The sequence below is a fragment of the Mustelus asterias genome, unplaced genomic scaffold, assembly GCF_964213995.1.
Source record: "Mustelus asterias unplaced genomic scaffold, sMusAst1.hap1.1 HAP1_SCAFFOLD_835, whole genome shotgun sequence".
NCBI classification, from domain to species: domain Eukaryota; kingdom Metazoa; phylum Chordata; class Chondrichthyes; order Carcharhiniformes; family Triakidae; genus Mustelus; species Mustelus asterias.
In genome coordinates this window covers 1-144,179 of record NW_027590781.1, presented here as the reverse complement: position 1 = coordinate 144,179, position 144,179 = coordinate 1, and the positions used below count along the sequence as shown (strand labels likewise).

Below are 144,179 nucleotides of genomic sequence, written 5' to 3'. Positions count from 1 at the left end.
GTAACTGACTCTCACTGTAACTGACTCACACTGTAACTGACTCGCACTGTAACTGACTCTCACTGTAACTGACTCACACTGTAACTGGCTCACACTGTAACTGACTCGCACTGTAACTGACTCGCACTGTAACTGACTCTCACTGTAACTGACTCTCACTGTAACTGACTCACACTGTAACTGACTCGCACTGTAACTGGCTCGCACTGTAACTGACTCTCAGTGTAACTGACTCTCACTGTAACTGACTCTCACTGTAACTGACTCTCACTGTAACTGGCTCACACTGTAACTGACTCTCACTGTAACTGAGTCGCACTGTAACTGACTCGCACTGTAACTGACTCGCACTGTAACTGACTCTCACTGTAACTGACTCTCACTGTAACTGAGTCGCACTGTAACTGAGTCGCACTGTAACTGGCTCGCACTGTAACTGACTCTCACTGTAACTGACTCGCACTGTAACTGACTCTCACTGTAACTGACTCTCACTGTAACTGACTCGCACTGTAACTGACTCTCACTGTAACTGACTCTCACTGTAACTGACTCGCACTGTAACTGACTCGCACTGTAACTGACTCTCACTGTAACTGACTCGCACTGTAACTGACTCTCACTGTAACTGACTCTCACTGTAACTGACTCTCACTGTAACTGACTCTCACTGTAACTGACTCACACTGTAACTGACTCGCACTGTAACTGACTCTCACTGTAACTGACTCGCACTGTAACTGAGTCGCACTGTAACTGGCTCTCACTGTAACTGACTCACACTGTAACTGACTCACACTGTAACTGACTCTCACTGTAACTGACTCGCACTGTAACTGACTCTCACTGTAACTGACTCGCACTGTAACTGACTCTCACTGTAACTGACTCTCACTGTAACTGACTCTCACTGTAACTGACTCGCACTGTAACTGACTCTCACTGTAACTGACTCTCACTGTAACCGACTCGCACTGTAACCGAGTCGCACTGTAACTGACTCTCACTGTAACTGGCTCACACTGTAACTGACTCTCACTGTAACTGACTCACACTGTAACTGACTCTCACTGTAACTGGCTCACACTGTAACTGACTCTCACTGTAACTGAGTCGCACTGTAACTGGCTCGCACTGTAACTGACTCTCACTGTAACTGACTCGCACTGTAACCGACTCTCACTGTAACTGACTCTCACTGTAACTGACTCTCACTGTAACTGACTCGCACTGTAACTGACTCTCACTGTAACTGACTCTCACTGTAACTGACTCTCACTGTAACTGACTCTCACTGTAACTGACTCTCACTGTAACTGAGTCGCACTGTAACTGACTCGCACTGTAACTGACTCTCACTGTAACTGACTCGCACTGTAACTGACTCTCACTGTAACTGACTCTCACTGTAACTGACTCGCACTGTAACTGACTCTCACTGTAACTGACTCGCACTGTAACTGACTCTCACTGTAACTGACTCTCACTGTATCTGACTCTCACTGTAACTGACTCGCACTGTAACTGACTCTCACTGTAACTGACTCGCACTGTAACTGACTCTCACTGTAACTGACTCTCACTGTAACTGACTCTCACTGTAACTGACTCTCACTGTAACTGACTCTCACTGTAACTGACTCGCACTGTAACTGACTCTCACTGTAACTGACTCTCACTGTAACTGACTCTCACTGTAACTGACTCGCACTGTAACTGACTCTCACTGTAACTGACTCTCACTGTAACTGACTCTCACTGTAACTGGCTCACACTGTAACTGACTCTCACTGTAACTGACTCGCACTGTAACTGACTCTCACTGTAACTGACTCTCACTGTAACTGACTCGCACTGTAACTGACTCGCACTGTAACTGACTCTCACTGTAACTGAGTCGCACTGTAACTGACTCTCACTGTAACTGACTCGCACTGTAACTGGCTCTCACTGTAACTGAGTCGCACTGTAACTGACTGTCACTGTAACTGACTCGCACTGTAACTGACTCGCACTGTAACTGAGTCGCACTGTAACTGACTCTCACTGTAACTGACTCGCACTGTAACTGGCTCTCACTGTTACTGACTCTCACTGTAACTGACTCTCACTGTAACTGGCTCACACTGTAACTGACTCTCACTGTAACTGACTCGCACTGTAACTGACTCTCACTGTAACTGACTCTCACTGTAACTGACTCTCACTGTAACGGGCTCGCACTGTAACTGACTCTCACTGTAACTGACTCTCACTGTAACGGGCTCGCACTGTAGCTGACTCGCACTGTAACTGACTCTCACTGTAACTGACTCTCACTGTAACTGACTCGCACTGTAACTGACTCTCACTGTAACTGACTCTCACTGTAACTGAGTCGCACTGTAACTGACTCACACTGTAACTGACTCGCACTGTAACTGACTCTCACTGTAACTGACTCTCACTGTAACTGACTCTCACTGTAACTGACTCGCACTGTAACTGACTCGCACTGTAACTGACTCTCACTGTAACTGACTCGCACTGTAACTGACTCTCACTGTAACTGACTCGCACTGTAACTGACTCTCACTGTAACTGACTCTCACTGTAACTGACTCGCACTGTAACTGACTCGCACTGTAACTGACTCTCACTGTAACTGAGTCGCACTGTAACTGACTCGCACTGTAACTGACTCGCACTGTAACTGACTCTCACTGTAACTGACTCTCACTGTAACTGACTCGCACTGTAACTGACTCTCACTGTAACTGACTCGCACTGTAACTGGCTCGCACTGTAACTGACTCGCACTGTAACTGGCTCGCACTGTAACTGACTCGCACTGTAACTGACTCTCACTGTAACTGACTCGCACTGTAACTGACTCGCACTGTAACTGACTCTCACTGTAACTGACTCTCACTGTAACTGACTCGCACTGTAACTGACTCGCACTGTAACTGACTCGCACTGTAACTGACTCTCACTGTAACTGACTCTCACTGTAACTGACTCGCACTGTAACTGACTCTCACTGTAACTGACTCGCACTGTAACTGACTCTCACTGTAACTGACTCTCACTGTAACTGACTCGCACTGTAACTGACTCGCACTGTAACTGACTCTCACTGTAACTGAGTCGCACTGTAACTGACTCGCACTGTAACTGACTCGCACTGTAACTGACTCTCACTGTAACTGACTCTCACTGTAACTGACTCGCACTGTAACTGACTCTCACTGTAACTGACTCGCACTGTAACTGGCTCGCACTGTAACTGACTCGCACTGTAACTGGCTCGCACTGTAACTGACTCGCACTGTAACTGACTCTCACTGTAACTGACTCACACTGTAACTGACTCGCACTGTAACTGACTCTCACTGTAACTGACTCTCACTGTAACTGACTCTCACTAACTGACTCTGACTGTAACTGACTCTGACTGTAACTGACTCTGACTGTAACTGACTCTCACTGTAACTGACTCTCACTGTAACTGACTCGCACTGTAACTGACTCGCACTGTAACTGACTCTCACTGTAACTGACTCTCACTGTAACTGACTCGCACTGTAACTGACTCGCACTGTAACTGACTCTCACTGTAACTGACTCTCACTGTAACTGACTCGCACTGTAACTGACTCGCACTGTAACTGACTCGCACTGTAACTGACTCTCACTGTAACTGAGTCGCACTGTAACTGACTCTCACTGTAACTGACTCTCACTGTAACTGACTCTCACTGTAACTGACTCGCACTGTAACTGGCTCACACTGTAACTGACTCTCACTGTAACTGACTCTCACTGTAACTGACTCTCACTGTAACTGACTCTCACTGTAACTGACTCTCACTGTAACTGGCTCACACTGTAACTGACTCGCACTGTAACTGACTCTCACTGTAACTGAGTCGCACTGTAACTGAGTCGCACTGTAACTGACTCTCACTGTAACTGACTCGCACTGTAACTGGCTCGCACTGTAACTGGCTCGCACTGTAACTGACTCTCACTGTAACTGAGTCGCACTGTAACTGAGTCGCACTGTAACTGAGTCGCACTGTAACTGACTCTCACTGTAACTGACTCTCACTGTAACTGACTCTCACTGTAACTGACTCTCACTGTAACTGACTCGCACTGTAACTGACTCTCACTGTAACTGAGTCGCACTGTAACTGACTCACACTGTAACTGACTCTCACTGTAACTGACTCTCACTGTAACTGACTCTCACTGTAACTGACTCTCACTGTAACTGGCTCACACTGTAACTGGCTCGCACTGTAACTGACTCTCACTGTAACTGACTCTCACTGTAACTGACTCTCACTGTAACTGACTCTCACTGTAACTGACTCTCACTGTAACTGACTCTCACTGTAACTGACTCTCACTGTAACTGACTCTCACTGTAACTGACTCTCACTGTAACTGGCTCTCACTGTAACTGACTCTCACTGTAACTGACTCTCACTGTAACTGACTCTCACTGTAACTGACTCACACTGTAACTGACTCTCACTGTAACTGGCTCACACTGTAACTGACTCGCACTGTAACTGACTCTCACTGTAACTGACTCGCACTGTAACTGACTCTCACTGTAACTGACTCTCACTGTAACTGACTCTCACTGTAACTGACTCGCACTGTAACTGACTCGCACTGTAACTGAGTCGCACTGTAACTGAGTCGCACTGTAACTGACTCTCACTGTAACTGACTCTCACTGTAACTGACTCGCACTGTAACTGACTCTCACTGTAACTGACTCTCACTGTAACTGACTCTCACTGTAACTGACTCTCACTGTAACTGACTCTCACTGTAACTGACTCTCACTGTAACTGACTCACACTGTAACTGACTCTCACTGTAACTGGCTCACACTGTAACTGAATCGCACTGTAACTGACTCTCACTGTAACTGACTCGCACTGTAACTGACTCTCACTGTAACTGACTCTCACTGTAACTGACTCGCACTGTAACTGACTCTCACTGTAACTGGCTCGCACTGTAACTGACTCTCACTGTAACTGACTCTCACTGTAACTGACTCTCACTGTAACTGACTCGCACTGTAACTGACTCTCACTGTAACTGACTCGCACTGTAACTGACTCTCACTGTAACTGACTCGCACTGTAACTGACTCTCACTGTAACTGACTCTCACTGTAACTGACTCTCACTGTAACTGACTCTCACTGTAACTGACTCGCACTGTAACTGACTCGCACTGTAACTGACTCTCACTGTAACTGACTGACACTGTAACTGACTCTCACTGTAACTGACTCTCACTGTAACTGACTCTCACTGTAACTGACTCTCACTGTAACTGACTCACACTGTAACTGACTCTCACTGTAACTGACTCTCACTGTAACTGACTCTCACTGTAACTGACTCTCACTGTAACTGACTCTCACTGTAACTGACTCTCACTGTAACTGACTCTCACTGTAACTGACTCTCACTGTAACTGACTCTCACTGTAACTGACTCGCACTGTAACTGACTCGCACTGTAACTGACTCTCACTGTAACTGACTCACACTGTAACTGACTCTCACTGTAACTGACTCTCACTGTAACTGACTCTCACTGTAACTGACTCTCACTGTAACTGACTCACACTGTAACTGACTCGCACTGTAACTGACTCTCACTGTAACTGACTCGCACTGTAACTGACTCACACTGTAACTGACTCTCACTGTAACTGACTCTCACTGTAACTGACTCGCACTGTAACTGACTCGCACTGTAACTGGCTCGCACTGTAACTGACTCGCACTGTAACTGACTCTCACTGTAACTGACTCGCACTGTAACTGACTCTCACTGTAACTGACTCTCACTGTAACTGACTCGCACTGTAACTGACTCGCACTGTAACTGGCTCGCACTGTAACTGACTCGCACTGTAACTGACTCTCACTGTAACTGACTCGCACTGTAACTGACTCTCACTGTAACTGACTCGCACTGTAACTGACTCTCACTGTAACTGACTCTCACTGTAACTGACTCGCACTGTAACTGACTCTCACTGTAACTGACTCGCACTGTAACTGGCTCACACTGTAACTGACTCTCACTGTAACTGGCTCGCACTGTAACTGACTCGCACTGTAACTGAGTCGCACTGTAACTGGCTCTCACTGTAACTGACTCTCACTGTAACTGACTCTCACTGTAACTGACTCTCACTGTAACTGACTCTCACTGTAACTGAGTCGCACTGTAACTGACTCTCACTGTAACTGACTCTCACTGTAACTGACTCGCTCTGTAACTGACTCTCACTGTAACTGACTCGCACTGTAACTGACTCTCACTGTAACTGACTCTCACTGTAACTGACTCTCACTGTAACTGACTCGCACTGTAACTGACTCTCACTGTAACTGACTCTCACTGTAACTGACTCGCACTGTAACTGACTCTCACTGTAACTGACTCTCACTGTAACTGACTCTCACTGTAACTGACTCTCACTGTAACTGACTCTCACTGTAACTGACTCTCACTGTAACTGACACGCACTGTAACTGACTCGCACTGTAACTGACTCTCACTGTAACTGACTCTCACTGTAACTGACTCTCACTGTAACTGACTCTCACTGTAACTGAGTCGCACTGTAACTGAGTCGCACTGTAACTGACTCGCACTGTAACTGACTCTCACTGTAACTGACTCTCACTGTAACTGGCTCACACTGTAACTAGCTCACACTGTAACTGACTCGCACTGTAACTGACTCTCACTGTAACTGACTCTCACTGTAACTAGCTCACACTGTAACTAGCTCACACTGTAACTGACTCGCACTGTAACTGACTCTCACTGTAACTGACTCTCACTGTAACTGACTCTCACTGTAACTGACTCTCACTGTAACTGACTCTCACTGTAACTGACTCTCACTGTAACTGACTCGCACTGTAACTGAGTCGCACTGTAACTGACTCTCACTGTAACTGACTCTCACTGTAACTGACTCTCACTGTAACTGACTCTCACTGTAACTGACTCTCACTGTAACTGAGTCGCACTGTAACTGACTCACACTGTAACTGACTCTCACTGTAACTGAGTCGCACTGTAACTGACTCGCACTGTAACTGGCTCACACTGTAACTGACTCTCACTGTAACTGACTCTCACTGTAACTGACTCTCACTGTAACTGACTCTCACTGTAACTGAGTCGCACTGTAACTGACTCTCACTGTAACTGACTCTCACTGTAACTGACTCTCACTGTAACTGAGTCGCACTGTAACTGACTCACACTGTAACTGACTCTCACTGTAACTGACTCTCACTGTAACTGACTCTCACTGTAACTGACTCTCACTGTAACTGACTCTCACTGTAACTGACTCGCACTGTAACTGACTCTCACTCTAACTGAGTCGCACTGTAACTGACTCGCACTGTAACTGACTCGCACTGTAACTGACTCTCACTGTAACTGACTCTCACTGTAACTGACTCTCACTGTAACTGACTCTCACTGTAACTGACTCGCACTGTAACTGACTCGCACTGTAACTGGCTCGCACTGTAACTGACTCGCACTGTAACTGGCTCGCACTGTAACTGACTCGCACTGTAACTGACTCTCACTTTAACTGACTCGCACTGTAACTGGCTCGCACTGTAACTGGCTCGCACTGTAACTGGCTCGCACTGTAACTGGCTCGCACTGTAACTGGCTCGCACTGTAACTGGCTCGCACTGTAACTGGCTCGCACTGTAACAGGCTCGCACTGTAACAGACTCGCACTGTAACCGACACTCACTGTAACCGACTCGCACTGTAACCGACTCTCACTGTAACCGACTCGCACTGTAACCGACTCGCACTGTAACCGACTCGCACTGTAACCGACTCGCACTGTAACCGACTCGCACTGTAACCGACTCGCACTGTAACCGACTCGCACTGTAACTGACTCTCACTGTAACTGACTCGCACTGTAACTGACTCTCACTGTAACTGACTCTCACTGTAACTGACTCGCACTGTAACTGACTCTCACTGTAACTGGCTCACACTGTAACTGACTCGCACTGTAACTGAGTCGCACTGTAACTGACTCGCACTGTAACTGACTCTCACTGTAACTGACTCTCACTGTAACTGAATCGCACTGTAACTGACTCTCACTGTAACTGACTCGCACTGTAACTGACTCGCACTGTAACTGACTCTCACTGTAACTGACTCTCACTGTAACTGACTCACACTGTAACTGACTCGCACTGTAACTGACTCTCACTGTAACTGACTCACACTGTAACTGGCTCACACTGTAACTGACTCGCACTGTAACTGACTCGCACTGTAACTGACTCTCACTGTAACTGACTCTCACTGTAACTGACTCACGCTGTAACTGACTCGCGCTGTAACTGGCTCACACTGTAACTGACTCTCACTGTAACTGACTCTCACTGTAACTGACTCTCACTGTAACTGACTCTCACTGTAACTGGCTCACACTGTAACTGACTCTCACTGTAACTGAGTCGCACTGTAACTGACTCGCACTGTAACTGACTCGCACTGTAACTGACTCTCACTGTAACTGACTCTCACTGTAACTGAGTCGCACTGTAACTGAGTCGCACTGTAACTGGCTCGCACTGTAACTGACTCTCACTGTAACTGACTCGCACTGTAACTGACTCTCACTGTAACTGACTCTCACTGTAACTGACTCGCACTGTAACTGACTCTCACTGTAACTGACTCTCACTGTAACTGACTCGCACTGTAACTGACTCGCACTGTAACTGACTCTCACTGTAACTGACTCGCACTGTAACTGACTCTCACTGTAACTGACTCTCACTGTAACTGACTCTCACTGTAACTGACTCTCACTGTAACTGACTCACACTGTAACTGACTCGCACTGTAACTGACTCTCACTGTAACTGACTCGCACTGTAACTGAGTCGCACTGTAACTGGCTCTCACTGTAACTGACTCACACTGTAACTGACTCACACTGTAACTGACTCTCACTGTAACTGACTCGCACTGTAACTGACTCTCACTGTAACTGACTCGCACTGTAACTGACTCTCACTGTAACTGACTCTCACTGTAACTGACTCTCACTGTAACTGACTCGCACTGTAACTGACTCTCACTGTAACTGACTCTCACTGTAACCGACTCGCACTGTAACCGAGTCGCACTGTAACTGACTCTCACTGTAACTGGCTCACACTGTAACTGACTCTCACTGTAACTGGCTCACACTGTAACTGACTCTCACTGTAACTGGCTCACACTGTAACTGACTCTCACTGTAACTGAGTCGCACTGTAACTGGCTCGCACTGTAACTGACTCTCACTGTAACTGACTCGCACTGTAACCGACTCTCACTGTAACTGACTCTCACTGTAACTGACTCTCACTGTAACTGACTCGCACTGTAACTGACTCTCACTGTAACTGACTCTCACTGTAACTGACTCTCACTGTAACTGACTCTCACTGTAACTGACTCTCACTGTAACTGAGTCGCACTGTAACTGACTCGCACTGTAACTGACTCTCACTGTAACTGACTCGCACTGTAACTGACTCTCACTGTAACTGACTCTCACTGTAACTGACTCGCACTGTAACTGACTCTCACTGTAACTGACTCGCACTGTAACTGACTCTCACTGTAACTGACTCTCACTGTATCTGACTCTCACTGTAACTGACTCGCACTGTAACTGACTCTCACTGTAACTGACTCGCACTGTAACTGACTCTCACTGTAACTGACTCTCACTGTAACTGACTCTCACTGTAACTGACTCTCACTGTAACTGACTCTCACTGTAACTGACTCGCACTGTAACTGACTCGCACTGTAACTGACTCTCACTGTAACTGACTCTCACTGTAACTGACTCTCACTGTAACTGACTCGCACTGTAACTGACTCTCACTGTAACTGACTCTCACTGTAACTGACTCTCACTGTAACTGGCTCACACTGTAACTGACTCTCACTGTAACTGACTCGCACTGTAACTGACTCTCACTGTAACTGACTCTCACTGTAACTGACTCGCACTGTAACTGACTCGCACTGTAACTGACTCTCACTGTAACTGAGTCGCACTGTAACTGACTCTCACTGTAACTGACTCGCACTGTAACTGGCTCTCACTGTAACTGAGTCGCACTGTAACTGACTGTCACTGTAACTGACTCGCACTGTAACTGACTCGCACTGTAACTGAGTCGCACTGTAACTGACTCTCACTGTAACTGACTCGCACTGTAACTGGCTCTCACTGTTACTGACTCTCACTGTAACTGACTCTCACTGTAACTGGCTCACACTGTAACTGACTCTCACTGTAACTGACTCGCACTGTAACTGACTCTCACTGTAACTGACTCTCACTGTAACTGACTCTCACTGTAACGGGCTCGCACTGTAACTGACTCTCACTGTAACTGACTCTCACTGTAACGGGCTCGCACTGTAACTGACTCGCACTGTAACTGACTCTCACTGTAACTGACTCTCACTGTAACTGACTCGCACTGTAACTGACTCTCACTGTAACTGACTCTCACTGTAACTGAGTCGCACTGTAACTGACTCACACTGTAACTGACTCGCACTGTAACTGACTCTCACTGTAACTGACTCTCACTGTAACTGACTCTCACTGTAACTGACTCGCACTGTAACTGACTCGCACTGTAACTGACTCTCACTGTAACTGACTCTCACTGTAACTGACTCTCACTGTAACTGACTCGCACTGTAACTGACTCTCACTGTAACTGACTCGCACTGTAACTGACTCTCACTGTAACTGACTCTCACTGTAACTGACTCGCACTGTAACTGACTCGCACTGTAACTGACTCTCACTGTAACTGAGTCGCACTGTAACTGACTCGCACTGTAACTGACTCGCACTGTAACTGACTCTCACTGTAACTGACTCTCACTGTAACTGACTCGCACTGTAACTGACTCTCACTGTAACTGACTCGCACTGTAACTGGCTCGCACTGTAACTGACTCGCACTGTAACTGGCTCGCACTGTAACTGACTCGCACTGTAACTGACTCTCACTGTAACTGACTCACACTGTAACTGACTCGCACTGTAACTGACTCTCACTGTAACTGACTCTCACTGTAACTGACTCTCACTGTAACTGACTCTGACTGTAACTGACTCTGACTGTAACTGACTCTGACTGTAACTGACTCTCACTGTAACTGACTCTCACTGTAACTGACTCGCACTGTAACTGACTCGCACTGTAACTGACTCTCACTGTAACTGACTCTCACTGTAACTGACTCGCACTGTAACTGACTCGCACTGTAACTGACTCTCACTGTAACTGACTCTCACTGTAACTGACTCGCACTGTAACTGACTCGCACTGTAACTGACTCTCACTGTAACTGAGTCGCACTGTAACTGACTCTCACTGTAACTGACTCTCACTGTAACTGACTCTCACTGTAACTGACTCGCACTGTAACTGGCTCACACTGTAACTGACTCTCACTGTAACTGACTCTCACTGTAACTGACTCTCACTGTAACTGACTCTCACTGTAACTGACTCTCACTGTAACTGGCTCACACTGTAACTGACTCGCACTGTAACTGACTCTCACTGTAACTGAGTCGCACTGTAACTGAGTCGCACTGTAACTGACTCTCACTGTAACTGACTCGCACTGTAACTGGCTCGCACTGTAACTGGCTCGCACTGTAACTGGCTCGCACTGTAACTGACTCTCACTGTAACTGAGTCGCACTGTAACTGAGTCGCACTGTAACTGAGTCGCACTGTAACTGACTCTCACTGTAACTGACTCTCACTGTAACTGACTCGCACTGTAACTGACTCTCACTGTAACTGACTCGCACTGTAACTGACTCTCACTGTAACTGAGTCGCACTGTAACTGACTCACACTGTAACTGACTCTCACTGTAACTGACTCTCACTGTAACTGACTCTCACTGTAACTGACTCTCACTGTAACTGGCTCACACTGTAACTGGCTCGCACTGTAACTGACTCTCACTGTAACTGACTCTCACTGTAACTGACTCTCACTGTAACTGACTCTCACTGTAACTGACTCTCACTGTAACTGACTCTCACTGTAACTGACTCTCACTGTAACTGACTCTCACTGTAACTGACTCTCACTGTAACTGACTCTCACTGTAACTGACTCTCACTGTAACTGGCTCTCACTGTAACTGACTCTCACTGTAACTGACTCTCACTGTAACTGACTCTCACTGTAACTGACTCACACTGTAACTGACTCTCACTGTAACTGGCTCACACTGTAACTGACTCGCACTGTAACTGACTCTCACTGTAACTGACTCGCACTGTAACTGACTCTCACTGTAACTGACTCTCACTGTAACTGACTCGCACTGTAACTGACTCTCACTGTAACTGACTCGCACTGTAACTGACTCGCACTGTAACTGACTCGCACTGTAACTGAGTCGCACTGTAACTGACTCTCACTGTAACTGACTCGCACTGTAACTGACTCGCACTGTAACTGACTCTCACTGTAACTGACTCTCACTGTAACTGACTCTCACTGTAACTGACTCTCACTGTAACTGACTCGCACTGTAACTGACTCGCACTGTAACTGACTCTCACTGTAACTGAGTCGCACTGTAACTGACTCTCACTGTAACTGACTCTCACTGTAACTGACTCTCACTGTAACTGACTCGCACTGTAACTGGCTCACACTGTAACTGACTCTCACTGTAACTGACTCTCACTGTAACTGACTCTCACTGTAACTGACTCTCACTGTAACTGACTCTCACTGTAACTGGCTCACACTGTAACTGACTCGCACTGTAACTGACTCTCACTGTAACTGAGTCGCACTGTAACTGAGTCGCACTGTAACTGACTCTCACTGTAACTGACTCGCACTGTAACTGGCTCGCACTGTAACTGGCTCGCACTGTAACTGACTCTCACTGTAACTGAGTCGCACTGTAACTGAGTCGCACTGTAACTGAGTCGCACTGTAACTGACTCTCACTGTAACTGACTCTCACTGTAACTGACTCGCACTGTAACTGACTCTCACTGTAACTGACTCGCACTGTAACTGACTCTCACTGTAACTGAGTCGCACTGTAACTGACTCACACTGTAACTGACTCTCACTGTAACTGACTCTCACTGTAACTGACTCTCACTGTAACTGACTCTCACTGTAACTGGCTCACACTGTAACTGGCTCGCACTGTAACTGACTCTCACTGTAACTGACTCTCACTGTAACTGACTCTCACTGTAACTGACTCTCACTGTAACTGACTCTCACTGTAACTGACTCTCACTGTAACTGACTCTCACTGTAACTGACTCTCACTGTAACTGACTCTCACTGTAACTGACTCTCACTGTAACTGGCTCTCACTGTAACTGACTCTCACTGTAACTGACTCTCACTGTAACTGACTCTCACTGTAACTGACTCACACTGTAACTGACTCTCACTGTAACTGGCTCACACTGTAACTGACTCGCACTGTAACTGACTCTCACTGTAACTGACTCGCACTGTAACTGACTCTCACTGTAACTGACTCTCACTGTAACTGACTCGCACTGTAACTGACTCTCACTGTAACTGACTCGCACTGTAACTGACTCGCACTGTAACTGACTCGCACTGTAACTGAGTCGCACTGTAACTGACTCTCACTGTAACTGACTCGCACTGTAACTGACTCGCACTGTAACTGACTCTCACTGTAACTGACTCTCACTGTAACTGACTCTCACTGTAACTGACTCTCACTGTAACTGACTCTCACTGTAACTGGCTCTCACTGTAACTGACTCTCACTGTAACTGACTCTCACTGTAACTGACTCTCACTGTAACTGACTCACACTGTAACTGACTCTCACTGTAACTGGCTCACACTGTAACTGACTCGCACTGTAACTGACTCTCACTGTAACTGACTCGCACTGTAACTGACTCTCACTGTAACTGACTCTCACTGTAACTGACTCGCACTGTAACTGACTCTCACTGTAACTGACTCGCACTGTAACTGACTCGCACTGTAACTGACTCGCACTGTAACTGAGTCGCACTGTAACTGACTCTCACTGTAACTGACTCGCACTGTAACTGACTCGCACTGTAACTGACTCTCACTGTAACTGACTCTCACTGTAACTGACTCTCACTGTAACTGACTCTCACTGTAACTGACTCTCACTGTAACTGGCTCACACTGTAACTGACTCTCACTGTAACTGAGTCGCACTGTAACTGACTCGCACTGTAACTGACTCGCACTGTAACTGACTCTCACTGTAACTGACTCTCACTGTAACTGAGTCGCACTGTAACTGAGTCGCACTGTAACTGGCTCGCACTGTAACTGACTCTCACTGTAACTGACTCGCACTGTAACTGACTCTCACTGTAACTGACTCTCACTGTAACTGACTCGCACTGTAACTGACTCTCACTGTAACTGACTCTCACTGTAACTCACTCGCACTGTAACTGACTCGCACTGTAACTGACTCTCACTGTAACTGACTCGCACTGTAACTGACTCTCACTGTAACTGACTCTCACTGTAACTGACTCTCACTGTAACTGACTCTCACTGTAACTGACTCACACTGTAACTGACTCGCACTGTAACTGACTCTCACTGTAACTGACTCGCACTGTAACTGAGTCGCACTGTAACTGGCTCTCACTGTAACTGACTCACACTGTAACTGACTCACACTGTAACTGACTCTCACTGTAACTGACTCGCACTGTAACTGACTCTCACTGTAACTGACTCGCACTGTAACTGACTCTCACTGTAACTGACTCTCACTGTAACTGACTCTCACTGTAACTGACTCGCACTGTAACTGACTCTCATTGTAACTGACTCACACTGTAACCGACTCGCACTGTAACCGAGTCGCACTGTAACTGACTCTCACTGTAACTGGCTCACACTGTAACTGACTCTCACTGTAACTGACTCACACTGTAACTGACTCTCACTGTAACTGGCTCACACTGTAACTGACTCTCACTGTAACTGAGTCGCACTGTAACTGGCTCGCACTGTAACTGACTCTCACTGTAACTGACTCGCACTGTAACCGACTCTCACTGTAACTGACTCTCACTGTAACTGACTCTCACTGTAACTGACTCGCACTGTAACTGACTCTCACTGTAACTGACTCTCACTGTAACTGACTCTCACTGTAACTGACTCTCACTGTAACTGACTCTCACTGTAACTGAGTCGCACTGTAACTGACTCGCACTGTAACTGACTCTCACTGTAACTGACTCGCACTGTAACTGACTCTCACTGTAACTGACTCGCACTGTAACTGACTCTCACTGTAACTGACTCTCACTGTAACTGACTCGCACTGTAACTGACTCTCACTGTAACTGACTCTCACTGTATCTGACTCTCACTGTAACTGACTCGCACTGTAACTGACTCTCACTGTAACTGACTCGCACTGTAACTGACTCTCACTGTAACTGACTCTCACTGTAACTGACTCTCACTGTAACTGACTCTCACTGTAACTGACTCTCACTGTAACTGACTCGCACTGTAACTGACTCTCACTGTAACTGACTCTCACTGTAACTGACTCTCACTGTAACTGACTCGCACTGTAACTGACTCTCACTGTAACTGACTCTCACTGTAACTGACTCTCACTGTAACTGGCTCGCACTGTAACTGACTCTCACTGTAACTGACTCGCACTGTAACTGACTCTCACTGTAACTGACTCTCACTGTAACTGACTCGCACTGTAACTGACTCGCACTGTAACTGACTCTCACTGTAACTGAGTCGCACTGTAACTGACTCTCACTGTAACTGACTCGCACTGTAACTGGCTCTCACTGTAACTGAGTCGCACTGTAACTGACTGTCACTGTAACTGACTCGCACTGTAACTGACTCGCACTGTAACTGAGTCGCACTGTAACTGACTCTCACTGTAACTGACTCGCACTGTAACTGGCTCTCACTGTTACTGACTCTCACTGTAACTGACTCTCACTGTAACTGGCTCACACTGTAACTGACTCTCACTGTAACTGACTCGCACTGTAACTGACTCTCACTGTAACTGACTCTCACTGTAACTGACTCTCACTGTAACGGGCTCGCACTGTAACTGACTCTCACTGTAACTGACTCTCACTGTAACGGGCTCGCACTGTAACTGACTCGCACTGTAACTGACTCTCACTGTAACTGACTCTCACTGTAACTGACTCGCACTGTAACTGACTCTCACTGTAACTGACTCTCACTGTAACTGAGTCGCACTGTAACTGACTCACACTGTAACTGACTCGCACTGTAACTGACTCTCACTGTAACTGACTCTCACTGTAACTGACTCTCACTGTAACTGACTCGCACTGTAACTGACTCGCACTGTAACTGACTCTCACTGTAACTGACTCTCACTGTAACTGACTCTCACTGTAACTGACTCGCACTGTAACTGACTCTCACTGTAACTGACTTGCACTGTAACTGACTCTCACTGTAACTGACTCTCACTGTAACTGACTCGCACTGTAACTGACTCGCACTGTAACTGACTCTCACTGTAACTGAGTCGCACTGTAACTGACTCGCACTGTAACTGACTCGCACTGTAACTGACTCTCACTGTAACTGACTCTCACTGTAACTGACTCGCACTGTAACTGACTCTCACTGTAACTGACTCGCACTGTAACTGGCTCGCACTGTAACTGACTCGCACTGTAACTGGCTCGCACTGTAACTGACTCGCACTGTAACTGACTCTCACTGTAACTGACTCACACTGTAACTGACTCGCACTGTAACTGACTCTCACTGTAACTGACTCTCACTGTAACTGACTCTCACTGTAACTGACTCTGACTGTAACTGACTCTGACTGTAACTGACTCTGACTGTAACTGACTCTCACTGTAACTGACTCTCACTGTAACTGACTCGCACTGTAACTGACTCGCACTGTAACTGACTCTCACTGTAACTGACTCTCACTGTAACTGACTCGCACTGTAACTGACACGCACTGTAACTGACTCTCACTGTAACTGACTCTCACTGTAACTGACTCGCACTGTAACTGACTCGCACTGTAACTGACTCGCACTGTAACTGACTCTCACTGTAACTGAGTCGCACTGTAACTGACTCTCACTGTAACTGACTCTCACTGTAACTGACTCTCACTGTAACTGACTCGCACTGTAACTGGCTCACACTGTAACTGACTCTCACTGTAACTGACTCTCACTGTAACTGACTCTCACTGTAACTGACTCTCACTGTAACTGACTCTCACTGTAACTGGCTCACACTGTAACTGACTCGCACTGTAACTGACTCTCACTGTAACTGAGTCGCACTGTAACTGAGTCGCACTGTAACTGACTCTCACTGTAACTGACTCGCACTGTAACTGGCTCGCACTGTAACTGGCTCGCACTGTAACTGACTCTCACTGTAACTGAGTCGCACTGTAACTGAGTCGCACTGTAACTGAGTCGCACTGTAACTGACTCTCACTGTAACTGACTCTCACTGTAACTGACTCGCACTGTAACTGACTCTCACTGTAACTGACTCGCACTGTAACTGACTCTCACTGTAACTGAGTCGCACTGTAACTGACTCACACTGTAACTGACTCTCACTGTAACTGACTCTCACTGTAACTGACTCTCACTGTAACTGACTCTCACTGTAACTGGCTCACACTGTAACTGGCTCGCACTGTAACTGACTCTCACTGTAACTGACTCTCACTGTAACTGACTCTCACTGTAACTGACTCTCACTGTAACTGACTCTCACTGTAACTGACTCTCACTGTAACTGACTCTCACTGTAACTGACTCTCACTGTAACTGACTCTCACTGTAACTGACTCTCACTGTAACTGGCTCTCACTGTAACTGACTCTCACTGTAACTGACTCTCACTGTAACTGACTCTCACTGTAACTGACTCACACTGTAACTGACTCTCACTGTAACTGGCTCACACTGTAACTGACTCGCACTGTAACTGACTCTCACTGTAACTGACTCGCACTGTAACTGACTCTCACTGTAACTGACTCTCACTGTAACTGACTCGCACTGTAACTGACTCTCACTGTAACTGACTCGCACTGTAACTGACTCGCACTGTAACTGACTCGCACTGTAACTGAGTCGCACTGTAACTGAGTCGCACTGTAACTGACTCTCACTGTAACTGACTCGCACTGTAACTGACTCGCACTGTAACTGACTCTCACTGTAACTGACTCTCACTGTAACTGACTCTCACTGTAACTGACTCTCACTGTAACTGACTCTCACTGTAACTGACTCACACTGTAACTGACTCACACTGTAACTGACTCTCACTGTAACTGGCTCACACTGTAACTGAGTCGCACTGTAACTGACTCTCACTGTAACTGACTCGCACTGTAACTGACTCTCACTGTAACTGACTCTCACTGTAACTGACTCGCACTGTAACTGACTCTCACTGTAACTGGCTCGCACTGTAACTGACTCTCACTGTAACTGACTCTCACTGTAACTGACTCTCACTGTAACTGACTCTCACTGTAACTGACTCTCACTGTAACTGACTCGCACTGTAACTGACTCTCACTGTAACTGACTCGCACTGTAACTGACTCTCACTGTAACTGACTCTCACTGTAACTGACTCTCACTGTAACTGACTCTCACTGTAACTGACTCGCACTGTAACTGACTCGCACTGTAACTGACTCTCACTGTAACTGACTCACACTGTAACTGACTCTCACTGTAACTGACTCTCACTGTAACTGACTCTCACTGTAACTGACTCTCACTGTAACTGACTCACACTGTAACTGACTCTCACTGTAACTGACTCTCACTGTAACTGACTCTCACTGTAACTGACTCTCACTGTAACTGACTCTCACTGTAACTGACTCTCACTGTAACTGACTCTCACTGTAACTGACTCTCACTGTAACTGACTCTCACTGTAACTGACTCTCACTGTAACTGACTCGCACTGTAACTGACTCGCACTGTAACTGACTCTCACTGTAACTGACTCACACTGTAACTGACTCTCACTGTAACTGACTCTCACTGTAACTGACTCTCACTGTAACTGACTCTCACTGTAACTGACTCACACTGTAACTGACTCGCACTGTAACTGACTCTCACTGTAACTGACTCGCACTGTAACTGACTCACACTGTAACTGACTCTCACTGTAACTGACTCTCACTGTAACTGACTCGCACTGTAACTGACTCGCACTGTAACTGGCTCGCACTGTAACTGACTCGCACTGTAACTGACTCTCACTGTAACTGACTCGCACTGTAACTGACTCTCACTGTAACTGACTCTCACTGTAACTGACTCGCACTGTAACTGACTCGCACTGTAACTGGCTCGCACTGTAACTGACTCGCACTGTAACTGACTCTCACTGTAACTGACTCGCACTGTAACTGACTCTCACTGTAACTGACTCGCACTGTAACTGACTCTCACTGTAACTGACTCTCACTGTAACTGACTCGCACTGTAACTGACTCTCACTGTAACTGACTCGCACTGTAACTGGCTCACACTGTAACTGACTCTCACTGTAACTGGCTCGCACTGTAACTGACTCGCACTGTAACTGAGTCGCACTGTAACTGGCTCTCACTGTAACTGACTCTCACTGTAACTGACTCTCACTGTAACTGGCTCTCACTGTAACTGACTCTCACTGTAACTGAGTCGCACTGTAACTGACTCTCACTGTAACTGACTCTCACTGTAACTGACTCGCTCTGTAACTGACTCTCACTGTAACTGACTCGCACTGTAACTGACTCTCACTGTAACTGACTCTCACTGTAACTGACTCTCACTGTAACTGACTCGCACTGTAACTGACTCTCACTGTAACTGACTCTCACTGTAACTGACTCGCACTGTAACTGACTCTCACTGTAACTGACTCTCACTGTAACTGACTCTCACTGTAACTGACTCTCACTGTAACTGACTCTCACTGTAACTGACTCTCACTGTAACTGACACGCACTGTAACTGACTCGCACTGTAACTGACTCTCACTGTAACTGACTCTCACTGTAACTGACTCTCACTGTAACTGACTCTCACTGTAACTGAGTCGCACTGTAACTGACTCGCACTGTAACTGACTCGCACTGTAACTGACTCTCACTGTAACTGACTCTCACTGTAACTGGCTCACACTGTAACTAGCTCACACTGTAACTGACTCGCACTGTAACTGACTCTCACTGTAACTGACTCTCACTGTAACTAGCTCACACTGTAACTAGCTCACACTGTAACTGACTCGCACTGTAACTGACTCTCACTGTAACTGACTCTCACTGTAACTGACTCTCACTGTAACTGACTCTCACTGTAACTGACTCTCACTGTAACTGACTCTCACTGTAACTGACTCGCACTGTAACTGAGTCGCACTGTAACTGACTCTCACTGTAACTGACTCTCACTGTAACTGACTCTCACTGTAACTGACTCTCACTGTAACTGACTCTCACTGTAACTGACTCTCACTGTAACTGAGTCGCACTGTAACTGAGTCGCACTGTAACTGACTCACACTGTAACTGACTCTCACTGTAACTGAGTCGCACTGTAACTGGCTCACACTGTAACTGACTCTCACTGTAACTGACTCTCACTGTAACTGACTCTCACTGTAACTGACTCTCACTGTAACTGAGTCGCACTGTAACTGACTCTCACTGTAACTGACTCTCACTGTAACTGACTCTCACTGTAACTGAGTCGCACTGTAACTGACTCACACTGTAACTGACTCTCACTGTAACTGACTCTCACTGTAACTGACTCTCACTGTAACTGACTCTCACTGTAACTGACTCTCACTGTAACTGACTCGCACTGTAACTGACTCTCACTCTAACTGAGTCGCACTGTAACTGACTCGCACTGTAACTGACTCGCACTGTAACTGACTCTCACTGTAACTGACTCTCACTGTAACTGACTCTCACTGTAACTGACTCTCACTGTAACTGACTCGCACTGTAACTGACTCGCACTGTAACTGGCTCGCACTGTAACTGACTCGCACTGTAACTGGCTCGCACTGTAACTGACTCGCACTGTAACTGACTCTCACTTTAACTGACTCGCACTGTAACTGGCTCGCACTGTAACTGGCTCGCACTGTAACTGGCTCGCACTGTAACTGGCTCGCACTGTAACTGGCTCGCACTGTAACTGGCTCGCACTGTAACTGGCTCGCACTGTAACAGGCTCGCACTGTAACAGACTCGCACTGTAACCGACACTCACTGTAACCGACTCGCACTGTAACCGACTCTCACTGTAACCGACTCGCACTGTAACCGACTCGCACTGTAACCGACTCGCACTGTAACCGACTCGCACTGTAACCGACTCGCACTGTAACCGACTCGCACTGTAACCGACTCGCACTGTAACCGACGTCTCACTGTAACCGACTCGCACTGTAACCGACTCGCACTGTAACCGACTCGCACTGTAACCGACTCGCACTGTAACCGACTCGCACTGTAACCGACTCGCACTGTAACCGACTCGCACTGTAACCGACTCGCACTGTAACCGACTCGCACTGTAACCGAGTCGCGGTGTAACCGAGTCGCGCTGTAACCGACTCGCGCTGTAACCGACTCGCGCTGTAACCGACTCTCACTGTAACCGACTCTCACTGTAACCGACTCTCACTGTAAATGACTCGCACTGTAACCGACTCGCACTGTAACCGGCTCGCACTGTAACCGACTCTCACTGTAACCGACTCGCACTGTAACCGACTCGCACTGTAACCGACTCACACTGTAACCGACTCTCACTGTAACCGACTCTCACTGTAACCGACTCTCACTGTAACCGACTCGCACTGTAACCGACTCGCACTGTAACCGACTCTCACTGTAACCGACTCTCACTGTAACCGACTCTCACTGTAACCGACTCGCACTGTAACCGACTCGCACTGTAACTGACTCTCACTGTAACTGACTCTCACTGTAACTGACTCTCACTGTAACTGACTCTCACTGTAACTGACTCTCACTGTAACTGAGTCGCACTGTAACTGACTCACACTGTAACTGACTCTCACTGTAACTGACTCTCACTGTAACTGACTCTCACTGTAACTGACTCTCACTGTAACTGACTCTCACTGTAACTGACTCGCACTGTAACTGACTCTCACTCTAACTGAGTCGCACTGTAACTGACTCGCACTGTAACTGACTCGCACTGTAACTGACTCTCACTGTAACTGACTCTCACTGTAACTGACTCTCACTGTAACTGACTCTCACTGTAACTGACTCGCACTGTAACTGACTCGCACTGTAACTGGCTCGCACTGTAACTGACTCGCACTGTAACTGGCTCGCACTGTAACTGACTCGCACTGTAACTGACTCTCACTTTAACTGACTCGCACTGTAACTGGCTCGCACTGTAACTGGCTCGCACTGTAACTGGCTCGCACTGTAACTGGCTCGCACTGTAACTGGCTCGCACTGTAACTGGCTCGCACTGTAACTGGCTCGCACTGTAACAGGCTCGCACTGTAACAGACTCGCACTGTAACCGACACTCACTGTAACCGACTCGCACTGTAACCGACTCTCACTGTAACCGACTCGCACTGTAACCGACTCGCACTGTAACCGACTCGCACTGTAACCGACTCGCACTGTAACCGACTCGCACTGTAACCGACTCGCACTGTAACCGACTCGCACTGTAACCGACGTCTCACTGTAACCGACTCGCACTGTAACCGACTCGCACTGTAACCGACTCGCACTGTAACCGACTCGCACTGTAACCGACTCGCACTGTAACCGACTCGCACTGTAACCGACTCGCACTGTAACCGACTCGCACTGTAACCGACTCGCACTGTAACCGAGTCGCGGTGTAACCGAGTCGCGCTGTAACCGACCCGCGCTGTAACCGACTCGCGCTGTAACCGACTCTCACTGTAACCGACTCTCACTGTAACCGACTCTCACTGTAAATGACTCGCACTGTAACCGACTCGCACTGTAACCGGCTCGCACTGTAACCGACTCTCACTGTAACCGACTCGCACTGTAACCGACTCGCACTGTAACCGACTCACACTGTAACCGACTCTCACTGTAACCGACTCTCACTGTAACCGACTCTCACTGTAACCGACTCGCACTGTAACCGACTCGCACTGTAACCGACTCTCACTGTAACCGACTCTCACTGTAACCGACTCTCACTGTAACCGACTCGCACTGTAACCGACTCGCAATGTAACCGGCTCGCCCTGTAACCGACTCTCACTGTAACCGACTCTCACTGTAACCGACTCTCACTGTAACCGACTCTCACTGTAACCGACTCTCACTGTAACCGACTCTCACTGTAACCGACTCGCAATGTAACCGAGTCGCACTGTAACCGACTCGCACTGTAACCGACTCGCAATGTAACCGAGTCGCGCTGTAACCGAGTCGCGCTGTAACCGAGTCGCGCTGTAACCGAGTCGCGCTGTAACCGAGTCGCGCTGTAACCGAGTCGCGCTGTAACCGAGTCGCGCTGTAACCGAGTCGCGCTGTAACCGAGTCGCGCTGTAACCGAGTCGCGCTGTAACCGACTCTCGCTGTAACCGACTCTCACTGTAACCGGCTCGCACTGTAACCGGCTCGCACTGTAACCGACTCGCACTCTAACTGACTCGCACTCTAACTGACTCGCACTCTAACTGACTCGCACTGTAACTGACTCGCACTGTAACTGACTCGCACTGTAACTGACTCGCACTGTAACTGACTCGCACTCTAACTGACTCGCACTCTAACTGACTCGCACTGTAACTGACTCGCACTGTAACTGACTCTCACTGTAACTGACTCTCACTGTAACTGGCTCGCACTGTAACTGACTCGCACTGTAACTGACTCGCACTGTAACTGACTCTCACTGTAACTGACTCGCACTGTAACTGACTCGCACTGTAACTGACTCGCACTGTAACCGACTCTCACTGTAACCGACTCTCACTGTAACTGTGTGATTATGTGATTGAGGTGTGGGACTCGGTCGATTTTGCGTTTCGGCTCCTGTGGTAAGCGAGCTGTCTCATTGGCTTTCCTCTGTACAGAATCGGAGATGTTACCCACCCCTGGGCCAGTGCCGGCTGACTTTGTGACGCATGATGGACGGATTCTGTCACTGGCCCAAGTCACCATAAAGACGTCTGAAGGTGTAAGTGATGAGCCTGACTCACCATCTCGCGGAAACCTGCCTCTATCTGAAATCCTCCGCTCCCCCATCAGTGCTGCTGGCATATTGCACCATGAGAGGCTGCACACCTCAGTGAAAGCATTGCTCCCTGTCATCACTTCCCATTGCATTTCCTGTGGGATTGGGTTGTTGGGAGGGGGGGGGGCGCGGACCCACTGACTTACCATCACAAGCTGGTTTCCAACCTGCCATTCCTGATCACGAAGCAATAAGCACTGCCTTTGATTCAGTCCCCCCTTCACAGCTCTTCAAAACTCAGCGATAATCTTCTCACCGAAGGAGCAGTTTTTAAAATAATATCTGAGGACTCGGGATGTCAGTGTTGTGTTGAGTTACTTTCTGTCTCTCCGTTTAGCAACGGAAAGCCTGTGAGGCGAATGCACTCCAGGCTCCGGAATACAAAAACGTGTCTCACGTGCATCTGGTGGTGACGGAGAGATTCCTTTGCACAGGAGGACAGGAAATAGAGGATGAGGACATTTCCCGTAAAGGTACATGGATCAGCACTTTAAACAGGCCACTCTGCGTCTGTTACTGTGCATTGTGTGTGTGTCCTTGTGCTCGTGTGTGTCTGCTTCTTTGTGTATGAATGCTTGTGTGTGTGTGTCTGCTTCTGTCTGTGTGTCTGTTTATGTGTGTCTTTGTGACTGCTTCTGTGTGTGTCTGTTTGTGTGTGTGTCTGTTTGTGTGTTAGTGTGTGTGTGCTTGTGTATCTGCCTGCTTGTGTTCCTGAGTGTCCATATCCATGTGCAGTATCTATATTTGGTTCTGTGTCTGCGTTTCTGTCTGTCTGCGTTTCTGTGCATCTGCGTTTCTGTGCGTCTGCGTTTTTGTGTGTCTGCGTGTGTGTTTTTGTGCGTGTGTGTGTTTCTGCGCGCGTGTGTTTCTGCGCGCGTGTGTTTCTGCGCGTGTGTGTTTCTGCGCGTGTGTGTTTCTGCGCGTGTGTTTCTGCGCGTGTGTGTTTCTGCGCGTGTGTGTTTCTGCGCGTGTGTGTTTCTGCGCGTGTGTGTTTCTGCGCGTGTGTGTGTTTCTGCGCGTGTGTGTGTTTCTGCGCGTGTGTGTGTTTCTGCGCGTGTGTGTGTTTCTGCGCGTGTGTGTTTCTGCGCGTGTGTGTTTCTGCGCGTGTGTGTTTCTGCGCGTGTGTGTGTTTCTGCGCGTGTGTGTGTTTCTGCGCGTGTGTTTCTGCGCGTGTGTGTTTCTGCGCGTGTGTGTTTCTGCGCGTGTGTGTTTCTGCGCGCGTGTGTGTTTCTGCGCGCGTGTGTGTTTCTGCGCACGTGTGTGTTTCTGCGCGCGTGTGTGTTTCTGCGCGCGTGTGTGTTTCTGCGCGCGTGTGTGTTTCTGCGCGCGTGTGTGTTTCTGCGCGTGTGTGTTTCTGCGCGTGTGTGTTTCTGCGCGCGTGTTTCTGTGCGCGCGCGCGAGTTTCTGTGCGCGCGCGCGTGTTTCTGTGCGCGCGCGTGTTTCTGTGCGTGTGTGTGTGTCTGTGTCTGCGTGTGTGTGTTTCTGTGCGTGTGTGTGTTTCTGTGCGCGCGTGTGTTTCTGTGCGCGCGTTTCTGTGCGTGTGTGTGTGTCTGTGTCTGCGTGTGTGTGTTTCTGTGTGTGTGTGTTTCTGTGCGTGTGTGTTTCTGTGCGTGTGTGTTTCTGTGCGTGTGTGTTTCTGCGCGTGTGTGTGTTTCTGCGCGTGTGTGTTTCTGCGCGTGTGTGTGTGTCTGTGTCTGCGTGTGTGTGTTTCTGTGCGTGTGTGTGTTTCTGTGCGCGCGTGTGTTTCTGTGCGCGCGTTTCTGTGCGTGTGTGTGTCTGTGTCTGCGTGTGTGTGTTTCTGTGTGTGTGTGTTTCTGTGTGTGTGTGTTTCTGTGCGTGTGTGTGTTTCTGTGCGTGTGTGTTTCTGTGCGTGTGTGTTTCTGTGCGTGTGTGTTTCTGCGCGTGTGTGTGTTTCTGCGCGTGTGTGTTTCTGCGCGTGTGTGTGTTTCTGCGCGTGTGTGTTTCTGCGCGCGTGTGTGTTTCTGCGCGCGTGTGTGTTTCTGCGCGCGTGTGTGTTTCTGCGCGCGTGTGTGTTTCTGCGCGCGTGTGTGTTTCTGCGCGCGTGTGTGTTTCTGCGCGCGTGTGTGTTTCTGCGCGCGTGTGTGTTTCTGCGCGCGTGTGTGTTTCTGCGCGCGTGTGTGTTTCTGCGCGTGTGTGTGTGTTTCCATTTGTTGGTTTCCATGTTTCTGTGTTTCCGAGTGTCTGGGTGTTTGTATTTGTCTGCTTGCTAGTCTCTGAGTGGTCTCTGTGTCTGTCTGCTTGCTAGTTTTCCTGTATTTGCTTCTGTGTCTTTTCATGCGTAACTGCGTGTGTTTGTCCATGTGCAGCTGTGCACATATTTCTGTGAATCTCTTTGTGTCTCACCAACTCGGTCTGATTTCTGTGTGTGCACGCACGCGTGTGTGTGTGTGTGTGTGTGTGTGTGTGTGTGTGAGGTGTCTCTGGATATGACAGTTTCTGTATCTATGTGTCTCTGCATGCGTGTGTGTGTGAATCTGTTTGTGTTTCTGCTTGGCCTGTGTGTGCCTGTGTGTGTATTTGTACCTGTATGTTTGTGTCTGTGTGTGTGTGTATATCTGTGTGATGTGGGGAAAAAAGCTTTTTCATGCAAAGAGTGGTGCGGGTCTGGGATGACTGCCTGGACATGTGGTGGAGACAGGTTCTACTGAGGCATTCAAGAGGGTATTAGATAATTACTTGAATAAAAGTAATGTGCAGGGGCACGGGGAAAAGGCAGGGGAATGGCAGTTCCAAGATTCCTCCTGCTCCAGAATGATTCTGAGTCTGTGTGCATGTGTGAGTAAGAAGTCTCAAAACACCAGGTTAAAGTCCAACAGGTTTATTTGGTATCATGAGCTTTCGGAGTGCTGCTCCTTCGTCAGGTGAGTGAATTACACAGCTGATGAAGGAGCAGTGCTCCAAAAGCTTGTGATACCAAATAAACCTGTTGGACTTTAACCTGGTGTTGTGAGACTTCTGACTGTGCCCACCACTGCATGTGTGTGTGAGAGAGAGAATATGGCTGTGTGCGCACGCACGCACGAGTGTGTGTGAGAGTATGTGTGTGTACGTGTGAACGTGTGCGCGAGATATGTGTGTATGCGTGCATGAGAGTACGTGTGTATGTATGTGTGTGCGCTGAAGAGTGTGTGTACATGTGTGTGTGTGTGTGGACGTGTGTGTGTTTGTGTGGATGTGTGTGCACCGCGTGCACGTGGGGAAGTACACAAGCGCATGAGAATGCGAGAGCGCGAGTGCACAAGGGAATGAGCGTGCAAGAGCAAATGTGCGTGTTTGTCTGTGTGTGTATGTCCTCGTGACAGGTGTTGACTGAGTGGACGGGGAGGAACTGTTAAAAGTGTCAGGTGAATCCGCAAAAAGAAGCACAGGGTTAAAATTGGCACAGTGGTTAGCACTGCTGCCTCACAGCACCAGGGACCGGGGTTCGATTCCCAGCTTGGGTGACTGTGTGCGTGGAGTTTGCACACTCTCCCCAGGTCTGCGTGGGTTTCCTCCGGGTGCTCCGGTTTCCTTCCTCTGTCCGAAAGACTGGTTAGGATGCATTGGCCATGCGAAATTCTCCCTCAGTGTACCCGAACAGGCGTCGGAGAGGGCAACAAGGGGATTTTCACAGTAACTTCATTGCAATGTTAATGTAAGCCGACTTGTGACTAATAAATAAAGTTTTTCAATTGGCAAAGAAAAGACAGGAAGTGTTAAGGGGAATATTGCTCACAGGCGAGTTGTTGTGTTCTGAAATGCACGGTGTGAAAGCAGAGTGAAAGCAGATTGAATAGTAACAGATTGCGGGGAAAGGCGAGAGATGGGATACAAATTGTGTTGCTTTTTCAAAAGGCCAGCACTGACACAATTATTCTGAGATTGGGCATGACGACTTGTTAAAAAGATTCAGTTCAGTCATTCGTTGGAATCTTAATTACAGGAGATTCGGGAGGTGCCTTATTCATCCAGAAGAAACGACGTTACATCCAGGTGCGTTTGAAAGATCTTTCAGAACTTTTGTTTCCCTTCTGCGCTGGGCGGATGTGTCACATTCATCCTGCCAGCCCTTCCTGAGGTGTCAGCGGCCCCAACCTCGAGTTGGATGTGAGCCAACTATGAACATCAAGGGTGGTGCCCCCAGCGAACTGCTGAGGGAGTGCCGCACTGTCGAAGGGTCAGTATTGAGGGAGTGCCGCACTGTCAGAGGGTCAGTGCTGAGGGAGTGCCGCACTGTCAGAGGGTCAGTCCTGAGGGAGTGCTGCACTGTCAGAGGGCCAGTGTATAATTCTAACACATACTGGTTCAGTGTGTAATTCTAACACATACCGGTTCAGTGTGTAATTCTAACTCATACCGGTTCAGTGTGTAATTCTAACACATACCGGTTCAGTGTGTAATTCTAACACATACCGGTTCAGTGTGTAATTCTAACACATACCGGTTCAGCGTGTAATTCAAACACGTGCCAGTTCAGTGTGTATTTCTAACATCATACCGGTTCAGTGTGTAATTCTAACACATACTGGTTCAGTGTGTATTTCTAACACATACTGGTTCAGTGTGTAATTCTAACACGTGTTGATTCAATGTGTAATTCTAACACATACCAGCTCAGTGTGTAATTCTAAGACATACCGGTTCAGTGTGTAATTCTAAGACATAGCAGTTCAGTGTCTAATTCTAACATATACCGGTTCAGTGTGTAATTCTAACACATACCAGGTCCGTGTGTAATTCTAACACATACCGGCTCAGTGTGTAATTCTAACACATACCAGTTCAGTGTGTAATTCTAAAATGTGCCGGTTCAGTGTGTAATTCTAACACATGCCGCTTCAGTGTATAATTCGAACACATACCGGTTCAGTGTGTAATTCGAACTCATGCCGGTTCAGTGTGTAATACTAACACATACCGGTTCAGTGTGTAATTCTAACACATAGCGGTTCAGTGTCTAATTCTAACACATACCGGTTCAGTGTGTAATTCTAACACATACCGGTTCAGTGTATAATCCAAACACGTGTTGATTCAGTGTGTAATTCCAACACGTGCCGGTTCAGTGTGTAATTCTAACACATACCGGTTCGTGTGTAATTCTAACACATACCGGTTCAGTGTGTAATTCTAAGACATAGCAGTTCAGTGTGTAATTCTACCACATACCGGTTCAGTGTGTAATTCTAACATGTGCCGGTTCAGTGTGTAATTCTAACATGTGCCGGTTCAGTGTGTAATTCGAACACGTGCCAGTTCAGTGTGTAATTCTAACACGTACCGGTTAAGTGTGTAATTCTAACACATACAGGTTCAGTGTGTAATTCTAACCCGTGCCGGTTCAGTGTGTAATTCAAACACATGCAGGTTCAGTGTGTAATTCTAACACATACTTGTTCAGTGTGTCATTCTAACACATACCGGTTCAGTCTGTAATTCTAACACACACCGGTTCAGTGTGTAATTCTAACACACACAGGTTCAGTGTGTCATTCTAACACACACTGGTTCAGTGTGTCATTCTAACACATTCCAGTTCAGTGTGTAATTCGAACACATTCCGGTTCACTGTGTAATTCTAACACGTGCCGGTTCAGTGTGTAATTCGAACACGTGCCGGTTCAGTGTGTAATTCTAACACGTACCAGTTAAGTGTGTAATTCTAACACATACTGGTTCAGTGTGTAATTCTGACACATACCGGTTCAGTGTGTAATTCTAACACATACCGGTTCAGTGTATAATTCAAACACGTGCAGGTTCGGGGTGTAATTCTAACACATTGCGGTTCAATGTGTAATTCTAACACATGCCGGTTCAGTGTGTATTTCTAACACATACCGGTTCAGTGTGTAATCCTAACACAGACTGGTTCAGTGTGTAATTCTAACACATACCGGTTCAGTGTGTAATTCTAACACATACCGGCTCAGTGTGTAATTCTAAGACATAGCAGATCAGTGTGTAATTCTAACACATTCCAGTTCAGTCTGTAATTCTAACACGTGCCGGTTCAGTGTGTAATTCTAACACATACCGGTTCAGTGTGTAATTCTAACACATACCGGTTCAGTGTGTAATTCTAACACATACCGGCTCAGTGTGTAATTCTAAGACATAGCAGATCAGTGTGTAATTCTAACACATTCCAGTTCAGTCTGTAATTCTAACACGTGCCGGTTCAGTGTGTAATTCTAACACCTACCGGTTCAGTGTGTAATTCTAACACATTCCGGTTCAGTCTGTCATTCTAACACGTGCCGGTTCCGTGTGTAATTCTAACACATACCGGTTCGTGTGTAATTCTAACACATACCGGTTCAGTGTGTAATTCTAAGACATAGCAGTTCAGTGTGTAATTCTACCACATACCGGTTCAGTGTGTAATTCTAACATGTGCCGGTTCAGTGTGTAATTCTAACATGTGCTCGTTCAGTGTGTAATTCGAACACGTGCCAGTTCAGTGTGTAATTCTAACATGTGCCGGTTCAGTGTGTAATTCGAACACGTGCCAGTTCAGTGTGTAATTCTAACACGTACCGGTTAAGTGTGTAATTCTAACACATACAGGTTCAGTGTGTAATTCTAACCCGTGCCGGTTCAGTGTGTAATTCTAACCCGTGCCGGTTCAGTGTGTAATTCAAACACTTGCAGGTTCAGTGTGTAATTCTAACACATGCTTGTTCAGTGTGTTATTCTAACACATACCGGTTCAGTGTGTAATTCTAACATGTGCCGGTTCAGTGTGTAATTCTAACACACACCGGTTCAGTGTGTAATTCTAACACACACAGGTTCAGTGTGTAATTCTAACATGTGCCGGTTCAGTGTGTCATTCTAACACACACTGGTTCAGTGTGTAATTCCAACACATACCGGTTCAGTGTGTAATTCTAACAGATACCACTTCAGTGTGTAATTCCAACACATTCCAGTTCAGTGTGTAATTCGAACACATTCCGGTTCACTGTGTAATTCTAACACGTGCCGGTTCAGTGTGTAATTCGAACACGTGCCGGTTCAGTGTGTAATTCTAACACGTACCAGTTAAGTGTGTAATTCTAACACATACCGGTTCAGTGTGTAATTCTAACACATGCCGGTTCAATGTGTAATTCTAAAACGTGCCGTTTCAGTGTGTAATTCTGACACATACCGGTTCAGTGTGTAATTCTAACACATACCGGTTCAGTGTATAATTCAAACACGTGCAGGTTCGGGGTGTAATTCTAACACATTGCGGTTCAATGTGTAATTCTAACACGTGCCGGTTCAGTGTGTAATTCTAACACATACCGGTTCAGTGTGTAATCCTAACACAGACTGGTTCAGTGTGTAATTCTAACACATACCGGTTCAGTGTGTAATCCTAACACAGACTGGTTCAGTGTGTAATTCTAACGCATACCGGTTCGTGTGTAATTCTAACACATACCGGCTCAGTGTGTAATTCTAAGACATAGCAGATCAGTGTGTAATTCTAACACATTCCGGTTCAGTCTGTAATTCTAACACGTGCCGGTTCAGTGTGTAATTCTAACACGTGCCGGTTCAGTGTGTAATTCTAACACCTACCGGTTCAGTGTGTAATTCTAACACATTCCGGTTCAGTCTGTCATTCTAACACGTGCCGGTTCAGTGTGTAATTCTAACACCTACCGGATCAGTGTGTAATTCTAACACATTCCGGTTCAGTCTGTAATTCTAACACGTGCCGGTTCAGTGTGTAATTCGAACACATACCAGTTCAGTATGTAATTCTAACACGTGCCGGTTCAGTGTGTAATTCTAACACATACCGGTTCAGTGTGTAATTCTAAGACATACCAGTTCAGTGTGTAATTCTAACACATACCGGTTCAGTGTGTAATTCTAACACGTGTCGATTCAGTGTGCATTTCTAACACATTCCGGTTCAGTCTGTAATTCTAACACGTGCCGGTTCAGTGTGTAATTCTAACACCTACCGCTTCAGTGTGTAATTCTAAAATGTGCCGGTTCAGTGTATAATTCCAACACATACCGGTTCAGTGTGTAATTCCAACACATACCGGTTCAGTGTGTAATTCCAACATGTGCCGGTTCAGTGTGTAATTCGAACACGTGCCAGTTCAGTGTGTATTTCTAACACATACTGGTTCAGTGTGTAATTCTAACACATACCGGTTCAGTGTGTAATTCTTACACATACCGGTTCAGTGTGTAATTCTAACACGTGTCGATTCAGTGTGCATTTCTAACACATTCCGGTTCAGTCTGTAATTCTAACACGTGCCGGTTCAGTGTGTAATTCTAACACCTACCGCTTCAGTGTGTAATTCTAAAATGTGCCGGTTCAGTGTATAATTCCAACACATACCGGTTCAGTGTGTAATTCCAACACATACCGGTTCAGTGTGTAATTCCAACATGTGCCGGTTCAGTGTGTAATTCGAACACGTGCCAGTTCAGTGTGTATTTCTAACACATACTGGTTCAGTGTGTAATTCTAACACATACCGGTTCAGTGTGTAATTCTAACTCATACCGGTTCAGTGTGTAATTCTAACACATACCGGTTCAGTGTGTAATTCTAACACATACCGGTTCAGTGTGTAATTCTAACACATACCGGTTCAGTGTGTAATTCAAACACGTGCCAGTTCAGTGTGTATTTCTAACATCATACCGGTTCAGTGTGTAATTCTAACACATACTGGTTCAGTGTGTATTTCTAACACATACTGGTTCAGTGTGTAATTCTAACACGTGTTGATTCAATGTGTAATTCTAACACATACCAGCTCAGTGTGTAATTCTAAGACATACCGGTTCAGTGTGTAATTCTAACACGTGCCGGTCCAGTGTGTAATTCTAAAACATACAGGTTCAGTGTGTAATTCGAACACATACCGGTTCAGTATGTAATTCTAACACGTGCCGGTTCAGTGTCTAATTCTAACATATACCGGTTCAGTGTGTAATTCTAACACATACCAGGTCCGTGTGTAATTCTAACACATACCGGCTCAGTGTGTAATTCTAACACATACCAGTTCAGTGTGTAATTCTAAAATGTGCCGGTTCAGTGTGTAATTCTAACACATGCCGCTTCAGTGTATAATTCGAACACATACCGGTTCAGTGTGTAATTCGAACTCATGCCGGTTCAGTGTGTAATACTAACACATACCGGTTCAGTGTGTAATTCTAACACATAGCGGTTCAGTGTCTAATTCTAACACATACCGGTTCAGTGTGTAATTCTAACTCATACCGGTTCAGTGTGTAATCCAAACACGTGTTGATTCAGTGTGTAATTCCAACACGTGCCGGTTCAGTATGTAATTCTAACACATACCGGTTCAATGTGTAATTCTAACACGTGTCGGTTCAGTGTGTAATTCTAACACATACCAGTTAAGTGTGTAATTCTAACACATAACGGTTCAGTGTTTATTTCTAACACGTGCCGATTCAGTGTGCATTTCTAACACATTCCGGTTCAGTCTGTAATTCTAACACATGCCGGTTCAGTGTGTAATTCTAACACATACTGGGTCAGTGTGTAATTCGAACACATACCGGTTCAGTATATAATTCTAAAATGTGCCGGTTCAGTGTGTTATTCCAACACATCCGGTTCAGTGTGTAATTCTAACACGTGCCGGTTCAGTGTGTAATTCCAACACGTGCCAATTCAGTGTGTAATTCTAACACACACCGGTTCAGTGTGTAATTCTAACACCGACCGATTCAGTATGTTATTCTAACACATGCCGCTTCAGTGTATAATTCGAACACATACCGGTTCAGTGTGTAATTCTAACATATGCCGGTTCAGTGTGTAATTCTAACACATTCCGGTTCAGTGTGTAATTCTAACACGTACTGGCTCAATGTGTAATTCTAACACATTGCGGTTCAGTGTGTAATTCTAACATGTGCCGGTTCAGTGTGTAATTCTAACACATACCGGTTCAGTGTGTAATTCTAACACATACCGGTTCAGTGTGTAATTCTAACACGTGTCGATTCAGTGTGCATTTCTAACACATTCCGGTTCAGTCTGTAATTCTAACACGTGCCGGTTCAGTGTGTAATTCTAACACCTACCGCTTCAGTGTGTAATTCTAAAATGTGCCGGTTCAGTGTATAATTCCAACACATACCGGTTCAGTGTGTAATTCCAACACATACCGGTTCAGTGTGTAATTCCAACATGTGCCGGTTCAGTGTGTAATTCGAACACGTGCCAGTTCAGTGTGTATTTCTAACACATACTGGTTCAGTGTGTAATTCTAACACATACCGGTTCAGTGTGTAATTCTAACTCATACCGGTTCAGTGTGTAATTCTAACACATACCGGTTCAGTGTGTAATTCTAACACATACCGGTTCAGTGTGTAATTCTAACACATACCGGTTCAGTGTGTAATTCAAACACGTGCCAGTTCAGTGTGTATTTCTAACATCATACCGGTTCAGTGTGTAATTCTAACACATACTGGTTCAGTGTGTATTTCTAACACATACTGGTTCAGTGTGTAATTCTAACACGTGTTGATTCAATGTGTAATTCTAACACATACCAGCTCAGTGTGTAATTCTAAGACATACCGGTTCAGTGTGTAATTCTAAGACATAGCAGTTCAGTGTGTAATTCTAACACGTGCCGGTCCAGTGTGTAATTCTAAAACATACAGGTTCAGTGTGTAATTCGAACACATACCGGTTCAGTATGTAATTCTAACACGTGCCGGTTCAGTGTCTAATTCTAACATATACCGGTTCAGTGTGTAATTCTAACACATACCAGGTCCGTGTGTAATTCTAACACATACCGGCTCAGTGTGTAATTCTAACACATACCAGTTCAGTGTGTAATTCTAAAATGTGCCGGTTCAGTGTGTAATTCTAACACATGCCGCTTCAGTGTATAATTCGAACACATACCGGTTCAGTGTGTAATTCGAACTCATGCCGGTTCAGTGTGTAATTCCAACACATACCGGTTCAGTGTGTAATTCTAACACATAGCGGTTCAGTGTCTAATTCTAACACATACCGGTTCAGTGTGTAATTCTAACTCATACCGGTTCAGTGTGTAATCCAAACACGTGTTGATTCAGTGTGTAATTCCAACACGTGCCGGTTCAGTATGTAATTCTAACACATACCGGTTCAATGTGTAATTCTAACACGTGTCGGTTCAGTGTGTAATTCTAACACATACCAGTTAAGTGTGTAATTCTAACACATAACGGTTCAGTGTTTATTTCTAACACGTGCCGATTCAGTGTGCATTTCTAACACATTCCGGTTCAGTCTGTAATTCTAACACATGCCGGTTCAGTGTGTAATTCTAACACATACTGGGTCAGTGTGTAATTCGAACACATACCGGTTCAGTATATAATTCTAAAATGTGCCGGTTCAGTGTGTTATTCCAACACATCCGGTTAAGTGTGTAATTCTAACACGTGCCGGTTCAGTGTGTAATTCCAACACGTGCCAATTCAGTGTGTAATTCTAACACACACCGGTTCAGTGTGTAATTCTAACACCGACCGATTCAGTATGTTATTCTAACACATGCCGCTTCAGTGTATAATTCGAACACATACCGGTTCAGTGTGTAATTCTAACATATGCCGGTTCAGTGTGTAATTCTAACACATTCCGGTTCAGTGTGTAATTCTAACACGTACTGGCTCAATGTGTAATTCTAACACATTGCGGTTCAGTGTGTAATTCTAACATGTGCCAGTTCAGTGTGTAATTCTAACACATACCGGTTCAGTGTGTAATTCTAACACATACCGGTTCAGTGTGTAATTCTAACACGTGTCGATTCAGTGTGCATTTCTAACACATTCCGGTTCAGTCTGTAATTCTAACACGTGCCGGTTCAGTGTGTAATTCTAACACCTACCGCTTCAGTGTGTAATTCTAAAATGTGCCGGTTCAGTGTATAATTCCAACACATACCGGTTCAGTGTGTAATTCCAACACATACCGGTTCAGTGTGTAATTCCAACATGTGCCGGTTCAGTGTGTAATTCGAACACGTGCCAGTTCAGTGTGTATTTCTAACACATACTGGTTCAGTGTGTAATTCTAACACATACCGGTTCAGTGTGTAATTCTAACACATACTGGTTCAGTGTGTAATTCTAACACATACTGGTTCACTGTGTAATTCTAACACATACCGGTTCAGTGTGTAATTCTAACACATATCGGTTCAGTGTGTAATTCTAACACATACCGGTTCAGTGTGTAATTCTAACACATACCGGTTCAGTGTGTAATTCTAACACATACCGGTTCAGTGTGTAATTCAAACACGTGCCAGGTCAGTGTGTATTTCTAACATCATACCGGTTCAGTGTGTAATTCTAACACATACTGGTTCAGTGTGTATTTCTAACACATACTGGTTCAGTGTGTAATTCTAACACGTGTTGATTCAATGTGTAATTCTAACACATACCAGCTCAGTGTGTAATTCTAAGACATACCGGTTCAGTGTGTAATTCTAAGACATAGCAGTTCAGTGTGTAATTCTAACACGTGCCGGTCCAGTGTGTAATTCTAAAACATACAGGTTCAGTGTGTAATTCGAACACATACCGGTTCAGTATGTAATTCTAACACGTGCCGGTTCAGTGTCTAATTCTAACATATACCGGTTCAGTGTGTAATTCTAACACATACCAGGTCCGTGTGTAATTCTAACACATACCGGCTCAGTGTGTAATTCTAACACATACCAGTTCAGTGTGTAATTCTAAAATGTGCCGGTTCAGTGTGTAATTCTAACACATGCCGCTTCAGTGTATAATTCGAACACATACCGGTTCAGTGTGTAATTCGAACTCATGCCGGTTCAGTGTGTAATTCCAACACATACCGGTTCAGTGTGTAATTCTAACACATAGCGGTTCAGTGTCTAATTCTAACACATACCGGTTCAGTGTGTAATTCTAACTCATACCGGTTCAGTGTGTAATCCAAACACGTGTTGATTCAGTGTGTAATTCCAACACGTGCCGGTTCAGTATGTAATTCTAACACATACCGGTTCAATGTGTAATTCTAACACGTGTCGGTTCAGTGTGTAATTCTAACACATACCAGTTAAGTGTGTAATTCTAACACATAACGGTTCAGTGTTTATTTCTAACACGTGCCGATTCAGTGTGCATTTCTAACACATTCCGGTTCAGTCTGTAATTCTAACACATGCCAGTTCAGTGTGTAATTCTAACACATACTGGGTCAGTGTGTAATTTGAACACATACCGGTTCAGTATATAATTCTAAAATGTGCCGGTTCAGTGTGTTATTCCAACACATCCGGTTCAGTGTGTAATTCTAACACGTGCCGGTTCAGTGTGTAATTCCAACACGTGCCAATTCAGTGTGTAATTCTAACACACACCGGTTCAGTGTGTAATTCTAACACCGACCGATTCAGTATGTTATTCTAACACATGCCGCTTCAGTGTATAATTCGAACACATACCGGTTCAGTGTGTAATTCTAACATATGCCGGTTCAGTGTGTAATTCTAACACATTCCGGTTCAGTGTGTAATTCTAACACGTACTGGCTCAATGTGTAATTCTAACACATTGCGGTTCAGTGTGTAATTCTAACATGTGCCGGTTCAGTGTGTAATTCTAACACATACCGGTTCAGTGTGTAATTCTAACAGGTGTTGGTTCAGTGTTTAATTCTAACACGTGCCGGTTCAGTGTGTAATTCTAACACATACTGGGTCAGTGTGTAATTCGAACACATACCGGTTCAGTATATAATTCTTAAATGTGGCGGGTCAGTGTATAATTCCAACACATACCGGTTCAGTGTGTAATTCCAACACGTGGCGGTTCAGTGTGTAATTCTAACACATACCGGTTCAGTGTGTAATTCTAACACCGACCGATTCAGTCTGTTATTCTAACACATGCCGCTTCAGTGTATAATTCGAACACATACCGGTTCAGTGTGTAATTCTAACATATGCCGGTTCAGTGTGTAATTCAAACACATTCCGGTTCAGTGTGTAATTCTAACACGTGCTGGGTCAATGTGTAATTCTAACACATTGCGGTTCAGTGTGTAATTCTAACATGTGCCGGTTCAGTGTGTAATTCTAACATGTGCCGGTTCAGTGTGTAATTCTAACACATACCGGTTCAGTGTGTAATTCTAACATCTGCCGGTTCAGTGTGTAATTCCAACACGTGCCGGTTCAGTGTGTAATTCTAACACATACCGGTTCAGTGTGTAATTCTAACATGTGCCGGTTCAGTGTGTAATTCTAACATCTGCCGGTTCAGTGTGTAATTCCAACACGTGCCGGTTCAGTGTGTAATTCTAACCCGTGCCAGTTCAGTGTGTAATTCTAACACATACCGGTTCAGTGTGTAATTCTAACACATACCGGTTCAGTGTGTAATTCTAACACGTGTTGGTTCAGTGTTTACTTCTAACATGTGTTGTTTCAGTGTGTAATTCTAACCCGTGCCAGTTCAGTGTGTAATTCTAACACGTGCCAGTTCAGTGTGTAATTCCAACACGTGGCGGTTCAGTGTGTAATTCTAACATGTGCCGGTTCAGTGTGTAATTCTAACTCATACCGGTTCAGTGTGTAATTCTAACACATGTTGATTCAGTGTGTAATTCTAACACGTGCCGGTTCAATGTGTAATTCTACCATGTGCCGGTTCAGTGTGTAATACTAACACATACCGGTTCAGTGTGTAATTCTACACATACCGGTTCAGTGTGTAATTCTAACACATAGCGGTTCAGTGTCTAATTCTAACACATTCCGGTTCAGTCTGTAATTCTAACACGTGCCGGTTCAGTGTGTAATTCTAACACATACTGGGACAGTGTGTAATTCGAACACATACCGGTTCAGTATATAATTCTAAAATGTGCCGGTTCAGTGTGTTATTCCAACACATCCGGTTAAGTGTGTAATTCTAACACGTGCCGGTTCAGTGTGTAATTCCAACACGTGCCAGTTCAGTGTGTAATTCTAACACAGACCGGTTCAGTGTGTAATTCTAAAATGTGGCGGTTCAGTGTATAATTCCAACACATACCGGTTCAGTGTGTAATTCCAACACGTGCCGGTTCAGTGTGTAATTCTAACACATACCGGTTCAGTGTGTAATTCTAACACCGACCGATTCAGTCTGTTATTCTAACACATTCCGGTTCAGTGTGTAATTCTAACAGGTGTTGGTTCAGTGTTTAATTCTAACATGTGCTGATTCAGTGTGTAATTCTAACATCTGCCGGTTCAGTGTGTAATTCCAACACGTGCCGGTTCAGTGTGTAATTCTAATCCGTGCCAGTTCAGTGTGTAATTCTAAAACATACCAGTTCAGTGTGTAATTCTAACACATACCGGTTCAGTGTGTAATTCTAACTCGTGCCAGTTCAGTGTGTAATTCTAACCCGTGCCAGTTCAGTGTGTAATTCTAACACATACTGGTTCAGTGTGTAATTCTAACACAATACCGGTTCAGTGTGTAATTCTAACACATACCGGTTCAGTGTGTAATGCTAACATGTGTTGGTTCAGAGTGTAATTCTAACACGTGTTGATTCAATGTGTAATTCTAACACGTGCCGGTTCAGTGTGTAATTCTAACACGTGTCGGTTCAGTGTGTAATTCTAACATGTGCCGGTTCAGTGTGTAATTCTAACACGTGTCGGTTCAGTGTGTAATTCTAACATGTGCCGTTCAGTGTGTAATTCTAACACATACCGGTTCAGTGTGTAATTCTAACACATACCGGTTCAGTGTGTAATTCTAACATGTGCCAGTTCAGTGTGTAATTCTAACATGTGCCTGTTCAGTGTGTAATTCTAACACATACCGGTTCAGTGTGTAATTCTAACACATTCCGGTTCAGTGTGTAATTCTAACAGGTGTTGTTTCAGTGTGTAATTCTAACCCGTGCCAGTTCAGTGTGTAATTCTAACACGTGCCAGTTCAGTGTGTAATTCTAACACGTGGCGGTTCAGTGTGTAATTCTAACACAATAACGGTTCAGTGTGTAATTCTAACACATACCGGTTCAGTGTGTAATTCTAACACATACCGGTTCAGTGTGTAATTCTAACACATACCGGTTCAGTGTGTAATTCTAACACATACCGGTTCAGTGTGTAATTCTAACTCATACCGGTTCAGTGTGTAATTCTAACACATAGCGGTTCAGTGTGTAATTCTAACACATACCGGTTCAGTGTGTAATTCTAACATGTGTTGGTTCAGTGTGTAATTCTAACAGGTGCCGGTTCACTGTGTAATTCTACCACATACCGGTTCAGTGTGTAATTCTACCATGTGCCGGTTCAATGTGTAATTCTACCATGTGCCAGTTCAGTGTGTAATTCTAACACATAGCGGTTCAGTGTCTAATTCTAACACATACCGGTTCAGTGTGTAATTCTAACTCATACCGGTTCAGTGTGTAATCCAAACACGTGTTGATTCAGTGTGTAATTCCAACACGTGCCGGTTCAGTATGTAATTCTAACACATACCGGTTCAGTGTGTAATTCTAACACGTGTCGGTTCAGTGTGTAATTCTAACACATACCAGTTAAGTTTGTAATTCTAACACAGAACGGTTCAGTGTTTATTTCTAACACGTGCCGATTCAGTGTGCATTTCTAACACATTCCGGTTCAGTCTGTAATTCTAACACGTGCCGGTTCAGTGTGTAATTCTAACACATACTGGGTCAGTGTGTAATTCGAACACATACCGGTTCAGTATATAATTCTAAAATGTGCCGGTTCAGTGTGTTATTCCAACACATCCGGTTCAGTGTGTAATTCTAACACGTGCCGGTTCAGTGTGTAATTCCAACACGTGCCGGTTCAGTGTGTAATTCCAACACGTGCCAGTTCAGTGTGTAATTCTAACACAGACCGGTTCAGTGTGTAATTCTAAAATGTGGCGGTTCAGTGTATAATTCCAACACATCCGGTTCAGTGTGTAATTCCAACACGTGCCGGTTGAGTGTGTAATTCCAACACGTGGCGGTTCAGTGTGTAATTCTAACACATACCGGTTCAGTGTGTAATTCTAACACCGACCGATTCAGTCTGTTATTCTAACACATGCCGCTTCAGTGTATAATTCGAACACATACCGGTTCAGTGTGTAATTCTAACATATGCCGGTTCAGTGTGTAATTCTAACACATTCCGGTTCAGTGTGTAATTCTAACACGTACTGGCTCAATGTGTAATTTTAACACATACCTGTTCAGTGTGTAATTCTAACACATACCGGTTCTGTGTGTAATTCTAACACAATACCGGTTCAGTGTGTAATTCTAACATGTGCCGGTTCAGTGTGTAATTCTAACACATACCGGTTCAGTGTGTAATTCTAACACATACCGGTTCAGTGTGTAATTCTAACAGGTGTTGGTTCAGTGTTTAATTCTAACATGTGCTGATTCAGTGTGTAATTCTAACATCTGCTGGTTCAGTATGTAATTCTAACACGTGCCAGTTCAGTGTGTTATTCTAACACAATACCGGTTCAGTGTGTAATTCTAACACATACCGGTTCAGTGTGTAATGCTAACATGTGTTGGTTCAGTGCGTAATTCTAACACGTGTTGATTCAATGTGTAATTCTAACACGTGCCGGTTCAGTGTGTAATTCTAACACGTGTCGGTTCAGTGTGTAATTCTAACACATACCGGTTCAATGTGTAATTCTAACACATACCTGTTCAGTGTGTAATACTAACACATACTGGTTCAGTGTGTAATTCTAACATGTGCCTGTTCAGTGTGTAATTCTAACACACACAGGTTCAGTGTGTAATTCTAACACATACCGGTTCAGTGTGTAATTCTAACACATACCGGTTCAGTGTGTAATTCTAACACATGTTGGTTCAGTGTTTACTTCTAACATGTGTTGTTTCAGTGTGTAATTCTAACCCGTGCCAGTTCAGTGTGTAATTCCAGCACGTGCCGGTTCTGTGTGTAATTCTAACACATACCGGTTCTGTGTGTAATTCTAACACATACCGGTTCAGTGTGTAATTCTAACAGATACCGGTTCAGTGTGTAATTCTAATGCGTGTTGATTCAGTGTGTAATTCTAACACATATCGGTTCAGTGTGTAATTCTAACACATACTGGTTCAGTGTGTAATTCTAACACATACCGGTTCAGTGTGTAATTCTAACACATACCGGTTCGTGTGTATGTCTAACACATACCGGCTCAGTGTGTAATTCTAAGACATAGCAGTTCAGTGTGTAATTCAAACACATGTTGATTCAGTGTGTAATTCTAACACGTGCCGGTTCAATGTGTAATTCTACCATGTGCCGGTTCAGTGTGTAATTCTAACACATACCGGTTCTGTGTGTAATTCTAACACATACCGGTTCAGTGTGTAATTCTAACACATACCGGTTCAGTGTGTAATTCTAATGCGTGTTGATTCAGTGTGTAATTCTAACACATATCGGTTCAGTGTGTAATTCTAACACATACTGGTTCAGTGTGTAATTCTAACACATACCGGTTCAGTGTGTAATTCTAACACATACCGGTTCGTGTGTATGTCTAACACATACCGGCTCAGTGTGTAATTCTAAGACATAGCAGTTCAGTGTGTAATTCTAACACGTGCCGGTTCAGTGTGTAATTCAAACACATACCGGTTCAGTGTGTAATTCTAACACGTGCCGGTTCTGTGTGTAATTCCAACACGTGCCGGTTCAGTGTGTAATTCTAACACCTACCGATTCAGTCTGTAATTCTAACACATGCCGCTTCAGTGTACAATTCGAACACATACCGGTTCAGTGTGTAATTCTAATACATACCTGTTCAGTGTGTAATTCTAACACATACCGGTTCAGTGTGTAATTCTAATACCTACCGGCTCAGTGTGCAATTCTAAGACATAGCAGTTCAGTGTGTAATTCTAACACGTACCGGTTCAGTGTGTAATTCTAACTCATACCGGTTCAGTGTGTAATTCTAACACATCCCGGTTCAGTGTGTAATTCTAACACATACTGGTTCAGTGTGTAATTCTAACATGTGCCGGTTCTGTGTGTAATTCTAACACGGTCCAGTTCTGTGTGTAATTCTAACACATACCGGTTCAGTGTGTAATTCTAACACATACCGGTTCAGTGTGTAATTCTAACACATACTGGTTCAGTGTGTAATTCTAACATGTGCCGGTTCTGTGTGTAATTCTAACACGGGCCAGTTCTGTGTGTAATTCTAACACATACCGGTTCAGTGTAATTCTAACACATACTGGTTCAGTGTGTAATTCTAACACATACTGGTTCAGTGTGTAATTCTAACACGTGTTGATTCAATGTGTAATTCTAACACATACTGGTTCAGTGTGTAATTCTAACATGTGCCGGTTCTGTGTGTAATTCTAACACGGGCCAGTTCTGTGTGTAATTCTAACACATACCGGTTCAGTGTAATTCTAACACATACCGGTTCAGTGTGTAATTCTAACACATACTGGTTCAGTGTGTAATTCTAACACATACCGGTTCAGTGTGTAATTCTAACACATACCGGTTCAGTGTGTAATTCTAACACAATACCGGTTCAGTGTGTAATTCTAACACGTGCCGGTTCAGTGTATAATTCTAACACATACTGGTTCAATGTGTAATTCTACCATGTGCCGGTTCAGTGTGTAATTCTAACACATACCGGTTCAGTGTGTAATTCTAACACGTGCCGGTTCAGTGTATAATTCTAACACATACTGGTTCAATGTGTAATTCTACCATGTGCCGGTTCAGTGTGTAATTCTAACACATACCGGTTCAGTGTGTAATTCTAACACGTGTTGATTCAGTGTGTAATTCTGACACGTGCCGGTTCAGTGTGTAATTCTAGCACGTGCCGGTTCTGTGTGTAATTCTAACACGGGCCAGTTCTGTGTGTAATTCTAACACATAGCGGTTCAGTGTGTAATTCTAACACATACCGGTTCAGTGTGTAATTCTAATACGTGTTGATTCAGTGTGTAATTCCAACACTTACCGGTTCAGTGTGTAATTCTAACACATACCGGTTCAGTGTGTAATTCTAACACATACTGGTTCAGTGTGTAATTCTAACACATACTGGTTCAGTTTGTAATTCTAACACGTGTTGATTCAATGTGTAATTCTAACACATACCGGTTCAGTGTGTAATTCTAACACGTGTTGATTCAGTGTGTAATTCTGACACGTGCCGGTTCTGTGTGTAATTCTAACACGGGCCAGTTCTGTGTGTAATTCTAACACATACCGGTTCAGTGTGTAATTCTAACACATACTGGTTCAGTGTGTAATTCTAACACGTGTTGATTCAATGTGTAATTTTAACACATACCGGTTCAGTGTGTAATTCTAACACTTACCGGTTCAGTGTGTAATTCTAACACGTGTTGATTCAATGTGTAATTCTAACACGTGTTGATTCAATGTGTAATTCTAACACGTGTTGATTCAATGTGTAATTCTAACACATACTGGTTCAGTGTGTAATTCTAACACGTTCCGGTTCAGTGTGAAATTCTAACCCGTCCCGGTTCAGTGTGTAATTCTAACACAAAGAACAGTACAGCACTGGAAACAGGCCCTTCGGCCCTCCATGCCTGTGCCGCTCCTTGGTCCAACGAGACCAATCTTTGACCAATCGTTTGTATCCCTCCCAGGCTGCTCATGTGACTATCCAGGTAAGTCTTAAATGATGTCAGCGTGTCTGCCTCCACCACCCTACTTTGCAGCGCATTCCAGGCCCACCCCATGCTCTGTGTAAAAAACATCCCTCTAATATCTGAGTTATACTTCGCCACTCTCATCTTGAGCCCGTGATCCCACGTGATCGTCACTTCTGATCTGGGAAAAAGCTTCCCACCGTTCACCCTATCTATCCCCTTCATAATCTTGTACACCTCTATTAGATCTCCCCTCATTCTCCGTCTTTCCAGGGAGAACAACCCCAGTTTACCCAATCTCTCCTCATAGCTAAGACCCTCCATACCATCCTGGTAAACCTTCTCTGCAATGTCTCTAATATCTCCACATCCTTCTGGTAGTGCGGCGACCAGAACTGGACGCAGTCCTCCAAATGTGGCCTAACCAGCGTTCTATACAGCTGCATCATCAGACTCCAGCTTTTATACTCTATACCCCGTCCTATAAAGGCAAGCATATCATATGCCTTCTTCACCACCTTCTCCACCTGTGTTGCCACCTTCAAGGTTTTGTGGACTTGCACACCTAGGTCCCTCTGTGTTTCAATACTGTTGATGACTCTACCATTTATTGTAGAACTCCTCCCTACATTATTTCTTCCAAAATGCATCACTTTGCATTGATCCGGATTAAATTCCATCTGCCACCTCTCTGCCCAATTTTCCAGCCTATCTATATCCTGCTGTATTGCCCGACAATGCTCATCGCTATCCGCAACTCCAGCCATCTTCGTGTCATCCGCAAACTTGCTAATAACACCAGTTACACCTTCTTCCAAATCATTTATATATATATCACAAATAGCAGAGGTCCCAGTACAGAGCCCTGCGGAACACCACTGGTCACAGACCTCCAGCCGGAAAAAGACCCTTTGACCGCTACCCTCTGTCTCCTATGGCCAAGCCAGATCTCCACCCATCTAGCCACTTCTCCTTGTATCCCATTAGCCTTAACCTTCTTAACCAACCTGCCAAGTGGGACTTTGTCAAATGCCTTACTGAAATCCATTTCGACGACATCCACGGCCCTTCCTTCGTCAACCGTGTTTGTCACTTCCTCAAAAAACTCCACCAAATTTGTAAGGCATGACCTCCCTCTTACAAATCCATGCTGATTCAGTGTGCAATTCACTGTGTCATTCTAACACGTGCTGGTTCAGTGTGTAATTCTAACACATACCTGTTCAGTGTGTAATTCTAACACGTGCCGATTCAGTGTGTAATTCTAACACGTGCAGGTTCAGTGTGTAATTCTAACACATACCGGTTCAGTGTACAATTCTAACACATACCGGTTCAGTGTGTAATTCTAACACATACCGGTTCAGTGTGTAATTCTAACACATGGCGGTTCAGTGTGTAATTCTAACACGTACCGGTTCAGTGTGTAATTCTAACATGTACCGGTTCAGTGTGTAACTCTAACATGTACCGGTTCAGTGTGTAATTCTAAAATGTGCCGGTTCAGTGTGTAATTCTAACACATACCGGTTCTGTGTGTAATTCTAACATGTGCCTGTTCAGTGTGTAATTCTAACACATACCGGTTCAGTGTGTAATTCTAACACATACCGGTTCAGTGTGTAATTCTAACACATACCGGTTCAGTGTGTAATTCTAACACATACCGGTTCAGTGTGTAATTCTAACACATACCGGTTCAGTGTGTAATTCTAACACATACCGGTTCAGTGTGTAACTCTAAAATGTGCCGGTTCAGTGTGTAATTCTAACACATACCGGTTCAGTGTGTAATTCTAAAATGTGCGGTTCAGTGTGTAATTCTAACACATACCGGTTCAGTGTGTAATTCTAACACATACCGGTTCAGTGTGTAACTCTAACATGTACCGGTTCAGTGTGTAATTCTAAAATGTGCAGGTTCAGTGTGTAATTCTAACACATACCAGTTCAGTGTGTAATTCTAACACATACCGGTTGTGTGTGTAATTCTAACATGTGCCTGTTCAGTGTGTAATTCTAACACATACCGGTTCTGTGTGTAATTCTAACATGTGCCTGTTCAGTGTGTAATTCTAACACATACCGGTTCAGTGTGTAATTCTAACACATACCGGTTGTGTGTGTAATTCTAACATGTGCCTGTTCAGTGTGCAATTCTAACACATACCGGTTCTGTGTGTAATTCTAACATGTGCCTGTTCAGTGTGTAATTCTAACACATACCGGTTCAGTGTGTAATTCTAACACATACCGGTTCTGTGTGTAATTCTTACACATACCGGTTCAGTGTGAAATTCTAACACACACAGGTTCAGTGTGTAATTCTAACACATACCGGTTCAGTGTGTAATTCTAACACATACTGCTTCAGTGTGTAATTCTAACACATACCGCTTCAGTGTGTAATTCTAACATATACCGGTTCAGTGTCTAATTCTAACACATACCGGTTCAGTGTGTAATTCGAACACGTGCCGGTTCAGTGTGTAATTCAAACACGTGCCAGTTCAGTGTGTAATTCTAACACATACCGGTTCAGTGTGTAATTCTAACACTTACTGGTTCAGTGTGTAATTCTAAAACGTGCCGGTTCAGTGTCTAATTCTAACACGTGCCGGTTCAGTGTGTAATTCTAACACATACCGGTTCAGGGTGTAATTGTAACACGTACCGGTTCAGTGTGTAATTCTAACATGTACCGGTTCAGTGTGTAACTCTAACATGTACCGGTTCAGTGTGTAATTCTAACACATACCGGTTCAGTGTGTAATCCTAACATGTGCCGGTTCAGTGTGTAATTCTAAAATGTGCTGGTTCAGTGTGTAATTCTAACACATACCGGTTCAGTGTGTAATTCTAATACATACCGGTTCAGTGTGTAATTCTAACACATACCGGTTCAGTGTGTAATTCTAACACATGGCGGTTCAGTGTGTAATTCTAACACATACCGGTTCAGTGTGTAATCCTAACATGTACCGGTTCAGTGTGTAGTTCTAACACATACCGGTTCAGTGTGTAATTCTAACACATACCGGTTCAGTGTGTAATTCTAACACATACCGGTTCAGTGTGTAATCCTAACATGTACCGGTTCAGTGTGTAATTCTAAAATGTGCTGGTTCAGTGTGTAATTCTAACACATACCGGTTCAGTGTGTAATTCTAAAATGTGCTGGTTCTGTGTGTAATTCTCATACATACCGGTTCAGTGTGTAATTCTAACACATACCGGTTCAGTGTGTAATTCTAACACATACCGGTTCAGTGTGTAATTCTAATACATACCGGTTCAGTGTGTAATTCTAACACATACCGGTTCAGTGTGTAATTCTAACACATTCCGGTTCAGTGTGTAATTCAAACACGTGCAGGTTCAGTGTATAATTCTAACACATACCGGTTCAGTCTGTAATTCTAACTCCTACCGGTTCAGTGTGTAATTCGAACACATGGCGGTTCAGTGTGTAATTCTAACATGTGCCGGTTCAGTGTGTAATTCTAACACATACCGGTTCAGTGTGTAATTCTAACACTTACTGGTTCAGTGTGTAATTCTAACACGTGCCGATTCAGTGTGTAATTCTAACACGTGTGGATTCAGAGTATAATTCTAACACATACCAGTTCAGTGTGTAATTCTAACACATACCGGTTCTGTGTGTAATTCTAACATGTGCCTGTTCAGTGTGTAATTCTAACACATACCGGTTCAGTGTGTAATTCTAACACATACCAGTTCTGTGTGTAATTCTTACACATACCGGTTCAGTGTGAAATTCTAACACACACAGGTTTAGTGTGTAATTCTAACACATACCGGTTCAGTGTGTAATTCTAACACATACCGGTTCAGTGTGTAATTCTAACACATACCGGTTCAGTGTGTAATTCTAACACATACTGCTTCAGTGTGTAATTCTAACACATACCGCTTCAGTGTGTAATTCTAACATATACCGGTTCAGTGTCTAATTCTAACACATACCGTTTCGGTGTGTAATTCTAACATATACCGATTCAGTGTCTAATTCTAACACATACCGGTTCAGTGTGTAATTCGAACACGTGCAGGTTCAGTGTATAATTCTAACACATACCGGTTCAGTGTGTAATTCTAACTCATACCGGTTCAGTGTGTAATTCGAACACATGGCGGTTCAGTGTGTAATTCTAACATGTGCCGGTTCAGTGTGTAATTCTAACACATACCGGTTCAGTGTGTAATTCTAACACTTACTGGTTCAGTGTGTAATTCTAACACGTGCCGATTCAGTGTGTAATTCAAACACGTGCGGATTCAGTGTGTAATTCTAACACGTGCGGATTCAGAGTATAATTCTAACACATACCAGTTCAGTGTGTAATTCTAACACATACCGGTTGTGTGTGTAATTCTAACATGTGCCTGTTCAGTGTGTAATTCTAACACATACCGGTTCTGTGTGTAATTCTTACACATACCGGTTCAGTGTGAAATTCTAACACACACAGGTTCAGTGTGTAATTCTAACACATACCGATTCAGTGTGTAATTCTAATACATACTGCTTCAGTGTGTAATTCTAACACATACCGCTTCAGTGTGTAATTCTAACATATACCGGTTCAGTGTCTAATTCTAACACATACCGTTTCAGTGTGTAATTCTAACATATACCGATTCAGTGTCTAATTCTAACACATACCGGTTCAGTGTGTAATTCGAACACGTGCCGGTTCAGTGTGTAATTCAAACACGTGCCAGTTCAGTGTGTAATTCTAACACATACCGGTTCAGTGTGTAATTCTAACACTTACTGGTTCAGTGTGTAATTCTAAAACGTGCCGGTTCAGTGTCTAATTCTAACACGTGCCGGTTCAGTTTGTAATTCTAACACATACCGGTTCAGTGTGTAATTCTAACACATACCGGTTCAGGGTGTAATTGTAACACGTGCCTGTTCAGTGTGTAATTCTAACACATACCGGTTCTGTGTGTAATTCTTACACATACCGGTTCAGTGTGAAATTCTAACACACACAGGTTCAGTGTGTAATTCTAACACGTGCGGATTCAGTGTATAATTCTAACACATACCAGTTCAGTGTGTAATTCTAACACATACCGGTTGTGTGTGTAATTCTAACATGTGCCTGTTCAGTGTGTAATTCTAACACGTGCGGATTCAGTGTGTAATTCTAACACATACCAGTTCAGTGTGTAATACTAACACATACCGGTTCAGTGTGTAATTCTAACACGTGCCGGTTCAGTGTCTAATTCTAACACGTGCCGGTTCAGTGTGTAATTCGAACACATACCAAGTCGGTGTGTAATTCTAACACATACTGGTTCAGTGTGTAATTCTAACACGTGCCGATTCAGTGTGTAATTCTAACACGTGCCGATTCAGTCCGTCATTCTAACACGTGTAGGTTCAGTGTGTAATTCTAACACATATGCGAGAGGAGTGCTGCGGGCAAGCGCTTTTATTTTTTAACTTACTTTTTCGCGGGTTTTTTAAAAAATATCTAAACCCGGAAGTGGTCGCGCAGGGAGGTCTGGGAGAGAGAGATTTTTTAAAAGTTACTCACCTCAGTGAATCGGCCTCATTGCTTCTTGGAAGTACAGCAGAGAGGGAGAGATTCGCGAGAGGAGTGCTGCGGGTAAGCGCTGTTATTTTGTAACTTACTTTTTCGCGGGTTTTTTTTTAAATATCAAAACCCGGAAGTGGTCGCGCAGGGAGGTCTGGGAGAGAGAGATTTTTTTTTCCCCCAATAAATTGGAACAGAGAGGAATCCCGATACTCTACACTTGTAGAGTATCCCACCCTCCCTCCTCCTCTAACCTAAAAAAAAGACCCAGTGAGAGCAGGGCTTTGGAGAAAACAGGAGGAGGAAAGGTAAGTTTAAAATTTTCATTCACTTTTTTTTTCCCTGTGTGTTTAAAAGGGCAATTATGAGTGTGAGGCCAGTATGTTGTTCCCAATGTAGGATGTGGGAGGTCCTGGAGGCTCCTAGCCTCCCGGACGACCATATCTGTGCTGGGTGTGTTGAGCTGCGGTTCCTAAGGGACCATGTTAGGGAACTGGAATTGCAGCTCGAGGACCTTCGCCGGGTTAGGGATAGTGAGGTCATTGACAGGAGCTATCGGCAGGTGGTCACACCGGGACCACGGGAGGAGGGTAACTGGGTAACAGTGAGGAAGGAGAAAGCTCGGTTGATGGTGAGCACCCCGGTGGATGTGCCCCTTAATAATAAGTACTCCTGTCTGAGTACTACTGGGGAGGACAGCCCACCTGGGGGAAGCAGCGGTGGCAGTGTCTCTGGAGCTGAGCCTGGCCCAGTAGTGCAAAAGGGTAAGGAAAGGAGGGTAGTGCTAATTGGGGACTCTACGGTGAGGGGGTCAGATAGGCGTTTTTGCGGACACAGACGGGACTCTCGGATGGTGGTTTGCCACCCTGGTGTAGGGGTCCGGGATGCCTCTGGTCGAGTCCCAGAAATCCTGAAGGGGGAGGGAGAGGAGCCGAAGGTCGTGATGCATATAGGTACTGCTGACATAGGTAGGAAGAGGGAAGGGGTCATGAAAAGAGAATATAGGGAGTTAGGTAGACAGCTGAGAAAGAGGAATGCAAAGGTAGTAATCTCGGGATTGCTGCCTGTGCCGCGGGAGAGTGAGAACAGGAATCGGTGGAGAATGAATGCGTGGCTGAGGGACTGGAGCAAGGGACAAGGATTTGGGTACTTGGATCATTGGGACCTCTTTAGGGGCAGGTGTGACCTGTTTAAAAAAGACGGGTGGCACTTGAATCCCAGGGGGACCAATATCCTGGCGGGAAGGTTGGCTAAGGCTACTGGAGAGACTTTAAACTAGAAAGGTTGGGGGGAGGGAATCGAAATGAGGGGACTGAGAGCGAGGAGGTTAGCTCGCAAATAGATAAGGAATGTAGACAGGGTAAGAGGGAGGTTAGACGAGTGATGGAGAAGGGAAGTGCTCAGGCTGAAGGTCTGAGATGTGACTATTTTAATGCCAGGAGTGTAGTGAATAAAGTGGATGAGCTTAGAGCGTGGATTGCTGCTTCGAATTGTGATGTGGTGGCCATTACGGAGACTTGGATGTCTCAGGGACAGGACTGGGTGCTTCAGGTGCCGGGTTTTAGATGTTTCAGGAAGGACAGGGAGGGAGGCAAGAGAGGGGGGGGAGTGGCACTGTTGATCAGGGATAGTGTCACGGCTGTAGAGAAGGTGGACGCCGTGGAGGGATTGACTACGGAGTCTCTGTGGGTGTAGGTTAGGAACAGGAAGGGGTCGGTAACTTTGCTGGGTGTTTTCTATAGGCCGCCCAATAGTAACAGAGATGTTGAGGAGCAGATGGGGAAACAGATCCTGGAGAGATGTAGGAATAACAGAGTTGTCGTGATGGGAGATTTTAATTTCCCAAACATAGATTGGAATATCCCTAGGGCTAGGGGTTTGGATGGAGAGGAGTTTGTTAGGTGTGTCCAGGAGAGTTTCCTGACACAGTATGTGGATAAGCCTACTAGAGGAGAGGCTGCACTTGATCTGGTGCTGGCTAATGAACCTGGACAGGTGGAGGATCTCTCGGTGGGTGAGCATCTTGGGGATAGCGATCATAATTCTATCTCCTTCACGATAGCATTGGAAAGAGATAGGATCAGGCAGGCTAGGAAAGTGTTTCTCTGGAGTAAAGGGAAATACAGTGTCATCAGGGAGGAAATTAGACGGGTAAATTGGAAGGAGGCATTCTTGGGGAAAAGTACCGAAGGAAAGTGGAGGATTTTCAAGGAATGTTTGTCTGGAGCTCTGCATGACAACGTTCCGATGAGACAGGGGGGTGTTGGTAGGGTACGGGAACCGTGGTGCATGAAGGTTGTGATGAACCTGGTGAATAAGAAAAGAGAGGCGTACAGAAGGTTCAGAGAGCTAGGAGGTGTTAAGGATTTAGAGGAGTATACGGGATGTAGGAAGGAGCTTAAGAAGGAAATTAGGAGAGCGAGAAGGGGTCATGAGAAGACCTTGGCGGGTAAGATTAAGGAGAATCCCAAGGCTTTCTACAAATATGTCAAGAGTAAAAGGATGAGATGTGAAGGCATAGGACCCTTAAAAGGTGAAGGGGGAAAAGTTTGTGTGGAACCTTTAGAAATGGCGGAGGTGCTTAATGAATACTTCACCTCGGTATTCACGGTGGAAAGGGATCTGGGTGGTTGTACTGCTGGTTTGCGGTGGACAGAAAGGATCGAGCATGTGGACATAAAGAAAGAGGATGTGTTGGAACTATTGAATGGCATCAAGGTTGGTAAGTCGCCGGGACCGGATGGGATGTACCCCAGGTTACTGTGGGAGGCGAGGGAGGAGATTGCGGAGCCTTTGGTGATGATCTTTGCATCGTCGATGGAGACGGGAGAGGTTCCGGAGGATTGGAGGATTGCAGATGTGGTCCCTATATTCAAGAAAGGGAACAGGGACAGCCCGGGAAATTACCGACCGGTGAGTCTAACCTCAGTGGTTGGTAAGTTGATGGAGAGGATCCTGAGAGACAGGATTTATGATCATCTAGAGAAGTTTAGTATGATCAAAAGTAGTCAGCACGGCTTTGTCAAGGGCAGGTCGTGCCTTACGAGCCTGGTTGAGTTCTTTGAAAATGTGACCAAACACATTGACGAAGGAAGAGCGGTGGATGTGGTCTATATGGACTTCAGCAAGGTGTTCGATAAGGTCCCCCATGCAAGACTTCTTGAGAAAGTGAGAGGGCATGGGATCCAAGGGGCTGTTGCCTTGTGGATCCAGAACTGGCTTGCCTGCAGAAGGCAGAGAGTGGCTGTGGAGGGGTCTTTCTCTGCATGGAGGTCAGTGACCAGTGGAGTGCCCCAGGGATCTGTTCTGGGACCCTTGCTGTTTGTCATTTTCATAAATGACCTGGATGAGGAAGTGGAGGGATGGGTTGGTAAGTTTGCTGACGACACCAAGGTAGGTGGTGTTGTGGATAGTTTGGAGGGATGTCAGAAGTTGCAGCGAGACATAGATAGAATGCAAGACTGGGCGGAGAAGTGGCAGATGGACTTCAACCCGGATAAGTGTGTAGTGATCCATTTTGGCAGATCCAATGGGATGAAGCAGCAGTATAATATGAAGGGTACCATTCTTAGCAGTGTAGAGGATCAGAAGGACCTTGGGGTCCGGGTCCATAGGACTCTTAAATCGGCCTCGCAGGTGGAGGATGCGGTCAAGAAGGCGTACGGCGTACTAGCCTTCATTAATCGAGGGATTGAGTTTAGGAGTCGGGAGATAATGCTGCAGCTTTATAGGACCCTGGTTAGACCCCACTTGGAGTACTGCGCGCAGTTCTGGTCGCCTCATTACAGGAAAGATGTTGAAGCCATTGAAAGGGTGCAGAGGAGATTTACAAGGATGTTGCCTGGATTGGGGGGCATGCCTTATGAGGATAGGTTGAGGGAGCTTGGTCTCTTCTCCCTGGAGAGACGAAGGATGAGAGGTGACCTGATAGAGGTTTACAAGATGTTGAGAGGTCTGGATAGGGTAGACTCTCAGAGGCTATTTCCAAGGGCTGAAATGGTTGCTACGAGAGGACACAGGTTTAAGGTGCTGGGGGGTAGGTACAGAGGAGATGTCAGGGGTAAGTTTTTCACTCAGGGTGGTGGGTGAGTGGAATCGGCTGACGTCGGTGGTGGTGGAGGCAAACTCGTTGGGGTCTTTTAAGAGACTTCTGGATGAGTACATGGGATTTAATGGGATTGAGGGCTATAGATAGGCCTAGAGGTAGGGATATGATCAGCGCAACTTGTGGGCCGAAGGGCCTGTTTGTGCTGTGGCTTTCTATGTTCTATGTTCTATACCGGTTCAGTGTGTAATTCTAACACTTGCCGGTTCAGTGTGTAATTCTAACACATACCGGTTCAGTGTGTAATTCTAACACAATAACGGTTCAGTGTGTAATTCTAACACATACCGGTTCAGTGTGTAATTCTAACACATACCGGTTCAGTGTGTAATTCTAACACAATAACGGTTCAGTGTGTAATTCTAACACATACCGGTTCAGTGTGTAATTCTAACACATACCGGTTCAGTGTGTAATTCTAACACATACCGGTTCAGTGTATAATTCTACCACGTGCCTTTTCAGTGTGTAATTCTAACACATACCGGTTCAGCGTGTAATTCTAACCCATGCCATTTCTGTGTGTAATTCTAACACGTGCAGGTTCTGTGTGTAATTCTAACACATACCGGTTCAGTGTGTAATTCTAACACATACCGGTTCAGTGTGTAATTCTATCACTTGCTGGTTCAGTGTGTAATTCGAACATGTGCAGGTTCAGTGTCTAATTCTAACACATACCGGTTCAGTGTGTAATTCTAACACGTGCCGGTTCAGTGTGTAATTCTAACATATACCGGTTCAGTGTGTAATTCTAACACATGCCGCTTCAGTGTATAATTCGAACACATACCGCTTCAGTGTGTAATTCTAACACATACCGTTTCAGCGTGTAACTCTAACACATACCGGTTCAGTGTGTAATTCTAACACTTACTGGGTCAGTGTGTAATTCTAAAACGTGCCGGTTCAGTGTCTAATTCTAACACGTGCCGGTTCAGTGTGTAATTCTAACACATGCCGCTTCAGTGTATAATTCGAACACATACCGGTTCAGTGTCTAATTCTAACACGTGCCGGTTCAGTGTGTAATTCTAACACATACCGGTTCAGTGTGTAATTCTAACACATACCGGTTCAGTGTGTAATTCTAACACATACCGGTTCAGTGTGTAATTCTAACACATACCGGTTCAGTGTGTAATTGTAACTCGTGCCTGTTCAGTGTGTAATTCTAACACATACCGGTTGTGTGTGTAATTCTAACACATTGCGGTTCAGTGTGTAATTCTAACATATACCGATTCAGTGTCTAATTCTAACACATACCGGTTCAGTGTGTAATTCTAACACGTGCAGGTTCAGTGTGTAATTCTAACACGTGCAGGTTCAGTGTGTAATTCTAACACATTGCGGTTCAGTGTGTAATTCTAACATATACCGATTCAGTGTCTAATTCTAACACATACCGGTTCAGTGTGTAATTCTAACACATACCGGTTCAGTGTGTAATTCTAACACATACCGGTTCAGTGAGTAATTCTGACACGTGCAGGTTCAGTGTGTAATTCTAACAAATGATATTTCAAGAAGAAATTAGATTTAGCTGTTAATGCTACGGGATCATGGGACCCGGGGGTGGGGGGGCATGGAAATGGAATCAGGATATTGAATTTGGTGATCAGCCATGATCAAAATGAATGGCAGAGCACGCTCAAAGAGCTGAATGGCCTACTCCTGCTTCTAGTTTCTGTATTTCCATTTATTTTCTAACATGTGTACTCCTGTCATCTGCAGGTGGGTGTTTTGAGCTGGGGAGTTATTAACGTCTGGGACACAGTGGCACCAAAATCGAAATACGCTCGGGATTTTCACATCAACTTATTTAAGGTGTTGCCGTGGTTGAAAATGACAATTGGCACAATTACAACTTTCATTAATTAGCGGGAGGGGGTGGTCAGAAGATGGCCATTCAGCCCTTTGAGCCTGTACCAGTTGCTCTGTTGAACCCTGCTTTCCATCTTATTGGACCATTCGGCCCTCCACACCTGCACCGACCATGCTACCCGTCTGAACTAAAACCCCCTACCCTTCCGAGGACCATATCCCTCTATTCCCATCCTATTCATGTATTTGTCAAGACGCCCCCTAAAAGTCACTCTCGTATCTGCTTCCACTAACTCCCCCGGCAGCGAGTTCAAGGCACCCACCGTCCTCTGTGTAAAAAAACTTGCCTCGTTCATCTCCTTTAAACCTTGCCCCTCGCACCTTAAACCTAAAAGAGAAGAGAGTTCCAAAGATGCACAACCATCTGAAGGAATAAATTCCCCCTCACCTCAGTCTTAAACGGAAGATCTCTTTTTCTGCAACTGTGCCCCCAGTTCTAGATTCTCCCAATGATTGAAAACGTCCTCTCAGTGTCCTCCCTGTCAAGCCCCCTCAGAAAACATTTCAAACAAAGTACGAAGAAAAGTACAGCACGGGAACAGACCCTTCAGCCCTCCAAGCCCATGCCGATCATGATGCTCGAACTGAACTAAAAAAAAAACCCTTCTGCCCTTCCTCAGTCCGTATCCCTCTATTCCCTCCCTATTCATGTGCCCATCCAGATGCCTCTTAAATGTTGCTAATGTGTCTGCTTCCACCACCTCCTCTGGCAGCGCGTTCCAGGCACCTACCATTCTCTGCATGAAAAACTTCCCCTGTACATTTCCCTTAAACTGGCCCCCTGTCACTTTGAACTTGTGCCCCCTTGTAATTGATCCTTCCACCCTGGTAAAAAAGCCTCTGACTGTCCACCCTGTCGATGCTTCTCATAATTTTGTAGACCTCTATCAGGTCTCCCCTCAGCCTCCATCTTTCCAGTGAAAACAATCCTAGTTTATTCAACCTCTCCTCATAGTCAACACCCTTGAGACTTCGCAACATCCTGGTGAACCTTCGTTGCTCCCTCTCCAAAGCTTCCCCATCCTTCTAGTAGTGTGGTGACCAGAACTGCATGCAATAATCCAAATGCAGCCTAACCAAAGTTTTATATAGCTGCAACATGATTTCCGACTCTTCTACTCAATCCCTGGCTGATGAAGGCAAGTATGCCATATACCTCCTTAATCACCATGGTTTTTCGGGAACTGTGGACCTGCAAACCCAGATCCGTCTGGATGTTAATATTCCTAAGGGTTCTGTCCTTTACAGTATAATTCATACCTAAATTTGATCCTCCAAAATGCATCACCTCGCATTTGTCCAGATTAAACTCCATCTGCCATTCCTGTGCCCAAGTCTCCAATCTATCTATATCCTGTTGTATCCTCTGACAATCCTTGGCACTATCAGCAACTCAATCACCTCTCATCTTCTAAACCTCAATGGGTATCGGTCCGACCTCCTCAGCCTTTCCCCTCAAGAAAACACCCCCTCCATTCCAGAAATCAGCCTCGTGGGTCATCTCTGTACTGCCTCCAATGAAAGTATATCCCTTCTTAAGTAAGGAGACTGGAACTATACACTGCTCCAGGTGCAGCCTCAATGCCCTGTAGCAAGACTACCTTACTTTTATACTCCATCCCCCTTGCAATAGAGGTCAGATTTCTGTTTGCCCTTCTTAATCACTTGCTATACCTGCTGGCTGACTTTTTTATGGTTGATGTACAAGGACCCAGGTCCTTTTCTGCCTTCAGTTAAATAATATTCTGACTGAAAAAAGTTATCATTCAGGCTAATCTGCACTATACCCTTTCCAATAGGCCAATGTATAGAAGCCATGTATCGGCACAGGCTTGGTGGGCCGAAGGGCCTGATCCAATGCTGCATTGTTCTTTGTTCTTCTATTCATCCTGAAGGAGCATAGTTGCTCCAAATGGGGTCCAACCAGAGTTTGATACAACTGTAAAATACATTCCTCCAATACCTAGAGTCATAGAGCAATACAGCATGGAAATAGGTCCTTTGGCCCAACCAGTCCATGCCAAACATGGTGCCCTCTCAGCCAGTCCCCATTACCCGCGTTTGGCCCATATCCCTCTAAGCCTTTCCCATCCATGTACTTATCCAAATGCTTTTTAAATGTTGCTATTGTACCTGCCTCAACCACTTTCTCTGCCAGCTCATTCCAGATACACGCCACCCTCTGCGTGAAGAAGTTGCCCCTCAGGTCCCTTTCTTTCCCCTCTCATCTTAAACCTATGCCCCCCTCTAGTTTTTAATTCCCCTACATCGGGAAAAAGACTGTGTGTGTTCACCCTGTCTTTGGCCCTCATGATTTTACACACCTCAGTAAGGTCACCCCTCATTCTTCAACTCTCAAGGAATAAAGCCCTAGCCTGGCCAACCTCTCCCTATAACTCAGGCCCACTAGTCCTGGCAACATCCTCGCAAATCTTCTTTGCATTCTTTCCAGTTTATCAACGTCTTCCCGAGAGCAGCCCTCTGAAGATAAAGGCAACAATCTTAATTACTTTTCACTGCGGTTCGCTCACTATTTTTTCTCTGCTGTTTTCTGCAATTGAGTTCTCAAATCTCACTATTCCTCCACAGTTCCTTGTTTCGCAATATTTAGAAAATACTCTGATCTTTACCATACCTCCCCCGCCACGGTTTTCATTGGATCCATAGAATCCCTACAGTGCAGAAAGAGGCAATTTGACCCATCGAGCCTGCACTGACAACAATCCCACCCAGGCCCTATCCCCATAACCCCTACTATTTACCCTACTAATCCCCCTGACACTAAAGGGCAATTTAGCATGGCCAATCTACCTAACCTGCACACCTTTGGACTGTGGGAGGAAACCCATGCAGACACGGGAAGCAGGTGTAAACACAGACAGTTACCCGAGGCCAGAATTGAACCCACGTCCCTGGCGTTGAGAGGCAGCAGTGCTAACCATTGTGCCACCGTGCCTCCTGTTTCCGACATTACAACAACACCATGACTACATTTCGAAAGTGCTTTGGGGCATCCCGGAGTAAATGCAAGTCCGTCTATCTATCCGACATTGTGTCTCCCCTTTTCTGGATTCTCCTCACCCTGCCCCTATTGCTCATCCATTTTATCGATCAATGTATTGCCAACTTTTCGCTGTCATCTGCGCTATTTACTGGGCTGCCTAAGATGGTGTTATCAACTTACTTGGGTAAATGGCGCTTTACTCATTCATATGTGCTCTTTATATTGTGAAAAGCTGTGGTGATCCAGATCCCTCGGGTACACCACTGGTCACATCCTTCCAATGGGATTACATACCATTACCTGTCTTCACCTACCTTCTAACCAATTTCCCATCCATGTTGATTGGTCACCTCAATGTGCTCTAATTCTTGTTAACAGTCTGTCATGTGGAACCTTATTGAATATCTTCTCATAAGAGTTTGAGCAGTAGTTTCATCAGGCATTTGATTAGATGACATAAGGCAACATTGTGGCTGCCAATAGATTACACTAAAAGCAAAGGCCCTTCATCAACTGGACCAAGTGTGAGATCTTGCCTTGACCTCATCGAATCATTCACCCATCATGCAATCTTCTCACCATTCAGTTTCAGTCACAAAGACGGAGGGAATGAGAGAGAAAGAAAACGAAAGTGAGCGAGGAAAGAAGTGAGAGAGAGAGATAGCACGAAAGAGAGAGACAGAAAGAAGGAGAGGTAATGTGGAAAGACCAAGAGAGGGAAAGATGCAGAGAGAATCATAAGGAGAGAGAGACAAACCATGTGCTCAAGAGAATGAGAGAGCAAGAGAATGAGATAGAGGGGGAAAGAGAATGAGAGAGATTGAAACAGCGAGAGAATGAGACAGACAGAGAGGGAAAGACACAATGGGACTGAACCAGAAGGACAGGGAAAGAGAGAGAGACAGCCTGGGAAAGAGAGAGACAGCATGAGAGAGAGAGTGAGATGGAGAGAGAGAAAGAGACAGAGAGCATAAGAGAGAGAGTGGGTGAGATGGAGAGAGAGCATAAGAGGGAGAAAGTGGGTGAGATGGAGAGAGAAAGAGAGCACATGAGAGTCTGAGATGAAGAGAGTGCAAGAGACAGAGAAAGTGCGAGAAAGAGACAAATAGAGAGAGCGAGACAGAATGAGAGACGAGGTTGTGAGAAAGAGAGGGAGAGACAGCACATACCGTGCAAGACTCAGAAGGAGGAAGGCAGAGAGAGAAACATGTTGCTTTGAGCTCCTGACATAACACTGAACATTTACTCTGGATAGGTATCATTGATGTATTAGTTAATAATGGTCAAAAGGCTTATCTGAAGCATCCCATACTTCAAAACAAGAGGAATAGCTGACTGTGGATTTTTACCGATTCATTTCCCCTCCCCTATCAGTTCTGTGCCATTTAATGTGTACTGCTTTCAATGTGTTTCTTGTGAATGCAGCAATTGTAAAGGTCGCTGAAATAAACTTTGTAAATACCTTTAGTTTCTTGTGACAAATGCTTCCCAATAAGCAATCAGAGTGTTTGGATAGACTGAAGCATGTTATGAGAGTCATAGAAGATAGAGCGTCTAACACTGACTGCAATTTAGTCATAGAATCCCTGCAGTACAAAAGGAGGCCATTCGGCCCATCGAGTCCGTACTGACCATAATCCCACCCTGGCCCTATTCCCATAACCCCACGCATTTATCCTGCTAATCCCTCTGACGCTAACGTCAATTTAATATGGCCAATCAACCTAACCCGCACATCTTTTGGAGTGTGGGAGAAAACCAGAGCACCCAGAGGAAACCCACGCAGAGACGGGGAGAATGTGCAAACTCCACACACAGTGACCCGAGGCTGGAATTGAACCTGGGACCTTGGCGCTGTGAGGCAGCAGTGCGAGCCACAGTGCCACTGTGCCGCCAGAGAGAGATCTGAGAAATCACTGCAGAGGAAGAGTCCAGCAGACGACAGACAAGATTCCTATTTTCCAGACTTTTCCCTTCTCTTTATAACCTTCCTTCCCAAATACTCAGACTTTAAAAATCTTTAAAATCCTTTTAAAGGATTTTGTAACCTTCGCGTCAGTGAATCAGGTAGGCAGAAAAACCTTGGATGATAATAGGGACTCAAATGTTAGAAGAGGTGTATGGGATAAGAGCATAGGTTTCAGGTGAGGGGGAGGAGGTCTGGAGGGAATTTGAAGAAAACCTTTTTCATCCAGAGGGTGGAGAGAGTCTGGAACTCGCAGGTTGAAAGGGTGATGGCGGCAGACACTCTCATAGCATTTAAGTATTTAGATGTTGCGATGCCAAGCCATAGATTCAAGATAAGTGGCAGTAGGTGTAGAGAGGACATGAGGAATTACAGAAAGGATGGTGGGTGTCTGGAATTTGCTGCCTGAATTGGTGGTGGAGGCAGAGATTCTAAACTCTTGGATCTGCACCTTAAGTGCCAAAAGGTACAGGGCAATGGGCCGGATGCAGAAAGGTGGGATTAGAAAGGACACATGGGGTGACCTTGGGCTGGCATAGATTGGCCAAATGGTCTCCTATGTTGTAACTATTCTTTGGTTCTAAGGCTATGGGCCATGTACTGGGAAATAGGATCCCAATAGTTAGCTGGCTTGTTTTTAACTGGCACAGATGCGATGGGCTGAAGGGCCCTTTTCTGTTCTCTAGACCTCTTTGACTCTATGTTGAATCATAGAATAGAATCACACAATCCCTACAATGCAGAAGGAGGCCATTCAGCTCATCGAGCCTGCACCAACCCTCCAAAAGAGCAACCTACGCACATCCTATCCCCGTAACCCTGCGTATTTACCCTGTTAATCCCCATAACCCACACGTCTTGGGGCAATTTAGCCAATCTGCCTAACCTGCACTTCTTTGGACTGTGGGAAGAAAGCAGAACACCCACAGGAAACCCATGCAGACACAGGGAGAATGTGCGGACTCCACACAATCAGTGATCCAGGGCCGATGAGTGGGGATGACATGATTAGTCCTCCACGTTTGAAATGGTGTCCAAAGAGGCATTTCTATGCTTCCAGGAACATGTATGTCTTCAGTTGTAATAACAACAAGAATGACAATCACTGTGTGGATTCTTATTAGGCAGTCCCTCAGTATTGAGGGTGATTTGATTCCACACCACTTCAATGGGTTTGGAGACAGTTGATCATCCAATGCATGATCTACAGACTCTGACCCATGCAGAGCAGATGGTGCTGGAAGTTATTAAGTTTTAAGTTTATTTATTAGTGTCACAAGTAGGCTTGCATTAACACTGCAATGAAGTTACTGTGAAAATCCCCTAGTCGCCACACTCTGGCGCCTGTTTGGGAACACAGAGAGAATTTAGCATGCCCAATGCACCTAACCAACACGTCTTTCAGATTGTGGGAGGAAACAGGAGCACCTGGAGGAAACCCTCGCAGACACGGGGAGAATGTGCAGACTCTGCACAGACAGTGACTCAGGCTGGGAATCAGACCCAGGTCCCTGGCTTGTGAGGCAGCACTGCTAACCACTGTGCCACTCTGCTACCCCTAGGTTGGGGCAGATAAGTTGTTTTGGAGGTTTGTTGGCTTCCTCCCACACTTCAGCTTCACCTCAGCACATTCCTGACTGTCAGGAAAAATAGTGATAGAACATAGATCAGTACAGCACCGGAACAGGCCCTTCAACCCATAGTGTTGTGCCAAACATGATGCCAAATTAACCTAATCTCTTCTGCCTGGTCCATATCCCTCTATTCCTTGCATTTTCATGTGCTTATCTAAAAGTCCCTTAAATACCCCTATTATATCAACCTGCACCCCCTCCCCCCCCCCGCCAACCCCCCAGCAGCACATTCCAGATACCTACCATTCTCTGTGCAAAAAAAACTTGCCCCTCACATCTCCTTTGAACTTCCCCCTCTTACTTTAAGTACATGCCTCACTAATATTAGACATGGGCGGCACGGTAGCACAGTGGTTAGCACTGCTGCTTCACAGCTCCAGGGTCCCGGGTTCGATTCCCGGCTCGGGTCACTGTCTGTGTGGAGTTTGCACATTCTCCTCGTGTCTGCGTGGGTTTCCTCCGGGTGCTCCGGTTTCCTCCCACAGTCCAAAGATGTGCCGGTTAGGTTGATTGGCCAGGTTAAAAATTGTCCCTTAGAGTCCTGGGATGCGTAGGTTAGAGGGATTAGCAGGTAAAATGTGTGGGGGTAGGGCCTGGGTGGGATTGTGGTCGGTGCAGACTCGATGGGCCGAATGGCCTCCTTCTGCACTGTAGGGTTTCTATGTTCTATGTTCTATTTCACCTCTGAGAAAAATATTCTGACTGTCAAACCTACCTGTGCCTCTTATAATTTTATAGACTTCTATCAGGTCTCCCCTCAGCCTCCGCCATGCCAGAGAAAACAACCCGAGTTTGTCCAGCCTCTCCTTATAGCTCATGCCCTCTAATCCAGGCAGCATCCCGGTAAACCTCTTCTGCACCCTCTCTAAAGCCTCCACATCCTTCCTGTAATGTTGGGACCAGAATTGAACACAATACTCTAAGTGCGGCCTAACCAAAGTTTTATAAAGCTGCAACATGACATCCTGACTCTTGTACTCAATGCCCCGACCAATAAAGACAAGCATGTTATATGCCACCTTTACCATCGTGAAATCATCAGGGCAATCCAATAACTTGAAATGTGCTCTGCTGGTTACATTTCTTTTTTAAGCTGTTTAAAAATGGAAGCTGCTTGAAGGCAGTAACAGTTTGATTATGTTAATGGAATGATTGCTTTTGAGCTATTGATGAGGCTAGCAATACTGTAAACTGATTTTTATCTAAGGTAAGCTGGTAACAATGGGGAATAGAACAAAAAAGGGTTAAATGAGGTGTCAGAGGTTTAACAGAGGAGACAAGAAGTGAACTTGCATTCACAATCGAAAAAGTACACTCCCAAAATGTAGGTATTTTACCTTGACTTCTGATGAGGTTACTTCAGATAAGGGAAGATCAAAAGGGAAAACTACGTTAGAAGCAATTTGTCCTAAGCAGGAGACCTGTTTTGATACCTCAGCTCTCAGCAAGCTGTGTCGATGAAGAAAGCCTGCCTTATGTCTGGCGTCAGAAGTAACATCAGAAAGATATAACTGCCCAGTGTGGTAACTGTTACTGGATTTGTTTATAGTTTTTAAAAACCAATGAGATGTTGTGGAAATTTGGGAACAATTTGGGGAGCTCCGAAGGTAGTGAAAAAATAAAACATTTTAAAAATTGTTTGGAACTGAGTAAATTAGGGATACTGAGGATATCCATTAGAATCATAGGATCCCTACAGCACAGAAGGAGGCCATTCAGCCCATCGAGCCTGCATTGACAGCAATCCCACCCAGGCCCAATCCCCGTTACCCCACGCATTTACCCTGCTACTCCCCCTGATAGTAAGGTTCAATTTAGTATGGCCAATCAACATAACGGGCACAGCTTTGGCGTGTGGGAGGAAACCGGAGCAGCCGGAGGAAACCCACGCGGACGTGAGGAGAATGTGCAAACTCTTCACAGACTGACCTGAGGCCGGAATTGAACCTGGTCCTGGCGCTGTAAGGCCTCAGTGCTAGCCATCGTGCCACCTATTGTTTTAGTCAGATGTTCTTCTAGTTGACCTTTGTTTTTATTTTCTTGTTCAATAAACATTTTATTTAACATCATTGCAAAGCATCTGGGGCATCCTTCTCTGGTTTTCACATCTTTCCTCGCATTATCTCAAATTGTTGGTGATGACATTCCAGCTTTGGTTCTCACATGGATAAAAGAGGAGAATTCCAGGGGTGGGGTGAAAGTGACTGCCATCAAGGCAGCATTTGTCTGAATGTGACATCAAGGAGTCCTAGCAAACTGGAGTCAATGGGAATCAGGTGGAAAACACTCTGCTGGTTGGAGTCACACTTAGTACAATGGTTGTGGTTATTGGATTCCAAACCATTGCTGCAGGAGTTGGTCAGGGAACTGTCCTCGGCCCAACCACCTTCAGCTGCTTCATCAATGATAGCAAAAATCCAGCAATAGCTACCATCATACGGTTAGATGCTCATTGATCATTGAACAATGTTCAGCACAGTTCGTGGCTCCTTCGATACCGTGTCCAAATGCAGCAAGACTTGGACAATGTCCCAAGCGTGGGCTGACAATTTGTAAGTTATGTTAGCACAAGTGCCAGGCATCCATCCCTGAAGCAGGGGTTTTGTCTCAGATGCTAAGTATTGAGCTGAGTATTTAGCCAGGAATCATGATCATAGAACATAGAACATAGAACAGTACAGCACAGAACAGGCCCTTCGGCCCACGATGTTGTGCCGAGCTTTATCTGAAACCAAGATCAAGCTATCCCACTCCCTATCATCCTGGTGTGCTCCATGTGCCTATCCAATAACCGCTTAAATGTTTCTAAAGTGTCTGACTCCACTATCACTGCAGGCAGTCCATTCCACACCCCAACCACTCTCTGCGTAAAGAACCTACCTCTGATATCCGTCCTGTATCTCCCACCACGAACCCTATAGTTATGCCCCCTTGTAATAGCTCCATCCACCCGAGGAAATAGTCTTTGAACGTTCACTCTATCTATCCTCTTCATCATTTTATACACCTCTATTAAGTCTCCCCTCAGCCTCCTCCGCTCCAGAGAGAACAGCCCTAGCTCCCTCAACCTTTCCTCATATGACCTACCCTCCAAACCAGGCAGCATCCTGGTAAATCTCCTCTGCACTCTTTCCAGCGCTTCCACATCCTTCTTATAGTGAGGTGACCAGAACAGTGCAGGCTTGGAGGGCCGAAGGGCCTGTTTCTGTGCTGTACTTTTCTTTGTTCTGAACAGCTAAATAAAAAGACTCGCAGAAGACAAAATGCTTATAGATATCATCATAAAATCTCTACAGTGCAGAAGGAGGCCATTTGACCCATCGAGTCTGCTCCGAGAACAATCCCGCCCAGGCCCTATCCCCACAACCTCTCACATGTACCCGCTAATCCCTCTAACCTACACATCCTGGGACGCTAAGGGGCAATTTAGCACGGCCAATCAATCTAACCCGCATATCTTTGGCGTGTGGGAGGAAACCGGAACACCCGGAGGAAACCCACGCAGACACGGGGAGAAAGTGCAAACTCCACACAGACAGCAGCCCAAGCCAGGAATGGAACCTGGATCCCTGGAGCTGTGGGGAAGCAGTGCTAACCACTGTGCTGGTTAACGATGTTCTTTATTGACTAACACGTGCTGGGAGAAAGGAAGCTGAACACACCAACTCCTTTCCTAAGTTTACAATGCAATGGCAAAATGGTTATACATTTTCGAAACTTAATTTCTTCTGCCTACCCTGTCATCCTAACTGGATGCTCCAATCGCATTGATACACATTATTTACCTTGGCTAATTGCATCCTACCTTCGAGCAGAAATAGGAATTCATTGGTCTATAGAACCCGGAAGTTCCTACCCACTGTTACTAAGCAACCTCACATAAATCCGTAAGATTTAATTATTGCTTTCTCACCGTAAGCCACAGAGTTGAAAAGGTGATGCCTTATTACCAGTAGGAATTGAATACTTTATATATTTTGTGAATACTTCTATTCACTTTCTGAGGTATGAGAATTTGCACACTCCATGACTTTCTTCTGATAACATAACTGTATCCTATGGCTTATTGTTCCCAAAGAATGTAGCCTGTCTCATTTAACTCTTCCCATAATGCTCCAGGGCAGTTTGCATTTTGGCCAAGGTGCACGATACATTCAAAAATACTCGTTTAAGTCTAAAATACGTGTTTAATTGCTGCAGCAGTAGTTATCTGTGTGTCGATGCAAGTATTACCTTTGTGTAAGATAGGTACAAGGCACATTGTTGTCCTTATTCTAAGTTAATATCCCTGTTTAGTAATCTTATTAGTTTTTAAATCCCAGGGTTTTCTCAACCCTTTTAACAATCCCCACCAAGAGAGAATTGAGCCATCATCCCTTGATACTCATCACTGAATCTCCCACTATCAACATCCGAGTAGTTACCATTGAACAGGGACTGAACTGGACTAGCCACTTAGCTGCAAGAGCAGGTCAGAGGCTAGGAATTGTGCAGTTAGTAACTCACCTCCTATCACCCCAAAGCCTGTCCACCATCTACAAAGCGCATGTCAGGAGTGTGATAGAATATTCTCCATTTGCTTGGATGAAAAGAGCTTCAATAACACTCAAGAAGCTTGACACCAACTCACTGATGTCCTTAGACAGCAACTTCTAAATCCATGCTGCGATCTAGAAGGACAAGGCCAGTTGATACAAGGGAACACCACCACCTGAAAGTTCCCCTCCAAGCCACATGCCATCCTGACTTGACACTGTTCCTTCACTGTCACTGGATCAAAATCCTGGAACTCCCTCCTTATCAGCCTATCAGTGCTGTTGGTGTACCCACACCACATGGATTTGATTTACTCTTGTTGTATGTATTGGCATACAGTGAAAAGTATTGTTTCTTGCATGCTATACAGACAAAGCATACCGTTTATCGAATACATAGGGGAGAAGGAAAGGAGAGGGCACAGAATGTAGCATTACAGTCATAGCTAGGGTGTAGAGAAAGATCAACTTAATATATGGTATATGGTAGGTCCAGTCAAAGGTCTGATAGTAGCAGGAAAGAAGCTGTTCTTGAATTGGTTAGTACGTGATCTCAGACTTTTGTATCCTTTTCCCAATGGAAGAAGGTGGAAGAGAGTATGTCCGGGGTGGGTGGGGTCCTTGATTATGCTGGCTGCTTTTCCGAGGCAGCAGGAAGTCTGGACAGTGTCAATTGATGGGAGGTTGATTTGCACGATTGACTGGGCTACATTCACAGCTCTTTGTAGTTTCTTGCAGTCTCGGTTGGAGCAGTAGCCATACCAAGCTGTGATACATCCAGAAATGATGCTTTCTATGGTGCATCTGTAAAGGTTGATGCGAGTCGTAGCGGACTTGCTGAATTGCCTTAGCCTCCTGAGAAAGTTGAGGCGTTGTTGGTGGGTTTTCTTAACTATAGCATCAGCATGGAGGGACCAGTTGGTGATCTGGACACCTAGAAACTTGAAGCTCTTGACCATTTCCATTGATGCAGACAGAGGCATGTCCTCCATTACGCTTCCTGAAGTCGATGACTATCTCCTTCGTTTTACTGACATTGAGGATTACGGAGATAGTAAGGGAAGTAGACATGTAGGGATTTGAAAACATGGATGCGACTTTTAAAACCTGGAAGTTGCTTCACTGGGAGCCAACGTTGGTGAGCGAGTGCAGAGGAATGAGTCTTGCCATGAGTTAAGACACGGGCAGTAGATGTTTGAATGACTGAAGTTTACAGAGATTAGAATGTGGAGGAGCAGCCAAGAGGACCTTGAAAATATCAAGTCAGGAACTAACGTCAGCACAGAGGAGGATTTCAGCTACAGATGAGCTGAGACAGGAGTGAAATCAGGCAAATTTGAGGAGGAAATCATGATGGCAACATTTAGACGGTTGGAAACTCTTCTTGGGATCAAATGCGACACTGAGGTTGCGAACAGACTGGGTAAATCTCAGACTGCTGCCAGGGATAGTGATAGAACATAGAACATTACAGCGCAGTACAGGCCCTTCGGCCCTCGATGTTGCGCCGACCAGTGAAACCAATCTAAAGCCCATCTAATCTACACTATTCCAATATCATCCGTATGTTTATCCAATAACCATTTGAATGCTCTTAATGTTGACGAATCCACTACTGCTGCAGGCAGGGCATTCCACACCCTTACTACTCTCTGAGTAAAGAACCTACCTCTGACATCTGTCCTATATCTCTCACCCCTCAATTTAAAGCTATGTCCCCTCGTATTAGCCATCACCATCCGAGGAAAAAGGCTCTCACTATCCACCCTGTCTAATCCTCTGATCATCTTGTATGCCTCTATTAAGTCACATCTTAACCTTCTTCTCTCTAACGAAAACAACCTCAAGTCCCTCAGCCTTTCCTCATACAATCTTCCCACCATACCAAGCAACATCCTGGTAAATCTCCTCTGCACCCTCTCCAACGCTTCTACATCTTTCCTATAATGCGGCAACCAGAACTGTACGCAATACTCCAAGTGCGGCCGCACCAGAGTTTTGTACAGTGGCAGCATGACCTCATGGATCCGAAACTCAATCCCTCTACCAATAAAAGCTAACACACCGTATACCTTCTTAACAACCCTATCAACCTGGGTGCCAACTTTCAGGGATCTATGCACATGGACACCCAGATCCCTCTGTTCATCCACACTACCAAGTATCTTACCATTAGCCCAGTACTCTGTATTCCTGTTACTCCTTCCAAAGTGAATCACCTCACACTTTTCCGCATTAAAATTCCTTTGCCACCTCTCAGCCCAGCTCTGCAGCTTATCTATGTCCCTCTGTAACCTGCCACTTCCCTCCACACTGTCTACAACTCCACCAACTTTAGTGTCATCTGCAAATTTACTAATCCATCCTTCTACGCCCTCATCCAGGTCATTTATAAAACTGACAAACAGCAGTGGCTCCAACAGATCCTTGCGGTACACCACTAGTAACTGAACTCCAGGATGAACATTTCCCATCAACCACCACCCTCTGTTTTCTTACAGCTAGCCAATTCCTGATCCAAACCACTAAATCACCTTCAATCCCATGTGTCCGTATCTTCTGCAACAGCTTACCATGGGGAACCTTATCAAACGCTTTACTGAAATCCATATACACCATATCAACCGCTTTACCCTCATCCACCTCTTTGGTCACCTTCTCAAAGAACTCAATAAGGTTTGTGAGGCACGACCTACCCTTCACAAAACCGTGCTGACTATCCCTAATCAAATTATTCCTTTCTAGATGATTATAAATCCTATCTCTTATAATCCTTTCCAAAACTTTGCCCATAACAGAAGTAAGGCTCACTGGTCTATAATTACCAGGGTTGTCCCTACTCACCTTCTTGAACAAGGGGAAAACATTTGTTATCCTCCAGTCTTCTGGCACTATTCCTGTAGACAATGACGACACAAAGATCAAAGCCAAAGGCTCTGCAATCTCCTCTCTAGCTTCCCAGAGAATCCTAGGATAAATCCCATCCGGCCCTGGGGACTTATCTATTTTTACCCTTTCCAGAATTGCTAACACTTCCTCCTTATGAACCTCAATCCCATCCAGTCCAACAGCCTGCATCTCAGTACTCCCCTCGACAACACTGTCCCTCTCCTGTGTGAATACCGACGAAAAATATTCATTTAGTGCCTCTCCGATCTCTTCAGACTCCACGCACAACTTCCCACTACTGTCCTTGACTGGCCCTAATCTTACCCGAGTCATTCTTTTACTCCTGACATACTTATGATGGAGTCTATAGCTCGGGAAAGGAGTTTAAGGTAACTTTGGCTTTCCCGATTTTTCCCTCCCGCTTCAGCCTCTGATGGTCTCATGAGGTTCCAACGAAAAAGAAGTGATGAAAAGCATTGGAAACCTTGGATCCAAAGTCACCAATTGTCTTCTACACTTAAACTAATGTTATGTCTCAAATTATTCTTGTACATATTTAGGTACCACACATATCACTTTCTGAAGGATATCTTAGCTTCATGACATTTGAACGAACCAATACTAATAGATTCCATTAGTTCCATAGATTAAAGTAAAAGCAAAATTTATTTATTAGTCTCAAGTAGACTTACATTCACATGGCAATGAAGTTACTGTGAAAATCCCCTAGTCGCCACACTCCAGCGCCTGTTCGGGTACACTGAGGGAGAATTTAGCATGGCCAATGCACCTAACCAGCACATCTTTCAGACTGTGGGAGGAAACTGAAGCACCCGGAGGAAACCCATGCAGATACAGGGAGAACGTGCAAACTCCTCACAGACAGTGACCCAAGCTGGGAATGGAACCCAGGTCTCTGGCACTGTGAAGCAGCAGTGCTAACCACTGTGCCACCATGCCACCTCCAGATTGTCCAGTCACTCATTGGTTCCCTAGATGGGTTTGGAACACGTGTAGGGTCATCTCCTCAGGCTAAGGTGGAACAACGTGTCATTGACACTGTCAAAAATGGTCATGATAACAGCACCCACTCCACATCCCCCATCTTCTCTGATCCTGTGAGGATATGATTGGCTTCCAATCTCAACTGATTTCATTTCATAGAATCATAGAAGGAGGCCATTTGGCCCATCGTGTCTGCACCGACCACAATCCCACCCAGGCCCTGTCCCCATAACCCTATACATTTACCCTAGCTAGGGCCCCTGACATTGAGGGAGAATTTAGTCTGGCCAATCCACCTAACCCGGAAATGTAATTGTTTGTTGACATACTCCTTACCTGCTCCATCAGTGACCTGACGGTTTGGAGCAACCACATTTTGCACAGTTGGTCAACACTATCCCAGGCTGATTTTAACCCCAGTATAACTGGACTATGTTCTATACAGGGCATCACATTCACATTGATGTGGCAACCGATAGAGAAGGAGCAGAGTGACACATCAGCTCTGTGGCATTCCCTGTACAATAAGGGTTAACATCGGAAGCACTTGATGCTGATGTAACGATGATAATTCTAGCACATGATTAATTAAGCAAGATCTGGCGGGAGATGAAAGAAATGGATTGAAGGCTCACCAAAATAGTTTGGAGCTTTGCAAATGCAACAGATGCAAGATGAGAGACAGACAGCAGTGAACACAAACCAGAATCAACAAGCAACACCTGTGAAGCAGCAACAGCAAGTACGTGAGATTGGTACTAACATGGAATTTACATTGCCACTCCGAGATTCCTTCCAAAGTACTGACAGCCTGTAACAAGCTCAGCATGGGGAAGCTGGAGAAAGAGGATTTCCAGGTATATAACCGCTTCTGGTTTGCACAAAAGGGGACAAAAGGATTTGGTCAACACTTTACTCCAGACAATTGGAGCTATTGACAATGACGTGATAGCAAGACAGGGATTCAATGAGACTTCAAGCTCTTATGGTGATGTCCTCCAGGCATTTAATTGCAGGTTGTAAAAATGCAATTATAGAACAGGTGAAATTTAACAAGTCAAAGCAAAGATCAGGGAAAAGCATAGATTCTTTTATCAATTATCTATACAGACTGGCAGAAAGCTGCAATTATAAAATACTGAATGATGCATTAATTTGCGATTGCATAGTAGTTGGGGTCCTAGACTGTCCGTGTGGAGTTTGCACGTTCTCCCCGTGTCTGCGTGGGCTTCCTACGGGTGCTTCAGTTTCATCCACAAGTCCAAAGGTGTGCAGGTTAGCTTGATTGGTGTCCCAAGGTGTGTACATTAGAGGGATTATCGGGTTAAATATGTGGAGTTTCAAGTAGGATGGGATGCTCTGTCAGAGAGACGGTGCAGACTCCACACAGACAGTCACCCAAGTGGAAATTGAACCTGGGTTCCTGGCACTGTGAGGCAGCAATGCTAACCACTGTGCCACCCTCAGGAGAAGGTTTAGTCCCCTTGGCAACTCGAGCCTCTTCCGCCATTCTGTAAGATCGTGCCTCAACTCCACATTCCTATGTCTATGATGTACATGGAACTACAAATGAATATTAATGTTTTTTACAAATTGCAGTACTTAAGGAAATTACACAAACTCTGAAGAATCCCATCAAGTCCTGAAAGCACGAGGAGATATTCTCTGGCCGTACAAGATGGAGTGCACGTGATGGGGAAGAGAGATGGAATGTTGGCCTTTATTTCAAAGTGAATGGAGTGTAAAAATAAGGCGGTCTTCCTAGAACTATACAAGACACTAGATAGACCACACCCGCAATACTGAGAACAGTTCTGTCCCCTTATCTAAGGAAAGATATACTGGCATTAGAGGCAATCCAGAGAAGGTTCACTAGGTTGATTCTGGATACGGAGGGAATTTCCTATGAGGTGAGGCTAAGTAGGTTGGGCCTGTACTCATTAGAGTTTAGAAGAATGAGAGGTGACCTTATTGAGACGTATCGGATTCTCAGGGGACTTTACAGGGTAGATGCTGAGAGGTTGTTTACCCTTGTGGGAGAGTCTAGGACCAGAAGGCATAATCTCCGAGTAAGGGTGTCGCCCATTTAAGACGAAGATGAGGAGGAATTTCTTCTCTCAGAGGTAGTGAATCTGTGGAATTCTTTACTGCAGAGGGTTTCAGAGGCTGAGTCTTTAAGTCTGTTCAAGACTGAGATAGACAGATTTTTAATCGGTCAGGGAGTCAAGGGTTATGGAGATAAGGCAGGAAAGTGGGGCTGAGGATTATATCAGATCAGCCAGGATCTCATTGAATAGTGAAGCAGACTCGATGGGCCGAAAGGCCTACTCCTGCTCATTAAAACATAGACACTAGAAGCAGGAGTAGCCAATCGGCCCTTTGAGCCTGCTCCGTCATTCATTATGATCATGGCTAATCTTAAATTCAATATCCTGATAGCCCCTCCCTCATCATATTCTTTGATCCCTTCAGCCCCAAGAGCTATATCTAATTTCTTCTTGAAATCACACACCGTTTTGGCCTCAACGACTTTCTGTGGTAGTGAATTCCACACATTCACCACTCTTTGGGTGAAGAAATTTCTCCTCACCTCAGTCCTAAAAGGTTTACCTCTTTGTAATAAGTCTGCAGAGCCAGACGTTCCTTCACCAAAATCCCTTTATTTACAAACTCTAACAGCAGTAAGCAGCAAGCTAACAGTCCTCCTCCAGAGATGCCAAAAGAACTGACACTCCCGGTTAAATACAAGGCAAACTCTCCCTGATTGGCCCATCAATTGGATCCTTAATCAGGGAGTTCATATTCCAATAGGCCAACGTCATTGGCCTGATTGACGTCATTACACCCTTATCCTCAAACTATGATCCCATAGCCTTCTGGTCTTCTGGGTAGCACAAGAGGGCCTCAGCCATGTCAATCTGAGTTTGTTTAACTTGCTCTATTTACAGGGAGATTGATTAACAATGTTAGATACCTGGCACAACATGAGTGATCGCAGTGAAGTTAAAGAAAATGTTATCTATTAAGTAAATCCACTGGCCAGCCTGCCCCTATTTACACTGACATTACTGGAAAGTTATTCATTAATCAACCTGAAGGTCTCAGTGGAAAACTAGCCAGTGGAGGGATTGGAATGGGACTGGTCAGGATTGCTTCTTTGAGCCTCTTTGTCTTTCTTGTGAGTGCCTCACAAGGTAAGTAAACTCTGCAAATCAAATGAACAGGAAGACAAGTGTTTCATAGAGCCATGAAGGTTTACAGCATGGAAAGAGGCCCTTCGGCACAACTTGTCCATGCCACCCAGTTTTTACCACTAAGCTCGTCCCTTTTGCCCGCATTTGGCCCATAGCCCTCGAGACCCATCTTACCCATTTAGCTGTCGAAATGCTTTTAAAAGACAAACTTGTATGCATGGTGGCACAGTGGTTAGCACTGCTGCCTCACAGTGCCAGGGACCTTAGTTCGATTCCCGGCTTGTTTGCAGGGTAAATGTATGGGGTTACGGGGATAGGCCCTGGATGGGATTGTGGTCAATGCAGAATCGATGGGCCGAATGGCCTCCTTCTACACTGTAGGAATTCTATGATTTCTGTGATCTATACCATTCACCTTGAACATCCCATGTGGGAGCGAGTACTGCGGTTTCAGAACTCTCAGGGTAACGTCTCCTGATTGGAGTTTTTTTTCGGAAATTTTATATATTGACCTCCCCCTCATTCAGTTCCAATCCCATTCGTCAAGTGGGAACATCTTCTCTCCGTCCACTCGATCAAAACCTTCCTTAATTTTAAAGCCCTTTTATCAGTTCATCCCTCAGCCTTCTCTTTTCCAGACAAGATTGCCTCAGTCTGCTCAATCCTTTCTCATATTTATAATCTTTCGGTAAATCTTTTCGAATTACTGGTTGTGAGATTTCCAAACTCCCTCTCAGCTCAGAAAAACTGCCTCCTGATAATGTAACAACCGAGTATTCCTATCCCTCGGTAAACAATCCCCAGCCTCACCCATCCCCTCAGAGAATGCCCTCCATCCTCCCTCCATATCCCTCAGAAATCTCCCTCCGTATCCCTCAGAAAACTCCCTCCCTCCACGCAGAATGTGCAGACTCCACACAGACAGTGACCCAAGCTGGGAATCAAACCTGGGTCTCTGGCGCTGTGAGGCAGCAGTGCTAACCTTTGTGCCACCATGCCATCCTATGCCTGTGTGCCTATGTATGTGTGTGTTTGTCCGTGAGCATGTGGGTGTACCAGTACGTAGTTGCGAGCAAGTCTGTGCACGTGTTTGCATGTGCGTGCGTGCGTGTGTGAGTGCGTGCGTGTGTGTGTGTTGGGATGGCAGTGGCTTGTCCGTGTGTTGTTGCGTGCGTGTACTTATGTGTGTGCATGATTTTGTATGTGTGTGGGGGAGCAGTGGGCATTGCAGAATGTAGCCGTGTGTGTGTGTTTTTGTGTGTGCAGTGAGTATGCGTGTCTGTGTGAGCGAGTGCATCCTTAGGGTAAGATTAGGGCCAGTAAAGGACAGTAGTGGGAAGTTGTGCGTGGAGCCTGAAGAGGTAGGAGAGGCTCTAAATGAATATTTTTCGTCAGTATTCACGCAGGAAAAAGACAATGTTGTCGAGGAGAATAGAGAGATACAGGCTATTGGACGAGACGGGATTGAGGTTAATAAGGAGGAGGTGTTAGCAATTCTGGAAAGTGTGAAAATAGATAAGTCCCCTGGGCCGGATGAGATTTATCCTAGGATTCTCTGGGAGGCTAGGGAGGAGATTGCAGAGCCTTTGGCTTTGATCTTTATGTCATCATTGTCTACAAGAATAGTGCCAGAAGACTGGAGGATAGCAAATGTTGTCCCCTTGGTCAAGAAGGGGAGTAGAGACAACCCTGGTAATTATAGACCGGTGAGCCTTACTTCTGTTGTGGGCAAAGTTTTGGAAAGGATTATAAGAGATAGGATTTATAATCATCCAGAAAGGAATAATTTGATTAGGGATAGTCAGCACGGTTTTGTGAAGGGTAGGTCGTGCCTCACAAACCTTATTGAGTTCTTTGAGAAGGTGACCAAAGAGGTGGGTGAGGGTAAAGCAGTTGATGTGGTGTATCTGGATTTCAGTAAAGCATTTGATGAGGTTCCCTACGGTAAGCTATTGCAGAACATAAGAACATAAGAACATAAGAAATAGGAGCAGGAGTAGGCCATCTAGCCCCTCGAGCCTGCCCCACCATTCAATAAGATCATGGCTGATCTGACGTGGATCAGTACCACTTACGCGCCTGATACCCATAACCCTTAATTCCCTTACCGATCAGGAATCCATCCATCCGCGCTTTAAACATATTCAGCGAGGTAGCCTCCACCACCTCAGTGGGCAGAGAATTCCAGAGATTCACCACCCTCTGGGAGAAGAAGTTCCTCCTCAACTCTGTCTTAAACCGACCCCCCTTTATTTTGAGGCTGTGTCCTCTAGTTTTAACTTCCTTACTAAGTGGAAAGAATCTCTCCGCCTCCACCCTATCCAGCCCCCGCATTATCTTATAAGTCTCCATAAGATCCCCCCTCATCCTTCTAAACTCCAACGAGTACAAACCCAATCTCCTCAGCCTCTCCTCATAATCCAAACCCCTCATCTCCGGTATCAACCTGGTGAACCTTCTCTGCACTCCCTCCAATGCCAATATATCCTTCCTCATATAAGGGGACCAATACTGCACACAGTATTCCAGCTGCGGCCTCACCAATGCCCTGTACAGGTGCATCAAGACATCCCTGCTTTTATATTCTATCCCCCTTGCAATATAGGCCAACATCCCATTTGCCTTCTTGATCACCTGTTGTACCTGCAGACTGGGCTTTTGCGTCTCATGCACAAGGACCCCCAGGTCCCTTTGCACGGTAGCATGTTTTAATTTGTTTCCATTGAGATAGTAATCCCATTTGTTATTATTTCCTCCAAAGTGTATAACGAAGGATACAGACACATAGGATTGAGGGTGATTTAGCGGTTTGGATCAGGAATTAGCTAGCTGTAAGAGACAGAGGGTGGTGGTTGATGGGAAATGTTCATCCTGGAGTTCAGTTACTAGTGGTGTACCACAAGGATCTGTTTTGGGGCCACCGCTGTTTGTCATTTTCATAAATGACCTGGATGAGGGCGTAGAAGGATGGGTTAGTAAATTTGCGGATGACACTAAAGTCAGTGGAGTTGTGGACAGTGTGGAAGGTTGTTGCAGGTTACAGAGGGACATAGATAAGCTGCAGAGCTGGTCTGAGAGGTGGCAAATGGAGTTCAATGCGGAAAAGTGTGAGGTGATTCACTTTGGAAGGAGTAACAGGATTACAGAGTACTGGGCGAATGGTAAGGGGGAGGTCATGCCTCACTAACCTGGTGGAGTTTTTTGAAGAAGTGACCAGAATGGTTGACGAGGGAAGGGCCGTGGATGTCGTCTATATGGACTTTAGTAAAGCGTTTGACAAAGTCCCTCATGGTAGGCTGGTGAAAAAGGTTGGATCTCATGGGATAAAGGGGGAGGTGGCTAGATGGGTGGAGAACTGGCTTGGTCACAGAAGACAGAGGGTGGTAGTGGAAGGGTCTTTTTCCCGGCTGGAGGCCTGTGACTAGTGGTGTTCCGCAGGGCTCTGTATTGGGACCTCTGCTGTTTGTGATTTATATAAACGATCTGGAAGAAGGTGTAACTGGGGTGATCAGTAAGTTTGCAGACGACACAAAATTGGCAGGACTTGCAGATAGTGAGGAGCATTGTCAGAAGCTACAGAAGGATTATAGATAGGCTGGAAATTTGGGCAAAGAAATGGCAGATGGAGTTCAATCCTGATAAATGCGAAGTGATGCATTTTGGTAGAAATAATGTAGGGAGGAGCTATACGATAAATGGCAGAACCATAAAGGGTGTAGATACGCAGAGGGACCTGGGTGTGCAAGTCCACAGATCCTTGAAGGTGACGTCACAGGTGGAGAAGGTGGTGAAGAAGGCACATGGCATGCTTGCCTTTATAGGACGGGGCATAGAGTATAAAAGTTGGGGTCTGATGTTGCAGATGTATAGAACGTTGGTTCGGCCGCATTTGGAATACTGCGTCCAGTTCTGGTCGCCACACTACCAGAAGGACATGGAGGCTTTGGAGAGAGTACAGAGGAGGTTTACCAGGATGTTGCCTGGTATGGAGGGGCTGAGTTATGAGGAGAGATTGGGTAAACTGGGGTTGTTCTCCCTGGAAAGACGGAGGATGAGGGGAGACTTAATAGAGGTGTATAAAATTATGAAAGGCATAGATAGGGTGAACGGTGGGAACCTTTTCCCCAGGTCGGTGGTGACGTTCACGAGGGGTCATAGGTTCAAGGTGAAGGGGGGGAGGTTTAACACAGATATCAGAAGGAAATATTTTACACAGAGGGTGGTGGGGGCCTGGAATGCGCTGCCAGGCAAGGTGGTGGAGGCGGACACACTGGGAACGTTTAAGACTTATCTAGATAGCCATATGAACGGAGTGGGAATGGAGGGATACAAAAGAATGGTCTAGTTTGGACCAGGGAGCGGCACGGGCTTGGAGGGCCGAAGGGCCTGTTCCTGTGCTGTATTGTTCTTTGTTCTTTGTAAGATACTTGGTAGTGTGGATGAGCAGAGAGATCTCGGTGCCCATGTGCATAGATCCCTGAAAGTTGGCACCCAGGTTGATAGGGTTGTTAGGAAGGCGTACGGAGTGTTAGCTTTTATTGGTAGAGGGATTGAGTTTCGGAGCCAGGAGGTCATGCTGCAACTGTACAAAACTCTGGTGCGGCCGCACTTGGAGTATTGCGTACAGTTCTGTTCGCCGCATTATCGGAAGGATGTGGAAGCATTGGAAAGGATGCAGAGGAGATTTACCAGGATGTTGCCTGGTATGGTGGGAAGGTCTTATGAGGAAAGGCTGAGGGACTTGAGGTTGTTTTCGTTTGAGAGAAGAAGGTTAAGATGTGACTTAATAGAGGCATACAAGAGGATTAGATAGGGTGGATAGTGAGAGCCTTTTTCCTTGGATGGTGATGGCTAACACAAGGGGACATAGCTTTAAATTGAGGGGTGAGAGATATAGGACAGATGTCAGAGGTAGGTTCTTCACTCAGAGAGTAGTAAGGGCGTGGAATGCCCTGCCTGCAGCAGTAGTGGACTCGCCAACATTCAGGGCATTTAAATGGTCATTGGATAAACGTATGGATGATATTGGAACAGTGTAGGTTAGATGGGCTTTAGATTGGTTTCACTGGTCGGCTCAACATCGAGGGCCGAAGGGCCTGTTCTGCGCTGTCATGTTCTATGTTCTATGTTCTATGTTATGGTTGTGTCTCTGTATACATGTGCGGCTGTGTCAGTGTGCAAGTGCTTGCGTGTGCATGTGCATGACGCTTGTCCACCTGCACATCTGCCCTATTCTTGCCCTGTGCTCCTCAGTAACACGTTACCAGGTGAGATTGCCTCTGAATGGAAATCCAATTCTTTTTTTTATTCTTTCGTGGGACGTGGGCGTCGCTGGCTGGCCAGCATTTATTGCCCATCCCTAGTTGCCCGGGGGAGTTGAGAGTCAACCAGTTGTGAGTCTGGAATCACATGTTGACCAGACCGGGTAAGGACAGCAGATTTCCTTCCCTAAAAGACATGAGTGAACCAGATGGGTTTTTCCGACAATCGACAATGGTTTCGTGGTCATCAATAGATTCCTAATTCTGGATATTTTTTAAAAATTGAATTCAAATTCCACCATCTGCCGTGGCGGGATTCAAACCCGGGTCCCCAGAATGTAAGCTGAGTTTCTGGATTAATAGTCCAGGGATAACACCACTTTGAGACTGAACGGGGCTGAATTCCTGAGATTATTATCATTTACTGTCTGCTTCTTACTCCGATTTCCAGATGAAAATGAAAACAGTGGCACCAGTTGTGATCCCAATGTTACCATCAGCGGAGGGACAATCACGCTGTCTCAAGGTGGGGCTGTCGGGAGCATCCTAAAGTATGTTTGTCCCTTCGGCTTTTACCCCTATCCCGTTTCTAGCCGGACCTGTAGGGCAAACGGCCAATGGAGTTTAATGAGAAGTTCTCCGCGGCAAATTATTCGGAATGCTGGATGCAGAGGTGAGATTCCCCATTTTATTTTCCCAGCCATTCTCACTACGTTATGGAAAAGACAGAATATTTGCTTTATACTATTGCATAGGGTGAGGTGAGAGTGACTGCCCTGGACATCAAGGTAGCATTTGACCGAGTGTGGCTTCACAGAGCCCTAGCAAAACTGGAGTCAATGGGAATTGGGGGGAAAACTCTCCACTGGTTGGAGCCATACCTGGCACAAAGGAAGATGGTTGTGTTGGTTGGAGGTCAATCATCTCAGTCCCAGGACATCACTGCGGGAGTCCCACAGGGTTAGTGTCCTAGACCCAACCATCTTCAGCTGCTTCATCAATGACCTTCCTTCCATCACTAGGTCAGAAGTGGGGATGTTTGCTGATGACTGCACAATGTTCAGTATCATTCGCAACTGCTCAGATAGTGGAGCAGCCCATGTCCAAAGTGCAGTAAGACCTGGAGAATAGCCAGGCTTGGGCTGACAAGTGGCACGTAACATTCGCGGCTCACAAGTTCCAGACGATGGCCATCTCCAAAAAGCGAGGGACTAACCAGTGCGCTGCATGGTGGCACAGTGGGTTAGCACTGCTGCCTCACAGTGCCAAAGACCCAGGTTTGATTCCAGGCTTGGGTCACTGTCTGTGCAGAGTCTGCACATTCTCCCTCGTGTCTGTGTGGGTTTCCTCCGGGTGCTCCGGTTTCTTCCCACAGTCCGAAAGACGTGCTGGTTAGGGTGCATTGGCCATGCTAAATTCTCCCTCAGTGTACCCGAACAGGCGCCGGAGTGTGGCAACTAAGGAATTTTCACAGTAGCTTCATTGCGTTGTTAATGTAAGCCTACTTGTGATACTAATAAATAAACTTAATTTTCCCTTGACATTACCATCGATGAATCCCCTACGTTCAAAACTCTCAGTGTTACCATTGACCAGAAACTGAACTGGAATCACCACATAAATATTTGGCTCCAGAAGCAGGTCAGAGGCTGGGAGTCCTGCAGTGAGTAATTCATCTCCTTATTCCCCAAAGCCTGTCCAACATCTAGAAGATGCAAGTCAGGAGTGTAATAGAATACTCTCCACTTGCCTGGATGGGTGCAGCTCTAACAATACTCAAGAAGTGTGACATGTTCTCACGCAAAGCAGCCCACTTGTATAGGCATCCCTTCCAGTAACATTCACTCTGTCCACCACCAATGAAGTGACAGCCATGTGTACCATCTACAAGGTGCATTACACCAAGGCTACTTTAGCAGCGCCTTCCAAACCCATGAGAGGTTCGTAGAATCGCTACAGTACAGAAGGAGGGCATTTGGCCCATCGAGCCTGCATCGACATCAATCCCACCCAGGCCCTATCCCCGTGTTTACCCTGCTAATCTCCCTGACAGTAAGGGGCAATCAACCTAACCCGTACATCTTTGGAGTGTGGGAGGAAACTGGAGTATGTAGAGGAAACCACACAGACATAGGGAGAATGTGCAGGCTCAGCACAGACAGCTACCCGTGGCCGGAATTGAACCCGGTTCCTAGGCACTGCGGGGGAAGCAGTGCTAACCACTGTGCCACCATGCCGCCCATAGTATGGGTATGGAAAAACCCTTTCTATTTATGACTGAGGTCATAGGAGAATGATATGAGATGGTCACTAAATGATCAAATTAAGAATTTAGAAATAATTGATTTGTGCAGGGAGTGCTGAGAATTTGATACTTGTTGCCTGGGTGAGGCGCGTTCTCTCTGCGTCTGCATGGACTTGCTTAACAGGAGGTTTGAGTTGGGCATGTGGTCGTTGGAGTGGGCAGAGACTGGTGTGGAACACCAATATCGATCTGTCCCTGAGCTGCACATCCTATGTCAATCATTTTCAAGAGCTACTTTATTTACAGCCTTCAAGTGCCCAGCACCTTTAATCGAGGAAGGAGCATTCTTTCCAAAGCGTGCCTCATATTCCGCGGGAGACTCTGTCAGTTACGAGTGTGCTGATGGATACAAACTGCTGGGTTCGGAGAGCAGAACCTGCCTGATTAACGGGAGGTGGAACGGGACCACGGCCGTGTGCGAGGATGGATGTGAGTAACGTTAGCTCGCAAGAGCGAAGCTGCCTCTGAACGCTGAGGACTAATTCAGGAGGCATGTTGTCTGTGCACTCTGGGCTTGAGTGACATTGCTGTCAAGATCGCTGTGAACAAGTGCTATTGTCAGACCAGGCAAGGGGAAAGTGCGTGGTTAATAAGGCTCTCCGACATATATTCTGCTCCATCAATGAAATGTATGCAATGGGCTTAGAGTTCTTGCATTTGCAGGGAACATACAAGCTAAACACACTGCAGATCGCCCATCTCTTATATATTTGTTGCTTTACGAGCTGATCACATGATTTGATGGTGTTGTCATGAGGGTGCGTGCTCAGGCTGAGGTTTGACTTTCAGTTTAGCATTGTGAAGCAGAGCAAAGAGCAGCTCTTCAATAAAACCTTAATTTGAATCCGCGTGTGCAAACCAAGTCTTTTCTTTGTCCATTAAAACCCACAATCCCTAACATTAGGACATTAGACCATTCCAGTTTTAAATCCCTTTGTAACAACATGAGAACAGATACCTGTACAAAAAAGACGGGTGGCACTTGAATCCCAGGGGGACCAATATCCTGGCAGGAAGGTTGGCTAAGGCTACTGGGGAGACTTTAAACTAGAAAGGTTGGGGGGAGAGAATCGTGATGAGGGGACTGAGAGCGAGGAGGTTAGCCCGCAAATAGAGAAGGACTGTAGACAGTGTAAGAGGGAGAATAGACGGGTGATGGAGAAGGGGAGAGTTCAGATCAAAGGTTTGAGATGTGTCTATTTTAATGCCAGGAGTGTAGTGAATAAAGTGGATGAGCTTAGAGTGTGGATCGATGCTTGGAAGTGTGATGTGGTGGCCATTACGGAGACTTGGGGACAGGGACAGGACTGGGTACTTCAGGTGCCGGGTTTCAGATGTTTCAGAAAGGACAGAGAGGGAGGCAAAAGAGGGGGGGGAGTGGCACTGCTGATCAGGGATAGTGTCAGAGCTGTAGAGAAGGTGGAAGCCGTGGAGGGATTGTCTACGGAGTCTCTGTGGGTGGAAGTTCGGAGGGGGAAGGGGTCGATAACTTTGCTGGGTGTTTTCTACAGGCCGCCCAATAGTAACAGGGATGTTGAGGAGCAGATAGGGAAACAGATCCTGGAGAGATGTAGTAATAACAGGCTTGTCGTGATGGGAGACTTTAATTTCCCAAACATTGATTGGAATATCCCTCGGGTAAGGGGTTTGGATGGGGAGGAGTTTGTGAGGTGTGTTCAGGAGGTTTCCTGACACAGCATGTGGATAAGCCTACAAGAGGAGAGGCTGTACTCGATCTGGTACTGGCTAATGAGCCTGGACAGGTGTCGGATCTCTCAGTGGGGGAGCATCTTGGGGATAGTGATCATAACTCTATCTCCTTTACGCTAGCATTGGAAAGAGATAGAATCAGGCAAGCTAGGAAAGTGTTTATCTGGAGTAATGGGAAATATGAAGCCATCAAGCAGGAGATTAGAGGCATAAATTGGAAGGAGGTATTCTCGAGGAAAAGTACCGAAGTAAGGTGGCAGATTTTCAAGAAATGTTTGTCTGGAGTTCTGCATGACAACGTTCCGATGAGACAGGGAGGTTTTGGTAGGTTACGGGAACTGTGGTGCACGAAAGCTGCGCTGAACCTAGTCAAAAAGAAAAGGAAAGCATACAAAAGGTTCAGAGAGCTAGGCGATGATAGGGATCTAGATGGGTATACGGCTTGTAGGAAGGGACTTAAGAAAGAAATTAGGAGAGCCAGAAGGGGTCACGAGAAGGCCTTGGCACGTAAGATTAAGGAGAACCCTAAGGCGTTCTATAAATATGTGAAGAGTAAAAGGATGAGATGTGAAGGAATAGGACCTATAAAATGTGAAGGTGAGAGAATCTGTACAGAACCGGAAGAAATAGCAGAGGTGCTTAATAAATATTTTACCTCGGTATTCACGGTGGAAAAAGACCTGGTTGGTTGCACTACAGGATTGAGGTGGACTGAAAAGATTGAGTATGTGGACATTAAGAAAGAGGATGTGTTGGAAATTTTGAATAACATCAAGATAGATAAGTCGTCGGGACTGGATGGGATGTACCCCAGGTTAGTGTGGGAGGTGAGGGAAGAGATTGCAGAGCCTCTGGCAATGATCTTTGCATCGTTGATGGAGACGGGAGAGGTTTCGGAGGGTTGGAGGATTGCGGATGTGGTTCCTATATTCAAGAAAGGGGATAGGGATAGCCCAGGAAATTACCGATCGGTGAGTCTAACCTCAGTGGTTGGTAAATTGATGGAGAAGATCCTGAGGGACTGGATTTATGAACATTTAGAGAAGTTTAGTATGCTCAAAAGTAGTCAGCATGGCTTTGTCAAAGGCAAATCGTGCCTTACGAGCCTGGTGGAGTTAATTGAAAATGTGACTAAACTCATTGACGACGGAAAAGCGGTAGATGTGGTTTACATGGACTTCAGCAAGGCGCTCGATAAGGTCCCCCATGCAAGACTTCTTGAGAAAGTGAGAGGGTATGGGATCCAAGGGGCTGTTGCCTTGTGGATCCAGAACTGGCTTGCCTGTAGAAGGCAGAGAGTGGTTGTAGATGGGTCTTTTTCTGAATGGAGGTCGGTCACCAGTGGAGTGCCCCAGGCGTCTGTTCTGGGATCCTTGCTCTTTGTCATTTTCATAAATGACCTGGATGAGGAAGTGGAGGGGTGGAGTTTGCCGACAACACGAAGGTTGGTGGTGTTGTGGATAGCTTGGAGGGATGTCAGAAGCTGCAGCGTGACATAGATAGGATGCAAGACTCGACGGAGAAGTGGCAGATGGACTTCAACCTGCATTAATGTGTAGTGGCCCATTTTGGCAGGTCAAATGGGATGAAGGAGTATAATATCAAGGGTAAGACTCTAAGCAGGGTAGAGGATCAGAAGGACCTTGGGGTCCGGGTCCATAGGACTCTTAAATCGGCCTCGCAGGTAGAGGAGATGGTTAAGAAGGCGTATGTTGTGCTGGCCTTCATCAATCGAGGGATTGAGTTTAGGAGTTGGGAGATAATGATGCAGCTATATAAGACCCTCGTCAGACCCCACTTGGAGTACTGTGCTCAGTTCTGGTCGCCTCATTACAGGAGGGATGTGGAAATTATTGAAAGGGTGCAGAGAAGATTAACCAAGATGTTGCCTGGATTGGTTGGCATGCCTTATGAGGATAGGTTGAGGGAGCTCGGTCTTTTCTCCTTGGAGAGACGAAGGATGAGAGGTGACCTGATAGAGGTGTACAAGATGTTGAGAGGTATAGATCGGGTGGATTCTCGGAGGCTTTTTCCCAGGGCTGAAATGGCTACTACGAGAGGACACAGGTTTAAGGTGCTGGGGAGTAGGTACAGAGGAGATGTCAGGGGTACGTTTTTCACTCAGAGGGTGGTGGGTGAGTGGAATCGGCTGCCGTCAGTGGTGGTGGAGGCAAACTCGATAGGGACTTTTAAGAGACTTCTGGATGAGTACATGGGACTTAATAGGATGGAGGGTTATTGGTAAGCCTATATATAAGCCTAGGTAGGTAGGGACATGACCGGCGCAACTTGTGGGCCGAAGGGCCTGTTTGTGCTGCATTATTTCTATGTTCTAAAAGCTGCCAATGAACCTTTCTGACATTGAGAAATAGCCATTATAATGGTGAAGTCAGGTTGTTTTTGTTTTTAATTTATTTTCAAATTTACTATTAACCTCCTTTTCACGTTCTCTTTTTTTAGCCAGCTTTCCCTCCGGACTTTCGCAATCTGTCTTCCTCTCTCTTTATTTTATCTTTCTGTGAGTGATTTGACTTTGATTGATATTTTCCTCTAGAACACTGCACCGCCTCATTCACAACCCTTCACCCGGCTTGCTTAAGAAGTTGCACAATTATTTGTCCTGTTCACTCAGATTGCATCATGATATGGAAATATATCGGCCATTCTCTCACTGTCACTGGGTCGAAATCCTGCAACACCATCCCTAACAGCACTGTGGGTGTACCTACGCCACGTGGACTGCAACGGTTCAGGAAGGCAGCTCCCCACCGCCTCCTCGAGGGCAACTAGGGATGGGCAAGAATTGCTAGCCTAGCCCACACTCAGGATATAAATATAAATGGGCTGTGTGATATATATTGGAGCTCTGTGATGGACATTGGAGCTGGGTGATGGATATTGGAGCTGTGTGATATATATTGGAGCTGTGTGATATATATTGGAGCTGTGATGGATATTGGAGCTGTGTGATGGATATTGGAACTGTGTGATGGATATTGGAGCTGTGTGATGGATATTGGAACTGTGTGATGGATATTGGAGCTGTGTGATGGATATTGGAGCTGTGTGATATATATTGGAGCTGTGTGATGGAAATTGGAGCTGTGTGATGGATATTGGAGCTGTGTGATGGATATTGGAGCTGTGTGATGGATATTGGAGCTGTGTGATATATATTGGAGCTGTGTGATGGATATTGGAGCTGTGTGATATATATTGGAGCTGTGTGATGGATATTGGAGCTGTGTGATATATATTGGAGCTGTGTGATGGATATTGGAGCTGTGTGATGGATATTGGAGCTATGTGATATATATTGGAGCTGTGTGATGGATATTGGAGCTGTGTGATATATATTGGAGCTGTGTGATGGATATTGGAGCTGTGTGATGGATATTGGAGCTATGTGATATATATTGGAGCTGTGTGATATATATTGGAGCTGTGTGATATATATTGGAGTGTGTGATGGATATTGGAGCTGTGTGATATATATTGGAGCTGTGTGATGGATATTGGAGCTGTGTGATATATATTGGAGCTGTGTGATGGATATTGGAGCTGTGTGATATATATTGGAGCTGTGTGATGGATATTCGAGTTGTGTGATGGATATTGGGGCTGTGTGATGGATATTGGAGCTATGTGATGGATATTGGAGCTGTGTGATGGATATTGGAGTTGTGTGCTGGATGTCAGAGCTGTGTGCTGGGTGTCGGAGCTGTGCTGGGTGTCGGAGCTGTGGGATGGATGTCGGAGCTGTGGGATGGATGTCGGAGCTGTGGGATGGATGTCGGAGCTGTGGGATGGATTCAGAGCTGTGTGCTGGATATTGGAGCCGTCTGATACATATCGGAACTGTGTGATGTATATGAGCTGTGTGATATATATGAGCTGTGTGATATACATTCGCGCTATCTAATGTACATTGGATCTGTTCAGTGTATTTTTGTGCTGTGTAATCTAAGTTTGATTTCTGGGGGATTTAATTGATGCGATAATCTCCTTTCTGCTCTCAGTGGACACCTGTCCTAATCCCGGAATTCCAGCAGGAAGTGTGAAATCCGGGACTAACTACGGCACGGATGATAAAGTCAGATATATTTGCCTCGACAATCTTGTTCTGATTGGTTCGAAGGAGAGAATCTGCCAGGAGACTGGCGAATGGAGTGGATCGGAGCCCACCTGTCAGCGTGAGTGGTGCAGTCCTTTCTCGGTAAAGGTTACAAATGTGGAAGCTCAACTGGAGCTTTCAATAGTTGACATTGATAGTTATTTACTTGTTGCATTAACAGAATGAAGATACAGAGGAGACATGACCATGCTTTCACTAGCTTTAGAATCAGTTAACACAACACATGCCTGGCTGGTTTTTCCACATGCTCCCCCCTTCTTTCCATTTTCTCGTGGGATGTGGGTGTCACTGGTAAGATCAGCACTTGTTGCCCTTGAACTGAGTGGCTTGCCAGAGGGCAGTTAAAAACCATTGTTGTGGGGGCTGGAGTCACACATAGACCAGACCTGATAAGGACAGCAGATTTAGATGGGTTTTACTTTAACGGAATTTAAATTCCACCAGCTGGGATTTGAACCCGTGTCCCCAGAGTATTAGCCTGGGCCTCTGGATTACTAGTATTGGTGACATTAACTCTACCACCATCTCGACCTCGTCTTGTAGATTTGAGGTTATCCAAAACTCTGCAGCCAGTGTCTCAACTCTCAGCAGGTTCTGTTCCCCTATCACCTTCCCCTGTGCATGGTGATGTACACTGGCATTGTGGTCTGTGCAGACTTGATGGGCTGAATGGCCTCCTTCTGCACAGCAGGGATTCAATGATTCTATGACAGCCAGTGGAGGTGGTGGAAGCAGGCACATTAGCAACGTTCAGGGTGTATCTTGATAGATACATGAACGGAAGGTGAACAGAGGGATATAAACCACATATCAGCACAGGCTTGGTGGGCTGTGCTGTATTGTTCTTTATTCCACCCCTCTGCACCTTGTTTTGTTCCTTTAGGTCACCTGAACCAATATTGTTGAATGTGCCTCGGTGTTATACTTTATGAATACTCCTGTGAAGCATCTCGGGCAATTCCATTGTGTTAAAGGTGCTATATAAATATATGTATGTTGTTGATCTCATTGAATGGTGGGAGGGGCAGGAGGGGCTGAATGGTCTCCTCTTGTTCTTATCTTTCTCTTGGCTTTGTTTTAATTTGACATCTCTGATTTCAGACAAGCATTCCTTTGACTTGCCAGAGGAAGTGGCTTCTCATTTTTCTGCCTCCTTTTCACGCATTCTGAGTGAGTCCAGTCTGGCGAAGGAAAAGGGTGAGTGATTCTATTTGGCTCTCGATGTTTCATTGCAGGCGTAGTGAACTGCAAGTCTTGATGTTTTAACCCTTGCTGGGAGAGACTACTGCCAGGATGAAGCCCCTCCGTCTATTGTCTTAGAGTGATCAGGGCCAAAAGGTTGCTAGGAGTATCCAAGCCTGAACGTAGCAAAGGGTGAGGGTTTCAGACGGGCGATATCTGACTTTCATCTGGCAGTTTAGAGAAGTGCAACATGACTTGGGTGTCATGGTGGAACAGTCGCTGAAGGTTGGCATGCAGGTCAGCAGGCGGTGAGGAAAGCTAACGGCATGCTGGCCTTCATAGCAAGAGGATTTGAGTATAGGAGTAAGGAGTCTTGCTGCAGTTATACAGGGCCTTGATGAGGCCACAGCTTAAGTATTGTGTGTGATTTTGACCTCCTAGTCTGAGGAAGGACATCCTTGCTATTGAGGGAGTCCAGCAAAGGTTCACCAGACTGATTCCCGGAACGGCAGGACTGACATAAAAAGAGATTGACTGGGTTTGAACTCATTGGAATTTAGAAGAATGGGAGGGCATCTCATAGAAACATATAAAATCCTAATGGCACCTGACAGGCTCGATGCGGGAAGAATGTTCCCGATGTTGGGGAAGTCCAGAACTAGGGGTCACAGTCGAAGGATAAGGGGTAACCCACTCAGGACTGAGATTGGAAGAACTTTTTCACTGAGAGAGCTGTGAACCTGTGGAATTCTCTACCACAGAAAGCTGTCAGGGCCGATTCGTTAGAGATGTTCAAGAGGGAACTGGATGTGGCCCTTGCGGCTAAAGGGATCAAGGAGTATGGAGAGAAAGCGGGAGTGGGATACTGAAAGCGCATGATCAGCCATGATCATAGTGAATGATGGTGCAGGCTCGAAGGGCCGAATGGTCTACTCCTGCACCTATTTTCTATGTTTCTATATTTCTCTCCCTCTGCCCGGCAGCAGCCTGAGATAAAGCCAGTCTGAAGCAAAGTCACGTCTGATTCTGTTGAGTTTCCGACCCCATGTTATTCACATTAAGACTCCCGATTTCCACCTCTGTAACATTGATCAACTTCACCCCACCTCCCTCCCCCCCACCCCATCGACTGCTGAAACCCCCACTCGGGGAATTCTAAGGAAATTCGGCATGTCCGCTACGACTCTAACCAATTTTTACAGATGCACAATGGAAAGCATCCTTTCAGGATGTATCACAGCTTGGTCTGGCTCCTGGTCTGACCAAGACCACAGGAAACGACAAAAGGTTGCGAACGTAGCCCAGTCCATCACGCAAACCAGCCTCCCACCCATTGACTCCTTGTCTTTTCCCATAACAATCTCGAATCTAAATTATGATTGCTGCCTGTAAAATGCTCCCCCACTGAGAGGAGAACTGTCCCTCTCTTGTAGGACCCTCCACGTACTGGCTTAAAAAGTTCTTCTGGAGTTCCGCTCCCTCTAGTAGGGAGGGAACAAAGGAATGGGGTGGATACTGAGAGATCCATTCTTTCTCTAGTAATGTTGCCTCTACTGGCATGATGACCTTGGTGAATACCCTGCAGTGTAAGTGACCCATTGGGTGGGTTCTGCTAGTGTGATGTATTTATACATTGAATGGAGTAAATATTATGAAGGAATCTAAGCTTGATCTGATAAACGTTTCTTAGATTCCTCAGGTTCCATTGGCCGGAAGCTTGATCTGGGGCAAGGTCAGAAACTTCACATTTATATTATCTTGGATGTTTCTGGAAGCATTAAGAAAGTGGAATTTTACAACGCCATATCTGCTCTGACCTCCTTTATTGACATGGTAAGAAAGAGCCTAGCATGTGAGAATAGAATGGAATGGAATGGAATAGAATCCCTGCAGTGCAGAAGGAGTAAGGGTTTTAACAACACCAGGTTAAAGTCCAACAGGTTTATTTGGTAGCAAATACCATTAGCTTTCGGAGCTGCTGCTCCTTCGTCAGATGGAGTGGAAATCTGCTCTCAAACAGGGCACAGAGACACAAAATCAAGTTACAGAATACTGATTAGAATGCGAATCTCTACAACCAACCAGGTCTTAAAGATACAGACAATGTGAGTGGAGGGAGCATTAAGCACAGGTTAAAGAGATGTGTATTGGCTCCAGACAGGACAGCCAGTGAGATTCTGTGAGATTCTGGTGCAGAAGGAGGCCATTTGGCCCATTGAGTCTGCACCGACAACAGTCCCACCCAGGCCCTATTCCCATAACCTCACCTATTCACCCTGCTAATCTGGCTGACACTAAGGGGCAATTTAGCATGGCCAATCAACCCAACCCACACATCGTTAGACTGTGGGAGGAAACCGGAGCACCCGGAGGAATCCCATGCAGACACAGGGAGAATGTGCAAACTCCACACAGACAGTGACCCGAGGCTGGAATTGAACCTGGGTCCCTGGCGCTGTGAGGTAACAGTGCCAACCACTGTGCCACCGTTGTGGGGTCCCATTTGCAGGATCATACTGTGCACAAATTAGTCCTACCAACAAACCACCCTTGATGGCCAGCCTATAACCTTACAGCTAGCCAGACTTGGCATTAGGAAGCAACTTGATCACAGAATCTCAGACAGGTTGCATCAAGTGCTCCCCACTAGCCAGGAGGTTTGTTGCTTGATGTTCATTGGACAACTGGAAGAATTGGGTTTGAACCTTCGCTCAATGGGTAGCATGCGTGCCTGAGTCAAAAGACCCTGGGTTCGACATTGACACTCCCACTGCAGTGCTGAGGGAGTACTTCACTTTAGAAGGTGCTGTCTTTCAGGTGAGACGTTTACCCTGGTGTCCTGGTCAATAGTCATCCCTCAATTAACATTGCAAATGTAAGATTATCTGGTCATTATCTAAGTTGCTGTTCCTTTGGAAGCTTGCTGCATGCAAACTCAGCTGCTGCATCTCAAACAGTGTCTAAGTTCTGGGAATGCTGTAAAACATGATGGAAATGAAATTCTATCCCTCTCAAAGGTACTCACCGGAGAGGCAAGATGTGAGTGTCACTGGCTAGGCCATGCCCATGCCCCAGAGAAGGCGGTAGTGAGCCACCTTCTTGAACAGCTGTGGTGTAGGTACACCCACAGTGCTGTTAGTGAGGGACCTCCAAGATTCTGATCCAGTGAAGGAACGGCGATATATTTCCAAGTCAGGATGGTGTGCAGCTTGGAGGGAAACATCCAGGTGGCGGTGTTTCCCATGTATCCCTTGCCCTTGTCCTTCTGGATGGCCAAGTTTGGAAGGTGCTGTCTAAGGAGCCTGGGTGAGTTGCTGCAGTGCATCTTGTAGATGGTACACACGGCTGCCACTGTGCGTTAGCGGTGGAAGAGGTGAATGTTTGTGGATGGGGTGTCAATTAAGTGGGGCTATTTTGTCTGGATGGTGTCGAGCTTCTTGAGTGTTGTTGGAGCTGCACCCATCCAGGCAAGTGGGGAGTATTCCATCACACTCCTGACTTGTGCCTTGTAGATGGTGGACAAGCTGCTGTTGAGTAAATGACATTGTGCTACTGCAGAAAGGGACGACCTTGAGCCAGATAGTTTGGGCGGCACAGTGGTTAGCACTGCTGCCTCACAGTGCTAGAGACCCGGGCTCGATTCCAGGCTCGGGTGACTGTCTGTGTGGAGTCTCCCCGTGTAAGGCGGATTAGCAGGATAAATATGTGGGGTTACAAGAATAAGGCCTGGGTGGGATTGTGATCGGTGCTGACTCGAAGGGCTGAATGGCCTCCTTCTGCACTGTAGGGATTCTATGAAAGTCAAATGATAACAATAACCAGAGGGGCTGCTTTTAGCAGTGTTGACTGAGGATTAGGTATTGACCAGGACACGAGGAATAATTCTCCTGCTTTTCTTTGAAACAGTATCATAGGATGTCTTTGCGTTATCTCAGAGGGCAGGTGGGCCTTTAATTTTGTGCCTCATTCAAAAGAGTCCCTCAGTACTGCAAACTGAGAGGGCCCAGCCTTAGGCTACAGGTTCAAGTCTCTGTCCAGAGGCTGATTGATGGGCTAAATGGTTGATACTCACTCCTCTTGTTCTAGTTTTCTGAGAGTTGAAGGTTTTCCAGCTATTGGATCTTTAGGGAAATCAATTTCCTCTCCTCAACTTTCACAGATGAGTCGGTTTGAGGTTGTGATCCTTTACGGAGTGGTGACCTTTGGCTCTCGATCTCAAATAATCATCAATATCGGTCACCTTGAATCAGGTTTCCCAGATTACGTTGCCAGTGCGCTGATGGATCTCAAGTATGAAGGTAGGCAAATATTCTCCATCATTTATCCAATGGCACAGTGGTTAGCACTGCTATCTCACAGCGTCAGGGACCTGGGTTCAATCCCCGTCAGTCTTCACATTCTCCCCGTGTCTGCATGGGTTTCCTCCGGGTGCTCTGGTTTCCTCCCATAGTTCGAAAAGACGTGCTGGTTAGGTGCATTGACCATGCTAAATTCTCCCTCAGTGTACCCAAACGGGCGCCGGAGTGTGGCGACTCTGGGATTTTCACAGTAACTTCATTGCAGTGTCAATATAATGTGACAATAATAAATAAACTTTACACTTCTATTGTCCGTTTTCTAATCCCTCGATGACCTCGCCCTTTCCCTATCTCTCCCAGGCCCCTGCAACTCTCCAAGAGATCTGCGCTCTCCTGTAATTCTGGCTTCTTGAGCATCCCTGAATCTAATTATAGAATTATAGAATCCCTAAGTGCAGAAGGAAGCCATTTGGCCCATCGACCACAATCCCACTCAGGCCCTATTCCCGTAACCCCTCATATTTACCCTGCTAGTCCCCCTGACACTAAGATCAATTTAGCATGGCCAATCAACCTAACCCACATATCTTTGGACAGTGGGAGGAAACCGGAGCACCTGGAGGAAACCCATGCAGACACGGGGAGAACGTGCAAACTCCACACAGACAGTGACCCAAGCCGGGAATTGAACCCAGGTCCCTGGTGCTGTGAGGCAGCAGTGCTAACTAATCGCACTACCATTGGCAGCCGTGCCTTCAACTGCCTAGGCCCCAAGCTCTGGAATTCACATCCTAACCCTCTCCCCACCCCTTCCTCCTTTAAGACACCTTTTAAAGTCCAACTCTTTCACTGAGCTTTTGTTCATCTGACCTAATGTCTCCTTTTGTGGCTCGGTATCATATTTGGTTTAATACTCACTCCTTGGAGTCTCCTTGGGGTTTGACTAAAGTATTAAATAGTCAGGTGAGAGACAAAGAACAAAGAAAAGTACAGCACAGGAACAGGCCCTTCGGCCCTCCAAGCCTGCACCGATCATGATGCCTGCCTAAACTAAAACCGTACGCACTTACAGAGCCAATTTCCATCCATTCCCATCCCATTTATTCATCTAAAAGCTCCTTAAATGCTGTAGCTGTTCCCACCACCTCCCCGGGCAGCGCGTTCCAGACATTCACCACCTTCTGTGTAAAAAGATTTGCCTCGCACATCTCCTCTAAACTTTTCCCCACGCACCTTAAATCTATGTCCCCGAGTACTTGACTTTTCTACCCAAGGAAAGAGCATCTGACTGTCCACTCTGTCCATGCCACTCATCATCTTGTAAACCTCTATCAGGTCACCCCACAACGTCCGTCGTTCCAGTGAGAACAAACGGAGTTTATCCAACCTCTCCTCATAGCTAAAACCCTCCAGACAAGACAACATCCTGGTAAACCTCTTCTGTACCCTCTCCAAAACCTCCACAGCCTTCTGGTGCTTTGTGGATTTTTAAAAAATGTCGGCTGGAATTCTCAGGATGCTCTCGTGGCGAGTTTCTCCAGTCCCGCTGGCGTGGGGTGACGTCAATTCAATTCCCATCGACAGCGGTGGCACCAGAAAATCCAGCCACAAGCAAACATTGCATCACCTCCCACCGGCGGGAAGCACACAGCTGAGAGGTTGGAGAATCTCACCTGTAATTCTTTTGTTCCACAGTCCTCTCAAGTCTTGCTCCTCTGCTGAAACACGTTTTATCAAGGGCTGTCACCTGTTTATCTCTCAGGGGAGAGGGGAGGAGGCCATTCAGCCCACTATAGGAATGGGTCATGGCTGACCTGTCCCACAATTCCATTGGTCGCCTTGTTTCAGTACCTTTTCAGTCTCTCACCCAGTGAAAACCGACCATTCTGGTTTTGACGTTTCCAATTAATTCCTAGGTTTCCAGAAACCTGTCTCCCTATTGTGACAAAGTTCTTCTCGATCCCACCCCCTTATTTTTTTAAAATTCTTTTGTGGTATGTAGGAATCAAAAGCATTTGATGCCCTGAGGCAAGGTTAACAGTCACAGAATCACTGCAGTGGAGAGGGAGGCCATTTTGCCCATCGAGCCTACACAGACAACAATCCCACCCAGGCCCTATCCCTGTAATCCCCCACAATTTACCCTACTGACACTACTGCCCCTGACACTAAGGGGCAATTTAGCATGGCCAAACAACCTAACCCGCACATCTTTGGAGGAAACCAGAGCACCCGGAGGAAACCCACGCAGACACGAGGAGAACATGCAAACTCCATGCAGACAATGACCCAAGGTTGGAATTGAACCTGAGTCCCTGGCGCTGCGAGGCAGCAGTGCTAACCACTGTGCCGCCAATGATTTGTTCTATTTTTTCAGTTAATGGCCTTATATCCAAAGTTTAAAGTTTTTATTTATTAGCCACAAAGTAAGGCATACATTAACACTGCAATGAAGTTACTGTGAAATACCACGAGTCGCTACACTCCTGCGCCTGTTCGGGTCAATCCATCTAACCAGCACATCTTTCAGACTGTGGGAGGAAACCCACGCAGACACAGGGAGAATGTTCAAACTCCAACAGACAGCCACCCGAGGCCGGAATTGAACCATGATTCCTGGCACTGTGAGGCAGCAGTGCTAACCATTGTGCCGCCGTGTCACCCAGTCAACTACATTGCTGTGGATCTGGTGTCATATGTAGGCCAGACCGGGTAAAGATGGGCAGATTTCCTTCCTTAAAAGTGCAGTAGTGAACCAGGTATGTTCTTTGCAACAATTACTGATGTCTCCATGTTCACCTTTACTTATGAGCTTTCAGGATTTGATTTAATTCCAGATTTTATTAATTGAATCTAAAATTCGACTAGTTGTGGGATTCGAACCCATGTCCCCAAAGCATTAGTTTGGGTCTCTGGATTACTAATCCAGTGATGTTACCATCACCCCACCATCTCTGCACCGTGAAACACTGTTCGCTATCCTGCATTAAATGTTAGCTGCCACTTGTCCACCCAAAGGTGAAGGCGAATCAGCTGAAACTCTGACACCGGTAGGATCTAAACCTGCTCCCCGTCCTCAGTGACTGGAACTTTAACTCAATTCACTCGGACATGCTACCACGAAGACTCAGCTCCAATTTTGAGGGTGAGCCCCTCTTCTCCCTATAACACCCCCATTTGGAGTCTTATCTGAGAGGCGGCACCTCTGATTGTGCTGCACCCCCTGAGTTATTCACCGGAAGAGTGGGCCTGGCTTCAATAGAACAGTGCAGCACAGGAACAGGCCTTTCGGCCCACTATGTTATGCTGAACATGAAGCCAGATTAAACTAATCCCTTTTGTCTGCCCTTGCTCCTTGGTCTATTCCTTGCATATTCATGTGCTTATCTAAAAGCCCCTTAAACGCCACTATCATATCTGCCTCCACCACTACCCCCGCCAGCTTATTCCAGACACCTACCACTCTGTGTGTAAAAAACCTGCCCCTCACATCTCCTTTGAGCTTTCCCCCTTCATAGAATCCTAACAGTGCAGAAGGAGGCCAGTTTGGCCCATCGAGCCTGCACCGACTCTCTGATAGAGTATCTTACCCAGGCCGAGCCCTGCCCTATCCCTGTAACTGATTTATTTACCCCACTAATTCCCCCCCTAACCTACTCATCTTTGGACACTAAGGGGCAATTTAGCATGGCCAATCCACCTAATTTACACATCTTTGGACGGTGGGAAGAAACCAGAATACCCGGAGGAAACCCATGCAGACATGGGGAGAACGTGCAAACCATTGTGCCACCTTAAGTGCCACGTCAGTGTTAGACGTGTCAACTCAAGATTCTGAAGGGGCTAAACAAGGTCAAATTTAGATTGGGAGCCCAGCGATGTTCCGTCCTGGAAAGGCATTGACTAATGAACCCTTTCCCTTAGACGTCGTAATTGACAACAACACAGGAACAAACATGACCGGAGCTTTGAAAACTGTTTATGAGATGATGAGTTTTCAGAAGGCGTCAATGAAGAACAGGCAGTTAGCGTGGATCGAGGTGCGACATGCCATCATGATCTTCACGGACGGTGAGTGGTACCATTAACCCTCGCTTGGTGACCCACTTCCACCTCTGGGGCACTGTATAGAACATAGAACAGTACAGCACAGTACAGGCCCTTCAGCCCTCGATGTTGTGCCGAGCTTAGTCCGAAACCAAGATCAAGCTATCCCACTCCCTATCATCCTGGTGTGCTCCATGTGCCTATCCAATAACCGCTTGAAAGTTCCTAAAGTGTCCGACTCCACTATCACAGCAGGCAGTCCATTTCACACCCCAACCACTCTCCGAGTAAAGAACCTACCTCGGGCATCCCTCCTATATCTCCCTCCATGAACCTTATAGTTATGCCCCCTAGTAACAGCTACATCCACCTGAGGAAATACTCTCTGAACGTCCACTCTATCCCCCTCATCATCTTATAAACCTCTATTAAGTCGCCTCTCATCCTCCTCCGCTCTAAAGAGAAAAGCCCTAGCTCCCTCAACCTTTCCTCATAAGACCTACCCTCCAAACCAGGCAGCATCCTGGTAAATCTCCTCTGCACTCTCTCCAATGCTTCCACATCCTTCTTATAGTAAGGTGACCAGAACTGCACACAATATTCCAAATGTGGTCTCACCAAGGTCCTGTACAGTTGCAGCATAACCCCACGGCTCTTAAACTCAAACCCCCTGTTAATAAACGCTGACACACTATAGGCCTTCTTCACGGCTCCATCCACTTGATTGGCAACCTTCAGAAATCTGTGGAAATGAACCCAAGATCTCTCTGTTCCTCCACATTCCTCAGAACCCTGCCGTTGACCCTGTAATCCGCATTCAAATTTGTCCTACCAAAATGAATCACCTCGCATTATCAGGGTTAAACTCCATCTGCCATTTTTCAGCCCAGCTTTGCATCCTATCAATGTCTCTTTGCAGCCTACAACAGCCCTCCACCTCATCCACTACTCCACCAATCTTGGTGTCATCAGCAAATTTACTGACCCACCCTTCAGCCCCCTCCTCCAAGTCATTGATAAAAATCACAAATAGCAGAGGATCCAGCACTGGTCCCTGTGGTACACCGCTGGTAACTGGTCTTCAGTCTGAAAATTTTCCATCCACCACCACCCTCTGTCTTCTATGAGATAGCCAGTTACTTATCCAATCGGCCAAATTTCCCTCTATCCCACACCTCCTTACTTTCATCACGAGCCGACCATGGGGAACCTTATCAAACGCCTTACTAAAATCCATGTATACGACATCAACTGCTCTACCTTCATCTACACACTTAGTTACCTCCTCAAAGAATTCAATCAAATTTGTGAGGCAAGACTTACCCTTCGCGAATCCGTGTTGACTATCCCGGATTAAGCTGCATCTTTCCAAATGCTTATAAATCCTATCCCTCAGGACCTTTTCCATTAACTTACTGACCACCGAAGTAAGACTAACCGGCCTATAATTACCAGGGTCATTCCTATTTCCTTTCTTGAACAGAGGAACAACATTTGCCACTCTCCAGTCCTCTGGCACTATCCCCGTGGACAGTGAGGACCCAAAGATCAAAGCCAAAGGCTCTGCAATCTCATCCCTTGCCTCCCAAAGAATCCTAGGATATATCCCATCTGGCCCAGGGGACTTATCGACCCTCAGGTTTTTCAAAATTGCTAATACATCTTCCCTCAGAACATCTACCTCCTCCAGCATATCAGCCTGTATCACACTCTCATCCTCAAAAACATGGCCCCTCTCCTTGGTGAACACTGAAGAAAAGTATTCATTCATCACCTCTCCTATCTCTTCTGACTCCATGCACAAGTTCCCACTACTATCCTTGACCGGCCCTAACCTCACCTGGTCATTCTTATATTTCTCACATAAGAGTAAAAAGCCTTGGGGTTTTCCTTGATCCGACCCGCCCAGGACTTCTCTTGAAAGGAGTGGCGACCACTAAGCTAAGTAACTATAAGAACTATTTGCAGAGAATGATAAGGATGCTACCCTGACTCCAGTTCCTAGACTGCCTGGGAGAGCCCCGCCCCAGGATTCGCCAGCTTCGGCCCGATTGGCCAAAGGGGCCACATGACCCTCTGGAGCCCCGCCCCCAAAGGGCTTGCTAACTTTTTACATCGTCTATTCGCAAAACCCCATCCCTGGCGATGTCTCCTCAACTAAACATAAGAACACAAGAACATTAAGAGCAGGAGTATGCCATAAGACCATAAAACATAGGAGCAGAATTAGGCCACTCGGCCCATCGAGTCTGCTCGGCCATTAAATCATGGCTGATATTTTTCTCATCCCCATTCTCCTGCCTTTTCCCCATAACCCCTGATCCCCTTATTAATGAAGAACCTATCTATCACTATCTTAAAGACACTCAGTGACCTGGCCTCCACAGCCTTCTGTGGCAAAGAGTTCCACAGATTCACCACTCTCTGGCTGAAGAAATTCCTTCTCATCTCTGTTTTAAAGGATCGTCCCTTTAAATTCCCTAGTGGAAATGACTAGGGTTGGGAAGCATTTTCCGATCAGGGCCATTGTGATCTCCTGGACTCGTTTCGATCGCCTCAGGGGGTCGGAGAGGAATTTCCCAGATTTTTTTTTCCCCATCTTGGCCCTGGGGTTTTTCACTCTGGGTTTTCGCCTCTCCCTGGAGATCACATGGTCTGGAATGGGGGGTTGGGGATGAGTTAATAGGTTGTAATGAACAAAGCATCGTAGCTGTGAGGGACAGCTCGGTGGATAGGATATTGGTATGTAGATAGGCTGGAAAATTGGGCGGGGATCCTGGATTCAGGATTCAATCCTGGACCGGGGAGCGGCGCGGGCTTGGAGGGCCGAAGGGCCTGTTCCTGTGCTGTATTGTTCTTTGTTCTTTGTTCTTTAGCCTGAGGTTGTGCCCCCTGGTTATAGTTTTTCCTACGAGTGGAAACATCCTCTCCACGTCCACTCTATCCAGGCCTCGCAGTATTCTGTAAGTTTCAATAAGATCCCCCCTCATCCTTCTAAACTCCAACGAGTACAGACCCAGAGTTCTCAACCATTCCTCATATGACAAACTCTTCATTCTAGGGATTATTCTTTCGAACCTCCTCTGGACCCTTTCCAAGGCCAGCACATCCTTCCGTAGATATGGGGCCCAAAACTGCTCACAATACTCCAAATGCCATTCAGCCCTTTGAGCCTGCATGCTAATTCAGTAAGATCATGACTCGTACACTTAACTCCACTCTCCCGTCTGCCTCTCCCCGTAACCCGTAACTCTCCTGTCGGGAAAACATCTAACTCAGTCTTGAATATATTCAATGTTGCAGCCTCCACTGCTCACTGGGGGAGACTTGAAATGTCTAACAACTCTCTGAGAGAAGAAATTCCTCCTCATCTTTGTGTTAAATGGGAGACCCCTTATTTTGAAATTGTGCTCCATAGAACCATAATCCCTAAAGTGCAGAAGGAAGCCATTTGGCCTATCAAGTCTGCACTGACCACAATCCCACCCAGACACTATACCTATAACCACATTTATTTACCCGAGCTAGTCTGTGAGCTTCCCTGCCCAGTGAAGCAGTTGAAGTTACCTCACTGAATGTTTTTAAGGCAAGGATAGATAGATTTTTGAACAGTAAAGGAATTAAGGGTTATGGTGAGCAAGCAGGTAAGAGAAGCTGAGTCCACGAAAAGATCAGCCATGATCTTATTGAATGGCGGAGCAGCCTCGAGGGACCAGATGGTCTACTCCTGCTCCTAGTTCTTATGTTCTAGTCCCCCTGATACTAAGGGGCAATTTAGCATGGCCAATCCACCTAACCCGCACATCCTTGGATTCCCCCACAGTGAGGAGGAGGAGGCTTCAGAATCTGATTTGTTCCAATAAGATTTCCTTTGACTGTTCTAACCTCCAATGGGTCTAGGACCAACTTGTCAACCTTTCCTCATAAGAAAACCCCATCATCTCAGGAATTAGCCTCGTGAACCTTCTCTGAACAGCTTCCAAAGCAAATTTATCCGTCCTCACTCCAAGGGTTGGCCATGCCAAGCACAATCTTTCTCCACTAATTTCTGTTCTCCGCTGCCCTCAGTGCCTGTCCCACAGAGTATTCTGGCAAATAGTAAGGAGACCAAAACTGTACGCAATACTCCAGGTGCGATCTCACCGATGCCTGGCCGAGTTGGAGCTGGGCTACACCCTATCCACTTGAGTTCTGTGGCTCGGTGGCAGCACAGTGGTTGTCACTGTTGCCTCACAGCACCGGGGACCTGGGTTCAATTCCAGCCTTGGGTGACAACTAATCTCCCTAACCGACATTGTATTTTGCTTTTATTCAAAAACCTAGACCAGTTGTCGGAGTTATTAGCAACAGCCTGGTTCAAAGAACAAAGAACAATACAGCACAGGAACAGGCCCTTCGGCCCTCCAAGCCCGCGCCGCTCCCCGGTCCAGGAATGAATCCTGAATCCCCGCCCAATTTTCCAGCCTATCTACATACCAATATCCTATCCACCGAGCTGTCCCTCACAGCTACGATGCTTTGTTCATTACAACCTATTAACTCACCCCCACCCCCCCATTCCAGACCATGTGATCTCCAGGGAGAGGTGAAAACCCAGAGTGAAAAACCCCAGGGCCAATATGGGGAAAAAAAAATCTGGGAAATTCCTCTCCGACCCCGTGAGGCGATCGAAACGAGTCCAGGAGATCACAATGGCCCTGATCGGAAAATGCTTCCCAACCCTAGTCATTTCCACTTCCACGAACACCATATGAATTCCCTGCCCCCGAGACAGGTTCCCAACTATCCGCAGTCTCGCTCTGTACTGGCACCAGCAAGATGATCATAGAATGAAACCTTAAAACGAGAAACAAGGAACAATTAGCCCGCGCCGCTCCCTGGTCCAAACTAGACCACTCTTTTGTATCCCTCCATTCCCACTCCGTTCATATAGCTGTCTAGATAAGTCTTAAACGTTCCCAGTGTGTCCGCCTCCACCACCTTGCCCGGCAACACATTCCAGGCCCCCACGACCCTCTGTGTGAAATATGTCCTTCTGATATCTGTGTTAAACCTCCCCCCCTTCACCTTGAACCTATGACCCCTCGTGAACGTCACCACCGACCCGGGGAAAAGCTTCCCACCGTTCACCCTATCCATGCCTTTCATAATTTTATACACCTCTATTAAGTCTCCCCTCATCCTCCGTCTTTCCAAGGAGAACAACCCCAGTTTCCCCAATCTCTCCTCATAACCAAGCCCCTCCATACCAGGCAACATCCTGGTAAACCTCCTCTGTACTCTCTCCAAAGCCTCCACGTCCTTCTGGTAGTGTGGCGACCAGAACTGGACGCAGTATTCCAAATGCCAGTGCTGGCTGTGCTAATAACTAATCTAACCATTGCAATCACATGCTGGTGCATCAGCAGATATGATGAACAAATGAATTTCGAGACACTAAGGGGCAATTTAGCATGGCCAATCCACCTAACTTGCACATAGAATCCCACAGTGCAGAAGCAGGCCATTCAGCCCATCAAGTCTGCACCAACCACAATTCTACCCAGGCCCTATCCCCATAACCCCATGCATTTACTCTAGCTAGTCCCCCTGACACTAAGGTGTAATGTAGCTTGGCCAATCCACCTAAATGGCTCCTCTATTGATGGCTTTGTCTTTGGTTGGCTTGGCCCAAGCCTCTGGACTTCCCTCCTTACACCTCTTGGCCTCACTTTCCTCCTTTATAAATGACCTCTCTTACCAAGTATCTCTGGTGCTGCCAGCCCCCAGTGCCAGCACTCAGTGTCAGAGAAAATTGGAGGCTTGCTGCACTGTCGGAGGGTCAGTACTGAGGGAATGATAGTTACAATCACCTTTTTTTATTTGATTTGACTTATTATTGTCACATGCATTAGTATAAAGTAAAAAGTATTGTTTCTTGCATGTTGTACAGACAAAGCATACTGTTCATAGAGAAGGAAAGGAGAGAGTGCAGAATATAACCATAAAGGGTGTAGATACGCAGAGGGACCTGGGTGTGCAAGTCCACAGATCCTTGAAGGTGACGTCACAGGTGGAGAAGGTAGTGAATAAGGCATATGGCATGCTTGCCTTTATAGGATGGGGCATAGAGTATAAAAGTTGGGGTCTGATGTTGCAGTTGTATAGAACGTTGGTTCGGCCGCATTTGGAATACTGCGCCCAGTTCTGGTCGCCACACTACCGGAAGGACGTGGAGGCTTTAGAGAGAGTGCAGAGGAGGTTTACCAGGATGTTGCCAGGTATGGAAGGGCTTAGTCATGAGGAGAGATTGGGTAAACTGGGGTTGTTCTCACTGGAAAGACAGAGGATGAGGGGTGACCTAATAGAGGTGTATAAAATTATGAAAGGCATAGATAGGGTGAACGGTGGGAAGCTTTTTCCCAGATCGATGGTGGCGTTCACGAGGGGTCATAGGTTCAAGGTGAGGGGGGGAGGTTTAACACGGATATCAGAAGGACGTATTTTACACAGAGGGTGGTGGGGGCCTGGAATGCGCTGCCAGGCAAGGTGGTGGAGGCGGACACACTGGGAACGTTTAAGACTTATCTAGACAGCCATATGAACGGAGTGGGAATGGAGGGATAGAAAAGAATGGTCTAGTTTGGACCAGGGAGCGGCGCAGGCTTGGAGGGCCGCAGGGCCTGTTCCTGTGCTGTATTGTTCTTTGTTCTATATAGTGTTACGGTCATAGTGAGGGTGTAGAGAAAGACCAACTTAATGTGAGATAGGTCCATTCAAAAGTCTGATGGCAGCAGGGAAGAAGCTGTTCTTGAGTCGGTTGGTACGTGACTTCAAACTTTTGTATCTGAAGAAGGTGGAAGTGAGTATGCCCCGAGGCAGCGGGAAAAGTAGACAGAGTCAATGGATGGGAGGCTGGTTTGCGTGATGGATTGGGCTACATTCACAACGCTTTGCAGTTACTTGCGGTCTTGGGCAGAGCAGGAGCCATACCAAGCTGTGATACAACCAGAAAGAATGCTTTCTATGGTGCATCTGTAAAAGTTGGTGAGAATCGTAGCGGACAGACTTCCTTCGTTTTCTGAGAAAGTAGAGGCGTTGGTGAGCTTTCTTAACTATAGTGTCGGCATGGGGGGACCAGGACAGGTTGTTGGTGATCTGGATGCCTAAAAACTTGAAAACCTTAACACGCAAACTTCGGATTCCTGTCTGTTTTCCAGGAAGAACCAATATGGGCGGAAGCCCCAAGCCGATGATGGATAACATTGAGAGATTCCTGGAGGTCAAGAACTCTCGGGAAGATTTTCTCGGTAAGGACACTTTAAAAGTCACACCTCCTCTTAGAGGCCAGTATTGGCAGAGAGCAATCTGACAGAGCGTGAACCTGAACTCCCCTCCCTGCCCCTTATTTTAACACAAAGCAGCTGTTTAACGTTGAAACATTGAATCGAGGAGGTTGGGTGGGAGGATCTGTTGCCATTGTGGCCACCCTGAATTGTGTGGGTCGTGGGAGCCCATCACTCTCTCAGGCCTTATAGGACCTCAGGCCCTCCCATCGGCTAATATGAAGCTGGTTACCAGAATGAGTGTTCACATTGCAGCCAGTCATATTGCTAGTCAGCCACAGAAACCTTCCATGGCACGATGGCACAGTGGTTTAGCACTGCTGCCTCACAGTGCCAGGGATCCGGGTTCGATTCCCAGCTCGGGTCACTGTCTGTGTGGAGTTTACACGTTCTCCCCGTGTCTGTGTGGGTTTCCTCCGAATGCTCCGGTTTCCTCCCACAGTCCAAAGACGTGCGGGTTAGGTGGATTGGCCATGCTAAATTGCCCCTTAGTGTCAAGGGGACTAGCTAGGGTAAATGCATGGGGTTACGGGGATAGGGCCTGGGTGGGATTGTGGTCGGTGCAGACTCGATGGGCTGAATGGCCTCCTTCTGCACTGTAGGATCCTATGTCTATGTAGGTCATTAGGCCCGTCGAGTCTGCACTGACTCTCTGACAGAGCGTCTTATCCAGGCCCATCCACCACCCCCCTGCAAATCCATGCATTTACACCACTAACTTTCCCCTAACCTACACATCTTGGCATGCCAAGGGGCAATCTGGCATGGCCAATCCACCTAACCTTCACATCCTTGGATTGTGAGAGGAAACCGGAGCACCCGGAGGAAACGCACCTTTGGACTCCACTCGTGTGTTTAGCTTTCAACTCTCCCGAGCTATCCACAAGGCAGTGGAGCTATTCACCCACAGCTGGGAGTTTGGGATTATGGAGTGCCAGGGTGTGCCCACATGCCGGTGGTCACAGTCACAGTCACTGGGGGCCAAACCTTCTCCAGAACCCTCTGAAACTTTAGCTTGGGACCAGAAGGCAGCCAGTTAATGTGTGCTGCCACAAGGAGGCGAAGCCAAGCACTTACTGATGTAGAGAGGCTGTGTACTGACGGGAGAAATCTTACTGGCTTTCTTGCCTGTATTGTTACTAGGTTTTTAAGTTAACCTTATTTATTAATGTCACAAGAAGGCTTACATTAACAATGCAATGAAGTTACTATGAAAATCCCCCAGCCGCTACACTCCGGCGCCTGTCCGGGTACACTGAGGGAGAATTTAGCATGGGCAATGCACCCTAACCAGCACGTCTTTTGGACTGTGGGAGGAAACTGGAGCACCCGGAGGAAACCCACGCAGACACAGGGAGAACATGCAGACTCTGCACAGACAGTGAACTAAGCTGGGAATAGAACCTAGGTCCCTGACGCTGTGAGGCAAAGAGATTTTAGATTTTGTTAGGAATGAGAGGCATTTATGGATGAGAAAAGAGGAAACTGGTACAGGGTTTGCAGCCCTAGGCCATTTGGTCCATCGAGCCTGCACTGACAATAATCCCACCCAGGCCCTATTCCTGTAACCCCACGCGTTTACCCTGCTAATTCCCCTGAAACTAAGAGGCAATTTAGCATGGCCAATCAACCTAACCCGCACATCTTTGGAGGAAAGCGGAGCCCCCGGAGGAAACTCACGCAGACACGGGAGAACGTGCAAGCTCCACTCAGACAGTGACCTGAGGTCGGAATTGAACCCGAGTCCCTGGCACTGTGAGGCAGCAGTGCTGACCACTGTGCCACCAATGATAGACCAGCCGATGTGATTTCCTGTCAAAGTGAACCTGCTCGCTCAGGAATTGTCCAATTCTCTTGCAGACGTTTATGTGTTTGGTCTTGGCGATGACGCCGACAAAGAGGAGATCAACTCCATCGCGTCCAAAAAGAATAACGAGCACCATGCGTTCTTCCTGATCAAGGAGGAGCTCAATAATGTTTTTAACTCAATGCTGGGTAAGAGATGTTTATTACACTTTGACCAGGGGAGCTACAATTCACCAAATTCACCTGGATGGCCAAAGGGACGGAGGGAACTAGAATCCGGAAATGTGGTTGCTTTCAACTGCCTCGCCTCTTTCTAACCTAATTCCTGCCCTAAATCTCTCCAATTCACCATCTCCTTGCCTTTTAAACCTCTCCTTTAAACATCGGGGCCAAGCTTTTCACCACGTCCATCAGTACTGCCATTCTACTAACCATAAAGAAACCAATGGCTGCATTGAAACAGCAGACACAGGTACACCACACGGTTAAGTGTTCGTTTGCTACATCTTTCAATCCTTTTAAATTACAACCCTCTTTGTAAAATTGTATTCAAGTAGTAGAAGTGAGAGAACAGAGTCCATTCGGCCCAGTGTGCCAATGCTGGCATTTTGCTGGAACAATCCCAAAATAATTTCACTGCCCCACTCACACCCTATAGCCCTATATTAATCCCAAAATAATCCCACTGCCCCACTCACACCCTACAGCCCTGTATTCATCCCAAAATAATCCCACTGCCCCACTCACACCCTATAGCCCTGTATTCATCCCAAAATAACCCCATTGCCCCACTCTCACCCTACAGCCCTGTATTCATCCCAAAATAACCCCACTGCCCCACTCACACCCTATAGCCCTGTATTCATCCCAAAATAACCCCACTGCCCCACTCACACCCTATAGCCCTGTATTCATCCCAAAATAATCCCACTGCCCCACTCACACCCTATAGCCCTGTATTAATCCCAAAATAACCCCACTGTCCCACTCACACCCTATAGCCCTGTATTAATCCCAAAATAATCCCACTGCCCCACTCACACCCTATAGCCCTGTATTAATCCCAAAATAATCCCACTGTCCCACTTTATAGCACCGTATCAATCCCAAACTAATCCCACTGCCTCACTCTCTCCCTGTAGCACTGAATCAATCCCAAAATAATCCCACTGCCCCACTCTCTCCCCGTGGCCCTGAATCAAACACAAACTAATTCCAGTGTCACATTTTCTTCCCAACTCTGTATCAGTACCAAACTAATCCCACTGCCCCATTCATTCCCTCACCCTATTTCAATCCCAAACTAATCCCACTGCTCCACTCTCTCCCTATAGCACTGTATCAATCCCAAACTAATCCCACTGTCCCACTCTCGCCCTATAGCACTGTCTCAATCCCAAACTAATCCCACTGTCCCACTCTCTTCCTACATTTCATATCGTAAACATTTCATTCGTAAACTATTGTCTTCACCACTCCTCATAGAATCCCTACAGTGCAGAAGGAAGCCATTGGGCCCATCGAGTCTGCACCGACCACAATCCCACCCAGGCCCTATTCCCATAACTCCACATATTTACCCTGCTAATCCCCCTGATGCTAGGGTAATTTTAGCAAGGCCAATCAACCTAACCGCACATCTTTGGACTGTGGGAGGAAACCGGAGCACCCAGAGGAAACCCATGCAGACACGGGGACTCCACATAGACTGTGACCCGAGGCCGGAATTGAACCCGGGTCTCTGGCACTGTGAGGCAGCAGTGCTAACCACTGTGCCACTGAGCCGCCCCCTGGAGCCTTTGCTTCAAAATTAGCCACTTAGCGGGCATAAGGTTCCATAGAAACCAAAGCCTTCTCCCCGACCAGCCATTTAATTGTGGATTTTCTAGCTCATTTTGACTTTTTTGCTTCACCAGGGCAGCATTAGATAACGGACGTAAGATTTACCCCCAGCCTTTCTCAGTGATAGTCTACCTTTATTACACAATGCCCAAGTTTAATGAAATTTTATTTTCGCATTTTATTTTCCAGATCTTACTTCAGTTGGAAACCTGTGTGGTTTTGCCAATAAAAGTTTAACTGAAAGTGATCAGAGTTCGTATCCATGGTTCGCAGAAGTTGTCAGCGATGGAAATCCGGTGAGTTTATGTGACGCACCTTTACTTCTCTGATGCAGAGTGTGAGACCCTCTTATCATCAATCCAGCTAGTGACTCATATCACTCAATACGGTGTCTGGAGAGGTGGGGGAGAGAGAGAAAGAGACAGAAAGATGGAGAGTGTGTGTGAGAGAAGAAAATTAGATACAGCTCTTGGGACTAAAGGGATCAAGGGATATGGGAGGAAGGGGGGATCAGGATATTGAATTTGATGATCAGCCATGATCAAAATGAATGGCAGAGCAGGTTCGAAGGGCTGAATGGCCTCCTCCTGCTTCTTGTTTCTATGAAAGGCACTCACTTTCACACAACACATAGAGACATACACACACACTGATTTTTTTTGTTATTCATTTGTGGGACATGGGCGTTGCTGGCTGGCCAGCATTTATTGCCCATCCCTAGTTGCCCGAGGGCAGTTGAGAGTCAACCACATTGCTGTGGCTCTGGAGTCACATGTAGGCCAGACCAGGTAAGGATGGCAGATTTCGTTCCTTGAAGGACATTCGTGAACCAGATGGGTTTTTCTGATAATTGACAATGGTTTCATGGTCATCAGTAGATTCTAAATTCCAGATAGTTTTTATTGAATTCAAATTCCACCATCTGCCGTGGTGGGATTCGAACCTGGGTCCCCAGAACATTAGCTGAGTTTCTGGTTTAATAGTCTAGCGATAAAACGCACGCACACACGTATACGCACGAGTGAGAGACACAGACACACACACACAAGTGAGAGACACATACACAGCCATACACAGGCAGATGCATACAGGCACATACATGCACAGACAACCACACAATGACATAGAAAGAAAAAAAGACACCACACATGCGCACACACAGACATACAAAGAGAAACACACACACATACCCAGAAACACAGAGGGACATATGCACATGGGGAGAAATATATGCACACGCACAGACAATGGGAGAGAGAGAGAGAGAGCGACACACAGGGACACATAGAGTGTGGTATTATCACTATTCATCCATAAACTCAGCTAATGTTCTGGGGAGAGAGGGAGAGAGAGAGAGGAACAAAGACATAGAAATAAATAAAAATATGTTGGATCCTCCCCAATTAGAGACCACTGGGATTAAGGATTCTGACTTCCAAACCAGAGTCATTGAGGTTCAAATCCAGATTAGTGGGAGGGTAATAGAAGCTGAAACATATGGGTTCCTGTTACATCAACAGTCCCGTGGACTATCAGGTAAGGTGCGTAAAAAGGAGGTCCATTAAGACAAACTTAAGGTCACAGAGGTAGAGTCGGGTGAGACCATGACAGGATTTAAAGAGGGTGAGAATTGAAAGGAGCCAGTGTAGGGCAATGAGTACAGGGGGCGGTAGCTGGCTGGGACTTGGTGAGAGATGGGATGTGCCAGCCGAGCTGTGTCATAGGGTCAAAGAGCAATACAGCATGGAAACAGGCCCTTCGGCCCAACCGGTCCATGCCGACCATGGTGACCTCCCAGCTAGTCCCAATTGCCCGTGTTTGGCCCGTATCCCTCTAATCCTTTCCCATTCATATACTGTGGATGAGAGCGGGGGGGGGGGGGTCAGTTATGAGAGTAACAGGAGATATTTATAGATGCGGCTGAAGGGTGAGGCGGGGGGGTTGTGGGGTGAGGGGGTGGGGGATGTGAGGGAATGAGTCCAGGACCCTGAGATCCTAAATTGACTTATCTCCTTCACAGAACTTTCGGTGTTCTGGCTCCATCGTAGCGGATGAGTGGATCCTGACGGCAGCTCATTGCTTCCAAGACATGTTTGAGGGAAACACCACCAGGAAGAAGATTACTGTTGGTAAAGATTCAACACCCTTTGGTGGCCCTTTGTTTCTTTTCGACGGGGTAAGTTGGGAACGTGACGCAGAGGACAGCCAGTCTTTATCTCACTGACTACAACACAGGCCATCCATCCAATGCAACTCAGTCGTCTCTATCTCTCCACCTCTTTCTTCATCATATACACAGGCCAAGGTTTTCTGCCCTGCAGCCCCCTGTGTGTGATGCCCCGCAATGGAGGTGGTTCACTATTGGCCATCAGTAGGATCTTCTGGTCCAGTCGAGGTCGTCAATGGCCATTTGCGTTGCTTGCGGGCTGCACCACTGGGGAGTCCGCCAAGGTGAGGGGGTGGACACCTTAGAAGCACTTGAGGGTCTGTACTCGATGGAGTTCAGAAGGATGAGGGGGGGATCTCATTGAAACTTACAGAATACTGAAAGGCCTGGATAGAATGGACGTGGGGAAGATGTTTCCATGAGTAGGAGAGACGAGGATCCGAGGGCACTACCTCAGACCCTTTAGAACTGAAATGAGGAGGAATTTCTTCAGCCAGAGGGTGGTGAATCTATGGAACTCATTGCCACAGAGGGCTGTGGAGGCCAGGTCACTGAGTGTCTTTAAGACAGAGATAAATAGCTTCTTGATTGATAAGGGGCTCAAAGGGAAAAGGCAGGAAAATGGGGTTGAGAAACTTATCAGCCATGATTGAAGGGTGGAGCAGACTCGATGGGCTGAATGGCCGAATTCTGCTCCTATATCTTATGGTCTAATAGATGGGACAGGAAAATCCCACCCATGTATTACATAATGCTATTCCTGACCTTAGAACCTTGCAAAGGCCTATGAGGAGCTTTTGAAATGTTTGATGTAGGGAAATGTAGAAGCCAATTTGTGGGTAGCAAGCCCCTGTAAACAGGATTGTGATACACAGTCAGATAATCTTTGATTTCTTTTTCAGTGGTGCGGGCTGAGAGGTAAATAGTGACCCATGGCATCGGAGAGAAACCTTCTTCGAAATAGTGGGATCTTTTCACTTCGACTTCTGAGGGCAGACAGGGGCGGCATTTTCCAGCCACGCTCACCCCAAGACTGGAAAATCCCGTCCGAGGTCAACGGACCTTTGCACGGTCCTGCCCCGTCCCGCTACGATTCCTGGAAAAATTCCACCTATGCTCACAAGTAAAACATTATGGGGGGACCATGAGTCCATAAGATAGAGGAGCAGATCAAGGCCGCTCTGGCATTCAATCAGAGTTGATATGTTTTTCAACCCCATTCTCCTGCCTTTTCCCCATAACTTTTAATCCCCTTAGCAATTATTAAACTAGAAAGAGTGCAGAAAAGATTTACTAGGATGCTGCTGGGACTTGAGCTATAAGGAAAGGCTGGATAGACTGGGACTCTTTTCCCTGCAGCATAGGAGACTGAGGGGTGACCTTATAGAGATCAATAAAATAATGAAGGGCATAGATCAGCTAGATCTCCCAAATGTAGGGGAGTCTAAAACTAGAGGGCATAGGTTTATGGTGGGAGGGGAGAGTTATAAAAGTGTCCAGAGAGGCAATTTTTTCACACAGAGGGTGGTGAGTGTCTGGAACGAGCTGCCAGAGGCAGTAGTAGAGGCGGGTACAATTTTGTCTTTTAAAAAGCATTTAGACACTTACATGGGTAAGATGGATACAGAGGGATATGGGCCAAACGCAGGCAATTGGGAATAGCTTAGTGGTAAAAACTGGGCAGCATGGACAAGTTGGGCCAAAGGACCTGTTTCCATGCTGTAAACCTCTACGATTCAAGAACCTATCTATCTCTGTTTTAAATATACTTAATGACCCGGCCTCCACAGCCTTCTGTGGCAACGAATTCCATAAACTCACCACCCTCCGGCTGAAGAAATTCCTCCTTATCTCAGTTGTAAAGGGAGAGGGTAGCGTAGTTGGAAGCCAGAAGATCAGGTAGATTCCTCTGGAACCACAGGTTCAAATCTCACCTCGGCAGCTAGTGGAATTTTAATGAATGCATTAACCTGGGATTGTAAGCTAGTCCCAGTAATGGTGACCATGACACCTCTTGTTGATTGTTGTGACCTGATTTACTCCTGTTCCTTTGGAAGAGAGCTTCCATCCTCACCCTGGTCTAGCCTACATGTGACTCCTGAACCATGTGGTTGACTCTTAAATGCCCACTGAAAATGCCACTCAGTTCAAGGGCAATTAAGAATGGTCTAGAAATGCTGGCCTTGCCAATGAGCCCACATGCCATGAAGTAACAAAAATTCTCCTCTGAAAGCATTTGGCGGTTTAATGGTGCTTGGTTTTCTCTGGTCTTACACAGGGCCTTACAACAAGAGAGTCGAACTGGAGATAGTGAGTGTACAAAAACACCCAGGCTACAACCTGACTGGGAAGATGGAAAAGGGTATCCCGGAGTTTTACGATTTTGACATTGCCTTGGTTAAGATAAAGCCAAAGATGAAATTTGCAACAACCATCAGGTAAAAGAAGAGATCCTTTCCTCTGTTTTCTAGGGATAGGTCTCCGTGGCACTCCTCCAGGTCCCCTCATGTATTACAGTCATTACTCCACTGAAGGAGTCCATTCAGGCCATCAAGTCCATTCTGTAGAGAAATCCATTCCTGCTGTTCGTTCCCTGTAGTCCCGGCAAGTTTATTTCCCTCAAGTGTCTATCCAACTTCTTTCTGAAAACATGAATCATCTTCATGGGTGGCACGGTGGCACAGTGGTTAGCACTGCTGTCTTACAGCTCCAGGGACCTAGGTTCGATTCTGGCCTCGGGTAACTGTCAGTGTGGAGTCTGCACATTCTCCCCTTGTCTCCCCGAGGGGATTTTCACAGTATCTTCATTGCAGTAAGCCTATTTCTGACTAATAAATAAACTTTAACTTTTGTCAGCGTGGGTTTCCTCTGGGTGTTCCGGTTTCCTCCTACACTTCAAAGATGTGCGCGTTAGGTTGATTGGCCATGCTAAATTGTCTCTTAGTGTCAGGGGGATTAGCAGGCTAAATATGTGGGGTTACAGGGATAGGGCCTTGCTGGGATTGTTGTCAGTGCAGGCTCAATGGGCTGAATGGCCTCCTTCTGCACTGTAGGATTCTATGATTCACTTCCACCAATACTATGGGCAACAGAATATCCAGAGCTGATTACTCTGGATTATTTCAAGTGTCACATATTCACCCTTGTTTCAATCTGTCAATGGCCTATCCCCTGCCACCTCTGTAATTCCTCTCCAACTTCACAACCACCACCACCCCCCCCCCCCCCCCCACCCCCGCCGCCACCCCACCACCCCCTGCCTACCGAAATGTTTGTTCTCCTCAAATTCAGGCCTAATACGTCTCCGAATTTAATCCCTCCACCACTGGTGGCTATTCTTCCAGTCACTGAGGTCCCAAGCTCTGGAATCTCCTCTCTCAGCCTCTCTCTGTGTTTCATGTGGTGTCTGGTGTGATTGAGGTTCAGGAGTGAGGCTGTGACTTCCATTCCAGTCCAGATGGGCTCTGTCGAGGGAGCATCCCACAATTACGACATAAATCTCGTCTAGACAGAACCCACACAGGATTTGTCCCACGGTCTCAATATATGGGCGGCACGGTGGTTAGCACTGCTGCCTCACGGCGCCAGGGACCTGGGTTCGATTCCCAGCTTGAGTCACTGTCTGTATGGAGTTTGCACATTCTCCCCGTGTCTGCGTGAGTTTCCTCCGGGTGCTCCGGTTTCCTCCCACAGTCTGAAAGACGTGTTGGTTAGGTACATTGACCCAAACAGGCGCCAGAGTGTGGCAACTAGGAGATTTTCACAGTAACTTCGTTGCAGTGTTAATGTCAGCCAACTTGTGACACTAATAAATAAACTTTAATGTTCTATCCACAGACCAATCTGCCTGCCGTGCACAATGGAAACCAGCGTTGCCTTGAGAAAATCCGAGACCAAAACAACATGTACTGACCACGGTAATCTGCAGTTGCTTTGTATTTTAGATCCAACCGACCTCACCTTGGTTGGAGAGTTAAGGGTTAAATCAAACAGACCTGATTTATGATTTTCTCGCAGAATAAAAGGAAAACCATGGGATAAATGTGGCAAGGAACTATGTGACCTGCGAGCATGAGCAAATAGGCTGCCATTATTGTCAGCATGTGGAGATGCCGGGGTTGGACTGGGGTGGGCGCAGTAAGAAGTCTCACAACACCAGGTTAAAGTGCAACAGGTTTATTTGGAATCATGAGCTCTCAGAGCGCTGCTCCTTCCTCAGCACTCACCTGAGGAAAGCTCATGGTTCCAAATAAACCTGTTGGACTTTAACTTGGTGTTGTGAGACTTCTTACTGTTGTCAGTGGCCAGAATTCATTATCCATCCCTAATTGGCATTGAACTGAGAGGCTGGCAAATTCATTTGAAGAGTCAAAATGGAGCAAACCCTTCACAGGTAAGCATTGGTGAACCAGATGGGTTTATACGATAGTGTAATAGAAACTATTACTGAGAATAGTTTCATGCTGTTTTAAAGTGTGCCACATGGGATTTGAACCAGTATTCCCCAGGGCATTAATCTGGGTTTCTCCATTACCAGTCCAGTGAGATTACCACTGTACCTATACCACCACCAGTGCTACTGACACTCATTGTTGGCATGTGCACTTGGCTAACTATGATGTATCTGAATTAAGCATTGGTAGATGTCTTGAATCATAGAATCCCTATAATGCAGAAGGAGGCCATTTGGCCCATCCAGCCTGCACCGATAACAATTCCAGCCAGGCCCTATCCATATAGAACATAGAAAAGCTACAGCACAAATAGGCCCTTCGGCCCACAAGTTGCGCCGAACATGTCCCTACCTACGAGGCTTAACTATAACCCTCTATCGTACTAACTTCCATGAACTTATCCAAAAGTCTCTTAAAAGACCCTATCGAATCCGCCTCCACCACCACTACCGGCAGCCGATTCCACGCACCCACCACCCTCTGAGTGAAAAACTTACCCCTAACATCTCCTCTGTACCTACTCCCCAGCACCCTAAACCTGTGACCTCTTGTGGCAACCATAACCCCATGAATTTACCCTGCGAATCCCCCTGACACTAAGGAGCAATGTATCATGGCCAATCCACCTAACCTGCACTTCTTTGGAGTCTGGGAGGAAACCGGAGCATCCGGAGGAAACCCACACAGACATGGGGAGAATGTGCAATTTCTGCACAGACAGTCAGCCGAGGTTGGGATCGAACCCGGGTACCTGGTGCTATGAGGCAGCAGTGCTAACCACTGTGCTATCGGGTTTATGGGCATTCTGCTCATTCACAGTGCAAATATATAAATAAAGATCATCAGATGGGAGTTTTGTGAAGAACTGTCTTTGTTGCAGAGAAAGAACTGCTGCCAACTCTGGGAACTGTCGAAGCCAAGTTTGTTCGGAAAGCTCACAGGAAGCATGAGCTGCAAAGCGTGAAGATAAAGACTGGAGAATCGGTGAGTTAGCCAGTGTAAAAATGCTCTGCTGTTGTCGACATGAAGGAACGGCAGTACATTTCCAAGTCAGGATAGCGTGTGACCCAGAGAGGGTGTTGTAAGTGGTGGCGTTCCAAGGATGATCGGCTGGGTTGGGGAGATGCTGTTAGTCGCTGTGGGACACATGGCTATCACTGGTGCTGGAGGGAGTTAAAAGAAGTGTTGGATGGGGTGCCAATCAAACGGGCTGCTTTGTCCTGGATGGTGTCGAGCTTCTTGGGTGCTGTCGGAGCCGCACTCATCCAGGCAAATGGAGAATATTCCATCATATTCCTGACTTGTGCCTAGTAGATGGTGGAAAGGGATTAGAGGTGAGGGCAACCTAATAACGGGATGAAGGTCAACATGTGACACAAAAATATTAGTGAATATTGACGCTAATTTTTCATTGTATTTTACAGCAAAGACAATTGTGTGAGCAGGACGCACTCAAGGCTGCCATATATGTCAATGTGAGCGACGTCAAAGATGTGGTCACTGACCGCTTTCTATGTACAGGAGGCAGTAAACGAGTGCCTGAGGCCATCAGTTGTAAGGGTAAGTGTCTCTGTGTGACCAGTGTTCTGCTCTCCCAAGGAGCACGGTAGCACAGTGGTTAGCACTGCTGCCTCACAGCAAGAAGTTTCACAACACCAGGTTAAAGTCCAACAGGTTTATTTGGTAGCACAAGCTTTCGGAGTGTCACTCCTTCTTCAGGTGAGTGAGGAATTGTGTTCGCAAACAGGGCATATATTGACACAAACTCAATTTACAAGATAATGGTTGGAATGCGAGTCTTTACAGGTAATCAGGTCTTAAAGGTACAATGTGAGTGGAGAGAAGGTTAAGCACAGGTTAAAGAGATGTGTATTGTCTCCAGCCAGGACAGTTAGTGAGATTTTGCAAGCACAGGCAAGTCATGGGGGTTACAGATAGTGTGGCATGAACCCAAGATCCCGGTTGAGGCCGTCCTCATGTGTGCAGAACTTGACAATCAGTTTCTGCTCAGCGATTCTGCATTGTCGTGTGTCGTGAAGGCCGCCATGGACCCGGGTTCAATTCTGGCCTCGGGTGACTGGCTGTGTGGAGTTTCTCCCCGTTTCTGCATCTATGACTTCTCTGCCTTCTCCCCATAGACCCGCACATTCATCCTTTCCAAATAATAATCTGATTACCTCTTCAAAGTCTTCACTGATCCTGGACCATACCTGGACAGCAGGGGGTTTAAAATCATAGAATCCCGACAGTGCAGAAGGAGGCCATTCGGCCCATCAAGTCTGCATCAACCATAATCCCACCCAGGCTCTGATCCTGTAATCCCACATATTTCACCCTGCTAATCCCCCCTGACACTAGGGTCAATTTAGCATGGCCAGTCAACCTAACCCGCACATCTTCGGACTGTTGGAAGAAACCGGAATACCCGGAGGAAACCCATGCAGACACGGGGAGAACGTGTAGACGCCACACAGACAGTGACCCGAGGCCAGAATTGAACCTGGGTCCCTGGCTCTGTGAGGCAGTAGTGCTGGGCACTGTGCGGCTTATTTAATTGAAAGGCCTGATCTCTCATGACACCACCGCTCCGTATACAGAAAGGTGATTTGCTTTTAATTCCCCCCTCCTTTATAAGCTGTGGTGTATTTCTCTCAAACCCCCAGCTTCAGTGTGTACCAATTTCTAGTACTAACCCCATAGCAAGCGGTAGGATCAACTCAAATAATTAATTCATTTGAGCGTGCAGCCAAAATGTGGATAGCTTGCTTGGGGGTGGGTGGAAGAGGTGGGTGTGGGGGGCGTGGAGGGGTATTCCCCACGTAGTCCTCTGTGCATTCGTACAACAAATGAAGGACCGAAAAAGGAAAGATTTACAGGACAAAGACCAGAGAGAAGAGATTTATTGTTTCACGTTAGCCCAGAGTCTGGAGTCAAAGAATGGAAGTTCGCAGGCTGAAATCCAATGCTGTATAGTTCAGATTTCCAGTAGAGTAGCTTTCACACAAGGAGATGGGCACACAGAAACAAATCGGCCTTGTGGACAATGGTATAGAAGTTTCAGTAAAAGCACTGTAGATGGGGGCCAGGTTTTCAATCTGGACAGAACCCTTTTTTTTGCACTGCTGACTGAGAATGGCAGACTGAATGATGCAGTTACACAAGGCATTACAACCGGATCCACCAGCTAGACATTCACATCACATGATGTCCAGCTCTCCATGTTGTGTTCCCCAAATGGTTAAATGCTCCAACCATTATGATTGAAATGAAGGTCCTTTGTCCTAGCAGGATAGGCTCCGGTTGGCCTCGTGAAATGCAGATGAACTTTGTTGAATTCTTTTTGAATTTGGTCTCTGCAGCCCACAAGGGGTGTTAGTATCTCTTCAGCGACAACAATGTAAATGTTTCTGCAATACTGCCATTGTTCAGGGTAAACACAGTAAAAAGTTTAACAACACCAGGTTAAAGTCCAACAGGTTTATTTGGTAGCAAAAGCCACACAAGCTTTCGGAGCTCTAAGCCCCTTCTTCAGGTGAGTGGGAATTCTGTTCACAAACAGAGCTTATAAAGACACAGACTCAATTTACATGAATAATGGTTGGAATGCGAATACTTACAGCTAATCAAGTCTTTAAGATTAGCTGTAAGTATTCGCATTCCAACCATTATTCATGTAAATTGAGTTTGTGTCTTTATATGCTCTGTTTGTGAACAGAATTCCCACTCACCAGAAGAAGGGGCTTAGAGCTCCGAAAGCTTGTGTGGCTTTTGCTACCAAATAAACCTGTTGGACTTTAACCTGGTGTTGTTAAACTTCTTACTGTGTTTACCCCAGTCCAACGCCGGCATCTCCACATCATTGTTCAGGGTCACAGACATGCATAGTTTCGGCCATTTTAGACGGTCAATGTCCATTTTTTTTTTATTTTAGAAATTAACCATGAGGATATATATATTGTAAAAATATTAAACGAGGTCTTAGTCCCTGATAATATTCTCAGGCAGTGAATTCCTTACCCTAACCACTTGCTGCATGAAACAGATTTTCATCATGTTGCCGTTTTATTAATGACCCTAAATCTGTATCCTCTGGTTCTCAATCCTTTCACCAATGGAACAGATTCTCCCCATATACTCTGTGCAGAATCTCATGATTTTGAATACCTCTGTCATAGTCCAATATTTTTGCATGAGGGGCCATACTTAGACTTTTTTTTTTACCCAAGGGGCTGATGAGTACATTTTGGAAAGATAAAGTTTGGAACATTAAATATAAATTTAAGAGAAAACACAATGTCAGAGCAATAAATTGATTATTTAAAAAATAATTAATAAAGAATTATTTAAAAAGTGCTGAGCAGCAGAAGTAACAAATATTTTTTTTTACCCCCCCCAAACAGTCCTGATCATCAAGGAGTGGGGAGGAGGCTGAGATCAGGAGTTAAACAGGTTTAACTAACACTGACCTTGTGTTCAACTCGAGTGGCGCACACTCTGAATTGGCCTCGTACAAAAGTGGGGGTCGGAAGCAGGGTGAAAGATAGGAGTAGGAGGACAGTTGGCCCGTCGAGCCTGCTCCGCCATTCGTCACGGTCACGGCTGATCGTCCAACTCAATAGCCTAATCCTGCTTTCTCCCCATAACCTTTGATCCCATTCACCCCAAGTGCTATATCTCACTGCCTCTTGAATACATTCAATGTTTTGACTTTTCTAACGTCTTCCTCCTTTTCAAGCTTGCTTAGAGGATAGTATTTTTGGGGAGGGAGGAGAGAAAGGGTGTGTGTGTGTGTGTCCAGCTTACTTTCACTCTCAGGGTCGTCATTCTCTCACACTCACTCCCAGATTCTTACGCTCCCCCACTCAGACCTGGGAGATTTTTAAAATTCATTTAAAAAAATGTATTCATGGGACATGGGCGTCGCTGGCTGGCCAGCACTTATTGCCCATCCCTAGATGCCCTTGAAGGGCAGTTGAGAGTCAACCACATTGCTGCGGCTCCGGAGTCACATGTAGGCCAGACCGGGTAAGGATGGCACATTTCCTTCCTTAAAGGGCATTAGTGAACCAGATGGGTTTTTAACCTCTAGAGGAGGAATTTAGGATACTGTGAAGGTGCCAAGACGTGTGATTGCTCACGCCGGCTTGTTGGAGACTCCAGCTGCCCTGGGCAGGTACTGTTGCTGTGACTGCTGTTCCTGATGGCCTCCTCAACCCACTCCTCCATCATGACCCCTGCAGGGGTCTGGTGCTTGTGCGGGAGATCGAGAGAGTGCGACCAAAGGCAGAAAGAGCATGTACTGTGGCTACTCACCTTCACACTGCTCCTCCAATCACACTGTTTCTCTCCCACCTTTGCTGCTGATAGGGACGGTGGGCCAGATTATGCCCCATGGGACATGTGTTGAAGAACCATGCTCCATCCAATCTCTAACCATCTCTTTTCCAAGGAAAACACTCCCAATTTTTCCAATGTTCATTTTAAGTTCGTCATCCCTGGAACCATTCTTGTGAACCTTTTCTGCACCCTCTCTAATGCCTTCCTAATACTTCCTGTGGTGCCCAGAATTGGATGCAATGCTCCAAGTGAGATCAAACCAGTGTTCTACAGGATGTGAACATTTCTTCCTTGCTTTTGTCCTACAATCTCTTAATAATAAAGCCAGGGATGTTGAACACTTTATTACCAGATGACAGAGACTTTGGTGTAATAGAATCCCTACAGTAGAGAAGGAGGCCATTCGGCCCATCGTGTCTGCACCGACCACATTCCCAGCCAGTACCTATTCCTGTAACCCCACATATTTACCCTGCTAGTCCCCCTGCTCCGAGGATCAGTTTAGCATGGCCAATCAACCTCCCCCGCACATCTTTTGGACTGTGGGAGGAAACCGGGGCACCAGGAGGAAACTCATGCAGACATGGGGAGAACGTGCAGACTCCTCACAGACAGTGACCCAAGCCCGGAATTGAATCCGGGTCCCTGGCACTGTGAGGCAGCAGTGCTAACCACTGTAGCGATCAAGCACAACATGTTGCTGCCATTGGGAGCATGGCTTCAGATTCTCATCAGTCAGCAGACAGCAGCAGATGGATGGTCAGTTAAAGGTGACTAACTCTTGCATTTGTTTCCTTTCAAAAGGAGATTCAGGAGGACCCTTGTACATTCAGAAGCTATATCGATATGTTCAGGTCTGTATACAATGAAACCATGCAACTAGCCAAGTCATACTCAATCTTGCAGCAATCAAGGAGCTGTGAAATCTTCTCAGATTCACAGTAGGCTCGAGGAAATTTCAGAGCGACTGAGAAGTTGGGATTGCCCGGAGCAGAGTTTATTTATTTTTTGTTTTATTTATTAGTGTCACAAGTAGGCTTACATTAACAGTGTAATGAAGTTATTGTGAAAATCTGCTAGTCGCCACACTCAGGCGACGCCTGTTCGGATACACTGAGAGAGAATTTAGCACAGCCAATGCACCCTAACCAGCACGTCTTTTGGACTGTGGGAGGAAACCGGAGCACCCAGAGGAAACTCACACAGACACGGGGAGAACGTGCAGACTCCGCACAGTGACCCGAGACCGGAATTGAACCCGGGTCCCTGGAACTGTGAGACAGCAGTGCTAACTACTGTACCACCGTGCTGCCCATTTAATAGAGGTCAGTGTCATAGCGGCATAGAAAGAGGCCATTCTGCCCATCGGGACAATGTCAGTATTCCAAATTATGAGGGGTTTTGATTCCACGGAGAAGGACTAAGTGTTTTCAATGGAAAGAACAGGGGATTGTGACTAATTGGATAGTTCTTTCAAAAGGTTAGCACGAGGAGTGGGCCAAATGTCCTCTTTCTGTGCTGCATCATTCTATTATGACGGCACCACAATTAAGAAGCAATGAATCTTCACTCAGGTTGTATCTCGTCACTCGAAACATCCCAAGTTTTTTCACCGACGGTGGATAACATTGGTGTGCATATGTGTGTGAACGATGGCAGTTCATTTGCACAGAGCCCACAACCAAGGCTGATATGCCTGGCCAGTTAATCTGTCTGGACGGCAATTGTTCAGGGACATCAGGAGGATTCCCCATTCTCTCCTTTGGGCTTGACCGTGCAATCACCACCTGAATCAGCAGCCACGATGTTAACTAAAAGACTGCGCCCTCTGCAATGCAGCACTCCCTCAGTGATAGGCTCAAGTCTTAGTCGAGATTGGCCAAGCTAAATTGCCCCTGTCAGGGGGGCTAGCTAGAGTAAATGCATGGGCCTGGGTGGAATTGTGGTCAGTGCAGACTTGATGGGCCAAATGGCTTCCTTGTGCACTGGAGGATTCTATGTAGGCTCGAGTTCTGGAGTGGGGCATGAACCCACAACCTTCTGACATAACCCAGTCATGCCAAAGTGATTAAAAACAACACAGGTGCACTGCTGCCTCCCAGCACCAGGGGCCCGGGTTCGATTCCAGCCTTGGGTGACTGTGTGGAGTTTGCTCATTCTCCGTGTGCCAGTGTTGGTTTCCTCCGGGTGCTCCAGCTTCCTCCCACAGTCCCAAGATGAGCAGTTTACGTGGGTTGGTTATGCGAAATTGCCCCGTAGTTTCCCAAGATGTGTAAGGGGGGGGTGGGGGGGATTAACAGGGGAGTGTCCTAGGACCAACTATCTTCAGCTGCTGCATCAATGACCTTCCCTCTATCCTCGGGTCAGAAGTGGGGATGTTCACTGATGATTGCACAATGTTCAGCACCATTCGCCCCTCCTCAGGTACTGAAGCAGTCCATGTTCAAATGCAACAAGATCTGGACAAGATCCAGGTTTGGGCTGACAAGTGGCAACTAACACTCGCTGCCCTTGTCCTTTGAGGTGGAAGTGGTCATGGGTTTTGTAAGGTGCTGTCTAAGGATCTTTAAAGTTAAAGTTTATTTATTCATCACAAGTAAGGCTTACATTAACACTGCAATGAAGTTACTATGAAATTCCCCTAGTTGCCACAGTCCGGCACCTTGTTCGGGTCAATACACCTAACCACTGTAGGGATTCAACGAACAGTAAAGATGCAAGAAGTCATAAGGTGGTTAGTTGAGTTCTAAACTTCAGGAGTTCAAAGCCTGTGACTCCTTCAATATAATGATTCTGGACAAGCTGAAGAAATTGCAATGAAACTTTTATTTCAATTCAGAGGTGCATTTGGAGCTGGGGAGGAGTGCGAATGCTAAACAAACAGCTGGATGGCTATTTGGCTACAAAGGCTTTCACTACTCAGCCTTTTGATGTTACGTTTTAGTCAGTGAGCCCCCCCCCTTCCTTTTTGAGATGTGGCAGGTATCCTCATCAAGGCACCATCTAAACATTGTATTTGTGCCTTTCCAGGTGGGAGTTGTAAGCTGGGGAGTTAAGGACATGTGCATGGAGCGACGGTTACCAACAGACGCCAGAGATTTCCACATCAACCTGTTCAAGGTGCTGGGCTGGTTGAAACAGCACCTGGTCAACAGCACCAGATTTCTGGACCTGCCCCAGTAGCCGACGCAAGCCTGCAATTGGCTGCCGAGTGGATTCCAACACCACATTTTCTCACATGTTAAATGATGCTGCCGCCTTGTGTTTGGATAAGTTTTGCCTGCCCTGCGGCGCTGTGATTGTTCTCTGACCTGCAGCTGGGTTCAAATCATCCCCAATCAATCGTATCCCAGCTAAAGAATTTTCCCGTGCTGGCTGGGAACCCAGTAATGCACAGAGCTGGAATCTCCCATTTTCTGCCATCCCCATGAGTTACCTCTCTGGATCGCCTGTTGTTCTGCCGAGTCACAGCTAGGGGGGCTCCCAATTTGAAATGTGGGCTGAAATAAATAGCATTCAGCAGTGCAATTCAATCCCTGGGTAGGGGTGCCAAAGTTTATTAATTACAGGAGTCCCAGGAATTAAGATTAAGCTGCGTTCTTTTGTGCTGCATGACATTGGGGGACGTACTTCCTACAGATGCTCAGGTACAGTCTCACTGTCATTGCCACTGTTAGCTGGCAGCATTAAAATTACAAGTTGGCTTGAAGAAGACTAACAATAAAGTTTTAAGTTACCCATTTTCCCACCCGTGCAATCCTTAACCAATTGCAAGTTATTGTATATATGCTGCCTATGATTTATCAACTCTCAAAAATGCTTCTGATGATTTAGTTAATGATGAAGGTAGATAAACAAGAAAGTTCAGTAAATGACATTCTCAACTTACAATGTGGACCATTGATTGTAATATTTAGTTGAAAGACATCAATGGCAAAACAAAATCAGTTACAAAAGTAATTTGCCCGAAACAAAGTCCCCGCGATGAAATGTCCCATACGAGGTGCGGCACAGTGGTTAGCACTGCTGTCTCACAGCGCCAGGGACCTGGGTTCAATCCCCGGCTTGGGTCATTGTGTGGAGTTTGCACGTTCTCTCTGTTTCTGCATGGATTTCTTCCAGGTGCTCCGGTTTCCTTCCACAGTCCAAAGATGTGCGAGTTAGGTGGATTGGCTATGCTATATTGACCTTTAGTGTCAGAGGACTAGCTCGAGTAAATGTGTGGGGTTATGGGATAGGGCCTAGATGGGATTGTGATTGGTGCAGGTTCGATGGGGCGAATGGCCTCCTTCTGCACTGTAGGGATTCTGTGATATGCACAGAGACTTAACAGATTAGGTCTAGCATAAGGAGCAACACTTTCGTGGAGGCCGAGAGCTCATTGGAGATTAGGACCTGGAATGAATCGTTGCTGACAAATTATATTCTTCTTTCCCCTCTGTTTGCCACAATGGATTGATGCGACACGGTGGCACAGTGGTTAGCACTGCTGCCTCACAGCGCCAGAGACCCGGGTTGGGTCACAGTCCATGTGGAATTTGCACATTCTCCCCGTGTCTGCGTGGGTTTCCTCTGAAACTCCAAGGTTAGGTGGATTGGCCATGATAAATTGCCCCTTAGCGACAGGGAGATTAGCCGGGTAAATTGGTGGGGTTACAGGGATAGAGCCTGGGTGGGACTGTTGTCGGTGCAGACTCAATGGGCCAAATGGCCTCCTTCTGTAGTGTAGGGATTCTATGCTGGTCACATCACAGATATTCCAAACTCCAAACAGTCGTGTACGTGTTGACAACTGCAGCGAGAAGGCCAAGTGTGGTTTACGCAACCTTTCTGGCTGGTGGCAGGAGTTTAGGGTTTAAAGATGAAACACGCAGAGAGGAAAATTCAGGAGGAAATTTGAGGGGGGAGAATTATGAACAATGCGTGTGCGTTTTGAATCTAGTTTATACACTTTCCCCTATCAGTTATCTAATTATTATTAATGAGGGGGAAGGGGAGTAAAAGTCAACTCACCAAGTCTGGCACTTGGAAGTAGAACATCTCCTGAAACTTCAGGTATTCAGGCAACCAGAATTGGCTGCAGGCGGGTGGGGAGTTCAGCTCTGCTGTTTATAACTGTGCGATTAAAAACAAGACTGGCCGAAGAACAGGAAGAAAGAGAGAAGGGGAAAGAGGTTTATTACAGACTGCAGTTTCATCATCCGGAAAGTCGTTGGGTTGCAGCCACCTGGGAATGATGATAAGCGATTAAAACAGAACATGGCTGATCAGTCAGGCAGGGATTTAGTTCCAGGTTTAGGATGGAGTTTTGAGTTCCTAAATTTGCTGGTGACCTAAAGATAGGTAGGAGAGTAAGTTGCAAAGAGGACATGAAAGGCATGATCTTACCGGCTCACTGTGCCGATCGATCGGCGCGGTGAGCCGGTAAGATTGCTTAAGAGGTGAAAGATCGGGTTCGTGCCCAGTTTCTCACCTCACAATCGTAACGGCTCTTCCCCCCCCCCCAACCACCAGTGAGAATCACACTGCTGTCCAAAAACATTGTACCCTATGCTTGCAATGAAACAGGCAATTTTGTGAACAATTGAAGCATGGTGAAAACAGATTAAACTTTCAAAAGAGAATTGGATAAATACATGGAAGGAGGAGAGTTTCAAGGCTACAGGGAAAACGCAGACCTCTGGGGGAAGTGTGACAAATTGGATGGTTCTTTCAAAGACCGGCAAAGGCACGATGGGCCGAATGGCTCTGCCCGCTATTTCCTTGTTCTCCGAGTCTGCTCAATGTTTCTACAGACAAGCTAGATTCAGAAAGAATGTTCCCGATGATGGGCGCAGTCCAGAACTAGGGGGTCATAGTTTGAGGATACAGGGGTAACACTTTTAGGACTGAGGTGAGGAGAAATGTCTTCGCCAGAGGGATCAAGGGATATGGGTGGAAGGGGGGGAAATCAGGATATTGAATTCGATGATTAGCCATGATCAAAATGAATGGTGGAGCAGGCGCAAGGGACCGAATGGCCTACTCCTGCTTCTAGTTTCTATGTTATTAAGATTTACATTGAAGGCCTATTTATTAAACGTTAGCATCATGCCTAAAAAGCCAGTCAGACTTGTATTTACACAGCTCCTTTCATGGCCTTTGCAAAGCAATGCCCAACAGCAGCGCAGGTTGATGAAGCTAAAGGACACTTTCTGGACTGTAATGTGAGGTAGCTGACACACGCACACATTCCTATCCTCAGAAGGAAGGAATTTCTAGCGAGGGAAACGCTTTGTGCGGAAACCCTTCCTTGCCGGGGTCCCAACTCTCAGTGTGGAACTCCAACTCCTGGTGGCTGCCAGGAGGTACGGCAGTACGAGGAGCTGTGCCCAGGTTGGGCTCTCAGCAACAGTCTTTCCCAAACGCATTCTCCCCACGCGCCGATCCTGATGAACCTCCGGGCGCTGTGGAGAGGCGCGGCGGTGGCGCACTAACCGGTGAGATGCGGCTGGATTGAAAGGCACAGGCTCTTGCTCGGCTGTTTATTGATACGACGAGAAGCGGCAGCGGCGGGCGTGCAAAGGCCCTGGGCGGCGGGAACGGCCGTCACTGGGTGTACAGGCTGGCGGCGAACACAATGTCTCTCTTGATCAGGTTCGAGGCCTGCTCCATTTTGGCGTTGAGGGTGGGGTCCCCGATGATGCGAGCGGCGTTGCGCACGTCGCGGCACGTCTCGTTCAACCGCTGGATGCATCGCACGATGATTCCCTCCTGGACGTCAGTGAGCTGCGTGATTTCGGCAAAGGGCTGAGGACAAAACAGCAAACACGGGCGTGTTACTCGGAGCAACAACCACAACTTGCCTTCACACAACTGTGCTGCTCATGTTCTGGGGACTCAGGTTCGAATCCTGCCACAGCAGGTGGTGGAATTTGAATTCTATATAAAAAATAATCTGGAATTAAGAATCTACGAGACCATGAAGCTATTGTCGGAAAAACCCATTGGTTCATTAGTGTCCTTCAGGGAAGGAAATCTGCCGTCCTTACCCAGTCTGGCCTACACGTGATTCCAGAGCCACAGCAATGTGGTTGACCCTCAACTGCCCTCCAAGGGCAACGAGGGATGGGCAATAAACGCTGGCCAGCCAGTGACACCCATGTCCCACAAATGAATTAAAAAAGTATACAAGGAATAGAAGCAGGAGGAGGCCACCAGGCCCTTCAAGCCTGCCCCATCATTCAATACCATCATGGCTGGTCTATGCCGGCCTCAACTCCTTTTCTGTGCCATTTCCCCACAGCCCTCTCTCTCTATCAAATATTTATCCACCTCCACTTTAAATACTTCCAATGATCAGCAAATTCCAGAGATTCAACACCCTCTGCGAGAAGAAATTTCTACACACCTCAGTTTTAAATGACTGGCCCGTTATCTTGCAGTTGTCTCCCCTTGTTCGAGACTCTCCGATTAGTGAAAACATCTCAGCATCTACCCTGTGCTCAGCATCTTACATATTTGAATCAAGGTCACCCCTCACTGTTCTAAACTCCAAGGAATACAGACCCAGACTATATAGTCTCTCTTGATAGGACAACCTTCTCAGCCCAGGAATTAGGCTGGTGTCTCTCCTTTGGACTGCCTCCAATGTTACTAGAAGATTCTGCACAAACTAAACTTTACATAACTGGAGACCAAGCTACACCAGCAGATTGTTGGGAGGTGACCAATAGCCTGTTAAAATGGTTTCCATAGAGTAGAAGACTTCATGGAATCCTGACAGTGCAGAAGGAGGCCATTGGGTCCATCGACAACAATCCCACCCAGGCCCTATCCCCGTAACTCCAAGTATTTAACCTGCTAGCCCCCCTGACGCTAAGGGGCAATTCAGCACGGCCAATCAACATAACCCGCACATCTTTAGAGTGTGGGAAGAAACCGGGGCACCCGGAGGAAACCCACGCAGACATGGGGAGAAGGTGCAAACTCCACATAGACAGTGACCAAAGGCTGGGATTGAACCCAGGTCCCTGGCGCTGTGAGGCAGCAGCGCTAACCACTGTGCCACCCCTCCTTTTTAAAGGAGGAAAGCAGGTGAGGAAGTGCAGAGGTTTAGGGAGGAAATTCCAGAGCTTGGAGCCAAGGCAACTGGAGGAACGGTCGCTAATGGTGGAGGAATTTCAATTGGAGGGAAGGGGCTGATCTAGAGGCTCGAATCCGAGTTGCACAGATATCTCCGAGATAGAGGAGAGGGGACTGTGAAGGAGAGATTTTGACACAAGGATGAGAATTTTACAGTCAGCCCTCATCAGACTGGATGTTGGTTCATTAGCACCTCGGGCGCTGGGCGATAGGGGTGGCAGCAGGGCTTTGGATAAACTGCAGTTTACAGAGGCTGCAAGTTGGAAGATCAGTCGGGGTGCATTGAAATATTCCAAAGTGGAGGTGACAAAGACACCAGCTGAAGGGTGACAGCTATACATGACCCATAACAGGGCGTGGGGGAGAATCGGGCAATAATACTACAGAGGTGGAAATTGTTGGCCAGCCTTATTGATGGACCAGGTATGCAGAGGGAAACTCATAAGCACTATTGCAAACAGACTGGTTTATTGTCAGACAGTTACCAGGGAGAGGGGATGGAGACAATCACTAGGGAACGGGATTAGTGGCAGGGATCAAAGACAATGGCTTCAGTCTTCTCAATATTAAACTAGGGGAAAGAAACAACCGGTGTTAAAAAGACAGATGCTCCGAACACCACGACGTTTTGTCTTTTTCTGAAAAGTACGATTACATTACCTTCTATATATTTGGAAAATTCATATGGAATCTGCTCCCACCATCATCCAGATATTAAACACCTCCACTCTCTGTCAACCTTCTCACTCGTTCTCCAACTGTATTAAATCTATGACCTCCAGCAATAGGTTCTCCCTATTTGCTGGATCAAACCCACTCAGAATTTGGGGCGCCTCAATTGAATCTTTCCTTCACCTTCTCTTCTCCAAGGCGAACATTATCACCTCTCCCACCACTTTACATCGCTGGAGTCTCTCATTCCCCCTTCAGTACCCTTGCCAAGAGCTTGACATCTTTCCGAATGTTGTGTCCAATATCTCAGCCAGGGACCTGACCATTGAAAAGTTTTGCATGAATTTCTTCTCCTGTATTTACGCCAAGGATCCCACATGCTACTTTCTGAAACCACCTCCTCAACTTGTCCTGCTGGGACCTTCCAGAGTTTGTGAACATAAATCACACCCTCAAACCCCAGGGTCATTCAGCCCGTGCAGTCTCTTCAGTGGAACTCACAAGCCCTGCTTCAACCTTTCACACTTCCGTTTTCTATATGTAACTCGGACGGGAACTCCCAGTGTTCGGATATTGACGGGGATTAAAAACGTCCCACCCAAAACAAAAGATTTCTGGCATCTCTTGCCAGCAGCTTAATAAGCCTTTAGCAGACTGCTGGCCTGTGAGAACGACAAATAAAACAGCAGGCGGTTTACAGCAGAGACTCCTCTGGGGCCACACTCACCAGGCCCTTCGCCCACTCATACACCACTTCCACCAGACCAAACTTCAACTGGTCCACAAAATCTTCGATGGACTCCTGCAGGTTACACTCTCGCTGCAAGGTGGCAATCCTCTCCGCGACACCACGAATCCGCTCGATTCCCTACACAGAAAGGACATCTCAGCAATGCGAATACAAAACAATTTAAAAACTAATGGATCCACATCTGCCCCACCCCCTCGCTCCCCCCACCCTCGCTCTCTTCTCCCACCCTCTTGCGCCCTCTTCCTCGGCGCCCTCACTCCCCACCCCCTTGCGCTCTCCCCCCCACCCCGGCACTCTCCCCCCTCACGCGCTCCCTCCGAAGGTGGTCAAGGCGGTGTATGACATGTTGGCCTTCATTGGTCAGGGTGTTGAGTATAGGAATTGGAAAGTCATGTTGCAGCTGTATAAGACTTTGGTTAGCCTGCATTTGGAGTATTGTTACACTTCTGGTCACCACACTACCAGAAGGATGTTGATGCATTGAAATTGGTGCAGAAAAGATTGACCAGGATGTTGCCTGGTTTGGAGGATATAGACTATGAAGAAAGGTTGAACAAACTTGGATTGTTTTCACTGGAACTTCGGAGGATGAGGGGGGATTTGATAGAGGTTTACAAGATTATGACAGACTTGGATAGAGTGGATAGTCAGAATTTTTTTTCCCCCAAGTTCAAAGGGTTAATTACTCGGCATCGGTTGGAAGCGAGAGGGGGAAAGTTTAAAAGAGATGTAAGGGGCATGTTTTTCACGCAGCGCCTGTACACTCACCCAGACTACAGGGTCTATACCTAGTGCCCACTCACCCAGACTGCAGGGCCTGTACCCAGTGCCCACTCACCCAGACTGCAGGGCCTGTACCCAGTGCCCACATACCCAGACTGCAGGGCCTGTACCCAGTGCCCACTCACCCAGACTGTAGGTCCTGTACCCAGTGCCCACTCATCCAGTCTGCAAGGTCTGTGCCCAATGCACACATACCCAGTCCACAGGGTCTATGCCTAGTGCCCACTCACCCTGACTGCAGGGCCTGTACCCCAATGCACACACACCCAGACTACAGGGCCTATACTCCAGTGCCCACTCACCCCGAATGCAAGGCCTGTACCCCAGTGCCCAGTCACCTGGACTGCAGGGTCTGTACTCCCGTGCCCACTGAGACAGACCACCCAGAGTGCAGGGTGTGTCCCCTCGTGCCCACTGAAACAGACCCCCCAGACTGCAGGGTTTGTCCCCCAGTGCCGACTGACACAGGCCACCCAGACTGCAGGGTCTGTCTCTCCGTGCCTGGTTGCTGAGTCCCCAGGGTTGAACTTGCCCCTCACCTTGCGAAGAACCTCATTGATCTCTGGCTCCACCTGCGTTTTCTGTTGGAAGACCAGGCAGGACAGAAGAGCCACAATCTCCTCTGGGTGCAGGTCTGTTAACACATTCTCAAACACCATCTCCGTCACAATCAGCTCGTGGTTGCTGATCTCACAGGCCACTCGGCCCTTCAGCTGCACAGCACAGCTCTCGTCGATATACTTGAGAGTTTTTAGCACCTGTTGGGGAGGAGGGAGAACAAGTCAGTCAGTGGAAGCGTGTCGGCCGAGATGGGACAAAAAATATAACGAGGTCAACTGGACTAATCAGCCCTTTCTTTGTGATTTTCAAAATGGACAGTTGCCCAGTTGTTTCCAGCTGGTCACATGCTGGTATCCGGCACTTTCAAAGTAACAAAGGTTAACACTACCAACATCTTCAACGTAACTGCTGGCCAAGCATTGGTATTCCAGCCCAGCCAACTCGATAGTTCCAGGTCTGCCTGAACCAACGTTGAACAAAGACAACCCGTCGCAGGTCCTAACCCCCAACAATGGTGCTATCAGCTTAAACATTCACTGTTCTAACACAATGCTTTCAACAAGAGAACTTCATTTAACAACCCAAAATCCAGTGTCTCCAAGAACAAAAAGAATCCTGACTCCAGTTAAACACCTCAAGACTCCGGCCATGGAAATCCTTTCATAGAATCCCCACAATTCAGGAGGAGGCTATTCGGCCCATTGGGTCTGTACCGACAACAATCCCACCCAGGCCCCATCCCCATAACCCCCAGTATTCCCTCTGCTAAACCCCCTGACACGAGGGGAAATTTAGCGTGGTCAACCTAACCCATACATTTTTGGGCAGCACGGTGGCACAGTGGTTAGCACTGCTGCCTCACAGCACCGGGACCTGGGTTCGATTCCCAGCTTGGGTCACTGTCCGTGTGGAGTTTGCACATTCTCCCCGTGTTTGCGTGGGTTTCCTCCGGGTGATCCGGTTTCCTCCCACAGTCCAAAGATGTGCGGGTTAGGTGGATTGACCAAGCTAAATTTCCTTTTAGTGTCAGGGCGACTAGCTAGGGTAAACGCATGGTGATAGGGCCTGGGTGGGATTGTAGTCGGTGCAGACTCGATGGGCCGAACGGCCTCCTTCTGCACTGTAGGGATTCTATGATCTTGGGACTGTGGGAGGAAACCGGAGCACCCAGAAGAAACCCATTCAGGCATGGGGAGAACGTGCAGACTCCGCACAGACAGTGACCCGAGGCCGGAATTGAACCCGGGTCCCTAGCGCTGTGAGGCAGCAGTGCTACCCACTGTGCCACCGATATCAAGGAGAAGTAGTGAGAGTATGTCACATGATGTCTCCCAAACTGCACCGTAACATTGTCCAGTGGAACTGAACTCCGGCAGTTACGGTTTTGACCCTCAATGAGAACAGAACTCCAGGCAACAGCCTGCGCTGTCTGCCATCAAGTCGGTGGCAGCAGGAAGAACTCTGGCTCTCATTAAAAAACCGCCGGGAACTCATGCCTCCAGACTAACTCTCTCTATGTACCTTCTTCCACTGTGGAAGTCCCACTCTGGAAAGATAGGTCACCCTACAGCCAGTCAACGTCTTCTCTAAAAGAACTGCTTCTAGACGCCTGTAAAACCACAACTTGCATTTTATTATGGTCGTGCCACAAGCCCTCTTCCTCTGTCCTTATTCCCCCATTTTGTGTGCGACTGGAAATGGGTGGACAGTGTGTAATATAAACCAGTCCTTTTTATTTCATCTTCCCTCTCGTTTGCTGCGGAAGTTATTAACAGATGATTGGGACATTCCAAATTTAAGCATTGGGAACAATACGCCACCATTCTTTAAAGGAGGAAAACAATAAAAAACACTTTTCTAGAAGGGAAGGGAGCAGGAAATCAGGAGAGTTCAAATTAACCCCAGTCCTCTCGCTCTCTCCTCACTCTCACGATGTGCCCCGTCACACTTACGTTGACTCTCTGCTCGTACTCTGGTAGCAGCATGAGACTCCGGTCCGAGACCAGGAAACAAAGTCGTTCCAGCTCGTCTTTGAGCATCATCCGTTCGTGCATCCGTGCGTACTGCCGAGAGGAAGGTGAACAATTAAAATGTATCGGTGTGGTTTCACCCCCCTCTCCAACCCACACCCAAACTGACCCTCCAAAGGTGTGTCCCCTGCATGGAAGAGGAGCAGCGGTTAGCCGATGTCCCTCTGCCTGTCCGGCACCTGCCACGGAGAAGTGGCCCTTTAAGGGTTAATTTCTCACGTACCTTATATGCACACGGAGGAATTTATACAGACAGTGAAGTGGGAGCTCTCCCCACTGCCCAGGCACTCACTCACTGACCCTTCCCAGTCTCCCCCATCCACCACCATCTGCTGAGCTGACCCACGATGACAGGCAGGTTTGCCCTGCCATTCCCAAGGCCATTGAGGGGGGCACTGGCACTGCCGACCCTGAGCAGGGCAGCGGCGGTAGCAGAGGGATTCAGAGAGGACGCCACAACTGGTCAGTGGGCAAGGAAAGGGCATGGGTAATAAAATAGCCAGGGCAATGTCAACGCCAAGTCGCTATTGGTCAACTCTGACATCAATGGGCATGGGTGGGGCTGTCAATTAGGGGGGAGGCCATTCCAAAGATGTGCGGGTTAGGTTGATTGGCCATGCTTAAAATTGCCCCTTAGTGTCCTGAGATGTGTAGGTTAGAGGGATTAGTGGGTAAAATATGTAGGGATATAGGGATAGGGCCTTGGTGGGATTGTGGTCGGTGCAGACTCAATGGGCTGAATGGCCTCTTTCTGTACTGTAGGGTTTCTATGATTTCTAGGCCATAGCCAAGTGGTGTTATCACTAGCCTATTAATCCAAAAACTCAACTAATGTTCTGGGGACCCGGGTTCGAATCCCGCCACAGCAGATGGTGAAATTTGATTTCAATAAAAAATATCTGGAATTAAGAATCTACTGACGACCATGAAACCATTATCGATTGTCGGAAAAACCCATCTGGTTCACTAGTCCTTTAGGTAAGGAAATCTGCCGTCCTTACCCGGTCTGGCCTACATGCGACTCCAGAGTCACAGCAATGTGGTTGACTCTCAACTACCCTCGGGCAACTCAGGATGGGCAATAAATGCTGACCAGCCAGCGACGCCATGTCCCACGAATGAATTTTTTAAAAATTCAATAACAGACTTGACCGCACACCATCCTACATCGTCCCAATCACAGCCACACCTCCCCCTACCATCCCACATCCCCCACAGCATCTCATCACCCCACACTCCCAACTAACCCACACCACCACACATTTTTTTTAATTCGATGGGCGTCGCTGGCTGAGTCAGCATTTATTGCCGATCCCTAGTTGCCCTTGAACTGAGTGGCTTGCTGGGCCATTTCAGAGGACAGTTGAGAGTCAAGAACAAAGAACAATACAGCACAGGAACAGGCCCTTCGGCCCTCCAAGCCCGTGCCGCTCCCTGGTCCAAACTAGACCATTCTTTTGTATCCCTCCATTCCCACTCCGTTCATATGGCTATCTAGATAAGCCACATTGCTGTGGCTCTGGAGTCACATGTAGGCCAGACCGGGTAAGGACGGCAGATTTCCTTCCCTAAAGGGACATTAGATGGGTTTTTCTGACAATCGACAATGGTTTCATGGTCGTCAGTAGATTCTTAATAGAACTACAGAAACCCTACAATACAGGAGGCCATTCAGCCCTTCAAGCCTGCACCGACAACAATCCCATAACCCCACATATTTATGCATTAATCCCTCTAACCTATGCAATCTGGGACACTAAGGGGCAATTTAGCACGGCCAATCAACCGAAACGGCACATCTTTGGACTGTGGGAGGAAACTGGAACACCCAAAGGAAACCCACGCAGACAGGGGGAGAATGTGCCAACTCCACACAGACAGTGACCCGAGCCCGGAATTGAACCCACGTCCCTGGAGCTGTGAAGCAGCAGTGCTAAACACTGCCACCCAGGTTTTCTTTCAATTGAATTTAAATTCCACCAGCTGCCGTGGCGGTATTCGAACCCTGGTGTCCAGAACATTTGCTGAGTTTCTGGATAACTAGTCTCGCGATAACACCAATGGGCCATCATCTCCCCTTAAATCGCCCATTGACGTTTACCATCAAGGTCAGTGAGAAAACATCAGCATTCCAGCCGACAGCTGCCTGGGCAAAACCGGTCAGCACCAAAGTCCATAACACTCAGCGGGGGGCAGGGTGGCTCAGGAGAGGTGGGCAGCCGGGTGGGAGGGGAGGCAGGTAGTGAGGAGAGGTGAAGGTCAGGCAATACCTCGGAGGAGAATCTGGGACTGTGAAAACAGGTAAACTTGCTGAGGGAGTCCTCGAGACGTCTGGCCCTGGTATAGCTATCCACCAGATCCAGGTCCTTCAACTGCAGGTCATTGATGGGGTCCAGGCCAGCAATCCCATCTGGGTGGGATTCAGCCAATCGCAGGAGCTCCTGAGTGGCTGTGGTGACTGATGGGCCGGGTGGGTCGTTCCTAGGAGTAACAGAGAGAGAGAGAGAGGAAGAGAGACATTCTGTTACATAATCAACACGCAAGTGGGTAATGCCAAAGTCGGGCACAGCAGGCACACCATTCGCCTCAGGGCCATCCCTTCACAGGTCTGGTGGGGAATCCCAGCACAAACTCAACACTTTGTGGGCGGCACAGTGGGTAGCACCACTGCCTCACAGCGCCAGGGACCCAGGTTCAATTCTCGGGTCACTGTCTGTGTGGAGTCTGCACATTCTCCATGGGTTTCCTCTGGGTGCCCCAGCTTCCTCCCACAGTCCAAAGATGTGCGGGTTAAGTGGATTGGCCATGATAAATTGCCCCTTTGTGTCATGGGGTTAGCAAGGTAAATATGGGGTTATGGGAAGAGGGCCTGGGTGGGATTCTGGTTGGTGCAGACTCGATGGCCAAATGGCCTCCTCCTTCACTGTAGGGATTCAATGATTTCTACTCCTTTTTGGGAGAGGGGGAGGAGTCCTGGAGGACCGTTTGAAAAGATTGAGAGATCGTCAGCCAAAATCAGACAGTAACAACTTACATCCATACAGCAGATTCAACATAGTGAAACCTCACAGGAGCTTGGTCAAATACACGAAAGAGATATTGGGACAAGCTTAGCAAGTTTGGAAAAATTATAAAGGAGAAGATATAGAGAAAGAGAAAGGAGGATATTCCTGAATCTTAACAGCTGGAGACACGGCCAAAGAGTGAAGCTGCAAGCAAATGTCTGGGAGGCCAGAATTGGAGGAGGCGACAGAGAGCGAGGGAGGGAAGGGAGGGAGGGAGGGCCACAGGGAGGGAGGGAGGCAGGGAGGGAGGGCCACAGAGAGCGGGAGAGGGAAGGGAGGGAGGGCCACAGAGAGCGGGGGAGGGAGGGAGGGCCACAGAGAGCGGGGGGGGGGGGGGGGGGGAGGGGAGGGCCACAGAGAGCGGGGGAGAGAGTGTGGCAGAGAGTGGGGGAGGGAGTGAGAGTGAGTGAGTGACAGAGAGAGGAGGAGGGGGGCCGTGGCAGAGACTGGGGTAGGGGTGGAGGTCAGTGGTAGGAGACGGCAGAGACGAGGAATTTGGGTTTGTTGGAAGCTCCCTGAGTGATGAACTCCTCCTCACTGGGATCCCCCTCTCCCTGACAGAGAGCCTGACTAACCTGAAGCGAGGAATCTGCCTCTTCTTGAAGTCGTCCATGATTTTATCGGCGTTGATGCGCAGAGTTTTCACAGTCACACTGCCGATATCTTTGGTGGTTAGTTTCTCCACCGTGTGCCCGCAGGGTCCTGGGAGGGGATGGGGGAAAGAAAGAGTGGTCAGGTGTTAGAGGAGAGATGTCAGAGGCCGGAAGCATCGGGCAAGGGGACGCATTCCCCTATTACTGTGAGAGATCAAGATCAGTATCACCACCCTGGCTCCACACCCCCCCCCCAACACAGGCCTTTCCCCTGGCCCACTCCGACACACACTACACGGTGGCACAGTGGTTAGCATTGCTACCTCACAGCTCCAGGGACCCGGGTTCGATTCCCGGCTCACTGCCTGTACGTTCTTCCTGTGTCTGCGTGGGATTCCTCCGTGTGCATGTCCGAGGCATGTCCTCCATGTGCTCCGGTTTCCTCAAAAGATGTGCGGGTTAGGCTGATTGGCCGTGCTAAATTGCCCCAGTGTCAGGGGGATGAGCAGGGTAAATACATGGGGTGACAGGAATTGGGCCTGGGTGGGATTGTTAGCCATGCAGACTCGATAGGCTGAATGGCCTCCTTCTGTTTTGTCGGGATTCCATAACATCGATGACAGACACAGAGCAGGCAGAGCAAGTGAGCGTGTCTCTATGAACGCGCACACATTCACACAGGGCACCTAAGCGAGTGTAGTAAATAAGATTGGTGAGTGGTGGGCACTGATAACCAAGTTTTAAAAAAAATAGTGCTTTTGCTATTGGCAAGAGAAGCAATAGTGAGGGAGGAAAATCCTTCCTACACAGCGAGTGGTTAAGATCTGGAATGCACTGAGTGTGGGGTGAAGGCAGGTTCAATCGAGGCATTCAAGAGAGAATTGGATTGTTCAGGACGCAGCGAGAAGGTGGGGGCACAACATTAGGATAAATTGCTCCTTCAGAGAGCAAGCACATGTACCAGGGGCTGAAAGACCTTTTCTTTGATGGAACTGTTCTACCTTTCTGTGATTCTGTATCTTTATAAAGAACTGCAGCTGGTAGAAGGAGAATCACTGAAACAATCACTGAAACAACTCTATGATGACATTAACAAGTTCCATCCCACCATCAGACTCACCATAGACTACTCTCCGGAATCGGTTGCATTCTTGGACACACGCATCTCCATTAAGGACGGTTACCTCAGCATCTCACTGTACCGCAAGCCCACGGATAAACTCACGATGCTCCACTTCTCCAGCTTCCACCCTAAACACGTTAAAGAAGCCCTCCCCTACGGACAAGCCCTCCGTATACACAGGATCTGCTCAGATGAGGAGGATCGCAACAGACACCTCCAGACGCTGAAAGATGCCCTCATAAGAACAGGATATGGCGCTCGACTCATCGATCGACAGTTCCGACGAGCCACAGCAAGAAACCGCACCGACCTCCTCAGAAGACAAACACGGGACACGGCGGACAGAGTACCCTTCGTCATCCAGTACTTCCCCGGAGCGGAGAAGCTACGACATCTTCTCCGGAGCCTTCAACATGTCATTGAAGAAGACGAACATCTCGCCAAGGCCATCCCCACACCCCCACTTCTTGCCTTCAAACAACCGTACAACCTCAAACAGACCATTGTCCGCAGCAAACTACCCAGCCTTCAGGAGAACAGTGACCACGACACCACACAACCCCGCCACAGCAACATCTGCAAGACGTGCTGGATCATCGACTCGGATGCCATCATCTCACGTGAGAACACCATCCACCAGGTACACGGTACATACTCTTGCAACTCGGCCAATGTTGTCGACCTGATACGCTGCAGGAAAGGATGTCCCGAGGCATGGTACATTGGGGAGACCATGCAGACGCTATGACAACGGATGAATGAACATCGCTCGACAATCATCGGGGAACACTTCAGCGGTCACGGGCATTCAGCCTCTGATCTTCGGGTAAGTGTTCTCCAAGGCTACCTTCACGACACACGACAACGCAGATTCGCTGAGCAGAGACTGATAGCCAAGTTCCGCACATGAGGACGGCCTCAACCGGGATCTTGGGTTCATGTCACACTATCTGTAACCCCCCCCCGGGCATGCAAAATCTCACTAACTGTCCTGTCTGGAGACAATACACATCTCTTTAACCTGTGCTTAACCCTCTCTCCACTCACATTGTCTGTACCTTTAAGACTTGATTACCTGTAAAGACTCGCATTCCAACCATTATTTTATAAATTGAGTTTGTGTCTTTATATGCCCTGTTTGTGAACGCAACTCCCACTCACCTGACGAAGGAGCAGCGCTCCGAACGCTTGTGGCTTTTGCTACCAAATAAACCTGTTGGACTTTAACCTGATGTTGTGAGACTTCTTACCGTGAAGGAGAATAGGCCAGAAGGAGTTTCAGTTTTAATCCTCGGCTCCACGTAGAATCAGAGAATGGGCATGGCACAGAATGAGGCCATTCAGCTCATCATGTCCATGCCAACTTGGCTAGTTTCACTAGAATCATAGAATCCCTACAGTGCAGAAGGAGGCCATTCGATCCATCGAGCCTGCAGCAATAACAACTCCACCCAAGCCCAATCCCAGTAACCACGCTCCCACCCCCTGTTATACCCTGCTAATGTCCCTGACAGTAAGGGGCAATTTAGCATGGTCAATCCATCTGGCCCGCACATCTTTGGAGTGTGGGAGGAAACCGGAGCACCCGGAGGAAACCCACGCAGAGACTGGGAGAACGTGTAAACTCCACACGGCCAGTCACCTGAGATTGGAATTGAATCTGGGTCCCTGGCGCTGTGAGGCAGCAGTGCTAACCAGTGTGCCACCATGCCTTGCCTTATCCCTATATTCCTGAAAATAATTTCTCTTCAGATGATGATCCAATTCTCTTTTGAAAGGCCTGATTGAATCTGCCTCCACCACACATTCACTCCAAAGCAGAAAAGGTGCATAAAAAGGTTTCTCCCCATGTCACCTTTGGCCAATGACCTTCAATCTGGGTCCTCTGGTTCTCAATCCTTCCACCAATGGGAACAAGACTTATCACCTCTTTAGGCATCTTATGAATTGAGCACTTCTCTCAAATCTCCGCTCAATCTTCTCCAAGAACTAAATGCCAACTTCACCAATCTATCCATGTAACTTAAGTTCCTCATCCCTGCAACCGTTCTCGTGAGTCTTTTCGAACGTCTTCACATCCTTCCTCAAGTATTGTCCAGGAACGGATAAAATACTCCAGTTGGGGCTGAACGCATGTTTTAACATAACTTGCTTTTGTACTTTGTCATCGAAACATAGAAACTAGAAGCAGGAGGCCATTCGGCCCTTCGAGCCTGCTCCACCATTCATTTTGATCATCAAATTCAATATCCTGATCTCCCTTAACCCCCATATCCCTTGATCCCTACAGCCCCACTTATCATAGACTTCCTACGATGCAGAAGGAGGCCATTCGGCCCATCAAGCCTGTACCGACAACAATTCCACCCAGGCCCTATCCCTGTATTTATCGCTCGTATTTACCCTGCTAATCCCACCAACACGAGGGGGCAATGTATCATGGCCAATCAACCTCATCCGCACACCTTTGGAACATGGGAGGAAATCGGAGTACCCGGAGGAAACCCACACAGACACAGGGACAATGTGCAAACTCCATACAGACAGTCACCCAAGGCTGGAATCGAACCGGGTCCCTGGCGCTGTGAAGCAGCAGTGCTAACCACTGTGCCACCCCAAGAGCTATATCTAATTTCTTCATGAAATCAGACAATGCTTTGGCCTCTGATTTGTCCCCAACTGTAAAGTTCAAGATGTCGTATTTTTGCTAAAGACTTTCTAAATGTGCCTTGGCACTTTCAATGATTTGTGCACATGTAACAACTCCACCCAGTCCCCACCAATTCTCTCTGTTCCTGCACCCCCTTTACAATTGTGCCCTGTATTTTGTGCTCCCTCTCCTTGTTCTACCCACTAAAATGCAGCATTTCAACCTTCTCTACGTTAAATTTTACCCGTCATATCTCCTCCCATTCCACCAGCCCATGTCCTCCTGCAGTCTATCACTATCCTCCTCACAGTTCACAATGAGCTTTGCGCCTTCTGGAGTTTTGAAAATGTGCCCTGTACACCCAAAATCGAGGCAAGAAAAGCAGGGGTCGAAGTACTGATGCTTGGTCAACTTCATTTGGGGTGGCATGATGGCACAGCAGGTTAGCACTGCTGCCTCACAGCGCTAGGGACAGGTTCGATTCCAGGCTTGGGTCACTGCCTGTGCGGAGTCTACACATTCTCCCCGTGTCCTTTCCTTGAAAGTGACGTCACAGGTGGAGAAGGCGGTGAAGAAGGCATATGGCATGCTTGCCTTTATAGGACGGGGCATAGAGTATAAAAGTTGGGGTCTGATGTTGCAGATATATAGAACGTTGGTTCGGCCGCATCTGGTATACTGCGTCCAGTTCTGGTCGGCACACTACCAGAAGGACGTGGAGGCTTTGGAGAGAGTACAGAGGAGGTTTACCAGGATGTTACCTGGTATGGAGGGGCTTAGTTATGAGGAGAGATTGGGTAAACTGGGGTTGTTCTCCCTGGAAAGACGGAGGATGAGGGGAGACTTAATAGAGGTGTATAAAATTATGAAAGGCATAGATAGGGTGAACGGTGGGAAGCTTTTCCCCAGGTCGGTGGTGACATTCACGAGGGGTCATAGGTTCAAGGTGAAGGGGGGGGAGGTTTAACACAGATATCAGACGGACATATTTTACACAGAGGGTGGTGGGGGCCTGGAATGCGCTGCCAGGCAAGGTGGTGGAGGCGGACACACTGGGAACGTTTAAGACTTATCTAGACAGCCATATGAACGGAGTGGGAATGGATGGATACAAAAGAATGGTCTAGTTTGGACCAGGGAGCGGCGCGGGCTTGGAGGGCCGAAGGGCCTGTTCCTGTGCTGTATTGTTCTTTGTGTCCGCATGGGTTTCCTCCAGGTGCTCCGGTTTCCTCCCACAGTCCAAAAAACGTGCTGGTTAGGTCCCTTGGCCATGTAAATTCAGCCTCAGTGTGCCCCAATACCTGGAGTGTGGTGACTCGGCAGACAGTGACCCAAGCCAGGAATCGAACAGCGCCAGGGACCCGGGTTTGATTCCCGGCTTGGGTCACTATCTGTGCGGAGTCTGCACGTTCTCACCGTATCTGCGTGGGTTTCCTCCAGGTGCTCCGGTTTCCTCCCAGTCTTAAAGACATGCTGGTTAGGTGCATTGGCCATGTGAAATTCGCCCTCAGTGTACCCGAACAGGCGCTGGAGTGTGGCGACTGGGGGATTTTCACAGGAACTTCATTACAGTGTTAATGTAAGCCTACTTGAGTAAAAATAAACAAACTTAAACCTTTGCATCTGTGCTGAGACGCCTGCTTTTCTTGCCCCGATTATCCACAGGTTTCAACTTTGCTGACATGCCTGTTGTGTGACGTTTCATCAATTATCTTTTGGAAGTCCATGTATATCACATCAACCACATTACCCTCATCAACCCCCTGTTACTTCACCAAAACACACAATCAAATGAGCGAAAAGTCGGTGTAAGAGTTGCTGGCGGACATGGGCTGATACTCAGCAGCGCAGTCCGAAGCTGTATAGAGGTGGGCCAGGAACACATGCAAGGTTATGTGTGACGCTCACCTTCCGGTAGGAAGAGTTTATTTGTGAGGAGCTGGTCGGGCGTCGGTGCCGCAGGCAATTCTTCAACTTCCTTCTCTGTCTCCTCTTGCCTGGACTCCGAGAGGACCAGGGTGGTGAACGTTCGGTTGGTTGAATCCGTGGAAACCTGCAGTTGATCAGAGAATGAGCAATGAGGCTGCGTGCACAGAGGGAACAGGAGGAGCCTTTTCTACCATTCAATTAGATCAATTACATTTGCGACTGATCCGTACAATTCCAGTGACCTGCCTTGACCCTGCAACCCTTGCTTCACAAAATGTCTATCAGTTTTGACATTTAAACTGCATTTAAATTAAATTTAAAATGGGTGGGAGTGTGGCACAGTGGTCAGCACTACTGCCTCACAGCGCCAGAGACCCGCTTTCGATTCCGGCCTCGGGTCACTGTCTGTGTGGAGTTTGCACGTTCTCCCCGTGTCTGCGTGGGTTTCCTCCGGGTGCCCCGGTTTCCTCGCACACTCCAAAGTTGTGAAGGTTGGGTGGATTGGTCGCGCTAAATTAGTGTCCCAAGATGTGTAGGTTAAGGGGATTAGCTATGGGAAGTGTGTGGGGTTACAGGGTAGGGTGGGGAAAAGGGCCTGGTTAAGGTGCTCTGCTGGAGAGTCAGTGCCGACTCGATGGGCTGAATGGCCTCCTTCTGCACTGTAGGGATTCTATGATCCCACCCTCTCCCCGAAGTCAACAGCTTTCTTTGTGGGGAAATATTGAAAACTGAAGAGTTTACAGCATTGGAGGCTGCCATTTGAACCACTGTGTCTGTGCAGACCAATATAAAGTTATTTTCCATCCATTACCCTGCGTTTTTAAGCGTTATTTTTTAATCTGAACAGGATGGGAAACAAATGCCCACGTCTCAGGTTAAAACTCAGCTTATTCGCTATCTATTTCAAATGAACTAAACAGGCATTCTTTTCCCAATCAGCAGCAACTCTTTGGAAAGTACCAATTC

The 144,179-nt window shown here is 46.7% G+C and overlaps 3 protein-coding genes across 3 annotated transcripts; 2 read left to right on the top strand and 1 right to left on the bottom strand.

The window, feature by feature from the left end:
- The first annotated feature begins 24,363 nt into the window (after nt 1-24,363).
- LOC144487486 (complement factor B-like) lies at nt 24,364-57,300 on the top strand. The gene is made up of 4 exons (XM_078205581.1): nt 24,364-24,459; nt 24,854-24,989; nt 28,460-28,509; nt 56,687-57,300. The coding sequence occupies exons 1-4, from the start codon at nt 24,364-24,366 to the stop codon at nt 56,831-56,833; spliced, it is 429 nt and encodes a 142-aa protein (XP_078061707.1). The 3' UTR covers nt 56,834-57,300.
- Nucleotides 57,301-74,942: 17,642 nt separating this feature from the next.
- LOC144487485 (complement factor B-like) lies at nt 74,943-125,792 on the top strand. Its single transcript, XM_078205579.1, has 18 exons — nt 74,943-75,063; nt 80,776-80,997; nt 82,876-83,058; nt 88,359-88,532; nt 89,576-89,671; nt 91,347-91,489; nt 93,816-93,954; nt 97,879-98,025; nt 105,201-105,290; nt 107,187-107,321; nt 109,164-109,270; nt 110,995-111,103; nt 113,420-113,579; nt 114,979-115,058; nt 116,476-116,579; nt 117,020-117,155; nt 121,737-121,786; nt 123,963-125,792. Exons 1-18 carry the CDS (start codon nt 75,003-75,005, stop codon nt 124,113-124,115), a joined length of 2,289 nt encoding a protein of 762 aa, XP_078061705.1. The 5' UTR covers nt 74,943-75,002; the 3' UTR covers nt 124,116-125,792.
- Nucleotides 124,828-143,337, bottom strand: LOC144487484 (superkiller complex protein 2-like; the record flags this gene model as incomplete). Its single annotated transcript, XM_078205578.1, has 7 exons — nt 124,828-127,721; nt 130,456-130,596; nt 131,802-132,020; nt 133,776-133,886; nt 136,124-136,334; nt 137,494-137,620; nt 143,193-143,337. Coding segments are annotated over 7 exons (1,155 nt in total), but the record flags the coding sequence as incomplete, so codon positions are not given.
- Between the last annotated feature and the right edge of the window lie 842 nt (nt 143,338-144,179).

Bases quoted from the DNA above. Each gene is read 5' to 3' on its own strand.
- LOC144487486 (XM_078205581.1), top strand. From the start codon at position 24,364: ATGTTACCCACCCCTGGGCCAGTGCCGGCTGACTTTGTGACGCATGAT. The intron at 24,460-24,853 runs GTAAGTGATGAG...CTCTCCGTTTAG, and splicing joins CCATAAAGACGTCTGAAGGT to CAACGGAAAGCCTGTGAGGC. The intron at 24,990-28,459 runs GTACATGGATCA...TCTTAATTACAG, and splicing joins TGAGGACATTTCCCGTAAAG to GAGATTCGGGAGGTGCCTTA.
- LOC144487485 (XM_078205579.1), top strand. From the start codon at position 75,003: ATGGGACTGGTCAGGATTGCTTCTTTGAGCCTCTTTGTCTTTCTTGTG. The intron at 83,059-88,358 runs GTGAGTAACGTT...TTCTGCTCTCAG, and splicing joins GGCCGTGTGCGAGGATGGAT to TGGACACCTGTCCTAATCCC. The intron at 89,672-91,346 runs GTGAGTGATTCT...AACGTTTCTTAG, and splicing joins CAGTCTGGCGAAGGAAAAGG to ATTCCTCAGGTTCCATTGGC.